This window comes from Leptodactylus fuscus, chromosome 8 (genome assembly GCF_031893055.1).
Source record: "Leptodactylus fuscus isolate aLepFus1 chromosome 8, aLepFus1.hap2, whole genome shotgun sequence".
Taxonomy (NCBI): Eukaryota; Metazoa; Chordata; class Amphibia; order Anura; family Leptodactylidae; genus Leptodactylus; species Leptodactylus fuscus.
The window spans coordinates 41,834,179-41,941,004 of record NC_134272.1 but is presented as its reverse complement, the minus strand read 5'-3'; the positions used below and the strand labels follow the sequence as shown (position 1 = coordinate 41,941,004).

Here is a 106,826-nt window from a genome sequence, read left to right as displayed (position 1 = left end):
AAATATCATGTCTTCCCTTTTTCTGAAGCTAAATCTCTCAAAGCCTGAAATACTTGCGTGCTCAGGTACCCTGAGAACTACACGAGCGTGGTGCACATGTGCTTTATGGTCGTGCAGTTCTCTACAATAAAATGGTGTTCAGGCATGCACAGTACTGCTCAGAATGGAGTGTTACTGCGAATGCATGGGATTTCAACCGCCCGGAATGAGACTACAGAAGTTATAGGTGGTACAGGATGCCTAGAGGAGAAGGGCATATGAAGTACAAGTAATGGAGGGGCGTTTCAGAGGTATGATGTGGGGGGTGCTCGCTGGCCCTGGGGAACGCCCACAGTGCTCAGTGAGCCTCATTTGCATTTACTATTTACCCGTTTTTACAAAAAACTAGGGGGTCTTTGGCAGAACTGGAGGCAGCACCTAAATAGCCTTTTTAAAGGCTATTCAGGCATATAAACATAGAAGCAAACTGGTGAAGCTGCAGCACTAGACCTAATTCACATATGGATATTAACGAGCATGAGCTGTGTATTGCACGGAGAGAGCTCCAGACTGTGGCACGGAGTCAATATTGACAAGGCTTGAAAAAAAAGAAATTCTCCAGCAAAAAATATATAAGATTTAAATCTTAACTTTTTACTGGGAGTTATTAAAAAAGAGACATAAAAAAAGTGGATCCATATATCAAAACAGAGACAAGGTTATGTGTTTCGGGATGTGGATTTCATTCCCTTAGTCATAGCTTATAGATGGTTACTAACAGAGTTGGTTTATATTAAGGCATATGCTTACCTCAAAATATCTTTTCTAAATGATAGAATCCCTTTAATAATTTATCTTTCCCTTATTAGACACTCCATCTACAATCTATTCTGGTTGCAGCAGCTAGTCTCATCTATCAGTCTAAACACTACAGCGATACCCTCATCTACAAGGCTCTCTATAATGCTGCACCTCCCTACATTTCCCCCTCATCTCTGTCTATCACCTATCCTGTGCTTTCTGTTCAGTCAATGACCTAAGACTAACAACCTCCCACTCTCATATCCAAGACTTCTTCCAAGTTGCACCACTTCTCTGGAATGCTCTACACCAAACAATCAGATTAACTCCCAATTTCTACAGCCGCAAACAAATTTTAAACATACATCTTTTTAGACAAACCTATCACAATTTCTAATCTAATCTCTGTCCCCGCTCTCACATCTAATCTCACAGGATGGGTGATAGACAGAGATGAGGGGGGAAATGTAGGGAGGTGTAGCATTATAGAGAGCCTTGTAGACGTAAACCCTTAACCCTCTTCTGTCCCCGCTCCCACATTTTCCCACATGATATGAGGCCATCTCAGGATAACTTTATCTGTCCAAGCTCCATCCACATGTTACAGGACACGACTGGTGACGGCTCATGAAGTTTTATGTTTGTGTAATGAGTCACCTCTATTACAAAAGTGTCTGACCTCTGCATAAGCAATACCGCCCCTGCTACCTCTTGTGTCACCCCCTCTACCTCATAGATTGTAAGCTCTTGCGAGCAGGGCCCTCAGTCCCATTGTGTGAAATGACTTTCTTTGTAATGTATCTGTCTGTATTTGAACCCTACAAATTGTACAGCGCTGCAGAATATGTTGGCGCTATAGAAATAAAATTTATTATTATTATTATTAATCTAAACCCTTCAGCAGTTAGAATCCCTAAAACTAACCCTCCACTGTTCCCGCTTCCGTATCATACCACAGAATATGATGCCATATCCGACTGTAACTATATTTGTCCAGGCACTATCTGTACATTTAAGGACACTGGTGATGGCTCATGCAGCGTAATTTATATGTGTGATCAAAATTATCTTTATTAACCCCTTAAGGATTCGGCCATTTTTTGTTTTTGCATTTTTGTTTTTTGCTCTCCACATTTCAAAAGCCATAACTTTTTCATTTTTCCATTCACAGAGTCACATGATAGCTTATTGTTTGCGGGACAAATCGTACTTTGTAATGGCACCATTCAATGTGCTGTGCAATGTACTGGGAAGCTGGAAAAAATTCAGAATGAGGTGCAATTGGAGAAAAAATGCATTTGTGCCAATTTCATATGAGTTTACAGCATTCACTGTTTGGTAAAAATAACATGGTACCTGTATTCTGTGGGTCAGCACTTACACGGCGATACCAAATTTATATAGTACTAGCAGTACCCGTGACTGAGTCTGTGGCAGCGTTCCCGCTTTGCGTGACCCACCTGCAGTGTGGGCCCGGGCCCTCCCATTGCATCCCCTTAACACCCCCCTGACCCCTTTCCACCACCCCTCGCAACCCTGGCCTCCTTTCCACCTCCCAGGCCCCCTTTCCACCACCCTCCTCCACGACCTCGGCCCTCTTTCACCCCCCACGACCCCGGCCCACTTTACAGCACCCCTTCCCTCCGCGACCCCCTTTACAGGAAACCCCCCCACCCCCGCGACACGGACCATCCTTCCCACCCCCCAGCCTCGGCCTCCTCCCACAGTAGCACCTTTCTCCGCCATTTTCTTCTTTTCTCTAAGGGAGAGCGGAGGGGGAGTTTACTTCACATAGAGTGCATGTGACAATGCGCTATAGTTCCTATTGGTGGACGCATTCCCCGGCCAGTACACCTGTTGTTTGTAACTTGTGATTATTTCCCTTTATATAACTCCTCTTCCTGGCGCCCTTAGTGGCTGCCTCGATACAGGGCTCCAAGCTGGGAGCAACCTTATCTTTCCTTTGTCACTCTTTTTCTCTGTATCTTCAAAAATCCTGTAACCAAGATGTCACGGGATGGTTAGAGTCTATACTATAGGCAATGTGTAATATATATTTCATGTGGAATGTATTCTCTAACCTGTTGTAAACATCAGTGTGTAGTTGGCTGATTAGGGTCTAGTGTGTTAGCACATTGTATGCAAATACCTCTAACTAGTGAGGACCAGTGAGGACAATGGGTGGAGATAATCTGATCCGTGTCTCCAAGAAGATGTTGGACTGTGCATTGTTCAAAAGAGACAGGGAGTCTGCTCTCCTTGGCATAGGTGAGGGGGGAAGGATCTGTGGCTCAGCCCTTCCCACCCCCAGGTATAGGAAGTAACAGTTTAGTATATAGATGTAGCTGGAGTTAGTATGTGTTAGCCGGCCTGTGCACAGCTCTGCAGAGAGCCAGGATATAGTTACAGGACCAAGGAACCAAAGTTATCATTGGATTGTGACTTCTGTGGACTTATTGTTATTACGGTTGATGTGACCGCTGCCGGCTACTAACTTTGTGGATTACAATAAATTGCTGTTGTCTCCCGACCTCTTGCGTCCGTGTTGATTCAAAAGACCATCCGGAGGAAGACGTATACCTTTGCTCCGTGACAACTGGTTGGCAGCAGTGGGATCAACAGCGGACAGCGAGATGGACTACAGCAGCTCAGCGATTAATGGAGCCACAACCTCAGAATACAGGAACTGGACTATGGCAAGTCTACAAGTAAGGGCCCGGGAACTAAACCTGAGTTACCAGGGAAGAACGAAAGATCAACTGATCGAGGCACTGGAGGAGATGACCCTGCAAAGCGACCATGAGGAGGGCTGCCCCCAGGAGACTGGAGAGATACGGGAGTGGCAGGTACAGACCCAAAAGAGCAGATGGGTTGTTTTGTATGAGGAGGAATTGGCAGTGCTGGGGCTAGGAGCAACTGCAGAGCAAAGGAGTAGAGCATTACAGAGGGCTCAGGAAACGGAGAAGGAGGAACAGAGAATGGCGCATGAAAAGGAAAGAATGGCGCATGAAAGGCGAATGGCTGAGATAACTACGCGGAATTATAATCAAACGTCGACCCCCAGCCCAACAGTGAGAGAACCACCATATGTCTCCCATAAACACTTCAAGACCTTTGAGGAAGCGGCTGGGGATGTTGATGGATATTTTCAGGACTTCGAACACCAGTGCCGCCTGATGGAAGTCCCAGAGAAGGATTGGGTCCGGTATCTGGTGGGGCACCTACGAGATGGGGCTGCAGAAGCTCTCAGAGCCATGGACCCTAGTGATCAGCGGGACTATGAGGCCATTAAAAGAGCGGTGCAGAAGTATTATGCAGTCACTCCAGAATCCTACCGAGTTCAGTTCCGCTCTTTGTCTTACAATGGGGGAAGCTCCTTCCACATGTTCGCCCACAAGTTGAAGCAAGCATGCAAGCGCTGGCTAGAAGGAGAGGAGGCTGTCACAGTCGATAAGATCCTCCAAGTCATACTTAAGGAACAGTTCTTTTCCCAGTGCCCCGCTGAGATCCGTGAGTGGGTGCTGGAACGGAACCCAGCCACAGTTGAGCAAGCTGCTTCTCTTGCAGATGAGGGCCTGACCATCAAGCCGCAGTGGAAGAGGTTGTTTGCAGAGGAGCGGAAAACTACCACAGTCCGCCAGACACCCTTCAGCCAGCCACCCACCTTTCGTGTCCGGCCTCAGGATTACAATTCCCCCTCTACCCCTGCCCCAGCCCATCGGCCTCCAGCTATGAACAACCCTGTCCCTAGACAACGACCCACTGGAAGAATGCTAGAGCGCAGATGTTTTGGGTGCGGGCGGCCTGGACATTTGCAAGCTAGTTGCCCTGCTAACATGGGGGCACGGGCCACCGTGGCATCCCGGCCTATTCACTACCTGGGAACCACCCCTAGGACTGAAAGTTTGGCCCCATTTCCAGATGACTCCATGAATGACCCATCTGTTCCACCTCCAGGGGTCTATGGGATTCAGCCTTCCGCCACACATCCCGCAAACCTTCAGAGGAAGCACTTGCAGGAGGTCCTACTGGATGGCCGAACAGTTGTTGGATTCCGGGACTCGGGAGCTTTCCTAACGGTAGCGGACCCCCGAGTTGTGCGACCCGAGGCCCTAGAGGAGGGCCCTGGCATTTCTATCAAGTTGGCAGGGGGTACTCAAAGACGTATTCCTAAAGCTACCGTGGAACTCGACTATGGTTATGGACCAAAACGATGCACAATTGGTGTGATGAGCGGGCTGCCGGCCGATGTTCTGTTAGGCAACGATGTTGGAAATCTACAGTGCCACTTTGTGGGAGCAGTGACCCGAAGCCAAGCTCAGAGAGACGCCAACATGGATCGACCGGATTTTCTGCCAGATGCCAGCCCTTCAAACCTACAACTTTACCATTCAGTACCGCCGAGGGAACCAACACCAAAACACAGATGGGTTATCCCGGCAGGAGGACATATGAGCTATAGAGACTGATGTGCATTCCCCAATTTACCTGTGTAGGCCAATTGTGTCATGCACATGTTTTGAGAGGGGGAGGGGTTGTCACGGGATGGTTAGAGTCTATACTATAGGCAATGTGTAATATATATTTCATGTGGAATGTATTCTCTAACCTGTTGTAAACATCAGTGTGTAGTTGGCTGATTAGGGTCTAGTGTGTTAGCACATTGTATGCAAATACCTCTAACTAGTGAGGACCAGTGAGGACAATGGGTGGAGATAATCTGATCCGTGTCTCCAAGAAGATGTTGGACTGTGCATTGTTCAAAAGAGACAGGGAGTCTGCTCTCCTTGGCATAGGTGAGGGGGGAAGGATCTGTGGCTCAGCCCTTCCCACCCCCAGGTATAGGAAGTAACAGTTTAGTATATAGATGTAGCTGGAGTTAGTATGTGTTAGCCGGCCTGTGCACAGCTCTGCAGAGAGCCAGGATATAGTTACAGGACCAAGGAACCAAAGTTATCATTGGATTGTGACTTCTGTGGACTTATTGTTATTACGGTTGATGTGACCGCTGCCGGCTACTAACTTTGTGGATTACAATAAATTGCTGTTGTCTCCCGACCTCTTGCGTCCGTGTTGATTCAAAAGACCATCCGGAGGAAGACGTATACCTTTGCTCCGTGACACAAGAAAACTAGCACTATGAATTAGCAACTATAAATCGAATGGAAGATCCCCCCCTCCTCGTGTCCTCCAACCACATTCGGCTGTATTATTAACATCACTCCACACAGAGAACTAAATGATCCTGCAGTGTGTCTGTGTTTCTTTCGTTTTAGTTGCTATGATTCATAGGATTTCTCTATCTGCCATGAGCTTCTATGTGTTTCTCTCTTGTTATATACTACTGTACCATCTATGAAACTGTATCACTGAAATTTCCCCATTGTGGGACTATTAAAGGAATATCTTATCTTATAACGGCATGCCCTAGTATTTCCTGTCCCTTGACAAAGCCCATTGTGGGCGAAACGTGCGTCGGGCGGATGCGCGGTCAGATAGTGCTGGTGTTCTAGGTAGTATACTATAGTGGGGGTCCCTTGTATGCCTTTGTGTCATTTACCTGTGGGTATATGTATGTACTTACTTAATGCAGTTACATGGTTGCTTATGCACTTTATTGTACCCACTGACCTCTTTGGTATATTGTATCATTGGGACTTTCCATCATGCATTTTTTATGTCCTAGTACCGCTCACCCTCTGATTAGGGTAATATTTGGTTCCCCTATGTATATTAATTGCAGTGTTGGCCAAAAGTATTGACACCCCTGCAATTCTGTCAGATAATACTCATTTTCTTCCAGATAATGATTGCAAGCACAAACTCTTTGGTATTAATATCTTCATTTATTTTGCTTGCAATGAAAAAACACAAAAGAGAATGAAAAAAAAGTCAAATCATTGATCATTTTACACAAAACTCCAAAAATGGGCCGGACAAAAGTATTGGCACCCTCAGCCTAATACTTGGTAGCACAACCTTTAGACAAAATAACTGCGAACAACCACTTCTGGTAACCATCAATGAGTTTCTTACAAGGCTCTGCTGGAATTTTAGACCATTCTTCTTTGGCAAACTGCTCCAGGTCCCTGAGATTTGAAGGGTGCCTTCTCCAAACTGCCATTTTGAGATCTCTCCACAGGTGTTCTATGGGATTCAGGTCTGGACTCATTGCTGGCCACTTTAGAAGTCTCCAGTGCTTTGTCTCAAACCATTTTCTAGTGCTTTTTGAAGTGTGTTTTGGGTCATTGCCCTGCTGGAAGACCCATGACCTCTGAGGGAGACCCAGCTTTCTCACACTGGGCCCTACATTATGCTGCAAAATTTGTTGGTAGTCTTCAGACTTCATAAAGCCATGCACACGGTCAAGCAGTCCAGTGCCAGAGGTAGCAAAGCAACCCCAAAACATCAGGGAACCTCCGCCATGTTTGACTGTAGGGACCGTGTTCTTTTCTTTGAAGGCCTCTTTTTTTCTCCTGTAAACTCTATGCTGATGCCTTTTCCCAAAAAGCTCTACTTTTGTCTCATCTGACCAGAGAACATTCTTCCAAAATGTTTTTGGCTTTCTCGGGTAAGTTTTGGCAAACTTCAGCCTGGCTTTTTTATGTCTCTGGGTAAGAAGTGGGATCTTCCTGGGTATCCTACCATACAGTCCCTTTTTATTCAGACGTCGACGGATAGTACGGGTTGACACTGTTGTACCCTCGGACTGCAGGGCAGCTTGAACTTGTTTGGATGTTAGTCAAGGTTCTTTATCCACCATCCACATAATCTTGCGTTGAAATCTCTCGTCAATTTTTCTTTTCCGACAATTCCGACACACAAGGACACAGGACAGAGGTTGAGTCAACTTTAATCCATTTCAACTGGCTGCAAGTGTGATTTAGTTATTGCCACCACCTGTTAGGTGCCTCAGGTAAGTAATTACAGTAATTACACAAATTAGAGAAGCAACACATGATTTTTCAAACAGTGCCAATACTTTTGTCCACCCCCTTTTTTATGTTTGGTGTGGAATTATATCCAATTTGTTTTTTTTGACAATTCTTTTTGTGGTTTTCCATTGAAGACAAATTAAATGAAGATAATAATACCAAAGAATTTGTGATTGCAATCATTTTCTGGAAGTAAATGAGTATTATCTGACAGAATTGCAGGGGTGCCAATACTTTTGGCCAACACTGTATGTGATATTCTTTGTACATCTTATTATATTTATTACTATTCTAATAGTACTAATAAAAATTTAAATTTTTATCATACTTTGCTGGGTGGCATATTTTTTGGTATGTTTATTAGTGATACCATTTGGGGAAAGATCTGATGGTTTGATCACTCTTTATTTAAAAATTTCTTTATAGGAGGCAAAGTGTTGGAAAAAAATGCTATTTGGCTGTTTAGATTTTTTTTGCTGCTACACCGTTCACCGTATGGGATAAATATTTTAATAGTTTGGGCAATTTGGAGCATGGGGATATCTAATGTGTTTGTGTTTACTTTTCTTTGCTTACTTTTATATATGATCTAGGGAAAGGGGGTGATTTGAAATTTAGTTTTTTTTTAAATATATCTTATGATTAGAACCCCTACTGTATTGCAGTGAATAGCAAAATTACAGCAGCTTTATTAGACACTGCCTCTGGTAGCGTGCAATAGAGCTAATGCTATGACAAGCCTGGGAGCCTTCAATAGGTGATGAATAGGTGATGTTCAGAAGGGTGCGATCGGTGAAAGATGACAGCATCCGTGCCGCCTGTGCAATTTAGACGCCTCAGTCCTGTTTGCGGCATCTAAAGTGTTAACATCCGTGATCGGTGCGGGTTGCTAGCGGCGGGTGCTGGCTGTATTATACAGCCAGCATCCGTCCTGTATTGAGAGAGCTCAGCTCCTGTTCTCTCTCTATACATCCCCATGCGACTCAGGACATAGTATTATGTCATGGGTCGCTAAGGGGTTAATAATAATAACTATCACAAAAAATGGCTGGTCCATTATATAAGCAGTACTACCTCCTATGATGTTCCTGCTAGCACTTGTGGCACCTCTGCTACCTCATAGATTGTAAGCTCTTGTGAGCAGGGCCCTCAGTCCCATTGTGTGAATTGACTTACTACTCTGTAATGCTTCAGTCTGTCAGTACCTGAACTTTACAAATTCTAAAGTACTGCAGAATATGTTGACGCTATTTAAATGAAATGTATTATTTATAGAATCATGCAAAAATGAATTCTTGTCATTCACAGTATTTGAAGGAGCAGGCGTGTCTGTCTCTTTTCTCAAGATTGGGTAAGGGTCAAGTGAATGTGCCATTAGGATGGGATGAATTTGTGATGAGACTGCATGATTCACGTTTGTGACTAAACAGTTTTAAACATTCTAAATCTGATTTTACATGAGTTAGACTTCTTGGAACTGTTGTATCATAGTGACTTGTAAGACCTAATGAGACTACATTCTTTTTCATTATTTGTCACAAGGTAACATGGCATGTTGCATATAAAGTTGCCATGTAGCCCTTTAGGGTATTTTGGGTTAATGTTATTCAGGACTTATCCATAGCCTAGATAAACCAAGATCAGCTTTTTGAGAGCCAGGTACCCCTACCGATCAGCTGTTCACATCAGCTTTAGCTTGATGTATATGACTGGAAAACACAGATAGAACACTGATCCTGTATTATGGGCCTATGTACAGGACCGTGAACCCACAACAAAACTCAGGATAGGTCCTATTCCTGTCCATTGTGTATCCTGGGTTCATTGAGAGCAGTGAATGAGTCCGTGAAGGCATGTGTTGTCCATGTTGGTCATGTGCATTAGGCCTTACACAGAGGGTGGAGCAGAAACCACAGTTCTGTTCTTTTTGTAGTAGCAAAACTGAGTTAATGCAACTTAACTCCCCTACACTGCCCCCTCATCTATGCATTATTGTTACCACTGGTTTGAGCAAATGTAATTCTGCCAAAAGTAACTGGAAAATAGCAAAGAAAAAAAAAAAAAAAAGCCCAAGTAACCATAGAATAGGGATACTGGACTCCAAACCCAGTTAAAATATCTTTGACACAGAAAAAGAAAGATGTGAGCACAAGGAAATCTGCTTACTGTCTATGACTAACAACTCAAGAGCAATCACACAAACAGCTAGTCAGAGGTAAGGCAGGGTTCACACTACCATTGGATTCCGTTATGAAGGTGTCCATTAAAAAAACAAAACAAAAAAAAACAGATACCTATCTTAACAGACACTAACTGATGTTTTTAACTGATCCATTTAATGTTTGCAGGTAGGAAGGTTTGCTAGTAGGAGGTGCCATACTACGTGTTTCTCCGAAAATAAGACAGGGTTAGGGCTTATTTTAAGGGGATGTCTTAGTTTTTTTTCCATGAACAACAATCCACTTACCAGGCCCCATTACACAGTTCTGCAAGTTCCAATGGTGGATGGGCTCCCACACACAGTCATAAAGAAATAGTAGACTGTTTCTTACCACATCCAAAAACGTTCTTCGAGGTGCCAAACCAGCCCTCCGGGCCCAGGAGGGTAATTCACATGATCAGGTTAGTAGAAAGAGATGGCTTGCAACACTCTTCTGGTATAAAATTTCACCTTTAATTTAATCCATAAAAAAAGTACAGCTCTCACACACAGACCTGAGTCACTCCTGTCAAAGGCATATCACTGTCAGGTCCTTGCCATTGCACTAGTGTTCCACTGCAACCAAGTGTAGCAATTGGCTACCCCTGTTGACTGGAAGCAGCCACAACAGAGTGATGCCAGCAGGACTAGCTGATCTGTGTGTGAGAGCCCAGAACTAGTGGTTGTCAACCCTTATTGTTGTGGAGAATTACTTCACTAGTGCCATCTTGTCCAGATAGCTCACTTAAAGTCCAATTCTTTTGGGGGTGTCTGCTTTCTTTTGGGGTTGCGATTCTTTTGGGGGTTTCTGAAGGGTCTACTGTATCAGTTCTGCTATATTATATTTACTTTTTTACATGTATAGCTGTCTGGACACTTTTTTTTAATGAATTGTAACTAGGGCTTATATTCAGAGCAGCGCTTCTATTTCAAGCATACTCCAAAGATCCAGAGAAACCATGCTAGGGCTTATTTTCGGGGTAGGTCTTATATTTGGAGAAAACCAGTATTAATTGTTATCTCTTAAAGTGTGAATTCACGTGACATATTTGATGCAAACATATTTGCAACTGTTCCTTTCATCTCAATTGGTGTTTACAGAAATCCCTCTGCTTTCTAGAGAAACCCCACTCTGATTAATTGAACTGATTTGCAGTTGCAAAATTTACTGCAACAAATCAGCCCTGAGAATACTGCTCTTTTAGCTCAAATAGGATGGGTGATGTCTTAGCAGTGAGTTGATCATCTCTCACTGCACAGAGGTTCAGTGGTTTCAGCACTGGAGTTTTAGGCTCAAATCCAACAAAGGGCACAATCTGCAATGAGTTTGAATGTTTTCCTTATGTTTATGTGGCTTTCCTTCCACACTCCAAAGGCATACTGATAGGGAATGTAGAATGTGAGCCCTACTGTATATGGGACAGTGACTGACAATGTCTGTAAGAATACTCATCGGAGCAAAAGCCTCCCCCCCAGTGCCACAACTGCCTCATTTGCTTAAGAGTACGTTCACACTACTTTTAGTAGTGCCCATTGCTAGCTCCTTTTCTTATTCTTCACTGTGTCCCCAGTAGCAATTGCGCAATGCAAATCCCGCGCATGCGCTGTACACTAAACTCAGACTTGCATTGCACATTGGAGGATTGCTGCTGGTAACGCAGTGAAGACTAACAAGAGGAAGATGCCTTAGCAAAGAAGAGGCATGTAACCAGGCCGGAGGAGGCGGAATACTGGAAATGAGGATGCTGTGCTCAAATCACAGGGGGAATGCCAACACAGCACAGCATTTGCATATAAGAAAAAAGTGGGGTTTTTTCAAGAACGCAGTTGAAGAAGAGATGAAGAAAGGTAGAGCTAGAATAGCCTTTCTAAAGGCTATTCCAACATGTCATTAGTGAAATTTGACTATATCAAATGATAGATTCCCTTTAAGCATCCATTATTTTTAATATTAATGTCTATGATCATCTGTTATAATGTCTATTATTCTTTTATTTTTTATTTTTTTATAAATTCTTTATTTATAACAAAAGTAAACAGAAAAACAAGACATAGTAAATAACATGACAGAACCCACAAAAAGAGGTTCCGCAAATAAGACAAGCCACAAAGACAATGCAAAGTAAATCGTGCATCAAAAGTAGAAAAAGAAACCACGGAATCCCTGCCAGTGAGAGACAGAAGAGGGTGGAGGGAAGGAAAGAGAGAAAAAACAAAAAAAACACAAGAGGGAGTGGAAGGTGAGCGTCTCCGGCCACCAGCGACGGGGACACTTCCAGCCATACGGTATCAACACACCAGGTCGTAGTAGGCCCACGACCCCTGGAGACAGGGCCACCATCAGGAATTTTGGGGCCCCATACAGCCTACGTGTCTGGGCCCCCCCCCCACGCGACAAATTTAGCCCCACCCACTTTTCTGTTGACTCCGCCCATTCATTTTTCATGTGCTCCCACACAGTATAATCCTCCTACAGTCACCTGTAAATTATATACCCCCCCATCTCTCCCCCAGTTTCATATACACCCTTCCTCTGCCCCCAGTTTCATGTCCCCCCTCCATCTCTGTCCCCAGTTTCATGCTGTTCTCCCCCTTTCAACTGCCCACAGTTTCATGTCCCCCCGTCTCTGCCCCATTGTCATGGCGTTCCCCCATCATCTGCCCCAGTGTCATGCCATTCTCCCCCCCCCCTTCATCTGCCCCAGTGTCATGCCGTTCCCCCCCCACTTCATCTGCCCCAGTGTCATGCCGTTCTCTCCCCACCCCCTTCATCTGCCCCAGTGTTATGCCATTCTCTCCCCACCCCCTTCATCTGCCCCAGTGTCATGCCATTCTCCCCCCCTTCATCTGCCCCAGTGTCATGCCATTCCCCCCCTTCATCTGCCCCAGTCATGCCATTCCCCCCCTTCATCTGCCCCAGTGTCATGCCATTCCCCCCCCTTCATCCCAGTGTCATGCCATGCTCTCCCCACCCCCTTCATCTTCCACAGTGCCATGCCGTTCCCCCCCCCTCCCCTTCATTTGCCCCCCTGTTTCATGGGCGCCTTCACTTACCTCTTCCATCGCTTCGTGTCACCCGCCGCTCCGCTCTCACGCCACTGAAATAATTTAGGCGCGATGTGATGACGTCATCACATCGCGCCTACAGACGCCGAAGCCGGACAGCAGCGTTTAAAGAAGGAGCTGAGCTGTCACAGCTCCTGCTTTAATCGCGTAAGTATTCAGCTCATTGGCGTCCGACGGACGCCGATCAGCTGAAATCGGGACCGGCAAGTGCTGGGGCGGGCAAGTGCCGGGGGCCCCAAGAGGCTCTGTGGGCCCCGGCACTTGCCCGACTATGCCCTGCGCTGACGCCGGCCCTGAATGACTGGTGCAGGCGCCAGGAGGCCGGCACACGGTGGCAGGCCAAAACCGGGCCCCCACCAGTTTTCAATTTGGCCGGGCCCCTGACGCCAGTACCAGTAATACTGGCCTATCGGCGGCCCTGCCTGGAGAAATATCCACGGAGACCAAGCATCCATGAAAGCTCCCCCCCGAGAGCCCGGTAGGGACGCCATGAGGTCCTCCGTGGTCTGGATATTCTTCAGACTATGGACCCAATGGCCGAAAGAAGGAGGATGAACCAATACAGGCCCTGCAACGTCAGGGACTCAGACTGGGCCACGGGAGTCAGCAGGGAGGATAAGCCAGAGAGCAGAGGTGCTGCTGACTGCAGGGGAGGAGGGTCCTTCCTTCCTGTATGCTGGCGCGGCGGTGCCATCTTGGATTCACCGCCTGGGACCACTCGGGACGAGGAGATGCAATTGCAACCAAGGCATTGGACCATATTTAGAGAGGGCACAGAAGAGAGTTGGACCACTGGAGGTTAGGCAAAAACCGCCTGGGGTCTGGGAGCTGCAGAGAAGAGCGTCTGGTCATGTCCGTGGATAGGCCACGCCCCTCCATTATTTTCTGTGTTTGCTCAGAAAGCAGAACAAAAAAATAAGCAAAAATCTGAACAGTGTAAAAATGGACACTGATGTAATTGTGCTCTGATATTTAACTGATCTATTTAGACACATTAAAATTAGAGATGAGCGAACAGTAAAATATTCGTTTCGAATAACCACTCAATATTTGACTATTCAGACGAATATCGAACCTCATTATAGTCTATGGGGAAAAATGCTTAGTTTCAGGGGATCCCACCATTCGACGCAGAAGGGTCACCAAGTCTACTATGACACCCCAGGAAATTATGCCAACACCCTGGAATGCAACTGGGACAGCAGGGGAAGCATGCCTGGGGGCATCTAACATGCCCAAGTCACTGTATTACGTCGGGATCCCTTTCAGCTTGCGATATGCGGGAGCTGACATTTTCCCATAGGAATGCATTGACAAGCGTTGATTGGCCGAATGCCATACAGAGAACAGCATTCGGCCAATGAACGCTGGTTCTGCCGTTGGAGGCGGAGTCTACTCCGAAGATGCTACAACGGAGATGAAGCAGTGCTGGCTGCGCGCTCTGCTCAACTACTCCGAAGATGCTACATCGGAGATGAAGCAGTGCTGGCCGCACGCTCAGTTCGAATACTCCGAAGATGCTACATCGGAGGAGAAGCAGTGCTGAGCTGAGAGCATGGCCAGCACTGCTACATCTCCTCAGTGCTGAGTGTGCGTTGAGCCCTGCTGCACACTCAGCTCTGCTGCATCTGATGTAGCAGTGCTGAGTGTGCGTTGACCCTGCTGCACACTCAGCACTGCTGCATCTGATGTAGCAGTGCTGAGTGTGCATTGAACCCTGCTGCACACTCAGCTCTGCTGCATCTGATGTAGCAGTTCTGAGTGTGCGTTGAACCCTGCTGCACACTCAGCTCTGCTACATCTGATGTAGAAGTGCTGAGTGTGCGTTGAACCCCGCTGCACACTCAGCTCTGCTGTATCTGATGTAGCAGTGCTGAGTGTGCGTTGAACCCTGCTGCACACTCAGCTCTGCTGCATCTGATGAAGCAGTTCTGAGTGTGCGTTGAACCCTGCTGCACACTCAGGTCTGCTGCATCTGATGTAGCAGTGCTGAGTGTGCGTTGAACCCTGCTGCACACTCAGCTCTGCTGCATCTCTGTGTGTGCTGAGCTCAGCTGCTTCTCCATGTAGCAGAGCTGTGTCAGCACTGCTACACCAGAGATCGGAACACAATGGAAACTGCTGTGGACGGATCTTAGACTCCGCCTCCTCCGGCAGAACCAGCGTTGATTGGCCGAATGCTGTATTATGTATGGCATTCAGCCAATCAACGCTGGTCAATGCATTCCTATGGGAAAAAGTCAGCTCCCGCATATCGCAAGCCGACAGGGATCCCGACCAGACAGAGCCCCAAAGAGCTGGGTGAGTAACATTCCCCCCTAAATAAAGGTAATCCCTAGCTAACCCTGCCTGTAGATCTGTCCTTGTCTCACAGTCACATAGTTCAAGTCTCAAATTAATCGAATGTTAAATCCACCATTTGTCGAAATCGAAGGTCACCTGATTTCGTCCGCCAATTCCTTTTTCCGATTTTTTTTTTATGCCTCCGTTGTCGTAGTTTCTGTCCCACCTCCCCTGCGCAGTTATTGGTGCAAAAAAAGCGCCAGGGAAGGTGGGAGGGGATACAAATTTTTACTGCGTTTGCCTCGTGATATTCAATTGGAATCGAATACCTCGAACAATCTGATATTCGATCGAATATCTATTTGATCGAACGGTGTTCGCTCATCTCTAATTAAAATCAGTTCATGTCCATTATGATTGGCTTCCAATGGACATCCAACGGTAGCGTAAACGTCCCCTAAGACTTAAAAGTGACATACATAACAAAAGTACAGTATGATGTTTATTGCTATAATGTACTGAGTAACACGGTGGTGATAGTTGAATATGCTGGAGGAGTGCTACTTACCTGTGCTTATGGGGGCTAGCTTTACTATAAGTGAAATAGAAAGCAAGTCCCCATTATAGGTAACTAGCAGGGAACATGCAACAGGAAGGAGGAGGAAAAACAGCTTAGGAGCCAGGTCCTGGTTTTGATCATGTGACCCAGGGTAGAAACCAGTCAGTAACCAGTTACATGCAAACCCCAGAAGCAATAAGTTTTCACAAATTCCATAGAGAACACCCTGTAAAATTATCTAGGTCTAGTTAGAAGAGGAATGCAGCCTCCTTGTATATAGTGCAGCACGCAGCATCATTGTATACAGTGACCAGGAAGGCAGGGGCGGTAATAACACTAATCTTCATTGTCCATTGCCGACAAAGGATGCACCTTATATATGACAAGCTGCACCTCCTCATAATTGAGACACAGACTTCGCTGGGCAGTATACGGTAGCTTCTCATAGCTAGTATAGATTTCCTGCATGATTTACAACAGATTTCCATGTGGACGTATTCTGTTATGTTATGTTATGTTATGTCTGGGGGCATGATGGTCCGTGTACTCTGGTCCTGCCTTGCTTCTCCTTTGTATTTCGTTGTTGTTTATATATAAATAAAGAATTTATATAAAAAAAAAAAAGTAGCGAACACTTTATGCCAATCACTTCTGAGATTGACACGATAAGGTCTCTGTGTCAGATTGTGGTATGGAGAAAAAGGATAAGGGATAAGACTTGCTGGAGGGGTGTAGACTGAAGAAGTGACAACTTAAGTCTGTAATTGGTGCCCTGTCAGCCCACCGAAAGGATAAAAGTTGATACTCCAACCAAGACATATGAATGTTGGGGTGTGAAGCCTGAAGATTAGGTTAGGAAAGTCATGTTGTATGAGATGGTTCCTTTGAGTGCCACCCAGAGCTCTTCAGCAAAGGAAACTTACTTGAGGTCATGCCTGGTGGGACAGTGAACATCCATGCCAGAAATTCTGTCAATTAGAACTCAATCAAGGTCTAATTCACCCTAACCAAAACACTATGGCTGGGACCGCAATTTCGCGCATGCGCAGTACGTTCGGCAATCTTCGCCGAACAGAGCGTACTTGTGCAGGCGTCCGACAGACGCTGAAGAAGGAAGGGGAGGACACCGAAGACCAGAGAGGCGGCGCTGCGGTAGGTTTTCGAGCTGCAATGGGGACGCCCCCATCGCTGCTCCTGCGATCGATGCGATGGGGACGCCCCCATCGCTGCGAGAGAACTAATTAGCATACCGGTACAAACCGGTATTTTGAACGAACGGCGCGGCGGACAGCCCTTCCAAAGGTAAGAGACGAATAGCCTTTTTAAAGGCTATTCCGACGTGTTAACTAGAAAAAAATGTGTTTTAGTGGTAGAATCCCTTTAAATATTGTGTACATCATGCCCTGGGAACTGGGGACAGGTATGCATCCCTGCACCTCCAATTCCAGGTTGGTAAATCCACTATCTTTGGAATTGTGAGCAGCACATGTCAAGTGACCTTGGCAGCTCATATCAATGCCCAGTCCCTGGAGACTTGGTTGCAGGCAGCAGCAGGCTTTCAGTCTTCAGGCCAATTTTCCCCAACTGCATAAGAACCGTCGACAGGAAGCATGTACGTGTGGCAACAGGTACTACATTGAGAATCACAATACTTCAATTACAAGAAGTATTTTTCAGTGGTCCTGATGGCAGTAGCGGATGCCATGTAAAGATTTATTGCTATTGACATTGGTGCCTACGGTAGTACTGTGGACTCCCAGTCACAATGCTTTGTGGAATGTACCTTCAAAATCATGGCTAGTAAGTGAAGGATCTTGACCTGTACACTGCAGCTTGATGCAGACACGGTTCACATTGTCATTAAGGCTGCCAGTTTGCTTCACAACTATGTTTAGGGCTATGACATCCCCAACATGGAAGTTTAGCCACAGGTGGCTTTTGGAGAACTATCTCCCATCCAGAACTTTGGTCATACATCCAGTTGTACAGGTGAGAGAGGGCTTCACGTACCACTTCATGTCTCCTGAAGGTGCCATTCCTTTTCCCAGCCTCAGTTAAGAGCAGACTGAGCAGGATTGATGGTCTTTATCATGGCATGTGGCCCACCTGCCATCCGACACACTTGCCATCCACACACCTGGCACATCTTTGACTTTACAGCAGGCACCCAATATACCAAGCCTCTGGACAATCTGGCACAGCTATTGATCTGGAATCTGGGACACCTGTCACCTTCCATATGTGCATTTATCCATTTTCTTTTTGAGCAATGGACATAACCATAATTTTTTAATTATATTTTTTGTGTTGGACAAATAAAAATGAACTATTTCTTTTCACTCATGTAGAATATAGATAACTCTCAAATAAATCTTATTTTAATTTAAAAAAAAAAAATGTAGATTTATTTTTTTCCAAAACAAACTTTGATTGTTCTAGGCATAGGATGGCTTTGTAATCTATGGTGAACTCATTGATTTTCATAAACACAGATCATCGGAATATGCGAGCATTTATACCTTTTTACTTATGTAGACCAAGCTATCCCTAAAACTGTAAACTGAAATTTTTGAGACACATTTACTTTAACCACTTAGTGACCGGCCTGTTTTGGACCTTAATGACCAAGCCAAATTTTGGAAATTTGCCATGTGTGACTTTATCAGTGAATAATTATGCAACAGTATAGTGCATCCGAGCAATTCTGATATTTTTTTTCGTGACATGTTATCACAAAAAGGTAAAATTACACTGATATAACTTGCGTAAATTTATTTATAAAAACTCACAAATGCTGAAATTTTTTTTTATTTTTTCCATTTTCATAGGCAATATCTCACATCTACACAATAATACAGGGCAAAAAAGTTAGTAGTTATATATTTCCAAATGTTCCCTTTGTGTTTCAAGCATATTTGAAATAATTTTAGCATATTTGAGTAATTTGGAGTATGTCATTTTTTCCTGTACCAAGCTATGTTTGTAGACAGGAATAGGTGGCATAATGATAGACCATCCTATTAAATGACCCAATTTGTATAATTAGACGCCTTCGGGTATTCTTTGAGGGGTATAGTAAGCATTTTGATATTACAAATTATGAAAAAAATAAATTTTCATTTTCTTCAAATGTGTTATTTTAAAGACAGTTTTTTTTGCACATAAAAAGAAGAAACCACAAAATATATCACCACACTTCTCGCGTGTTAAAAATGCTGCCGCTCATGGAAAAAAGAAAAAAAGCGGGCTGCCCTTCAGGCGGATTCCGCGGCTCGGATTCCGTGGCGTCCGCCTGGTGGCAACAACCTCCGGAGTCGGCCCATTAATTTGAGCCGACTCCTGGGGGGGAGCCGTGAGAGTCGTGGCAAGCGTGTTTTGACCTGAGAGTGATGCGGCTCCCCGCGTCACTCTCAGTGCCTAAATCCGCTATACCGCCCCCTGTGTGAACTAGCCCTTACAGTTATGAAGTAGCCACCAAAATGATTTTTTGGTTTGGGGTCACCGCAACATGAGGAACTGTATTGCGGGGTCACGGCATTAGAAAGGTTGAGAACAACTGCCTTAAGGTATTCATTGAGGGGTATAGTGAGCATTTTGACCCTATAGCCGTTTCACAGATTTTACTAACCTTGGGATGTGTAAATTAAAAATTACTAAAATGTTCCTTTATCCCCAAAGTTTTAATTTTCACAAGGGGTTAAAGGAGAAAGAGCCCCCCACAGTTGCTCATGAACACGGCAATACCCCATATGTGGTCATGATCTGCTGTATGGGTACATGGTGGGGCTCAGAATGGAATGAGCGCTATTTGGCTTTTGGAGGGAAGATGTGGCTGGAATAGTTTTCTGGTGCCATGTCGCATTTGCAGAGCCCCTAAAGTATCAATACAATGGAAACCCCTCAAAAGTGATCCCATATTTAAAACTACACCCCTTAAGGAATGTATCAAGGGGTATTATCATTTTGAGCCTAAAAATGCTTCCCAAACATTAATGTACAAATTGAAAATTGTCATTTTTAAAGAAATATGCCACTTCCGTACCCAATACATTACACTCTCTTTGTGTTCTCAGAGACCTGCGCTCCTAAAACTATTAAGTGGGCCATCTCGAGGGGCAAAAAATTATATATGTAGGTGTAAACTGCTGCTTGGGCACACAGCAGGGCTCAGAAGGGAAGGAGCACTGCGCTTTTTAGCTTTTCAGGTACAGATTTAGAGGGACTTTCTGGTTGCCATGGTTTTGCAGAGCCCTGGAGGTGCCAATAAACTAAAATTCCCCAAGAAGTGACCCCATTTTTAGAGGTAATTTTAGGGTCTCTGCAAATGTGACATGGTGTCCAAAAACCAACAATCTAAATCTGCACTCCAAAAGTACACATTGTTCCTTCACATCTGCGCCCTGATGTGTACCCAAATGCCACTGTATGACCACATGTATGACACTGGTATACCACAGATAACGTACTTAATGCCATATGTGGGTAGAAACAGCTGTTTGGGCACAGCCAGACATAGAAGGGAAGGAGCGCTATTTTGATTTTTGGAGCACAGTTTGGTTTTAGGACACCATGCCACTTTTGCAAAGCCCCTGAATTGCCAATAAAGTGGAATCCGCAGACATGTCACCCCATTTTGGACACTACCCCACTTATGGGATTTATCAAGTGGCGTAGCGAGCATTTTTAACCCTTGAGTGTTGCATTTATTTAGTTTCCAGAAATGAATGCGCAGATAATAATGAGACGTTAAAAATGAAAATTTTCCAGAGATTCGCTATTTCAGTGCCCAATATGTTGTGCCCAACTTATGTCAGCAGAGATACACACTCCAAAAACTGTTAAGCAGGTATGCTGGACACAACAGCTTTTATAGCGTTCATCTCTGATACAAGTCGTACGCAACATATTACGCACTGAAACGAAATATAAAAAACTTGCAAGTCTTCAGTAGGTGATACCTTTTTTAATGGCTAACTCATAATGATGACAGAATATAACGTTTCGAAGCTTCCTGGCTTAAAGGCTCCATATTTATGTACAATTGTACATAAATATGCAGCCTTTAGAAAGTGTTTTTAGATATATCTGAAGAAGAAGCCAGGAAGCTTCGAAACGTTATATTTTGTCATCATTATGAGTTAGCCATTAAAAAAGGTATCACCTACTGAAGACTTGCACGTTTTTTGTTTTTTCATATTTCACACCCACTGGCTAACACGGTACAAAAACAAATATTTTCCTTGCACTGAAATGACGCATTCCTGGAAAAATTGTCATTTTCACCTTTCACAATCAGCTTCATATTCATTTATAGATAATAAGTTATAGCAACACTTGGGGGTTAAAAATGCTCTCTGTACCCCTGAATAAGATAAGATAATCATTTAATACTCCCACAGTGGGGAAATTTCAATATGTTACAGCAGCACAGTAATACAGATACAGGATAATACACAGTAATATATTACGGAAGTAGACACACATATGCTGAGAAAAGAAGATATACTAGGAGTCCATAGCAGCTAAGGAACAGAGAAAGAAAGAAGGCTTCATAATCATAATCATTTAATTTTCTGTGTGGAGTGCTCTTCGCTTGGTCTGATGTAGTTTATACAGCCTGATCACGGTTGGAAGGAAGGACTTGCGATAGCGCTCTCTCTCACTCTTGGGGTGAAGCGGACGGTCACTTACAGTGCTGCCAAGTGCCTTCAAGGTCTCATACATGGGGTGGGTTTTATTCTCCCGCATAGAACTCACCACGGACAGTATCCTTCTGTCACCCACCACCTGTACTGTGTTCAGGGGGCTCCCAGGACAGAGCTGGCCCTTCTGATCAGCCTATCAAGTCTATTTCTGTCCCTGGTTGATATACTGCTCCCCCAGCAGGCCACACCAAAAAAGATAGCTGAAGAAACCACAGAGTTGAAAAAGGCCCTAAGAAGTGACCCCTGGATTCCAAATCTGAATGCTCTGCACAGAAAGGGTCACAGCAGGCTCTACCTGCTCAGGAGGCTGAGGGCCTCCTGAGCAGGTAGAGCCTGCTGTGACCCTTTCTGTGCAGAGCATTCAGATGATCGGCCCAGTCCAGTTTATTAATGAGGAGCACACCCAGGTACTTATAGGTTCTGACTATCTCAATACATGACCTTTGGATCTCCACCGGGATCGGAGCACTTTTTCATTTACTAAAATCCACCACCGTCTAATTGGTCTTCCCAACATTAATCCTGAGGTGGTTCCGCTGGCACTATCTTCAATGTTGTAGGTCAGCTTTTAAGGGACAGGGCGCTGTGGAAGATACTGCTAAACAAGGTCAGATTCACACAGTGCCACATGCCAGAGGATTAGATATGCGCCTCAGAACACAGTGCTATACATCGGAGGATTAGATACACAGCTCAGCACACAGTAACACAGGCCAGAGGATTAGATATGCAGCTCGGCACACAGTACGACACACCGGAAGATTAGATACATGGCTCAGTACACAGTATTACACATCAGAGCTTTACTCCATGCCAGCGTGTGGTACTGTTGCTGACATGAGACATGGTGCCTGAAAATTATTCCAGAAAAATCTGCTGTTCAAACTCCCAGTGTCGCTCCTTCCCTTCCATGCACTGCCGTCTGCCCAAAAATCAGTTTACACCCACATGTGAGGTATTTCTGTGCTTGGAAGAAATTGCATGATAAACTGTCATATGAATTTTCTCCTTTAACTCTTTGTGAATGTGTTAATTTTAGGTCTAAATGAATGTATTAGTGAAAAAAAATGAAATTTCTAAATTTGACCTCCATATTTTTATTCTTATGAAATGCTTAAAGGGTTAACAAACATCCCAAATGCTGTTTTGAATAATTTGAGGGGTGCAGTTTTGAAAATGGGGTGATTTATGGGGGTTTCTATTATATAGGCCTTTATAATTCCTTTCAGAACTGAAGTCATCCCTAAAAAATTAGTTTGGGAAATTTTCTTGTAAATCTGGAAAATCGCTGTTACTCTTGTAAGCCTTGTAATGTCCAAAATAAATTAAAAGACAATCAAAAGATTATGCCAATATAAAGCAGAGATATGGTAGATAATATTTATTCATGTATTTGGGTGGTATAACTATCTGCCTGAAAAGCAGAGAATTTCACATTTGGAAAAAATTGCAATTTTCGATTTTTTTTTTTTTAAATAAATAAATACAAAAATATTGATTAGTGTTCACCACTAACATGAAGTATAATGTATTACAAAAAAACTATCTCAAAATCACTTGTGTAACTTAAAGCGTCTCAAAGTTATTGCCATTTAAAGTGACATGTCAGATTTGAAAACAGAGGCCTCGTCCTTAACGCTCTTTTGGGCTGTGTCCTTAAGGGGTTAAAGGGGCAGGGCGCTGTGGATGAAACTGTTACACAAGGTCACATTCACTGAGCTTTACTCCAGGTATCCATAACAACCGATCGCAGGTTTTTCACTGATATCCAAAATGAGATACATATGACGCTTATGGACACAGACATGAACGACATACAAAATACACCAGTGCAAAACTAGACAATTCTTATGGGGCCACTGCACAAACAAAAATGTAAATATACCCGTGCGAAGCCAGGTCCTCCTGCTAGCTACTTATATTTGCAAAAATGTTTTTTAATTATCTACAAATTTAAAAATAATTATGTTTATGGGAATACCCCTTTAAGCAGCAAGAGGATTAACAGTGTGTTGAACAGCAGCAATTATTTGAGTGTCTTTTCTAATCCTCTTATCTCTTCCTAGGCTAATATAGAGAAAGTAACTGCTTGAATAGTGGAAAAGAAAACATATTTCTTTAATAAGATATCTTACAAAGATATACAGTATTTCTTATTTTCACCTATACTATCCATTTATGTAAGGTTGTTTATAACTGGAGATATGGTTAATAAAGGCCCCAAATGGTGCAAGGTGTACCCAATTTATCAGAAAGCTCCAGCCTCTTAACCCACATGCACACTACAGTTTCAGTTATAGGACCTTATTTATTAAAAAAATGACTAGACCATTGCACCAAATAAGCACTCTTACCTTGAGTCCCACTATGTCCTCATTCCTATTGTTTGATATGTTAATTATTTTCTCACATTGTAATGTCTGTTTTATAAAAAGCTGCAGAATAATAAATACATTTATTATTATTAATTGACTTCTATTTTCTATATAAAACTCATACCAGTTTTCAGGCTATAAATTTGTTGGGCTGAGGCATCCTCACTCCACCCACATTTGCAGAAAGTGGTGAGCAGAACAAGGGATGTGGATCAACTTTGGAGTAAGCTAGCACCATGTGCCAAATATGTGTCACATTAAACACATCTAGTTCAGAAAACAGGCATATATGGGTTGATAAATTGCATATTGTTATTTTGAGTCCATCGGATATTGACCATACTACCTCAAGAACTTCTGGCTCTCTATCATAGTCACTTTCCATTGTATTGCAGTAGAACTAGTTTTGGTCTCCTGGCAAAATATCTTCTAAGGGTGCATGCACACTGAGTAACGCCGGGCGTGTATGAGAGCCGTACACGCCGGCATTACAGCAGACTGCCGAACACTTCCCATTCACTTCAATGGGAGCGCTCGTAACAGCGGCGTTTACGAGCGCTCCCATTGAAGTGAATGGGAAGTGTTCGGCAGCCCTGCTGTAACGCCAGCGTGTACGGCTCTCATACACGCCCGGCGTTACGTAGTGTGCATGCACCCTTAATCCTCTTGAATTTGCTAGGAACATGAGAAGGAATTGTACTGCTCTCTTTGAGTCACTGTTGCCCTTGAGTATGTGCAACTGGAGAGTGTAATATATAATACTTTGTTGGCTTTTACAGAAGCAGCTTAAGTACATGAACTGTGATTGCAACAGAGGGCTGTGAAAGTGCCAATTAGGCCGGGGCCCCACGGACCGGAAACGCCGCGATTTGCCCGCAGTGGAGACGCTGTGGGAAAAATTGCGGCATTGTACAGTGCAGGCAAAGTGGATGGGATTCATGCGAATCCCATCCCCATTTTGCGGAAAATCGCTTTGCAAATCGCAGCATGTCAATTGTATCTACGGAAACGCCGGCGGTTTTCCCGTAGATATAATGTTAAGAGAAATTCTGCAAAGGAAAACTCTGTGAACTTTCTCTTAAAAGCGCTGCGGAAAGAACCTCAAAGCGTTCACACAAATCGTGGCGTTTCCAGTCCGTGGGGCCCCGGCCTAATCGGCACTTTCACAGCCCTCTGTTGCAATCACAGTTCATGTACTTAAGCTGCTTCTGTAAAAGCCAACAAATGGTTTTTCCTGCAAAGCTGTTCACAGAAAGTCTGAGGAGGTTTCCCATTACAGATTTTGCATTCGGAGTGGAACACATAACTTCAGCTGTCAATATCTAGTTCCGTAACATTACAGTATAAATAGACTCATTTTTAAACAAAGGAAGGACAACATGGTTATTAAAAGGGGTTGTCCCATAAAGTAAAGTGGAATGATCTTTCTTGCGCTCCACATTCAAGGTGACCGCAGCCAGGCTGGGACTGGTTGCAACTGGTGATGGTCGGCGTTCCCATTCACTACAATGGGAGCATCAGAGATAGCTGAATTACAGCACTCTGCTATCTCAGGTGCTCCCACAGAAGTGGAGTTAACTGAGTGCTGGAGTTTGGCTTTCTCTGGCACTCCCATTGAAGAGAATGGGAGTACTGACCGTCATCAGTCACACCCACCCACACCCAGCCTGGCTACAGTCAGGATCAGGGCCGCCGATAGGGCAGTACTACCGCTACTGGCGTCAGGGGCCCGGCCAAATTGAAAAATTGGGGGGGCCCGGCCCCTGGCGCCAGCAGTCCAAGGGCTGGATTGGGGGACGGGGACCGATCGGGGCCCTGACATTTCGATCGGGCCCCCTGCAGTGCCCACTGCCCAGGCCCCAGGTCAGAGGAGGTTGTTTAAGCCAGTGTGCCGGGTGTGCCACGGGGAAAGTTCCCCAAACGCGTGCCAAGATTGGCACGGGAGACCTACTGCATACCTCCCAACTTTTGAAGAACCGAAAGAGGGACAAAATGTGCGGCGCGTGTAGCGCGCCGCGGTAAATTTGGCCCCGCTCGCTTTTGTGTTGACTGCGCCCACTCGTTAATTTTTCATGTGCCCACACACAGTATATTCCTCCTACAGTCACCCGTAAATTATATGTCCCCCTTCTATCTCTCCCCCAGTTTCATATACACCCTTCATCTGCCCCCAGTTTCATGTCCCTCCATCTCTAACCCCAGATTCATGTCCTCTCCATCTCTGCCCCAGATTCATGTCCCCCATCTCTGCCCCCAGATTCATGTCCTCCATCTCTGCCCCCAGATTCATGTCCCACATCTCTGCCCCCAGATTCATGTCCCTCCATCTCTGCCCCCAGATTCATGTCCCTCCATCTCTGCCCCCAGATTCATGTCCTCTCCATCTCTGCCCCAGATTCATGTCCCCCATCTCTGCCCCCAGATTCATGTCCTCCATCTCTGCCCCCAGATTCATGTCCCACATCTCTGCCCCCAGATTCATGTCCCTCCATCTCTGCCCCCAGATTCATGTCCTCTCCATCTCTGCCCCCAGATTCATGTCCCCCATCTCTGCCCCCAGTTTCATGTCCACTCCATCTCTGCCCCCAGATTCATGTCCACTCCATCTCTGCCCCCAGATTCATGTCCCCCATCTCTGCTCCCAGATTCATGTCCTCCATCTCTGCCCTCAGATTCATGTCCTCCATCTCTGCCCTCAGATTCATGTCCTCTCCATCTCTGCCCCCAGTTTCATGTCCACTCCATCTTTGCCCCCAGATTCATGTCCCTCCATCTCTGCCCCCAGATTCATGTCCCCACATCTCTGCCCCCAGATTCATGTCCCTCCATCTCTGCCCCCAAATTCATGTCCTCTCCATCTCTGCCCCCAGATTCATGTCCCTCCATCTCTGCCCCCAAATTCATGTCCTCTCCATCTCTGCCCCCAGATTCATGTCCCCACATCTCTGCCCCCAGATTCATGTCCCTCCATCTCTGCCCCCAGATTCATGTCCTCTCCATCTCTGCCCCCAGATTCATGTCCCCCATCTCTTCCCCCAGATTCATGTCCCCCATCTCTGCCCTCAGATTCATGTCCTCTCCATCTCTGCCCCCAGATTCATGTCCCCACATCTCTGCCCCCAGATTCATGTCCCTCCATCTCTGCCCCCAAATTCATGTCCTCTCCATCTCTGCCCCAGATTCATGTCCCACATCTCTGCCCCCAGATTCATGTCCTCTCCATCTCTGCCCCCAGATTCATGTCCCACATCTCTGCCCCCAGATTCATGTCCTCTCCATCTCTGCCCCCAGATTCATGTCCTCTCCATCTCTGCCCCCAGTGTCATGCCGTCCTCTCCTTCATCTGCCCCCAGATTCACGTTCCACCTCCACATTAAACTTACCTTCTCCTCCGCTCCCTCGCCGCTCTCTGCCCGCCGCTCTCGCTGACACATGCAGCTGAAGGAAGGAGCTGACACATGTCAGCTCCTCGCTTCGCCGCTGCCCGCCTCTCTCCCTGACACATGCGGCTGAAGCTGCTCGCGTGCTCGCTTCGCCGCTACGTCTCTCTCTCGCTGACACATGCGGCTGAAGCGAGGAGCTGACCTGTGTCAGCTCCTCGATTCGCCGCTGCCGCCGGCTCCTGGCTTGTACATCGCGTCTATAAACCAGGAGCCGGCGGCAGCAGCGAAGCGAGGAGCTGACACAGGTCAGCTCCTCGCTTCAGCCGCATGTGTCAGCGAGAGAGAGAGACGCAGCAGCGAAGCGAGCACGCGAGCAGCTTCAGCCGCATGTGTCAGGGAGAGAGGCGGGCAGCGGGGAAGCGAGGAGCTGATCTTTGTCAGCTCCTTGCTTCAGCCGCATATGTGTTCAACTCAGATCTGCGTCCTCTGGACGCAGATCTGAGTTGAAATCGGGACATACCTCCCTCCAACCGGGACCGCGGGACATGTCACCCAAATCGGGACTGTCCCGCGGAAATCGGGACGGTTGGGAGGTATGCTACTGTACATTGCAGGCACAGCAGCCAGTCCCTGCTTGTAAATGTAGATGGAGCGTCCTTACACTGCTCTGCTAGAGCTCAGGTGTAGGACACGCCCCCTTCTCTCCCTGCCCACCAATCAGAGATGAGCCTCTCACTGCACAGGATAAGGGACCTGCTGCTACACGTGAGGAGCTCCTGCCGTCTGCAGCCCAGAATAGGAGAGGAGGAGAGGAAGCTGAACAAAGTGAAAGTAAAAGAAAACACCAGGTTAGTAACTATTCTTATTAATGTCAGGCATTTGGGGTTATTAATTTAGTTTTCGTAACTCAATGTGCCTCACATTAATAGCAATTAACCCCATCATGTCCCTCATATTAACCCCTGTGGCTCACATAAGAGTTAATAACATGTGTGACATATGGGGGTACTATATAATGAAGATATTTACTTAATTATTACCTCCATATGTCTCACATATCAATGTCCCTTATGTAAAGCACACAGGGGGTTAATGTGAGGGACATGATGGGGTTCACTGCTATTAATATGAGGCACATTGAGTTGTAACCTGTAATATACATGACCAAACTTTTTATACACAACTGTGGATATAAGTACAGACCTATACATTTCTAAGGACCCATATATACAGCCATTCTTTTTGTGGCTGTGTATCTGGGCCAAATTGAAGAGCTGAAAATTATAGAGCAGGTCCTATATCTGTCCTATACCTACCCTATATCTGTCCTATACATCACCTATATCTGTCCTATACGTACCCTGTATCCGTCCTATATATACCCTATATCTGTCTGCATTTGTGGCCCTGTCAATTAATTTTTAATGTTTATATCAGTGAAAACCACATGCGTGCCACTTGTATGCAGGAGGCGTAAGGCTGAGGCCCCACGTTGCATAAACGCAGCGTTTTTGTTGCAGATTTTGCTGCAGTTTATTTCAACCAAAGATTCAACCATTTAGAATCTATATTATTAACTATATGTATAATATGTACTGTTTTAGTGTCATTTTGTGCCATTTTGGTTGGTGGTGTGCCCCGGGATTTTTGAAGTGTAAAAAGTGTGCCGCGGCTCAAAAAAGGTTGAAAATCACTGGTTTAATTGTCGCAAAATGAAGTAGTCTTAAAATGGTGGGGGGGGGGGGCCCAGACACTTAGGCTGTATGGGGCCCCAAAATTCCTGATAGCGGCCCTGGTCAGGATGAATGTGGAGTGCGAGAAAGGTCTTTTCACTTTACTTTGTGGGATAAACCCTGAAGTGATAGCTGTAAAATCTCATACAAGCCACAAGATGGCAGTAAAATGCATGTTAGGGAGTGAAGCTATCTTTTGAATCTCTAAGATTTATAAACAAATTTGTTTATAATATAAAAAAAAATTAAAAAAATACTGGGAAAATGTGAACTTAAAGAACCGAAAGGCTTGTGCAATAAAATGGGTCTCTAAATATTTATTGGGATAGCTGCACAGAAGCATATTTTACCTGTACATTTATAAAAATGTACATGTTTTAAAATCATGTACCCAAAATCCACATCTAACATGTAAGTTTTAACCCCTGCATGTGGCGCACATGACTAACTATGGCATCCAGGCTGAAGCAGCGCGGGAGCATTAGCTGCCAGGTCTGTACTGTTGTACACAGCAGGGACCCGCCAGAATTGCCCGTGATCAGAGATGACTCTGATCACAGGCAATTAACCACTGGTCAAATGTGACTATGGCATCTGAGTGGTTGCTTTTACTTTTTGAATATGGTGTGGCCCCGTTACCATGGCAGCTGGTTCCCAGGCCTGCCATAGTAATGTACCTTCTGAAGTCTGCTAATAGTTACTTAGGGCTCGTTCACATCTGCGGCCGGGGTCTCCGTTATGCAGGTTTCCGTTTCCTGCACGAAACTGGGCAGGAAATGGAAACCTTCAGGCATTTTTCAAACCCATTAATTTGAATGGGTTTGAAAAGTGTCCGGCTGTGAGCGCCGATGAGCGTTTTATGCTCTCCGCGGCGAAACTTTTTTTTTTTTTAACCGGACACAAAGTCGGACATGCAGGACTTTGTGTCCAGTTAAAAAAAAAAAAAAAAACGGTTTCGCCGTGGAGAGCACAAAACGCTCATTGGGGCTTATGGCCGGACTCGGTCTGACAGGTTTCTGTCTTCTGTCTGCAGAAGACAGAAACCCGAGAACGGAGACGGAGGCGCAGGTGTGAACCCAGTGTCAGGGAATCTGCCATAGGCTGCTCAATAATGGTATTGCAGTCTCTGGCACAAATGATCACATGTTCTAACCTCTAGGGCAGGGGTAGGGAACCTTTGGCTCTCCAGCTGCTGTGAAACTACAACTCCCAGCATGCTCCATTCACTTCCATGGGAGTTCCCAGAACAGCAGAGCCAGTATGCATGCTGGGAGTTGTAGTTTTGCAACAGCTGGAGAGCCGTACGTTCCCTACCCCTGCTCTAGGGGGTTAAAAAAATACGATTTAAAAAATCTTTAAAAAAAAATAATCTCATAGCAGGAAAAAAAATCTAAATGGCTGAATTGGTGGTTTTTAAGGCAAATTGGCGGGCAAATGTAAGCAAAATATCCAATAGGTGGAAAATATAAACCAAATAAAGTAATCCACACAGCTAATATAATGGAACCTCATTTGTTAAATAATCATAATAAAATGTAATGACAAGTAGACACAGGGGGAATATCAGGCTACACTTAGCCACAATAAAATACATTTAGGTAGGATGAGAGTATAATTGTAAATTGTATAATAAAACTAGATTTATAATCTAAAGAACATCACGGCAGTGGCGTAACTACTGCCATAGCAGCAAAGGCAGCTGCCACAGGGCCCAGGACATTAGGGGTCCGGTGACAGTCGCTACCGCTGCTATCATTATACTCGGGGGGTCTTTTCGGACCCCCGAGTATAATGATTGGCGGACTGGGAGAGGTAAGAAACATAAAAAAACACTGTTACTTACCTCTCCACGATTCTGGCCAGGCCTCCTTCCTTGTTGTCTGACGTCTCTGACGTCACATGAACCCGGCCTGCGTGCCAGGTCATGTGACGTCTGACGTCATTGCAGAAGAACGGCAGTGGAGGCCGACAGCGTAGGAGCCGGGGGACAAGTAAGAAACAGTAGTTTTTTATGTTTTTATTCCCCTGGGTCTCTGATTATTATACTCTGGGGTCTGAAAAGAGGTGGGGGGGGGGGGGTCGGCCGAGGTCTTCGGCGTCGGTAGGGAGGGGGGGGCCATGTCAAAAGTTTGCCACGGGGCCCCGCCATTCCTAATTATGCCACTGATTCCAATTATACATTGAAAAAAGTTATTTTGTACCTCATAAAACCTTATAGCATGGATGAATAACGAGGACCATATACATTAATACAATGTCGAAATGGGTACAAGTTTTGGAAGTCGCAGTGGTGAGACTCTCTTTTACTCCATGCTATTATTCTTTACTACTATAAGCAATGTTTTATAATGTGGACTTTGTACTTCATGGGTTTTTTTTTTTTTGTATAGTTTATTCCTGTGAAGTTTCCAGGTCACGCTGTACTACTACACATCACAAGTCTGCCTCGCTTCCTGTCACAACTTCCCGCGTCTTCTCCAGGGCGTCAGCGTGAGAACATCACGTGTTTACAACAGGCACCGCCCATTTTAATCACGTGACTATGAGCGGGGTCACTGGTCAGGTTGTAGATTTGGGGTTGTAGGTGTCGCCTCACATGTCCGCAGTAATTGTCATCCTCTTGAGTACCAGATCGTGGAGTGGGCCGGTTCGCAGCCTTGTAGTTATCGTATGAATGTGAGTTTTCTGTGCCATCATGTCTGCGGGGCCAGCAGACAGCGGGGTTGTCAGAATATGCTGGGAGATGTAGTTTGACAATAGCTAGGGTGCCGCTGATGGTTGAGCCCTGCGCTACTTCTGCTGTGAGTGACGCTCTGCTGGGATTCTTCAGTCAGTCTATAGAAACACACGTTTGTGTGTGTGTGTCAGTCTGGCACTATGTCCATCATACATGTGGCAGAGGACATCAGGCTGGCACTATGGCCATCATACATGTGGCAGGGGACATCAGGCTGGCACTATGGCCATCATACATGTGGCAGGGGACATCAGGCTGGCACTATGGCCATCATACATGTGGCATGGGAAATCAGGTTGACACTATGGCCATCATACATGTGGCATCCTGCTGTGATCTCTGCTCACAGCAGGATAAAATAATATATCTATCTCAAAATCAGTGCTGCATTTGTGTTTAGAATTCCCTCGTTCCTTCATATGCAAATAGCTGATCATTGAACCTTGGATGCAGAACTAATATTGTGTGCATTAATGCAGAGTAGATTTGCCCCACATATATTGCTGGAGGCCAATTTGCATCTGAATAAAAAACGGGCTCATTCAAAAATTACTGAGGGGATTAAAATACAAAAGGTATGTGTGAAGTAGCCTTTCTAAAGGCTATGCAAGTATGGGGTTAGTTAAAAATAACTTTTCCCAATGATAGAGCCCCTTTAACATTTAATAACTATCTAAAATATAATTAACCCCAATGATTGGATGGTTAAATAATTGGAACACTCTTACCCATTCCAAATGAAGGGTGTCATACCCCCACCTTTAGGGTCATAATGTATCCAAACGCAAAGGGAACCAAAGACGGGTGCAGGAGATTAACCCTGTCACTAAATCATATTAACTTCCACCCTTACAAGGGCCATCCCAATGCTGACCCTAAAATTGCCCTGTTAATATCTCCAAAACATAGATGCTCCTCAGGGGATTGTGATAAGATCAGTTGAACTGACAAAGCATAGCAAAGTACAGCCCAAAATGCCGGGGAGATCCTGACTGTCTCACAGTGGTGAGACTGACTTAAAATAACAAAAAAAAAAAAAAAAAATTTTTTTTTTTTTAGGGCCAGCATTGGGACCACCCTGTAAGCGGCCGAACACCAAGGGGTTAAGCGCATCGAATATTCAATGCGTTTAACCCCTTGGTGTTCGGCCGCTTACACGAATACCTATGGCGGGGAGGTATTCGATCGAATACTACTCGCTCAACTCTACTCAGCATCTTTATTATAACACAATTTATACAGGAAATCTGTGCTAGTTTCTGACTAGTATAGATTTCCATCCCAGTGTGCGATTGATTTATTATTATGATGCCAGAGACACTTGGGAAAACAGATGTGTCTGGCGCCTGTTGGGTTCTTTATTAAAACCGGTGTACAAAATGCCAGTCATAACAAATCTGCCCAACTGGCTTCAAAACCAGACCAAAATCACCTGTGATCTGATCAGTAGTGGTTGAATTAGGTAAGAGTTGCATATACTCACTGTTCTCACTTTCGCCTGTCCTTGTGACTTTAGATGATCCCAAGTGAGGGTTTGTTTATGGTATATATAGAGCATATTTACTCTCTCATTGTCACCTATGGGGTTCTTAATTTTGGAGTGATAAAAAGTATACTTGATAATTTAATCCCTTCCTAACAACTGCAGTACTATTATGGTGGATGTTGAGTCTTTATAGGGATTCTGTAATCAGAAAAACACCTTTTTAACTAGCGGCACATTGGAATAGCCTTTAAAAAGGCTATTCTACTCCTCCCTTCCATTCTTTGCTCCTACCCACAGTTTGATAAAATACAATTTCTTCTGTTATGCTAATTACCTGTTTCAAATGAAGGATGTCACACCCCACCTTTAGGGTCATAATGTATCCAAACGCAAAGGGAATCAAGGATGGGTGGGGTCACGGAGCACTGGGGTCGTTCCCTCTGTGTTCTAAGCACCTCCTGCATCATAACTCTCCACCGCCACTTAGGTGGTTAAGTTCACTCATCCCTTCTCCACTTTGCCAGAACTTCAGCCTTTCGCATATATTGAACGCAGCAGTGTACATATGTGAATTCTTCACGCATCAGGAATCAGCTGTGCTACTTTGGGTCCGGGCAGAGCTGACTGCACTGCCCTTTACACTATTTCATGTACCTGCATGTCAGGGAATGTAGGTAGTTTCTGCATCCCCACGTACAGGTACGTGAAGGAAGTAGAGCCCATGCGATCACCGGGGGAGCCCAGCTGTATCTGACAACCAGGCTCCCCCGCTGGAACAATGGGAACGGTGATAACACAGTTTCCCGCAGTTTTACTCTTAGGATGCTGGTTTAAGTTTCTGACAGCATTGGGAACTGCCACAGTTCACACCCTGCTCCTTAACCTCCGGTCGAAGTTGAGCTTTTTTTTTTTTATTCAGACACAAAATTGGACATGCGGGACTTTGTGTCCGGTTAAAAATAAATGGTTTTGCTGCGGAGACCAGAAGGCGCTCACAGGTGGACACTAACTGCCAGGTTTCAGTCTCCTGTCCAGTTTCTCGGGCAGAAGACAGGAAACCACAAAGAGTAGACTGGGCACAGATGTGAACCTGCCCTAACACATAAAAAAAAAAATTATATATAAATGAGGTATCGCCATAATCGTACTGGCCTGCAGACAAAAGGTAACATGTTACTTAAACACTTATACTGTTTGGAAATAAAAATTAAAGGTGAAAAGAAATACTGTAATTGCTGGGGCGTGGGGTGTTTAATCCACCAAAAAAGAGTTAATAAAATTAATTCTATAGGTTATAGGCACCCAGAAATGTTGTCAATACAAAATACATCTCGTCCTACAAAAAATAAGCCCTCCTATGGCTACATCACCAGAAAAATAAAAAAAGTATAGCTTGTACAATGTGAAGACAAAAAAAAAAACAAAAAAAAACACATTCACCAAATCATTAGAACACAACATTAAAGGGGTGCACTTTTCAAAATGGGTTCACTCCTTTGGAGATTCCACTTTATTGGAACTATAGCAGCGCTACCATGACATGGCGTCCAGATACCAAAGATCTAAATCTGCACTCCAAAAGCCACTGCTGTGTGACCAAACTGTAGTTTACGCCCACATGTATGACACTGGTGTACTCAGGATACTGTACTTAACGTTATATGTGGTGTGGGGAAAGTAGATCGGTAGAAGCAGTGGTGTGGATCTAAACAGTCAAAACAGGGACACAAACTGAGCAGCAAACAGGTTTATTTAGAAAAAAAAAAACAGGAAAACAAACCATCACTTCAGGCACAAATGAGGAAAACAAAATACATCCTTAACTTCAGGCAAAAATAATACAAATTCCTGCTTGTCTGAGCGACTAAACAGAAATGATAATATAGCTATACAAGTGGCTTACTACCAGTCACATGAAAAACAAATTGGTCTCACCAAACTCAGGCCTACAGGACAGACCCAGCCACCTCCTCAGTTCTTCGATCTGAACTGAAGTGCAGGCTCTGCAACCTTTTATAGGCCAGTAACGAGTGTCAGGACTCACACCTGGAGCTTAACCCTATTCCAGACCCGTACTGGACCACACATAAGGGTCGGTTTACATTAACGTATGTATTCCGTCCGGTTGGAGTCCGCATGGAGACCCCCCAGATGTAATACAATCGCAATTGTAAGCGCTGTGCTGTAAAAGCACACGGACCCCATAGACTATAATGAAGTCTGTGTCCTTTTACAGCACAACGCTTGCGATTGTATTCTGTCCGGGGGGTCTCCATGTGGACTCTAACCGGACGGAATACATACGCTAATATGAACCAACTCTTAGTCAGGAATCTGGGGCTGATATAGTGGGACTCCAGCACTTTGCTTTTCACCTTCTCACTATGAGCATAAACCGCTGTTTGCGCACCGCTGGACACAGAAGGGAAGGAGCACTATTTTGGGTTTTGAAACAGATTTAGATGGTTTGGTTTTTGGACACATTACACTATTGCAGAACCCTAAAATGCACTCTTGGGCTCAAAATGATAATAGCTCTTCATAAATTTCTTGAGGGGTGTAGTTTCTAAAACGGGGCCAATTTTGGAGCTTTTCATTTTATTGGCTCAAAAAAACGCAACAAAATGTGCAACAAATCTGCGTTTCCGCAACGTGGAGCCTTAGTCTAAATCTGGGAAATCGCTGTTACGATTCTAAACTTTCTAACGTCCGAAATAAATTAAATAGCAATTAATATATGATTCCAATATAAAACAGAGATATGATAGATATCTATTAATGTATTTGTGTGATATAACTAGGTGTTCGAAGAGCAGAGCATTTCACATTTAAAATTGCGATTTCCCCCCCCCCTCCCCCAAACTTCCATCAAATTTCTGTTTTGTTTTTTAAATAAATACAAAAATATTGATTACTGTTTAACATGAAGTACAAAATCACTTGTGTAAAGTGACACGTGTCCATTTTGAAAAATATCCTTAAGGAGTTAAATAGGGGCTAGGGTGCAGTCTTTCAAGGGGTTGTACAAGTACAGGAAAAAAAAACCCCACATAATTGCCTGTACCCGGTGCTCTGGTGTCTGCCGTCCTGGTCTAGCTGCTCCCAGGAACTTTGGTGGAACTTTGGCGCTGAGGCCAATCAGCAGTCACAGTGGCCTAAAGAACATGAGACATTACAGATGATGTACATGAGTGAAGTCCCAGTTCTTTTGCTGAGGCTGCTGATTGGCCTCAGCGGTCACACCAGAACAAGCCTGGGTGCTGCTGGACCGGAGAGCTGGGGACAGGTGTCTGTGTTGTTTTTTGTTTTGTTTTTGTTTTTTCACCTTTCTTGGCCTCCTTGTAGAAAACTGTATTTCCTGCACAACTCCTTTAAAAGAACTAAATAGATTTAACAATATACTGTATATTGAGGGTGTAAGTTAAGTTAAACATATTAAAAAAAAAAAAACTTTTGTGAAACTTTTCCATATCACTATACTTTAAAAAATAAATAAAATAAATCCTGCAATTTTTCAATCTAGCCCGGTGATGGCGAACCTATGGCATGTGTGCCAGAGGTGGCACTCAGAGCCCTCTCTGTGGGCACCCATATGTGGAACACATTATACTGTGTGGGGCCCACTGTGGAGCAAATTATACTGTGTGGGGGCCACTTTGCAGCAGATTGTACTGTGTAGGGGTATTTCACTATTTTTATCACACAGTATCTGTTTTATAGCAGACAAGTGATATTATTACAGACCGTCTGTAATTGTCTACAATAGTGTATCCGCACAGTATTAAGGTTAAATTGCCGTGTTGGCAATTTGTGATAAAATAGTGAGCTTTAGGTTGCAGTTTGGGCACTCGGACTCTAAAAGGTTCGCCATCACTGACCTAGCCACTAAGACTAATAGAGACTGACACTTGCCTATTTTGTAGGTGGTCACTTTGCAACAGACAGCTCATTTACCGTATTTTTCGGACTATAAGACACACCCAGGTTTTAGAGGAGAAAAATAGGGAAAAAAACTTTTCAGGCAAAAAATGGTAAAATATTTAATGTATGGGAGTTGTAGTTTTGGAACAGCTGAAAGGCCACATTGACAGGTGACCCTGCAGCTGTACGGGGATGTATAGGGCGTTTTTTTGTGGGGCCAGGTGTACTTTTTAGTTATACCATTTTGGGATATGTTTATTGCTTAGATCACCTTTTATTTAAATCAGAGGCAAAACGGTGAGAAAAACCCAGTGGTTTAGCACTTTTGATTTTGACGTTCACTGTACATAAAAATATTAGTAGACCGGGCATTTTCAGACACAGGGATACCTAATGTATATGTTTCACAGTAATGTTATACTTTTATATGTATTCTAGGGAAAGGAGGTGAACTTTTATTTATTTTATTTTTTATTATATTTTTTTTTAAGTGTTTTTTTTTTTTTTTTTAATCTTACTATTTTATTATCCCCCGCCTAGGGGGCTTGAACCTGCAATCATTTGATTGCAAGTCCCATAGACGGCAATACAAGTGTATTGCCGTCTATGGGAGATTCTATACATTACTATCGCGGAGTGTCATAGACCAACCGCAATAGTAATATATATCTATGAGAGGCCTGGGAGCCTTCATTAGGCTCCCGGCTGTCATCGGAACAGGTCGGCTCCTGCGGCCTCGCCGTGCAGGAGCCGGCCTGCATCGCTAAAGGTATGGGGCCGGTGGGGACCGGCCCCGGGGCTAACTTTAAACTGCCAGGACCTGCGGAGGAGGAGCGGATTTGCAGCATGGTCGCGCTACTGCCACCGCTGGTTTTCTTCAGCGGCAGGAGCGTGACAATCTGCAGGCCCCGGCAGCTAAGACAGTCCCCGGCATCTGTTGTAATAGACTAGCGGATGCCGGGGAGTGTTTTAGCTGCCGGGACTTGCAGTATTGTCACGCTCCTGCCGCTGAAGAAAACCAGCGGTGGCAGTAGCGCAGCCATGCTGTAAATCCGCTCCTTCCCCCACATTCGGACTATAAGACGCACCCTCATTTTCCTCCGAAATTTTTGGGGAAAAAAAGTGCGTCTTATAGTCCGAAAAATACGGTACTTTACAGAAAAAAAAACAGACAATATCACAATAGAAGATAACACCTATATAACTAATACCATTTAACCTCCATCTTTGCATCCACTACAGAGCTTAGATGATGTCACTACTGAAAGGGGTTTTCTGAGCAAAAAGTTTTTTTTTTTTTTTTTTTGTTTTTTTTAATCAGTGTCTGTTAGTGCTATTACTGGGTTAATAAATGCACCCATATATCTTTTAGCATGTTTTGAGTGCTTTCGGGGTGTCTCTGGGAGCTCCTGGTATCTCCTACTTTTGTTTACATGCTTTTGCTTCCTGCTATGTAACTTCCTCACTAACTCCTCTCACCTTACTCCCCCCTCCTCCGGAAACATCTCGGGGGGGGGGGGGGGCCTGGAGACAGCGCTGCTTCACCACTCCTCTATCGACAACAGCACTGCTTCACCACTTGCCTATCGGCAGTAGTGTTGCTCCAGTGGCTGCACACAGTCAGCAGCGGACCTCCGCTCCCTTGCTCTCCAGACCCCGCCCACCACTCATCATACACCGGGTGACGTGGCCACGTAAGCTCATGGCCCGCACCCGACGTGTGTCTGTGTTCCTGGCCTGCTAGAAGAAGTACCGTAAGTACACTTCTGTAGTTTGAAATTAATAGTAAGCCATGAATATAGGGTATATCTCCTATTCTGTCGGGAAGGGGTTAATAGGAGCACTGCAGATACCCTATATTCAGCCAGGCTGAATTCCAAGTGTGGGGGGAAAAAAACCCAGTCCTCAAGCTCAGGGAAGGGGCAGACAGACAACCAAAGCACCCCCTCCCCAGTACCCAGCATCTACTGAACTTAAAAACTCCGGCCATTTTAATTTTAGAAATTTTCCAGTAGCTGCTGTATTTTACCCCCTCGCCTTATACTGTACTTGAGTCAATAAGTTTTCCCAGTTCTTTGTGGTAAAATTTGGGGCCTTGGCTTCTACTTGATTATATACGAGTACTCTTTCCTGCACAAATAATGTCAAGAAAACACTAAAACACTCTCATAAACCTAAAAGCTCCTGATTACTGCTCTGCTATCTGTGGCCATGATTATTTGACATATTTTACTAACTGTTTTGAATTTAAAAAAAAGAACAACTGCTGACACTTGCCTGTGATTGTTGCTGTGGGTGCTCATTGTTGAGCTCTGTAGACCACATAGCAGTAGAAGCCCTGCATCGTATCCTGGCTTTCCCAGCTTCTATTCTTGTAATGTCACATGAAGGTTCTATGTCTGTGACATTATGTGAACACAAGCTGCGGGAGTGCTGGGCTGAGCTGCAGAGGAGATAGCCAGTGAGTCTTTTATGTCACATTTCATTGTTCCTTGTATTTTATTTATAGAGTTTCTTAATTTAATAAGCCTTATCTTCTTATGACTGAGTGCTATTCCAGAATGCCGGATCTACATGTATGAAAGCGTCTGGTATCTCCAACACCAATGTGCAATTTGCTTCTTCTCAGGGGGATTTGTAGGACGTTCAAGAGCAAGTGACATTTTTGGCCTTGGCACATAGTACAGTAGAACATGTATGGTATTGTAGACCACAGTGGAAAGTAACATAAGTAACAGCAGTTGTGTTTAATGAGTGTTATAGGTGTTGGAATATATCACATGGGCATGTATCTGAAATGGGAGCGCTTGGACCTTGTCATGCGTGCACCATTGTCTTCATGCATGATTTTTGCAGAGCTGTGGAGATGGAGTTGGGGAAAAATTTACTGACTTTATTTTGAAGCCAATTATATTAAAAGGAGTCTGTCATTGGTGATATTGATTTTTCACTAAACACACGTAGGAATAGCCTTTAGAAAGCCCTACCTCGGTTTTTGTCCTGCTCACCGCTGCTGTTGAAATAAATTGGTTTTTCCATAGGTGTTAATGAAGCTCAGGGAGTACAGGAGGCGTGCCCCTTTGCTCCAAGCACAGCATTGTCATACCTCTGAATACCACCTTCAATACAGCCCCCTTAGCTGTTGAATCATGCTCCTTTTATGCAGATGAACTGTCCAGGTCACTATTTTCGCTACGTAAGCACCTGACGCTCTCTTCAGTTGGATCCAAATCCCATGCCACTTTGGGTTCAGGCCAAGTCTACAGCAGATACTCTGCCCCCTGTTCTCCCTGAGTTTCATTAACATATATGGGGAAAAAAACTATTTATTTCAAAAGTGGTGACGAGCAGGACAAAAACAGAGGTAGGGCTAGAATAGCCTTTCTAAAAGCTATTCCTATGTGTGTTTAGTGAAGAATCAATATCTCCAAAGATAGTCAAATGATTTTTAATATTATATAATTCATTACATACATCATATTTTAATAGGAATTCACTCACAAGCTTTTTTCATGAATTAGAAGATCTTCACCACTTCTGTCTTACCATGACTGTTTTGTGAAGGAATCTTGGCTGAACTAGGAAAAAACAGATGACATCGAGTTGCCGGTTCGACCTACCAACTCCACAGCTCCTTTTGTTCCACTGTAGTGCAGCTATTTTCCTGCCATGTAAATATTACAAACTAAAAATAGTGACCCGCCTTGTGGTCCAAACAATAGTGCCCGCAATGGACATGTACTGTACTTCAAAGCCTAACTTATGATCAGTTTGTTTTTTGGATAAAAGGATGAACAAAATATCAGAGTTCGATTTAGGCTAGGTCCACACGTAGCGGGCTACAGCAAAAAAGCAATGTGGGAAAAACCATGCCGCAGTGCGTTTTTTCCTACTGTGCTTTTCACAGAAACTTCTTTCTGCTTACACTATATAATAAATATCATAGAATATTGAATATAATAAGCTTTGTAATTAGAGTAGTATTCGATCGAATACCTCGCTCCATAGGAATGTGTGTAAGCGGCCGAACACCAAGGGGTTAAGCGCATCGAATATTCGACGCGCTTAACCCCTTGGTGGTCGGCCGCTTACACGCATTCCTATGGGAGCAAGGTATTCGATCGAATACTACTCGCTCATCTCTATTTGTAATTTATCTCTTTATTGAAATCTGTTTCCTTCTCTACTTATTTGTCTGCTCTCCTTTTCCGCTTCAGGCTGTGTGTTTACATAGAACCTATCCTATCCTGCTTTATAGGAGGTGGGATATGAGATGGGAGGGGGATGTTAATTGATTTATTGCCTCTTCGTATTGGCGTATTTATTGCCATACTAGCTGGTACCCGCGACTTCGTCTGCGGTGATTGTAGAAGTGGGTATATACAGGCGCGGGTAAGGTTTTCGTACTGTGTATAAGGTATGGGATATAAAATGTAACTGTGTATCTTGTTGTTGCTGTAATTCTGAGAGCACATGAGACTTTTGTGTTGAATGTAATTTGTATTTCAGCCGCTATACGGTGTTGGTATAAACTGTACATAGTGACTTTGGGACAGAGGTATTTCAGGTTAATATACTTCGATATACGACATTGTATGATTTGTTATTTTCCGCCAGTACATGTAAGTTTTGGGCACAGGATACTCTTGAGTAAGCAACATAAAGTCTGGCCCTGTGCATGACAGTTTAGTAACTCCATGTGCCTCTTATTAATAGCAATTAACCCCATCATGTCCCTCACATTAACCCCAGTGTAAGAGTTACTGATAGAGATGAGCGAGTACTGTTGGGATCAGCCGATCCGAACAGCACGCTCGCATAGAAATGAATGGACGTAGCCGGCACGCGGGGGGTTAAGCGCGCTGGCTACGTCCAAGCGGAAGTACCAGGTGCATCCATTCATTTCTATGGAGCGTGCTGTTCGGATCGGCTGATCCCCACAGTACTCGCTCATCTCTAGTTACTGATATGTGAGAGACTTGGAGGTAATAATTAAGTATCTTCATTACTGAGGTCTTTTATTAGTACCTCCATATGTCTCACATATTAGTAACCTTTATATGGGGCACACAGGGGTTAATATGAGGGACATGATGGGGTTTATTCCTATTAATGTGAGGTACATGGAGTTACTAACACTAAACTAATAACCCCATGCCTGACATTAATGAGAATAGGAAGTAAAGGAAGGGAGCTGTGTGTTTCTTACTTTCAGTTTGCTAGCAGCTTCGGCAGGAGCTATCACTATAGCAGGCAGAGACTTGAGCGACTAAGCTCCACCCCCTGGGTTTCCTGCACATCTCGCAAAGGGGAGTGTCCTTATGCCTCAGCTCTAGCAGAGACTTTATTTAACTCTTGCAGGTCCTGTGCTGCTGGCATGCCAGTGAAATATGGCAGGAGTGCCACTCTTGGCATGTGTGCCAGGGGTTGCTGACCTCTGCTGTAGGGGGTAATATGAATTTTGTGGCTTGCTATGGTCCAAAGTGTGTGAGATTGCAGAGATAGTGATGTGAGTTTGGGTTTTGTGGGGGTCCTGGGAAAAACGTATGTGCGCTATTGTGACGAAAAGTAGCCTATTGCGCAATTGAGTGTAGGGACTATGCTTGTGGAAAATTTCAGCCAAATCGGTGGAGCGGTTTTTGCGTGATTGACCGCCAAAGATCCGAACATCCAAAGGGTCCTGGGAAAAACGTATGTGCGCTATTGTGACGAAAAGTAGCCTATTGCGCAATCGAGTGTAGGGACTATGTTTGTGGAAAATTTCAGCCAAATCGGTGGAGCGTTTTTTGCGTGATTGACCGCCAAACATCCGAACATCCAAAGGGTCCTGGGAAAAACGTATGTGCGCTATTGTGACGAAAAGTAGCCTATTGCGCAATCGAGTGTAGGGACTATGTTTGTGGAAAATTTCAGCCAAATCGGTCAAGTGGGTTTTGCGTGATTGACTAACAAACATCCGAACACACAAACCCACAAACATCCAAACTCACAAACTTTCACATTTATAATATTAATAGGATTAAGTGAGCTTCCCCTCAATGACAGAATAGTGGCAACAGTTATGTGTTTTCCAGTAGCCACCTTCTATCCCTCCCTTCTCCATACACTAATATGTAAAAAGTATCTCTGCTTGATAAATGGATGAGGCAACATATTTGTTAAACAAGATACGTTAAAATTTTTCTTATTTTTGCCTTTTTTTTTTCTTGGCGGTACAATTTAAGAAGCTGATACGTTTTAATGACTTGCTAATACAAATTGTATAGACCTCAACAAAACACAACCCAAAATGTTGCACACAGAAGCAAAGAGCAAATTCATAGGCAGAATATTGGCCCACATTTATTTATAATCCCGTAGTTGGCTAGAACTGGACCTAGTTTATTAAAAGTTGAATTTCTCTTGATAAATTTAGATTATTTGGGTTTATCTGGCTGTTTTTTGCTGTAGGTCGCCACTAACTTGCCAAAACGTAAGGCTGCTGTTTCACCTGTAAAACCCGCTGCCAGTTGTATGCTCACGTATCGTGTAGATCAGCCCAGTGCAATGTGAATGTGAGAGTTGAATCATGAACATGTAATGTCCTCCGCTTCCAAGACTTGACTTTGAAGCACTGTGCCTGGATTAAAAAGAAATGAAGCTGGATGAGGTAGTGGAATATGGGTAAAAATAGACCTCATCGGTGCAGTTATTTCATGTCTTGGTGTCATGCAGACTATTTATGTTCCTTTTTCCTTTGTATCTTCATAAGAACAGAGAAATAAGGCACTTCTTTAGGACTCTCAATTATTGTGCAGCAGCCAAAGTGAATGGGGACTAAGGTAGTCAAGCAGCTTTCATCATAGAATAGTTTTGGGTTCTTTTCATTGTATTAATGTGGTATTTAAAATTGGCCAAATCTATTATGACATTTACTATGCAAAGCACCACTACTGTTCAGAAAACGGCAAATGAGACTGCAGTCAGCCATCTGAATAGCAATGTCTTCCAGAAGTATTATGGGACTGAGACATGGAGAATTTTCTGTAAATGCATTTTTTTTCCCCCCAGACTTCCACAACAGCAGTAATCTGGAGGTATCCCTGCCCTCAGGGACAGGAAATGACACCATTTAAATAGATCCCTCCTCGAACCACCTTCAGTCATTTCCTATCAAATCAAATAGGCTTTATTGGCACGTGGATATTTGGCATTACCAAAGCTAGTAAAGTGTGTGTGGTGGGGGGGGGGGGTAGTTGGAGTCGAGGGGGAGAGTAGGGGGTGGGGGGCTGATTTGGGGTATAACAGTCTCATCTTCCTCATAGTTGGTGACCGCTATATGGGGAGGTGGGGTGGGGCGGGGCGGATGGTTTGGGGTATAACAGTCTGTGGAGTCTCATCTTCCTCTGGTTTGGTGACAGCTGAACACATATTGAGCAGCGATCTCCACAGTGTCCTCTTCTTCTCCCAGTAGGATGTAGAGTTTCCTCTTCTCGTCTGCAGATATGAAATCTGGGATGTGGGCAGAGAGTCTTTGGAAGTAGACGGCCCTCATTGCTGAGTATTTGGTGCAGTGTAGCAGGAAGTGGGTCTCGTCTTCTAGGACCCCCTGGTCACAGTGCTGGCACAGTCTGTTCTCCCGTGGTTTGTACGTCTGCCTGTGTCGCCCCGTCTCCATCTCCAGGTTGTGGGCGCTCAGTCTGTACCGGCTCAGGGTCTGTCTGTGTTTGGGGTGGCGTATTCTCTCCAGGTAGGTGGCCATGGTGTAGTCCCTTTGCAGTGACTGGTACACAGTGAGTTTCTTGGAGTTATTTATTGCGCTTCTCCATTCTCCGATGTACCGCTCTTTGTCTCTATCAATGACTCCTTTTATTTGAGCCTTGTTCAGGGCATGTTGGGGGTTTTGGCTTGGCAGATGGCTGATGCTTGGTTGGGGGGGTATCAGTTTTTCTTGGGGCTCTGTGGCTCAGCCAGGCTTGGTGGTGGTAAGAGCCAGGACTGCTGCCCTGTATGTGAGTCCAGAATGATAGCGCCCTCTTCTGCATGGTGAGCCATAGGGGGAGTCTGCCTAGCTCTGCCCTGCAGGCCATGTTGGAGGTGCTGCGGTGGACATGGAGGAGGTATTTGCAGAACTCCAGGTGGAACGTCTCTGTTGGGCTGGAATCCCACTTTGACTGGTCTGGGTAGGTGGCTGGGCACCAAACCTCACTGCCATAGAGAAGGATCGGAGCAATGACTGCGTCAAATATCTTCAGCCAGACCCTCACCGGTGGTTTGAGGTGGTACAGTTGTCTTCTGATGGCGTAGAAAGCTCTGCAGGCTTTTCCTTTCAGGGTTTCTATTGCTGCTTTGAAGCTTCCTGATTGGCTGAGCTCCAGCCCCAGGTAGGTGTAGCTGTTGGTTTTCTCCAGTGTGGAGCCGTTCAGTGTGAATTATGGGGTGGTGGAGGCTTTATTGTGGCCCTTCTTCTGAAATACCAGGACTTTGGTCTTCTTCTGGTTGATGGGTAGGGCCCATGTGGTGCTGAATTTTTCCAGCACTGACAGGCTTTCTTGGAGATCTTTCTCGGTGGGGGACAGGAGTAGGAGGTCATCGGTGTATAGCAGGAACTTCACCTCCCGATTGTTAAGGATGAGGCCTGAGGTTGGTAAGGCCTCCAGGGCTGTAGCCAGTTCATTGATGTAAATGTTGAAGAGCGTTGGGCTCAGGCTACAGCCTTGTCTGAACCCTCGGGCCTGTTGGAAGTATGCTGTCCTTTTTCCATTCACCTTCACACTGCACTGGTTTCCGGTGCAGGAGCTCTTGATGACGTCGTACGTTCTTCCTGCTATTCCACTCTCTAGGAGTTTCAGGAGCAGGCCTGCATGCCATACTGAATCAAACGCCTTCTTAAAGTCCACGAAGCAGGCGAATATCTTGCCTCTTCTGGTGTTGTGGACGTGCGTCTTGATGAGGCTGTGCAGGTTGTAGATATGGTCTGTGGTGCGGTGGTTTGGCATGAACCCTGCTTGGCTCTTGCTGAGGACCCCTTGTTGTGTGAGGAAGGTGAGGATTCTGTCATTGATGATACTGTTGAACAGTTTCCCCAGCGAGCTGCTGACACAGATCCCTCTGTAGTTGTTGGGGTCGTATTGGTCTCCATTCTTGTAGATGGGGGTTATGAGGCCTTTGTTCCAGTCTTGGGGGAAGTGTCCAGCATTGAGCACGAGGGTGAATAGCTTTGCCAGTGCCGCGTGTATTGCTGGAGGGCTGTATTTGATCATCTCTGGTAGGATGCCGTGAGGGCCGCTGGCCTTTTTGCCTTTCAGCAAGGCAATTCTTTCCTGTATGTCTTTTATGGTGATTGGCGAGTCCAGGGGGTCCTGGAAGTCTTTGATGACTTTCTCCATATCCCTCAGTTTGGTGGTTATCTGTTGCTTTTCTGGGGTTAGGTCTTCTTCTGGGATGTTTTTGTAGAGACCTCTGAAGTAGTTGAGCCAGATATTGCCATTTTGGATGTGGAGGGAGTTTTTCTTTGGCTTTGTGCCCATATGGTGCCAGGTCTCCCAGAATGAGCTGTCCTGGAGGGAGTCCTCTAGTTGCTCTATTTTGTGGGAGAGGTACCTCTGTTTCTTCTCTCTGAGGGTGCCTTTGTATTGCTTGCATAGATTACTTCCCTCGCCTCTCTGTTGTTGGGGTCTCTGTGTTTCTGGTTGGAGGCTGCCCTTAGAGAACGGCGTAGAGCCTTGCAGTTGCTGTCAAACCATTTGTGAGACTGTTTGTTAGTCGGTCTCTTGGGCTTTGTCTGTTTCAGGCCTGCTAGTTCTGCTGTGGTGTACGTGATGTTATTGAAGTCCTTCACTACTCGGGTGACCCCTTGTTGGTCTGGCTGGAGGGAACTCATATAGAAGTTTGTGAGCAGTTCCTTGATTTCGGGTTGGTTAGCCACATTAGTGTATTCGGTGGCTCGGTGACTGGCCCATTTAAAGGATGGTGGCAGGTTGTAGAGACCAATCTGGTGGGGCTGCTGTGTGAGGGGCTTGTCAATGGATCTCATGTACAGCAGGATCTGATTGTGGTCTGACAGGTGTGTCTCAGGGGTGACTATGAGAGCATGTATGTCTTCTGGGTCTGCGTCTGTGATGACATAGTCCACCACGCTGTTGCCAACGTGGGAGTTTAGTGTGAAGTGTCCCTGAGAGTCCCCTCTGGTACGCCCGTTCATTATGTACAGTCCCAGACTCCGGCACAGGTTCAGCATCTGTCTCCCGCTCTTGTTGACGACTATGTCATAGCTATTTCTTCTTCTCTGTGCAGTCTCCAGGTGGTGGACCTCGCCTACCGGGATGTGCTGGTTTCAATCAGAGGACAGGAAGTCTTTCTCTGTGCCAGTCCTAGCGTTTAGGTCGCCGCAGATCAGCACTCTGCCTTGGGACTGGAACTGGGCAGATTCCCTTTGTAGGACCTCATAGATGTCTGGGTTGTGGTAGGGGAACTCTGATGGGGGGATGTATACTGCACAGAGATAGATGTCGTGTTGGCCGTTGAGGATGGAGTTGCTTATTTTTATCCACATGTGGTTGTCACCGCGTTTAATGGCTTTCACATGTTCTTTAAGCTCCTCCTTGAACCATATTAGTATGCCTCCTGAGTGGCGGCCTAGTTTGGTGGTCTTGCTTTTCTGGGCAGTGACAGAGAATTCATTGTAACCCATGGGTGTTAGGGATTCATCTTCTGCCCGGGTCCATGTCTCTAGGAGGATTTGGATGTCGATATTTTTTATTCTGTCTATAAAGTCTGGATCGTTTGGTTTGGATCCAAAGGCTGAGGCGTTCAGCCCTTGGATATTCCAGCTACTGATAGTCAGTGGTGTCATCTTTGGTGGGTATACTTTGTAATGAGCTGTCCTGCAGAGGACGGGCTGGGTTCTTGACTGGTGACCATGTTGTGGATCCCAGTCTGGATCAGTGTGTTGCACAGGGTGCCGAACATGGTTCTTATCTCCTCCATGAACCATTCCGCTAGCGAGAAAAAGAAGTGACATGCCCTTTCATTCGGCGGCTGAGACAGGCGCAGCGTGGGACTCACACCCTTGTGAACGTACCATTATTATTATTATTGTTTTTATTTTTCAGTGTTTTAAGCCTTTGTCAACGTAAGGGCTCGTTCACACAATGGAAAAGTTGGGCCTAAACAATGTCTCAAGTCGCGGAACGCTGCGGCTGACTCAGCTCGCAGAATCCATAGCAAGATAGGACATGTCGCTTCTTTTTTCCGCTACTAGCTAATTGAAGTCAATGGGAGACTTTTTTCAGGCGGATTTTGAGGCAGATTCCACATCAAAATCTGCCTTCTAGAAACTCCATGTGAACATACCCTAAGTGTAAATTGAGATGGTAAAAAAATAAATAAATCATATTTTATTGGCATAATCAAAGTTAAAATCAATTAAAAACACAATGGATCAAACTAGTGGTTTATAAAGAAGTATCACATCCACGAATATGAGCTGAGTATAATAGATAAAAATCCTATATAACCAGTAAGTATCAGCCTGAAAAATTATGACAACTGACCATATGTGCCAATGTGCAATACATGTGCATGTATCTGCGTGGTTTAAAGTGCAAAAGTACATACAGTCCTATGAAAAAGTTTGGGCACCCCTATTAATCTTAATCATTTTTTGTTCTAAATATTTTGGTGTTTGCAACAGCCATTTCAGTTTGATATATCTAATAACTGATGGACACAGTAATATTTCAGGATTGAAATGAGGTTTATTATACTAACAGAAAATGTGCAATATGCATTAAACCAAAATTTGACCGGTGCAAAAGTATGGGCACCCTTATCATTTTATTGATTTGAATTCCCCTAACTACTTTTTACTGACTTACTGAAGCACAAAATTGGTTTTGTAACCTCAGTGAGCTTTGAACTTCATAGCCAGATGTATCCAATCATAAGAAAAGGTATTTAAGGTGGCCAATTGCAAGTTGATCTCCTATTTGAATCTCCTCTGAAGAGTGGCATCATGGGCTACTCAAAACAACTCTCAAATGATCTGAAAACAAAGATTGTTCAACATAGTTGTTCAGGGGAAGGATACAAAAAGTTGTCTCAGAGATTTAACCTGTCAGTTTCCACTGTGAGGAACATAGTAAGGAAATGGAAGACCACAGGGACAGTTCTTGTTAAGCCCAGAAGTGGCAGGCCAAGAAAAATATCAGAAAGGCAGAGAAGAAGAATGGTGAGAACAGTCAAGGACAATCCACAGACCACCTCCAAAGAGCTGCAGCATCATCTTGCTGCAGATGGTGTCACTGTGCATCGGTCAGCAATACAGTGCACTTTGCACAAATAGAAGCTGTATGGGAGAGTGATGAGAAAGAAGCCGTTTCTGCACGTACGCCACAAATAGAGTTGCCTGAGGTATGAAAAAGCACATTTGGACAAGGCAGCTTCATTTTGGAAACAAAAATTGAGTTGTTTGGTTATAAAAAAAAGGCGTTATGCATGGCGTCCAAAAAGAAACAGCATTCCAAGAAAAACACATGCTACCCACTGTAAAATTTGGTGGAGGTTCCATCATGCTTTGGGGCTGTGTGGCCAATGCCGGCATCGGGAATCTTGTTAAAGTTGAGAGTCGCATGGATTCCACTCAGTATCAGCAGATTCTTGAGAATAATGTTCAAGAATCAGTGACGAAGTTGAAGTTACGCCGGGGATGGATATTTCAGCAAGACAATGATCCAAAACACCGCTCCAAATCCTCAGGCATTCATGCAGAGGAACAATTACAATGTTCTGGAATGGCCATCCCAGTCCCCAGACCTGAATATCATTGAACATCTGTGGGATGATTTGAAGCGGGCTGTCCATGCTCGGCGACCATCTAACTTAACTGAACTTGAATTGTTTGTCCAAAATACCTTTATCCAGGATCCAGGAACTGATTAAAAGCTACAGGAAGCGACTAGAGGCTGTTATCTTTGCAAAAGGAGGATCTACTAAATATTAATGTCACTTTTCTGTTGAGGTGCCCATACTTTTGCACCGGTCAAATTTTGGTTTAATGCATATTGCACATTTTCTGTTAGTACAATAAACCTCATTTCAATCCTGAAATATTACTGTGTCCATCAGTTATTAGATATATCAAACTGAAATGGCTGCTGCAAACACCAAAATATTTAGAACTAAAAATGATGAAGATTAATAGGGGTGACCAAACTTTTTCATAGGACTGTAGCTATAAATAGAAATGGCCCATAAAACAAGAACAAAATGACAAAAAATAATCAATATACATCATATATTTTATTAGGTGGTGCCCACTCATCTTTTTCTATTTATGAGCTTGGTATTGCAGCTAAGTCACATTGAAGAGTACATAGTTGAGCTACAATATCATACACAGTCTGTAGACAGGCGTGGCAATGTTTTTGAAATGAAAATGAAAATCCTACACTAGAATGAAACTGGACTTGCAGTACCTTTTCTAGCCACTATTCAAGACCTTGAGCTGTGCTAGTTTCAATAGATTGAGATTTCTTTGAAGAAATTATCTAATTTTTAAAGAAAATGGCTGCAGTCCATCTAGGCCTGTTAATTATCTAATTTGGAACTCTGCAACATACTCTTATGAGGACCCTTTAATGTCCCCAACAGTCTAGACTGATGCTTTCTGACTCTATTTTTTGCTCGGCCTCCTGACTTCTTGTAAGTCATACATTCCAAACCTTGGTACCAATAAAAAGTACAACTTGCCCTTCAGATAATGAGCCCGGACATATCTCTGTAAACAATACAGAAAAAAGTTATAGAATTTAGTATCCCCAGAAAAATCGTTCACTTTTCAAAAGTAAAAGCAATAAGACCTAATAAGCCCAAAATAAATGTTTTCTCCGATATCATAATGACACATCAGATAAAGTTGCCATGTTATTTTTGATGCAGAGTGAACGTCGTAAAAACAAAACGCAAAAAATTCTGATGGCATTGTAGTTTTTTTCACATGGACCCTCCCCCCAAAAAAACCGTTAATACTAATCAAAACATTATGTATCCCAAAATGGCGCATGTGACTGGTGACCAAAATCTGTATTGCACAATGTCAAACATCACAATGTGATACCTTAGGCAATCATTGAATTGTTTTGTAGCCATGTAGCACCAGCTTAAATAGATTTGATTCTCTAGAAAATAAACAAATTTATGAAATGTGGGGAAATTATGAATGTTTTATATTTCTAGTCACTAAAATTACATTACGTTTTCAGGAAGGGCACTTCCGGCTCAAAGCGTACGCTAATGGACTTGACATCATGGGTTATCATTCCTTTCCTATTTGGCAGTATCGGTATTTACGGACTGTTCAGACTCTTGCAGAGGCTACGTAGTAGTGCTTATGTCCAAGATGCTGCTGTCGTCATTACTGGTGCTACATCTGGATTGGGAAAAGGTAAGACATTGGTACTTGCATATAAAGACTCTTATTGCCAACACTCATACAGAACTATACAAAATGCAGAGACTGTCAATTCTACACCTATGTTTGCTGTTTACATCTCTATATCTGAATACAAATGGCACTTATTCCCAATCCTCTGGATAGAAGTTAATGTCAGATTACTGGAGGTTTAATTACTGGAACTCCCAACACTCAGGAAAGAGGCATTCTGACTGCTCCATATCAATGAAATATTTATCTTTGTACCGTATTAACCAGTGGAAATGAAAACACCATATACACTCACCGGCCACTTTATTAGGTACACCATGCTAGTAACGGGTTGGACCCCCTTTTGCCTTCAGAACTGCCTCAATTCTTCGTGGCATAGATTCAACAAGGTGCTGGAAGCATTCCTCAGAGATTTTGGTCCATATTGACATGATGGCATCACACAGTTGCCGCAGATTTGTCGGCTGCACATCCATGATGCGAATCTCTCGTTCCACCACATCCCAAAGATGCTCTATTGGATTGAGATCTGGTGACTGTGGAGGCCATTGGAGTACAGTGAACTCATTGTCATGTTCAAGAAACCAGTCTGAGATGATTCCAGCTTTATGACATGGCGCATTATCCTGCTGAAAGTAGCCATCAGATGTTGGGTACATTGTGGTCATAAAGGGATGGACATGGTCAGCAACAATACTCAGGTAGGCTTTGGCGTTGCAACGATGCTCAATTGGTACCAAGGGGCGCAAAGAGTGCCAAGAAAATATTCCCCACACCATGACACCACCACCACCAGCCTGAACCGTTGATACAAGGCAGGATGGATCCATGCTTTCATGTTGTTGACGCCAAATTCTGACCCTACCATCTGAATGTCGCAGCAGAAATCGAGACTCATCAGACCAGGCAACGTTTTTCCAATCTTCATTTGTCCAATTTCAATGAGCTTGTGCAAATTGTAGCCTCAGTTTCCTGTTCTTAGCTGAAAGGAGTGGCACCCGGTGTGGTCTTCTGCTGCTGTAGCCCATCTGCCTCAAAGTTCGCGTACTGTGCGTTCAGAGATGCTCTTCTGGCTACCTTGGTTGTAACGGGTGGCTATTTGAGTCACTGTTGTCTTTCTATCAGCTCGAACCAGTCTGGCCATTCTCCTCTGACCTCTGGCATCAACAACGCATTTCCGCCCACAGAACTGCCGCTCACTGGATGTTTTTTCTTTTTCGGACCATTCTCTGTAAACCCTAGAGATGGTTGTGCGTGAAAATCCCAGTAGATCAGAAGTTTCTGAAATACTCAGACCAGCCCTTCTGGCACCAACAACCATGCCACGTTCAAAGGCACTCAAATCACCTTTCTTCCCCATACTGATGCTCGGTTTGAACTGCAGGAGATTGTCTTGATCATGTCTACATGCCTAAATGCACTGAGTTGCCGCCATGTGATTGGCTGATTAGAAATTAAGTGTTAACGAGCAGTTGGACAGGTGTACCTAATAAAGTGGCCGGTGAGTGTAAATGAAGTGCTGGTGTGCATACGTGGCCAACGCTTCATTCAGTTCTATGAGGCGATCATCATCTGCTGCTTGATAAAAACTGTTAAAACACACACTTTATTAAATATTAATTAAAAATAATGTAAACTGAGCTCCTGATCTCGTTTTACCATTGCTCAGCTGTAATTCTGGTGTTTAGTTACTGTTGGCAATCGCATTGAAAAAAGAGATCAGAGAAGGAGATTGGTGAGTTGCTTCAGAGCATTTTCAGAGATGGGGAGCCAGGGGGTTACTCTATGGCCGAAGTTCCCCTGATCTTCTCAAGTTTTGCTGCTGAAAGTTATCACCTTTCTCCCCATCTCTAAAAATACTCTGAAGTGACTAACCAATCTCCTTCGATGTGACTGCCGGCAATAAACTAAGCATTGGCTATACTGGCGATTACAGTAAGGACAATAGGGGAAGGAGCTCAACAGATCCTCTATACATTTATTATATAATATATGTAATATATGCTTCTCCTATTAGGATCACCGGTAATGCTGATGTTTAGTTATTGACTGCAATCGCATTGAAGGAGATTGTGGGGTTGCGTCAGAGCATTTTCAGACAGTGGGAGCTAGGGGTTACCTTAAGAAAGTTATTAAAGTTAAGTGTAGATAGTGTGCTATCAAGTAGTGAAGTTAGGGTCCCACTCCAATAGTATAATCTGCAATTTCAGTGTTTTATTAACACACATAACAAGGTGTAGAGCAACGTTTCGGCTGTATTTTATGGCCTTCATCAGACTCAAGAAAAGAAAATTCGGTAGAAATATTCACACTATCAGGTACTTGAAAGAGACTGCAAAACTTAGGCAGATAAGAACGGTCAGTCAAGGGTTAATAGCCCAGATGGGGGGTATGCTGTACTGCCATAAGCTCCTTGTGACAGAGTAATGGCGCATACAGGAAGGTGGTGGTCTCAGGAGTAGATGGGCACGGTTGAAGTCCCACACATGTGCAGTCGGGTCTGCGGGTTCGGGCAGAGCCGACTGCGCATGCTCTGTCGGCCGTTTTGCAGTGGTCTGTTACACAATTTCAACCACGTATAGTGCAGCGTTAGATGCCTACACAAAGCTGAAAATTAGAAGATGATGCAGGGAGGAGTGAACAGGAGTCACTAAGGGGCGGCGAGCAGTTGATGACACTGGTGTGCTTTTGGAGCACATGGGGGAGCATAATGTGCATATCAAAGAAACGCTTCTTTTACAGAAATGTCGAACACAACAGAATGAGAGGTAGAAGTAGAATAGCCTTTTTAAAGGGATTCTATCATTCAATTACTGCGCATGCCCGCCGGCCACGAGAAAATGGCCACTTACAATACAGGGTGGCCATAAAATAACCTCAGGTATTTGGAGTCATGTGCATCTCTAGTGAGATGCTGCGCACTTCCAACGTGATGCGGTCTTTGAGGTCAGGCAGGGTTTCGACATTCCCCTGATAAACACGCTTCTTCAAGTGTCCCCACATTATCCCCTGGTGGGGGAGTTTTGGTATTAAATTTTTTTTCATGCCGTCCGTTTCCCTATGCCTTGATTAGCACACATACAAATTTTCAGGCAATTCCGTCCATTGGGTCAGCCTGCACATGACTCCAAACACCTGAGGTTATTTTATGGCCACCCTGTACTATGTAAGCGGCCATTTTTCTTGTGGCCACGAGCATGCGCAGTCGGATTGCCCTAGGCCCGAGGCCTGGAAGTTACAAGCCGTCACCGGAAGAAGACGCGGTGAAGACCTTGCTGCTGAAGAAGAGGAGGCGGCACTGGAGAGAGTTCTTTCGAAGCACTGGACCCGCCCCCAGTGCTGCGAAAGAACATACCGAGAAAAACCGGGATTTTAGACGAGCAATGGCTTGGAGAAGACAGTGAAAGGTAGGAGATGAATAGCCGTTCTTAAGGCTATTCCGACGTGTTAGAAAAAAAGTGAATGATAGGATCCCTTTAAAGTCTATTCCAATGTGTCTTTGCTTCAATCGTCATTTTCTAATGATAGATTACCTTTCCCCTTCCCCCATGAAACCCAATTTTTTTAATTTCACAATCTAATATTTATAAAATCTGAGAAGTGGTTGTGGGGTCAAAATAATCATTATACCCCTTGATAAATTCTTTAAAGAGGACCTTTCATCAGATTGGGCACAGGCAGTTCTATATACTGCTGGAAAGCTGACCGTGCGCTGAATTCAGTGCACTGCCAGCTTTCCAACAGTATATAGATCTGCCTGTGCCCAATCTGATGAAAGGTCCGAAATGCTTTTTTTTAATGGTCCATTCACTGTCCGCGAGGGAAAAATCGCCTGGCATTTTCTGAAGGGTTTTTTTTTTTTTTTTTTTTTTTTTTTTACCAAAAACCGCTCCAAAAATTGCTTCCTAATTAGGAAGTGTTTTTTTCCAGACCAAATTAAGCCACACGTAATTCACGTGTGAACTTAGCCTAAATCAGGGGTGCTCATTACATCGATCGCGATCTACTAGTAGATCGCAAAGGACGTATGGGTCGATCGCGGGATGCAGGGATCCCCGGTGTCTGCTTGTTCACAGTGCAGACTGAGAGTCATCTCCGGACACTGGAAGGCGGGGCAGCAGCAGCCAGTGTCCAGAGATAACGCTCAGCCTGCGCTGTGAAGAAGCAGACAGCGGGGATCCCTGGGCGGCCATAGAACGCCGCTGTCTCCTGCTGTCACGATCCGCCTGGCCCGGCCCTGCCCACAGACACGCCCGGCCCCGCCCTAGTAGATCTTTTGCCTTGGTCAGCTAATAAAGTAGCTCACACGCTGAAAAAGTGTGAGCACCCCTGGCCTAAAGTGTTAACCTTAGATTTTGCTGTTACTTCCATGGGGTTGCCAGGAATAAAGTACTATATGGCTGTACCTGTATCAGTACAATAGTATATTACTGGCAAGTATAGAAGGTTATAAGGTTATACTAAAGCAAGTACTAGTACACAGCATATGGATAAACCAGTGTTTCCACATGATGTATTTAGCATAGTCAGCAGTCCTGTGTGCTCCCTCTGGTGCTTCATATTCTGTCCATTGGCCAAATAGAGTGTAGTGTGTCCATGAAGTACATGGACACATTTTAAAGAACATTTTGAGTCTGGAAAACCCATTTAGGGTACATCCCCATGTATACATTTTATGCATCATATTTATTCTGCCAGGGAACCTCCTGCAATCTTGCTGTAGCTTCTGTAGCTTTCCTGGCCCCTACACAATGTACAGTGCTGTTCTAGTTCTGGTACCCTGTGGCCTCTGCAAACAGCTGATTACAGTGGTGTCAAGACTCTGACCTCTGCTATTCTAATATTAAGATATCTTAAGGATAGGTCATTAATAATCTACTGCTGGACAGTCCCTTTAAATGTCATATTTTCTGTTAACTTTTCAGAATGTGCAAAAGTGTTTTATAAAGCTGGTGCTCAGCTTGTACTCTGTGGCCGCAATGAAGAAGGGCTGAAGGATCTAATCAACGAGTTATGTTGCATTAGAAAAGGATCCATTCAGGTTTGTGTGATTCAGAATTTTTTTTTTTTTTTTTTTTTTAGAGAAACAGATGCCATCCATTGCACCCATAACAGATGGCCAAAGCAATTTGATTGCTCAGTTGTTGTGTTTTTTTTTTTTTTTTTTTTTTTTTTAAATGAACCATAACTTTTTAGGTGTAATCAGTTTTTATTAAATTTTTCAAAAGAAAACAGGGTAAGTGCACAATACAGGATACAGGCAATGGTGTGAGCATCATAACAAAGCTTGTTCTGGACATACAAGTTTGAAACAGGCAAGGGAAGAGCAAAACAGGAGTAAGAGAAAGAGGAAAGAGGGAGACGAAAAGACACGGGGGAACATACAGACATCAAATGGTGAAACGAGAGGAAAGGGCAGAGGTCAACCATAACTTTTTTTTTTTTTTAATTATAATCTAGATTAGAAACTATATAATATAAATACAACATATAGTCATTAGAAAAACACAGTGCACCCTCTTTGACTTTACGTATCTGAAGGGAATTAAATGAAAATGCAGTATAATCGGTAGGCATGATGTGGTAGAGCAGGAAGAGCTGAGCAGGTTGAAATATATTTGTCATTTGTTTGTATCTATCTCTCTAGATCTGCTTTGCTATGCTTAGAAATAATAAATGAATCGGGAGGATGGTACTTTCAGTGATTGACAGCCATCTCTGTATGCACACGGGTACATGGAGGGCTGTCAGTCATTGATGGGACCACCCTATTGACTCAATTATTATTTCAAGCATAGAAAAACAGATCGATAATTGACAATCAATGATAAATCTTGTCCCACTAGATCATAACTATGAATCAATTTATAGTAAATAGGTTTCTCAAAATGAAAATATGTGAAAGCGACAAAAGTTAACTTTAATATACTTACCTGGCAGGGGAGATTCCATGAACACCAAGGTGGCTCTCCCGGGGTGAGGCTCATCCATCGCACTCCGGGTGTGCTGACCCCTGCGATTTCCCCAAATGCGGGAAACTCGACTGCATAATTTGTGGTAGTGGGGGACTGCGTTCGCGCTTAAAAAAAAAAAAAAAAGTTAACTTTAATAGTGTCCTGTCATCTGTACTACTTGTGTAAAGGGCAAATTATATATCAATCTGCTCAACTCCTTGTAATCTGCAATATAACCTGCAGGCAGAATATTATATTTGAAAGGAATTTGTCACCATGAAAATATGTCTTCAACCAGGGCAAAGCCTGTTAAACGAGTAATCCATTAGCTATATCAGGTCCTAATTGTAAAAACAAAATGTGGTCCCTTTATAGACGCAGCCCAGGGCTGCACCTCTAATGAGGCAACGTGAGGCAGCCGCCTCAGGGCGGCAGTTTGGGAGGGGGCGGCAGCCACTGGACTTTTTTTTTTTGCCTAAACAGTATTAAAGTTCAAGGACCTTTGATGATGTCAGTGATGATGTCATCAAAGTTCCTTTTGAAATTCAGCATCTATCCAGGGTCTGCGTTAGGAGGAGGGGAGGAGAGGGGGGGGCTGCCGATCGCTGTTTGTAAAAGTTTCCCTGCACACATCAGCTTGCTGTGCCGCCCCTCCTCCTCAGCATCGGAGTGTGAGGGGAGAAGTTTCTTGCGATGTCACAGTTTATTCCATTGCCAGGCAGAGCTGCACAGGAGTTTACTCCATGTCCTCTGCACCCAGCAATTCAGCCAAAGGTAAGTATATATTCTTGGGTAAAATATGTGTATATGTTTTTACATTATGTGTCTTATATACTGTGTGAGTCCTGTATGTGTGTAGTATGTGTCCTGTATGTGTGTGTGTTGTATATGACTGTATGTGTGTGAGTAAATGGGTATATGTGTAAGTATATACAACTATCTATCTATCTATCTATCTATCTATCTATCTATCTATCTATCTATCTATCTGTCTATTTGTATTTGCTTCTATACATGTCTACCATTATACATACTAAAATTGTATTTTATAATGTGATGCTTAGGCCCGGTTCACATCTGCGTTCTTGTTTCCGTTCGGGAAGTCTGCTTGGACACTCCCCAAACAGAAACCTATATGCACCCCCTTGCATCATACCTTCAAACCGCCCTGTCTTGCTTGTGCTCCGAAAATTCCTCTTTCTCGCTCCCTGTAACCGCCTCCAGCGTCTCTCATCACCATTTCTTTTTTCTTTTTTTGGTAGAGTTGGAAGGGACCTCAAGGGCCATCGGGTCCAACCCCCTGCGAGTGCAGGTTTTCCTAAATCATCCCAGCTATATGTTTATCCAGATTCCGCTTGAAGATTTCCATTGATGGAGCGCCCACCACCTCCCGTGGCAGCCTATTCCACTCTCTCACTACCCTCACTGTCAGAAAGTTTTTCCTAATGTCTAATCTGTATCTCTTTCCCTTTAGTTTCATCCCATTGCTTCTTGTACTTCCTTGTGCTAATGAGAATAGGGTAGATCCCTCTGCACTGTGACTACCTTTCAGATATTTGTAGACTGCTATTAAATCTCCCCTCAGCCTTCTCTTCTGCAAACTAAACAATCCCAGTTCTTTTAGCCGCTCCTCATAGGACATGGTTTGCAGACCTTCCACCATTTTGGTTGCTCTTCTCTGGACTTGCTCCAATATATCGATGTCTTTCTTGAATTGAGGCGCCCAGAACTGTACACAGTATTCCAGGTGTGGTCTGACCAGGGAAGAGTACAGCGGAATAATGACCTCTCTTGATCTAGATTCAATGCTTGTCTTAATACATCCCAGAATTTTATTAGCCTTTTTTGCAGCAGCACCGCACTGTTGGCTCATGTTGAATTTGTGATCTACTATTATGCCCAAGTCCTTTTCCCCTATGCTATCACTAAGTTCTATTCCTCCCATACTATATATGTTTTTTACATTTCTGTTACCCAGATGTAGAACTTTGCATTTGTCCCTGTTAAATACCATTTTGTTGGCCTCAGCCCATTGTTCCAGTGTGTCTAAGTCCTTTTGAATACACTCTCTCTCCTCTCTAGTGTTGGCTATTCCTCCTATCTTCGTATCATCTGCAAATTTTATGAGTTCCCCCAATAATTCTATCGTCCAGATCATTTATAAAGATATTAAAAAGTACTGGGCCCAGAACAGAGCCCTGCGGCACCCCGCTTTTGACTTTCTTCCAGTTGGATGTGTAGCCATTTAGTATTACTCGTTGTGCCCGATCATTAAGCCAGTTGTGAATCCACCTAACTGATTTTTTGTCAAAGCCATACTTAATCATTTTTTCAATAAGAAGGTTATGTGATACTTTATCAAATGCCTTACTGAAGTCAAGATTCTTTTACCAAAATCCTTTTACCTTACTCTTTGCCTCTTTTGCAAGCTTCAATTCGTGTTCAGCCTTAGCTCCTTTGATGCTTGTCTTGCAGAGTCTGCAGACTGCTGTGTACTCTTCCTTAGGTATAGTTCCCATCTTCCACTTTTTGTATGTTTCCTTTTTAGCAGGTTATGTAATTTTTAGCAGTGTGCTTTCTTCGTCTGTCCACAAGAAAATGGCGCTCGGGCATGTACAGTAGCACTCGGAAGGGAGTGTCACTGCGCATGCCCAAGATTTCAATGTACAGGAGTGAGATGAGAGACGTTGGAGGCGGTTACAGGGGGAGAGGAGAAGGAATTTTAGGCGCGCACGCTAAAGAGGGGCCGGTTTAAAGGTATGACGCATGGGGGGTGCTCGGAGGAACGCCCAGGATACACAGACGGGCTCATTTACATATCGTTTTACTGGTATGTTATAAAATCGGGTGGGGGGGGTTCTTTAAAAACAGTAGCAACGACCCTCTGCAACCACTATTATGCCCCACAGCGGCTATGTAGCATAATAGAGTTGGGTGGGCAACTGGGGGGCATAATAGAGGTTTCAGGGGGCTGCTGGGGGACATTATATAGACGTACACCTTCCCCCCCCCCCCCTGATGCGGACGATCAAAAGATAAACCTTATTGCGGTACATCTGAGGTCCATTTTTGATCACTTTTTATGGCAAGGTGAACAAAAACAAAAATGCACTGTGGTCGCTACTAAAGCTCAGACATTGGACAGAATGTCAGCTATAGAGTAAATGTATGAAAGGGACTTTAGAAGAATATTCACAATTTCTGACATGTCTGTTTTAATAAATCATATTCTACATGAAATAATTCTGGAGCATATTTTCTTAGAACTCTTGAGTTGTGTTCTTTCACTGTTATTCCTCCTAGGAGTTTTAGTAAATAGACAACTGATCCCTTTCCCTGGTCACAAGGTCATGCCCCTACATAGTCTGACAGTGGCAGCCATGATCAGTCAATGTCCCTCTAACTTCTACCAGAATATTCTCCAGAATTGTTATTTCATAAAGTTTACTAAAACAGACATGTTAGTAAGAAGCGATGGGTCAAAAATATTTTGTAGCAGTAACTGAAGTATGGTCCTTTATTTCTATTTTGTACTCATATTAGCAGTTTTAGACCATAATCTTGTTTATTACCACATCATGAAGGACTGTAAAAGGTGTCAGGGTCTGGGGTTGCTAGGTGGGTTGGCATAGACACACAAGTCCAGTTTCTTTTAGTCCAAAACAAAGGTAGAGTTTATTTTCACTGAAAAGTATAGTGCAGCAACAAAAGGAAACCATACAAAAATAAATACCTGCTCGGCTAGGCTCTAACTAAACGTAGAATAGGTTACCTCTCCTAGAATAGCAGTAATCAAACAGCCAGTTGAATCACTCAGGACACAGCTCCAAAAATATGACCTCTCTGTTTGTTCTCCAGCCAAACTCTGCCCAAGGTCTGCTGCTGGAGTTGACTTCTTAAGCCTCCTTGATGAGGAGACTCTCTGCAGCTGAGTCGCTGCCGGAACCATTCCGGTGGGGGCAGTGAAATCATGCCAAGTAACACTCTGACACACATGGCTGAATTCATGTTGGGGTGCTTTTCAAGTGACAAACGCATTGTGAAAATCCTGGAGAGCAACCACTACTTGATTTTTCCAATCTTCGACCCCCAGTATAAAAAGATCTCGACTTTTATTCCGGTAGAGGGGAGGGCCAATCGCATTAATGATTGCCACAAGCCACTGGTACAGAATATGATGGAAATGTTTCCATCAACTCTCATTGGCGGCAGAGAGGAGAGTTCCTCCAAGAGGCTAACAACTACCATCCAGTCCACACCCACCAGGGGAACACTCTCCAAGGTCTGGGACACGTTAATGGCACCCCTTCGCCAAACTACCGCCACTGAGAGGCCTAGTGTCACCAGGAGGGACAAGTATAGGCGCATGTTGCGGGAGTATCTGGCCGACCACAGCCCTGTCCTCTCCGATCCCTCTGTGCCCTACCCTTATTGGGTCTCCAAGTTGGATTTGTGGCTGGAACTTGCACTGTACGCCTTGGAGGTCCTTTCCTGCCCTGCCGCCAGCGTGCTATCAGAAAGGGTCTTCAGCGCAGCCAGTGGCATCATCACAGATAAGCGCAGCTGGTTGTCAGCTGACAGTGCTGACTTTCATCAAAATGAACAGCCACTGGCCTGACCCATCATGTACATGTCCACAAGTGTCAGGCACCCCAAAATGAAGTTCCATGTGTGTGCTCAACCTCTCCAGTTCCTCCTCCTCCACCATCAGCGTTGCACAATTCTGCTCCTACTAGGTTCAATCCACCCTAATTCCCCAAACTCTGCTGGTTAGAGGCTCAACACACCCCAAGGGCCAAAAACACTGCTGGTTAGAGGCTCAACTCACCTCTAGGGCCAAAAACACTGCTGGTGCAAGGCTCAACTCACCCCAAGGGCCAAAAACACTGCTGGTGCATGGCTCAACTCACCTCAAGGGCCAAAAACACTGCTGGTTAGAGGCTCAACTCACCTCTAGGGCCAAAAACACTGCTGGTGCATGGCTCAACTCACCCCAAGGGCCAAAAACACTGCTGGTGCATGGCTCAACTCACCTCAAGGGCCAAAAACACTGCTGATGCATGGCTCAACTCACCCAAAGGGCCAAAAACTAAACCTCTGCGGGTTAAAGGCGCAACTCACCCAAAGGGCCTAACATTCTGCTGGTGCAATGCTCAACTCAATTAAAGGTGCAACATTTAGATGGCTTCTTTCCAAACCGAGGGTGATTCCTTTCGGTAAGATGTGATGGCGGTTTCCAGCCCCGATTATCCTGGTTGATCTTGTTCAGTAATGAGGCCAGCTCAGCATGAGGATCGTGTACGTTAGGTTGTCCATGCCCACTAATGTGCATGAAGACTCGATCACAGTAAATGTTCTTATTTTTCTCCAATTCAATCTCTGAATGAACTGCTCTGTAAGATGGCCTAGGCACTGCTGCAATGGCAATCACTGGGTTTTCCCTGTTCTGGTTCCAAAGAATCTTGTGATTTACTTGAAAAAGAGACAATCTTAGTCTGACTGCTGGTTGCTTGTGCTGCTGCATTTGAAGTTGGGTCTGTCAGCCTTGTGATGAACTACACACACACACACACACACACACACACACACACTAAGAGTTAAGGGTAGGTACTGTTGGATTTCCCATTGCCTATTCCATCTGTGGTTGTCATGAGCAACGTGATTTAAAGGGGTGCTTGTTAATGTTTCATTAGCGTAAAATTTGGGTTTCTGTCCATACAATTGGGGAGGAAAGAAGGTTTCCAGGTATTTTTCCACTTTCAGGGTGCCTTCACATGAAGTTACGCTCCGTGCATTTTGTCCATTTTACATGTGTAAAATGTAGTAAGCTATTGAGTTCAATGGCTTACGTGCGTATTTTTGCGCAAAAAATACACACGTAAGCCATTATGGCTTACTACATTTTACACGTGTATTTTTACATGTGTAAAATGGACAAAATGCACGGAGTGTAACTCCGTGTGAAGGCACCCTAAAAGAGATTTTTTTTGAGTTTGGAAAGTGTGTAGTTGATGGGCTGTGATAGTGGGGTAAAACTGTGACTTGGGCGTGTTAGATGCCCCCAGGCATGCTTCCCCTGCTGTCCCAGTTGCATTCCAGAGGTGTTGTCATAATTTGCTGAGGTGTCATAGTGGACTTGGTGACCCTCCTGAGTCGAATAGTGGTTTCCCCTGAAATGAGTATTTTTTTCCCCATAGGTTATAATGAGATTCGATATTCGTTCGAATAGTCAAATATTGAGGGGCTATTCGAAACGAATATCGAATATTTCACTGTTCGCTCATCTCTATTGCCTTTGTAAGCCAAGGGCTGGTCAGGTAATGGAGGGGATGTACATCTCACCCAGACTACTAAGGTGGGTGAGATGAGAAAACTCCTGAAAGAATGTTTCTCAGCAAATAATTTTGTCTGCTGAGTGTTATTTCAAAGTTCCGGTTACTGGGCTGGATTTTTAGGAATGGCAGGTAGGTTTGGTAGTGGGACCTGTCATTCCACCCCCCTCCAGTCCACCCCCCCTGCATCTCTGATGCAGCAGAGCTGAGTGTGCAGAAGGGTTCAGCTCATCGCTGGTTCTGCTGAAGGAGGCGTAGTCTAAGATCGGTCCACAGCAGTCTCCATTCTGGTCCGATCTTAGACTCTGCCTCCTCACAGACGAGCCTCTGGCAGAACTAGCGTTGATTGGCCGAATGCTGTACTCTGTATGGCATTCGGCCAATCCACACTCGTATTGTATTCCTATGGGAAAAAGTCAGCTTGCGCATATCGCAAGCTGACAGGGATCCCGACCAGATAGAGCCCCAAAGAGCTGGGTGAGTAACATTCCCACCTAAATAAAGGTAATCCCTAGCTAACCCTGCCTGTACATCTATCCCTGTCTCACAGTCACATAGTTCACAGTCTCAAATTAACCGAATGTTAAATCCACCATTCGTATAAATTGGAGGTCACCTGATTTAGCTAGCCAATTACTTTTTCCGATTTTTTTCGATGCCTCCGTTGTCGTAGTTCCTGTCCCACCTCCCCTGCGCAGTTATTGGTGCATAAAAAGTGCCAGGAAAGGTGGGAGGGGATACGAATTTTTAGTGCGTTTACCTCATGGTATTCGATTGGAATCGAATACCTCGGACAGCCTGATATCTATTTGATCGAACAGTGTTCGCTCATCTCTAGTTATTACAGACTATAACCTAAACTGTTGGAGAATGTGTTGCTATCAGGCAAAAACATCAGTTTACCTGGAAACTGATATGGATGCATTACAGTGCCAGTCAATGTGGTAGGTGCAGTCGTTATAATTGATGTGTATGATATTTGCTTTACATTCTAGTTTCATAGGCCACATATGGTAATATTTGACCTCTCAGATGTGGAGGCTGTAGCAAGTGCAGCCGAAGAGATTCTTCACCTTGCAGGGAAGGTGGACATATTGATTAACAATGCAGGAATCAGTTATCGTGGCACTATTCTGAACACCAAGGTTAGTGTGGACAGAATGATCATGGACACAAACTATTTTGGACCAGTTGCATTGACTAAAGGTGAGTAAAGAAATTTGGATCATACATTTCGGATAGTATTACGCTAAGGCTCCACGTGACAGAAACGCAGATTTTTTTTGTTTCAAGTTTTTTTAAGTCAAAGCCAGGAGTGGATTTAGTAGAAGGTAGAAGTATAAGTACTTCCTATACATTTCCCATTCCTTTTGCAGTCGTTCCTGGTTTTGACTCAAAAAACGCAGTCTTAGTTTTTGCTTTATGTTGGTTTTCAAAACCAGGACATGTTTCCATGTAAAGAATTGTTAAATTATATATTCCCTTTCAAATGGAAGCGTCACATTGTGTGAAGCCTTTTTTTCAATGCTAGATAGTATAACTATAGGAATGGGAGAGGAAAGAAACAGAACAAAGATGGCCTAATGTTTTGACAGTCATTTTCAGTGTAATATGTCTATTGAGACTCCAATACCTTATTGTATCCATAAAGCTAAACGTGACCAAAGGTCACATGGTGGTAGCGAAGTGATAGAATAAGACATAAGGTCTTATTGTATATGAGAATCAAGTTCAAGGTCCATAAGGTTTCTGTAGCCACACATAAAGAAGTGCTAGAGAAGTGGAGGGGGGCTCCTCATGTCTTTAAAATTTAGAACCACATTTTAGAGACTTAATCCTAGAATCTTGTACAGATAATCATACAGTCTCTAAATATTTCTCTATTATTCAGCTTTGGGTCCCATTGTCATGTAAATTGTGTTTGTTTGTTTTTTTGTTGTTTTTTTTCATATAGAAACTATGGGGAAAAGGACTTTGCCAGGGAACTTAGAACAGAGACCAAAGCCTAGGCAAGCTCAGACCTCCTCCCCAGCACTTCTTCCCTAATCTGCATATAAATAAAACAGCAATTACAAGAAAATGGGATTCCAAATACTCCAATAACAGAAACTTATTTGGAAACTGTAGAATCATATTTAGGTACCATGTCACGGTAGTATTAGGTTTATAACCAATTTACTGCTGACAGACTCCTTTTAAAGTATGAAATGTAAAGTCTATGTAATTTGACATATTCTTGATACTTTTTTAACTGATTTAAACTATAACTTTCTTTTTTTTTTTATAACATAATGAAGCTCTTTTACCATCAATGATCAAGAATAAAAGAGGACATATTGTTGCTATCAGTAGTGTTCAAGGAAAAATAAGCATCCCTTTCAGATCTGCATGTAAGTACAGAGGAAAAATATCTATGCTGTATGTTAAAAGGGAACCGGTCTCCATAAAATTGCAGTCTAATCTAAAGGCAACATGTTACAGAGGGCTGCACGGATTGATATTTAGTTTGTGGGAAAAGATTCAGTATGAGTTATCTTTTATTCATTTTATTTCTCTCAGGTTTTGACTTTTTTTTTCTCTATGCTTAAAATGAGTAAGAGTCCAGTGGGCGTTCCTAACAGCCTACAGAGATAGCTGTCAATCACTGATTGGAGCCGCCCACCTTACTCATTTTAAGCATTGCAAAAACAGAGAAATAAATGATAAGTTATGCTAAATCTTTTCCCGAAAAACTATATATCAATCTGCCCTACTGCTCCTCTTGCTTTCTAATATTCTGCCTGCAGGTTAGACTACATTTATATGGCGACAGGTTCCCTTTAACCACAGAAAATGTTTGTTATAAGAAAGCCTTCAGGACAGTTTGCTCATTAGTATATATTAGTATTAGTATGAACACTTTTGTATCAATATGTTTTCTTGTCCACTTACTTGTAGTAAATGAGTTGTGCTGCGGAGGAGAATAGAGCTAATGAAGAATTTGAGCTTCGAAAATTATGAAAAATGGCAAATGTCCTTTTATGTGGCAAATAAGTCATTGTAACCCTATGTGGAACCTGGATTGATATTCCCATTTTCTCATTATACATTTTTCCTTTGCAGATTCAGCATCTAAACATGCTACACAAGCATTTTTTGATTGTCTGAGAGCAGAGATGGTGCCCCATGACATTGCTGTCACTGTTATAAGTCCTGGATATATTCAAACCAACTTATCACTTAATGCTGTGACTGAAGATGGGTCCAAATATGGAGGTAGGCACTTCTTTATGAAGATCAGTTTTCTTGATAAGTTATCTTTAACTGCTTACACATTGCCAGGCAACTTAAAGAGGACCTTTCATGCCCTCTGACATTGGCAGCATTGTATACAACTAGAAAGCTGACTGAATGCCTCCCTACTGTACTCTTCTATAGCCTTCTATTGTCAGAGGGGCGTTCTTCACTGCCTAGCAATGATGCTGAGCTGTTAGGCCCATCCTTCTGACAGTGGAGGGACATCTTAGCCGAATGTTAAAACACCCATATATTTGAATTCAGCACACTGTCAGCTTTGCTGGTATTCACCCCAGTGGCAGAGTACATGAAAAATCATCTTTAAATAGTCCAAAGGAACTGTAACTGTGTAAGAATGTTCTTGAATATCTGTTTATTCTGCAGCTGGAGGAGAGGGGAGCCTGCTGTTTGTTCAGCTAAGTCCAGCTCTTTACATCACTTGATAGGCTCTATTCCGCTGATTCTGGAACAGTTGGAATTTTTTTCTCTAGCCTCCACCGTTGGAGCACAGTGTAAGGCAAGAGAAGAAAAGGGGTGTGATTTTTAACTCTGACACCATCTCTGATTGGAGCTCTGAATCACTTTTCCCTGTCTGACACTGCCCTTCTGACATTACAGAGCTTAAATAGCTTATCTGGCACAAAACTGATTGCACTTGTTGCTTGGGAATGGTAGAGGTTAGAGAGAAAATTGCTACTGCACTGGAATCAGTGGAGTGATATCTATTAATAGATGATAAGAACACTAACTGGTGGAGGTGGTGAAAGGTCCTCTTTATGGAAACCGCCATGATGCTTCCTGCATCCATCCTGATGAGGATGATACAATGACTGGGTACATCAGATCTCTGCAGTAATTTCAAGAGGCTACAATTCTTCTGTAACTGTGGTTAATATGTTAGTCTCGGGTACAGAGGAAATCAACAAGAAAATTTTTTTAATGATCCTCCCCTCCCCCTCAAAGTTTTATTTTGGTCTTATAAAAAAAAAAAAATAGGGGAAATTTATTAAAACTGGTGGTCCTGCACAAGTCTTAAAGGGGTTGTCCCACGTCGCATACTCACCAGTCTTCGTTGTTGCAAAATCTTCTGTCTTCCGGCTTTGTTGCGTCATTGGTGGGCGGGGTCACATATGCAAAGCCAAGCGGTGAGATGCCGCTGGCCCTGCGTGCACGCTCATAAACCAGTCTAGCCTTCACAATGCATACAGACCCGACATTCGCCTCTCTCTATTACAGCGGGTGCCGGTCTGTATTCGCATTGTGAAGGCTAGACTGGTGTATGAGCGTGCACGCAGGGCCAGTGGCATCTCGCTGCTTGTCTTATGCATATGTGAATATGTGACCCGGCATCCGCTGTAATAGAGAGGCGGATGCCAGGGAGTGTAGACACCGGCACAGATGCACAGACGCTGGCACAGATACCAGCAACATCGCTATGCTTCTGCCCTGCATGAAGCCAGCAGCGGCAGAAGCGATGCTGTTATTCGGCTCCTGCCGCTGCTGGATTCATGCAGGGCAGGAGCATAGCGATGTTGCTGGCATCTGTGCTGGCGTCTAACCGTCACCGGCATCCGCTTCTCTATTACAGCGGATGCCGGGTCTGTATTGGTGGCCCCTTCCCCCCAATAGGGCAAACTACCCCCCCCCTCCAGGCTCGCTCCCGTGCACTTAGCCCCTCCTCCTTCCCCCCTGAGAGCAGGCTGATACATCACTTGACTTATGACCAGATAAGTCAAGGGATGTGTCCCAAAAAAATGAATAAAGTAAGATAGTGGACAAACAAAGCAGTTTTGCTGAAGCAGTGTATTTAGGAAAAGTCTTATATTCACATTAACAAGCAGTATAGATAGGATCCTTGTGATGGGACAACCCCTTTAATTCCCTTGTTGGATTGAGATTTTCTGGCTTGTTAATAATTTGAGCACATCTCCAAAGGTTCTGCATGGCAGTATTGAAGTCTGTGCCAGCCAGGGGTTGACTTGCATCGGTTTTCCGAAGTAAGGTCTGCAAGATAAATCTTCAAGGTCAAGGTGACCCTGGCCTGCCCTGATCTCCTGCCTCGCTCTTTTTCTGCAGTGGTTGGAAAAAAGAGGACAATGTGTCACGTTCACGTTAAAAACAGGGTGTGCCAGGTATATTAAATTCACTCCATTTGTGTTCTAAAGTAACCGCGGCTCTGTCTTGTTCTCACAGCATTGTGTTAGTATGGGACAGTATAGCCACAGTCATTCCCAAACTTCCACCATTACAAATCACTTATATGCTGTAATTCACTTCAGAGAAGCCACAGTTAGTCTAGGAAATGTGTCCCTTACGGAGACCGTGTTTCTTGGACTAGTTCTAGTTTTGGCAGGAGTAAGCATACAGCACATGATCAAAGTACTGTACATTTTGTAGCTTTCTGAATTGAAATTCTTGGCATTGAAAGCAATGCTGCAGGTTACATTCCTCATCTACTTTTATGTATTGAAAAAGGAAAGTGACCAATGTAAGAATGATTAAAAACAATGGCGAAGATTTATCATGAGGGGAATTTTTAAAGTCAATGCTGCTGGAGGCTGTATTGCCGCTACTTGCCCTAAATTTATCAAATGTCAGATGATATTCAATAAATTTGACACCCCTTTAATTTTAACATTTTTATATATTTCTACACTTTTACATGACCCTTTTATTGGAGGGAAAACTTAGAATTTTTAAAAAGCTACATAACATGAATTTGGTGTTCATCAGCTCAACAGGCTTAGCACGGTCACTTTTCAAAAGTAAAGTGGCGTAAAAATGCAAAAAATTGCTAAACCCCATTCAGCTTTCAAAAGTAGCCATAACAACCAATCACAACAAAGTGTTTTTTGTTTTTTCTCTGAGGAGCACTACAAGGGCCTGTTCACATGACTGAGTTAGTCCATGGTCTGTAAAAATGAATAAATAAATGCTAAATCACTCATTTAGGGGAATGGATCCATAAACAGTCAAATTGGTTAGATGACTAAAGCTGTGTTAGTGAACCTATGGCATGTGTGCTAGAGGGGGCACTCAGAGCCGTCTCTGCTGGCATGCGTGCCGTCACCCGGATCGCTCACTAACGTTATGTGCAAATGTATATACAGCTGAAAGCTGACTTCTGTCCCAGTGCAGGCGCTGATGACGTATGTCATCAACGCCTGCAGTCAGAAGAGGGAGGACACCCAGCTGTCCTTCATGGGACTTCAGGTAAGTATAATACTGTGTTAGAGAGGCGCCTACGGTGTAGCATATAATACTGTGTGAGGGGGGCTACTGTGTAGCATATAATACTGTGTGTTGGGAGAGGCCTACTGTGGAACCTGTAATACAGCATGGGGGCCTACTGTGGAACATGCAATACAGCATGGAGGCCCACTGTTAAGCATATAATACTGTCTAGGGGACGCTGTAGAGTATATAATACTGAGTGGGCTCACTGTGGAGCACTTTCTACAACCTGGGGACCACTATTGGGGGCATATTGCACTGTGTGAGGGCCCCTTCACTATTTGTATCACATTATCACATAGTATCTGTTTTATAGCAAAAATGTGATATTAGTACAGGCTGTAATAACATTGCATGGTCAGTAAAAAAAATAAATAAATATCCCGTGAAATGTAAATAGTAACATTAATTGTTCAAAAGTACCAAATGCACCTATTACCTTTCAGTACAAAGTTGTTTGTCTCGTTGAAAGCTTGGTAAAGCCCCATTCACACATGTTTTGCAGGTCCGTAACTGTCCGCAATTGTGGATCCGCACAGTATTAAGGTTAAATTGCCATGTTGGCACTATATGATAATTTAGTGGGTTTTGGGTTGCAGCTTGGGCACTTGGTCTCTAAAAGGTTCGCCATCACTGGTCTAGGGTATTAGAAATGAAAGATGTTTAGTGATTTGGATGTTTTGGGCAACACATTTTTATAAATCTGCATATATGTACAGTGTGCGCCTGTGTAAATATCTATACATGTACATATTAATAAATTATTTATTCCTATTTTACCTTAGTAATGGACAAGACAACGGCTGAAGGAAGAACGCCAGAAGAAGTAGCACAAATCGTCTTCAGAGCTGTTGGAGAACGAAGAAAAGATGTTCTTGTAGCTGGCCTGGTGCCAACGTGTGCTGTATACCTGAGGGCTCTTGCTCCAAAAATATTTTTTTATCTCATGGCCTCAAGAGCTAAAAAGGAGAGGAAGCTTAAGGCTGCGTAGTGAGGCAGTTTTCCTGCATACTTCAGAAGACCAAATGTGCCATTAGAAGGCATAATACATTGAACCAGTCTTGACAAGTTATTTACTTGGTTACTCTGTCAACCCTAAATGAACGTTTTCTCCTTGATAAGATGGTGGCTATTTCTATTTGGATTGTATTCACCATGTTCTCTAATGCATCAACATACAGGAATATGTTAAAGTTTTTAAACATTTTTGTTTCTAATTCACTCACCTCTGCAGAAAAATGAAGCTCAGTGATTCATTGTAATACTTTAGAGGAGTTTTTCTAACAGGACACTAAAACTGCTTTATACTGTAACTAAATGTGAAAAAGACAGAACCCCCTTGTCCTGACTGTATTTGCAACTTGATATCCAATAAAGATCTGAAGATCTGGCTTAATAAATTGTTTTCCTGATGCCACTCTGCTGGATCGCCTGTGAAGCTGAGGACAGTACAAAAACACTTCATTGCACATGGATAGTGAATTGTGGCATGCTAGGAATAGCTTTTGTTTAATTTTGTAATTATATTTGGTGTAGGTTTTAGGCTCTGTTTGCATGAGATTTCTCTACATTTTCTGGCTTTTTTTTTTTTTTAAATAAAAAAAAACAAAAACAAATTTCGGCTCACACCCCCATTGATCTTTAGATTTATGAAAGTTCTTTTTTTTCATATGATAGTTAAAAGTAAATTAGAAAAGTTTGAAAATGCTTTTTCTGTAGTGGTGTTTTCCTATGTATACCACAGTTTTTATCACTTCTACAAGCAATATGATGGCACCTGTAAAGGGCAACGCTCAAAGGTTTGACACACAGCCACTGGCTAACAAATGTATCCATGCTCCTTAGTTACATCAGAATTACCTTCTGCCCCATTGATAACTCCGCTATTTCATCCCATAATACAATGGTCTACTTCCTTCAGAGAATACTTTCCTATATTTTAGCTTCATAACAGCACCAGTACTAGAGAGATTAAGTCTAATAGATACATGAAGGGAGTCTATCACTGGCCCCAGCTACTTTAAGCCATTCCCATAGTGCTGTTGGTAGAATAAAAACCATACATTTCTTATGTTTCAAAGCCCCAGGGATGTGTAGAAAAAGCATTTTATTCTTTATTCAAAGGAGGATCTTGTAGCACAGGGGAGTTTTCTTCTATTACTGAGCACTGCTGCATCATCAATGAACACGCCCATCTTGCATTCAGCTCCTCCCCCTGGGCAGTGTGATTTGATCGTCCCAGTTTCAGTTGATCCTCACATTGCCCAGGAAGATGAGATAAATGCAGGATGGGCATGTTTAGTGATGATGCAGCAATGCTCAGTAATAGAAGAAAACTCCCCGTTCTCCAAGATCCTCCTTTGAATAAAAAAAAATAAGTGTTTTATCTCTGCATCCCTGGGGCTCTGAAACATAAGAAAGGTATGTTTTGTTTTTTTGTTTTTATTCTGCTAACAGCATCAATGGGAGCGGTTTAAAGTAGCTGGGGTCAGAGACAGACTCCATTTAAAAGGTCATATCCCATCCTCACTTCTCCATTTTTTCCAGTTCCTATGAGGATGAAGATACAGAGAATCCTTCCCTCCTGGTTTTCAGGGAGATATTATTTGCAACAGTGATCAAGTTTTCAAACCAGTTATTGCTTCCCTTGGGATATATATTATGTAGAGTGTCTCTTACTGCCTGATCCTGGACCACGCTGTTTAGTAGTCTCTGGTCCCTCAGGCTCATCCAAGTGTATGTCTCAGACGTTTTTCCCTGCTATTAGAGCTATCTGGTGCCCCTTGTTGCTTTGCTTTGTCAGATGCTGTGTACAAAACTAAGCATCACAGTTTAGATCAGTGATGCATTGCAAGGATTTTGGACATCCTGTAAGCAAGGCTTGCTGCAACTGCAGCTGGAGACAGTGTTTTTAGTTTCTTTGCTGAATCACCAATGAATTTTGTTGTCCATTCCCCATTAAACAGCTGATCATTGCTGGTCCCAGGTGTCAGACATTACCAATTTAATAGTGATGGCCTATGCCAAGGATAGTTTATCAATATGATACCCCTGGAAAACCCCTTTAATTTACCAAGACCAGGCCTCCAGCAGAAAAGCCTTAACAAGTAGTGTCTTCTATTTCTGAGTCAACAATTCGTGAGAAATTTGTTCTTGACACTCTGAAAAAAGGAAAAAGTTATTTCTACATCCAAAACAGGATGGGAAAAATTCAGCTTCTCTGCTGAAGATTTTTTTCCGGAAGTAGAATGCAGAAACTCGAATATTGAAGATGAGGGAAAACCCCTTTATATTCAAAATGAAATATTTTTAGGTCTGGTCCTTCAAAAAGTTATGGATAAAATTATGGATGACTGGAGCAGTCCAAAAACACTTATGATCCTAAAGAAATCAGAAAGAAAGACTCTCCTTTAGTTTAGAAGATACTAGATTTTGAGATAAAATTCCTAAAAGTAAAGTACACATATGCAAATCTGTCAAACAGACTGCGTTACCCTTTGAGTGACACTTCTCAACTACGGGACCCAATTGACTGTAAAGCAAATGGGGTTCTAAGAAAAAGCTGGGAGGTCACCACTGCTTTATTTAAAGTGTAACTAAACTTTTGGACAACTTTTGATTTTCTGGTAGTATTTGTGTCATTTAGTATATTTTGCAATATATTAACAGATTTTGTCTCCTTTCTGTGAAATCCTGCATCTCTTTATTCTTTCCCTTGCTTCTGTATTGAGAGCTGTCCCTGCCTCGCACTGAATAAGTGTATGGCACATGAGGCTGTGTAAAATGTAGAAAAAATCAAATCGGTTCAAACCATTATCTTTGATGTTATAAAACATAAAAACTTTAGGGTGTCATATGAAAGAGGAGGTTGCAGTGCTATCTATATCACAGGTTGAAAACACACAGGAACACACTAGATTTTTTTTTTTCAACCAGTTATAATAATACAGATGCAGCTTATTGTCCTATTAAGGAAGAGTGTATAGGGATGCAGGGTTTTACAGAAAGGAGACAACATTTAATAAAGTATATTACAAAATGCATTTACCCTTTTCCTGCCACCCATGTATTTATACAAAACTCCCTGGGTGGCACTTTTGTACCAGAGGACGTATCTAAGGGTCCGTTCCCACAGAGTAACGCGCCGCTCATTTAGACACGTGAACACGTGTCAGGGCGAGGTGCTTCAAAACAGATCCCATTGACTTCAATGGGTGCTGGCTTACGCGCGCTACTCATTGAAATCAATGGGTTATAAAGCCTCCCATTGATTTCAATGTGTAGCGCGCTGAAGCCGGCACCCATTGAAATCAATGGGATCTGTTTTGAAGCGCCTCGCTCTGACACGTGTTTACGTGTCTAAATGAGCAGCGCGTTACTCCGTGGGAATGGACCCTAATACTAATGCTGATTTCTCAGGATCAGTTAGGACCATAAAGGTGATTCTGGATTCATTTTAAAGAAAATAATCTCATCTTTAAAGGGGCTCTATCAGCAAAATCATGCTGCTAGAGCCCCACATATGCGTGCATAGCCTTTAAAAAGGCTGTTCAGGCACTGTAAAAGTTAAATTAAACTACCCCCCCATTTTAAAATAATAACTTAAAAAAGAATGTTCTCTACTTACGGAACGTGCACCCTGGGCGGGCATTCAGGGTGTGTCTTCATCTTCTTCCCCGCCTCTTCTTCCTCCGATGTCTTCGGGTCCTGTCCTCCTCCGGCGCTTGCTCGCGGACGCTGATAAAAAAAAAATAGCCCGGGCGCATGCGCAGTAGCCGTAGTAGAAGCCGCGTGCTACTGCGCATGCGCCCGGGCTATTTTTTTTTTATCAGTGTCCACGAGCAAGCGCCGGAGGAGGACGGCACCCGAAGACGTCAGAGGAAGAAGAGGCGGGGAAGAAGACGACGGCGCACCCTGAATGCCCGCCCAGGGTGCACGTTCCGTAAGTAGAGCACATTCTTTTTTAAGTTATTATTTTAAAATGGGGGGGGTAGTTTAATTTAACTTTTACAGTGCCTGAATAGCCTTTTTAAAGGCTATGCACGCATATGTGGGGCTCTAGCAGCATGATTTTGCTGATCAAGCCCCTTTAAAATGATTCCAAAAATCATCATGATAGCCCTTACAAGTCCGGAGCGATTCGCTGGTGAAAACACTATTTGGCATTCAGATCCCAATGCATTTTTAACAGCATATCACTCCAAATCTGTAAGGGCTATCATGATGATCTTTGTATCAATTTAAAGATGAGATTCATCTTTAAAATGAACAGACGACTTCTGTCCATGTTATCCCGTCTCCTATCAATCAGAGAGCATACTTTTGCGCTCCAATTGTTGCATAGAGGAATATTATATTTCCCCTCTGAGCCTAATCGCAGGGGTATTCTTCTGTAATATTCCTCTGAATATAACCAGGGAGTTTATTGGTGGTGACCCAGGCGTTTATCATTGTCCAGGTTGAGGTGCCAAAAGAGTTGCACCAAATACTTACACAACACATACACAAAGTCATCAAATTATATATTTGACCCTGTGCTTGCCTGATCTTTATAGAGTAAAATAGACCTCTAGCGATATCCATTAGGAGCTAAAATATTAGCTATAACTATCACTAGAGAAGAACGTATACATTTTTACAATTTTTATAGAGGGATAGAAAATTATGTTATGTAAGCTCCTATTTAATTTGCATGCAGAAAACTGGTTGGCGAATTTCTGTGATTTTAGCATTTAACACCTGCATCCAGGGTTGAACTGGCCCACCGGGGGACCGGGGAATCCCCCGATGGGCCCTGAGCTTTCACTATTAGTCCTCGTTATGGGGCCTTACCGGACCTCCACTGCCTTTTTTTTTAATAGGCTAAGGCAGTGAAGGTTCGGTAAGGGCTCTACCCAGGGTGCTGACTGTGTAAGGTACTGAGGGGAGAGAGAGACTCCGTGCTGCAGGAAAATGTTCTTGGGCTTAAGGACCTGTGATGATGTTATGTGTGGGCGGAGCTACACAGGATCATACAGACAAGTGTGATGTTACACAGGAAGATGAATCTGCTAGGACCTGTCTGATGGAAGGTAAGGAGGAGAGAACATGTGGGCACTGTGAGCATATAATACTGTGGGGGGGGATCACTGGTAAGCACATAAGTTTTGGGGGGCCACTGTGGTGCACATAATACTGCTTGGGGGTTACTATGGAGCACGTAATACTGTTTGGGGGTCACTATGGAGCATGTAATACTGTTTGTGGGCCATTGTGGAGCACGTTGTACTGTTCCAGTATTGCTTACATGCCGGGCACTGCGCTGCTTGCTCACCGTATTTTTGATAACTGCAGTTGTGGGTACTAAAGCTTTACTACTATATAGAATTCACTCTAGGAAGGGGATAGGCAGCGCCGCACCTCCCATGAGGCGACCTGAAGCGACTGCTTCAGGAGGTGCTATGCCAGGGCGCCGGGGAGGCATTTTTGCTGACCTAAGCCAGTCCAGGACAAGCTGTCCTGGACTGGCTTAGGGTCACCGTCACTGAGCGGTGGATTGGGGAGGCCGCTGGAGCAGCGCTGCTCCAGCAGCCGCCCCTCACGCTCAGGCAGAGAGCAGGTCCTCTCCCTGCCTGCTCTCTGCCTGGTAAAGATGCTTGCTCCACTTGGCCCCGCCCCCTCCGTGTGGCCCCCCTCCTCGGAAACCCATGGTTCACCCCTGGGGATAGGGGGCCCTGGACAAAACTATAGTTACACCAATGGTGGCTGCTCTGGGCCCCCCAGGCGCCGCCATTAATGTATCTTACTTTTAACTAGATCGACTGTGCTGATACACAGACGTCCTGTGCTTGGACGTAAAGGAGGTGGTGACTCCTTAATCAGGTTCGCAGGTAGGTGAGTATAACTTATTTTTTTGGATTTTTTTTTTTTTTTTTTTTAGCTTAGTTGTGGTTATTTTAATAGTACAAGGGGTTGTTTGGAGGGGGAAATTATAACTATAAGGGAGGGGGCATTATGAACATAAGGGGGGTCATTTATATAAGGGTTATTAGGGGACATTATGAATACAAGGGGAAGTTATATTAGGAGGCATTATGAACATAAGGGGGTGGTCATTGATAAAAGGGGTCATTAGGGGTGCAGTATTTATATCAGGGGCATGCTATGAGGGGGCAATTAATTTAAGGAATGTGGCACTTGGGCTTTATTAATACTAAGGCCTCAAGTTTCAAACTGCAACAAAATTGTGTTTTTTTCCCGCAGCGCTGTTCACTTTCTGCTTCCATTACATCTATAGGGAAACCAACAGTGTTTTAGTAGATATAAATGATATGCTGCAATTTCCAAAACCCCAACGGTTTTGGAAATTGCAGGATATTCACTGCACATATTTTTCCACAATATGTGGATGGGATTTGCTACAATCCCATTCACTTTGCAGGAAATGTAAAATGTAGAGTTTTCCTGTGGTGTTTTCACCACGTGAGGCCCCATCCCCACTTTGTGGTAAAATAAGATACACGCTGTAATTTCCAAAACAGTCTCTGTTTTAGACATTGCAGCATACCTACGGAAATTCTGGCGGTTTAGATAGAATTGAAGCAGAAAATACACAGAGGAAAGCTCTCCAAACTTTCTGTGCAAAGGGCTGCAGGAAGAAACGTGATGCGTCACGGCCGCGGTTTTTCCCACAGCACTTTTTTGCTGCAGGATGCCATGTGGGGCCTTAGGATTTAAGGAGTTTTCTAGCTCATTTATATTGATGATCTATCCTCAGAATAAATCATCAATAAGAGATAAATGACCCACTGATCAGCTGTATGAAGGGGCTATGGTGCCTGTTTATAGCACATTGTCTGTTTATAGTTACCGTGTGGTGTAGTTACAGTCTTGTCACATAGACATATATAGGAACAGCCTGTAGTTACATGACATGGCCGCTATGAGTTGTATGACACTATGTGAAAAGAGAAGGGGTCACGGCACTTACATAGGTACCACAGTTCACTCAAACAGCTGATTTTTCCCTCGTTCTGACTCCCATTGAAAACAATTAGTGCAGGACACTGTGGCTGTGGGAGGTGTAAAAATTAAAAAAAAAAAAAAAACATACGGTCACCTGTCCTCAGCACCCTGTTGTCCTCCACCTCTGTCTGTTCGGTCTCATGGCAACACCTCATTCCTGGAAATCCTGTACCGTTCGTCTTAGCGGTCACATGAGGTGCAGGACTCCCAGCAAGAAGGTGCCAGCATAAGACTGAATGGACACTGGCGGCAGACAATGGGGTGCTGAGGACAGGTGAGTATGCTTTTTTATTTTAAACCTCCGGCCCACCACATGTTTTGCTCCAATTCCTGGACAACATCTTTAACAGATTTATCCATGTTTCTAATATTTATGGCCTGTCCTTAGGGTATGCCGTCAATATTACATCTGTGGGAGTCTGACAGTCAGGACCTCTGTAGATCACCTTTTCCAGGACAATGTGCTACAGGTAATGGTGACAATCCTAGGAGCCGCTGTTCACTTGCCATACAGAATAGAGTAGTGGGTTTAGATAATACAGTGGTGAACATCGTATTGGCAGGTTAGCAGCATGGCTCCTGATGTTATTACTTTTAGCCGTCCTGTCTCGGTACAGCTCATCTACAGGGGTCCTGGCGGTTGCCCCTAAAAACAATTCCACTGGTGGGCCCTAGACACCCCAGTCCAACCCTGCCTGCATCTGTAAATATATATACCAGTATATGTGTGGTATATATGAATTCCTAACATCTTGCAGTTTTTCAGAAAGTACCGGTATATTTTGTTTGCAGAAAGGGATTGCTTGAGCCGGCACTTCAGTGGCAAATTAGAATTTTTGTGCAATTTTTGCTTGTAATCTGTTTACTGCAGTTGTATAAAGGTGGTTGTATATATGAAATATTAAATTGTGTTTTTATATGGTATGCTGTGTAATCTGAAAAGTTAGATTTTGATGTCATAGTTTGATAGGTGCTGTATAGATTAACATATTAGTGTATCAGTGTATCATATTGTGTATCAGTGTTTTTGCGAAAACGAGCTCTTGTACTTAAGATTTGCAGTATACAGTATATAAATTGTGTACACCTTGATCTATGTGTGAATATGCAATTGAATAGAAGTTTTAGGTGCAAATATATGTTTTTGTGACCAAAATAATATTTTGAAAAAGTGCACTGTTACATGAAGGTGAACATGGCTAACCCATTGAGACGTGTCATTTTCAGGTTGTCTAATTTCAAGAAATACATAGAGTTCAGGGGTGCACTTGTTTTTCACAGCGGATGGTGTATATATACACCACACACATTTCCAAGTTCAAAGCAGATTTTTGTTCCTTCCAGTTCTGGTGATTTTATAAAGATATATGCATGTAGGTGTAGGCCTTAGTGATATAAATGAAATTTGCCCATGCTCATTCCATTTCCATGGGTTGCTGCTGACTGCAAGTCACTACAGTTTTGCAGCAGGATAGTGCTCACCACACAAACTTACACAACACAGGTTTCCCAGAAATGTCTCTTATCCGATCGCAACACTTCATTGACCTGCTTGGTCACAAATGTATTGCTAGTCGAGCATTTATGGAGCCAACGAAAATGCCAGGTTCTGTCTTCCTATACATTTGCAGAATCTATAGGCCCAACTGCAACATTTGTAGGTATACCTACCACACAGAATACCATATCAAACCTGTATGCCTTAATGCCCAATCTCTTAATAGTTTACATCTTCAGAGAAGTTAGATTTCTTCATCTGGATATCTTGTAGTTACAGCTTTGTTCATGCTTGTCATCTGGTTGATGGACTTGGGCTTGTCACGACATCCATGAATGACCACCTGCCAGGACCACGCACCCTAGTCTTCCCAAAGACCCAGACGTGTGTAGTATTTCTTACTCATTTATATTCATGAGAGGCGGTGTTACCTTCCATCTTGTTGCTATGGTAGGAGATTTCTAAAATTGTGTACTCTAACCGCACCCATGTTCCCAAAATATAAAAGTGTGATGTCAGTAGAGTATTAACCCTTAGTGTTCTAGAGAATATTGTAATTTTATAATATTTAACAAGGGTACTAAAGTCTCCACTCAATTATATGCCATTTGTGACTAACCCTGCCTCTTTAACCACTTCCAGACTGCCCAAGGTGGTTGCCTTGATCTGCAAGGACGTACTGGTATGTACGAAATCGTGCAGCTGCTGAAACAGGAAGCCAGCTGTAACTTCAACCGGAACCCCCAAAGAGAAGTGGCTGCCCACTGACCCAGCAGTCACGTGATCTTCCAAGATCAGCATATGTTAGAGCTGCTCTGGGTCCTATAGGACCCAGATCATCTCTAAAGTAATGGGCAGGCTGTATTCCTCCTGTAACTGGGCCTAAATGTGCAGCCCCAGTTACAGGGGAAATCAGCCTCTATCTGCTACATTGAAATGCTCACATCCTTTGCTGGCCAGTACCCAACCTAACCTTTTAGGCTGCGTTCACACAGAGGAATTTGTCACAGATTAGAGGGCAGATTAAACCCCGGAATCTACCTCCCATTGTTTTCAATGGGAGACAGAGATCACAGCAGGAGGAGGGGGAAAAAAGGGGTCCTGCTCATTCTTGCCGCAGATTCCGTGGCTCGAGAATCCCTGCTGATTAGGCCCATTAATCCTGGCTTAGTCAGCAGTGGGATGCCACAACGGAATGATGATGCACTGCATCAACACATCCCATCGCGGTTAGACCGCGGGGAAAATGCTGGCAGCGGAAAATGAAGAGGAATTCCTCTTACAGTATTTTGTTAACAGATAATTTACCCCTGTATGTTAAATTGATAGGAGTGAATAATTCAGTAAAAACTGCCTGACAAGTATTTTAGACAGCATGGTCAAATAGGGAACCATCAGCTGCCTGCTCAACCATTCAACTTCTAATGCCTGACACAGGCAGGAGGAGACTTGAGTAGAGATGAGCGAGTAGTATTCGATCGAATACCTCCCCTGTATAGTTATTGGTGTAGTCTGTCGAATACCACGCAGTAAACATTCGAGTCCCCTCCCACCTTCCCTAGCGCTTTTTTACACCAATAACTATGCAGGGGAGGTATTCGATGGAATACTACTCGCTCATCTCTAGACTAGAATAGTGGCAAAAGGCCTAGGTGTTACAATATCTTTTTTTTTTTTTTTTTTTACACAGCTTCTGTGTGGTTGACTCTTTAGGGATTATACTCTAGCTGGGGTGGGGTAATTGCACTGTGTAAATGTACTAAGGCTGCATTATACTGTGTGTATAGTGAGCTCTAAAGGGGTACTCTACAATATGTGAGAAACTAAGCTTCACACAAAAATAAGATGTGTACAAATAATTGTATGTACAAATAGCTTGAAAAGGCAAAGCACATTGAAGATACAAACAATATTCTGGATCTCCTAGAGATGCTAGGGTAACAACAGGATAGCAAGATTTAGGAACTATAACTTTACATGTTGTTACACAGGTTGAGGCAGGGCCATCGGGGGAAACATTTTGATCATTGATATGTCATTATTAGAGATGAGCGAGTAGTACTTGATCGAGTAGGTATTCGATCGAATACTACGGTATTCGAAATACTCATACTCAATCTAGTACCACTCGCTGTTCGAATGTAAAGTTTGATGCAGAACCAGCATTGATTGGCCGAATGCTATAGTCGGCCAATCAATGCTGGTTCTTCTCCTACCTTTAGAAGTCTTCCCTGTGCAGCTTCCCCGCGGTGTCTTCCGGCTCTTCATTCACTCTGCCAGGCATCGGGCCTGGGCAGAGCCGACTGCGCATGTCCGCTTGTAGTGCGGGCATGCGCAGTCGGCTCTGCCCAGGCCCGATGCCTGGCAGTAATCGAATATTGAGGGGCTACTCGAAATGAATATCAGACCTCGGACATTTTACTGTTCGCTCATCTCTAGTCATTATTATTATTTTTTATGTAGATTGTGACCCCCATATATGGATCACAATGTACATTTTTTTCCTATCAGAATGGGAGGAAATCCCTGCAAACAAGGGGAGAACATACAAACTCCTTGCAGATGTTGTTCCTGGCAGAATTCGAACCCAGGACTACAGCGCTACAAGACTGCAGTGCTAACCACTGAGCCACCGTGCTGCACCGATATGTCATTATTATTAGAGTAATTATAAACTTCCATGCCAGTTATTTGATAAGTATCTTGCAGATTTTTTTTTATTTTTTTTTGTAAATGCTGACATATCTGATATTACTAATTTTTGTGGAAGGCCATTTGACTATTCTAAGGCTATATACACACATGAATGTGGGCATGTGCTAGGTCCATAGAAAAATGGCACATACAGTACATGGATGATACTGTGCCACTTTTGCTCCACAGCATGCAAAAATGGACAGATTAAAGACCTGTCCTGAAATTTATGCATAACTTCATACAGAAATCCATCACAAAAATAACATACCGTATATACTCCAGTATAAGCCGACCTGAATAGAAGCCGACCCCCCTAATTTTACCACAAAAAACTGGGAAAACTTATTGACTCGAGTATAAGCCGAGGGGGGGGGGGGAATGCAGCAGCTACTGGAAAAATTCAAAAATTAAAATGGTTGGAGTTTTTGGGTGCAGTAGTTGCTGGGTGCTGGGGAGTTTTGGTTGTCTGTCTGCCCCTTCCCTGAGCCTGAAGACTGTTTCCCATCCCCCACACACTTGGAATTCAGTCTGGCTGAATATAGGGTATCTGCGGTGCTCCTATTAACTCCTTACCGACGGAACAGGAGCACTGCAGATACCGTACCTGTATATTCAGTAGACTGGGCACTTTCAGACACAGGGATACCTAATGTGTTTCACAGTCATTTTCTACTTTTGTATGTATTCTAGGTAAAGGATTGACTTAGAACTTTTATTTTTTTTAAAGCCTCTTTTTTTTTTCCCCCCCACTATTTTATGAGAGATTCTATACATTAATATTGCGGCTGACTTGAGTATAAGCCGAGGGGGGCTTTTTCAGTGAAAAAACTGGGCTGAAAAATTTGGCTTATACTCGAGTATATAGGGTACATGAAACATCAGATATAGATTTATATACAGTCCTATGAAAAAGTTTGGGCACCCCTATTAATCTTAATCATTTTTAGTTCTAAATATTTTGGTATTTGCAACAGCCATTTCAGTTTGATATATCTAATAACTGATGGACACAGTAATATTTCAGGATTGAAATGAGGTTTATTGTACTAACAGAAAATGCGCAATATGCATTAAACCAAAATTTGACCGGTGCAAAAGTATGGGCACCTCAACAGAAAAGTGACATTAATATTTAGTACATCCTCCTTTTGCAAAGATAACAGCCTCTAGTCGCTTCCTGTAGCTTTTAATCAGTTCCTGGATCCTGGATAAAGGTATTTTGGACAAACAATTCAAGTTCAGTTAAGTTAGATGGTCGCCGAGCATGGACAGCCCGCTTCACATCATCCCACAGATGTTCAATGATATTCAGGTCTGGGGACTGGGATGGCCATTCCAGAACATTGTCATTGTTCCTCTGCATGAATGCCTGAGGATTTGGAGCGGTGTTTTGGATCATTGTCTTGCTGAAATATCCATCCCCGGCGTAACTTCAACTTCGTCACTGATTCTTGAACATTATTCTCAAGAATCTGCTGATACTGAGTGGAATCCATGCGACCCTCAACTTTAACAAGATTCCCGATGCCGGCATTGGCCACACAGCCCCAAAGCATGATGGAACCTCCACCAAATTTTACAGTGGGTAGCATGTGTTTTTCTTGGAATGCTGTTTCTTTTTGGACGCCATGCATAACGCCTTTTTTTTATAACCAAACAACTCAATTTTTGTTTCCAAAATGAAGCTGCCTTGTCCAAATGTGCTTTTTCATACCTCAGGCAACTCTATTTGTGGCGTACGTGCAGAAACGGCTTCTTTCTCATCACTCTCCCATACAGCTTCTATTTGTGCAAAGTGCGCTGTATAGTTCACCGATGCACAGTGACACCATCTGCAGCAAGATGATGCTGCAGCTCTTTGGAGGTGGTCTGTGGATTGTCCTTGACTGTTCTCACCATTCTTCTTCTCTGCCTTTCTGATATTTTTCTTGGCCTGCCACTTCTGGGCTTAACAAGAACTGTCCCTGTGGTCTTCCATTTCCTTACTATGTTCCTCACAGTGGAAACTGACAGGTTAAATCTCTGAGACAACGTTTTGTATCCTTCCCCTGAACAACTATGTTGAACAATCTTTGTTTTCAGATCATTTGAGAGCGGGCTGTCCATGTTCGGCGACCATCTAACTTAACTGAACTTGAATTGTTTTGTAGAAAGAAATGGTCCAAAATACCTTTATCCAGGATCCAGGAACTGATTAAAAGCTACAGGAAGCGACTAGAGGCTGTTATCTTTGCAAAAGGAGGATGTACTAAATATTAATGTCACTTTTCTGTTGAGGTGCCCATATTTTTGCACCGGTCAAATTTTGGTTTAATGCATATTGCGCATTTTCTGTTAGTACAATAAACCTCATTTCAATCCTGAAATATTACTGTGTCCATCAGTTATTAGATATATCAAACTGAAATGGCTGCTGCAAACACCAAAATATTTCGAACTAAAAATGATTAAGATTAATAGGGGTGCCCAAACTTTTTCATAGGACTGTATATATATATATATATATATATATATATATATATATATAATATTAAACATGCAAAAAACACTTCCCCCCCAAAAAAAAAAAAAATCACAGTAGAGGTCCCACTCCGCTCCCAAACATGGCTGCAGCAAAATATAAAGTGCAATATGACAAATTACAAATAATGCAAAGATATAAGTATTTATAACGGTGTGCAAACAGGCAGGATCCTCAAATACTCCACTACCAAAGGATAAACCTATAGCATGGAACTAAAGTAGTCACATTACCAGGAATAGGCTGTGTGTCTGTGTGGTGTATGATGGGCGTGTGTAAATGTGAAAAAACAGTGGAGAAATAAAAAAAAAAATTTGAATAACTTAATGGAATAATAGGACCAAATATATGAGAATGTGTGCAAAAGTATATGTATGCAAAGAATGTAAAGTGTACGGCTTAATAATAGGATAAGTGAAAAAGTAAAAAAAAAAAAAAAGTGAATGAAAAGCGAAGGAAGATGCCAATAACAAAATAAACATAAGATGTCAAATAAATAAATGTGCAATATTGAAATAAAAATAAGGTGAAAACCCCCCCCCCCAAAACACTGTTATAAGTACTATAATAAATCTCTGCATTATTTGCAATTTGTTATATTGCATATTTTCTTAGCACACTTTTGCTGCAGCAATGCTTGGGAGCGGAGTGGGACCTCTACTGTGAGGTTTGTTTTTAAATGCTTTTTCTTTTTTGCATATATAATACAATATTCATATATTTGAGGTTTCATGTATGTTATTTTTGTGATGGATTTCAGGTTATAGGTCTGTTGATTGTGGATTTTCCGATTAAGATATTATTTGGTTGTCTTGAGTTTTGCCTGGGCTCATGGTCCTATGATGATACAAAGTTCATGTACCTGGAGCCTAACTGTAAAGAACCCAATTCTACATCAATGTCTGAATCAACGTTCCTTCTTAAATAATGAATGTCCTCTATTCCTTTGTAAACTTAAAAAGTATAAATTTTTTTTTAAAAAAGCCAGTTCTTTGTACTGACGGTACATATTTACATATGTAAGGTTCTACACATATCCTTGTCTAAAATTGTGCACAAAAAAAGCTCTGCATTATGGACTTTTTCATCAGGCAAAATGGTGGTGAACATAACATACACTAAAGATATTAGGGGAAGTTCACATGGTGGAAAATAAAAAGGAATTTGAGATTCACACCCACCTCAGCTTACTCTTCATTTACCGCTCCCCGCAAGGGAATGTCAAAGCAGAGCATTGGCTTTCAGCAGCTGAGGCTCAGATGAATATGTCTAATTAGCAGGGTGTCTCAACCCACAGAATCCACAGCAAGATCAAGCAGGATGGTGTTTTTGGGTTTTTTTTGTCCAGGGTCCTGCTCCAGTCTCTGAATACAGGCTGGATCTTGAAAATCAGTGACATATTCCACTGTGTGAACAGACCCTTACAGTCAATAGTATCCCTCAGGATCTGCCTGTGTAAGTTATTAGATCAATCAACATGTGTGATGTGAATTTAAGCCAAAACTATGCATCCCATCCCAATTAATAACCTAGTCGTACATCAGCGAACCCTCTGCAAGCTTACTTGTCTTTTCTACAAAACAAAATCCTATATTCAAGCTGCTGTCTTACAAATGATTTTGGGGGGTTATTATTAGAGATGAGCGAACAGCAAAATGTTCGAGGTTCGATATTCGTTTCGAGTAGACCCTCAATATTCGACTACTCAAATCGAATATCGAACCCTATTATAGTCTAAGGGGGGAAAATGCTCGTTTCAGGGGTAGGCAACGTTCGAACAAAATATACTTACTAAGTCCACGAGTGAGGGTCGGGCTGGATCCTCCGAGAAGTCTTCTCCGTGCAGCGTCCCGGCGGCATCTTCCGGCTCTGAATTCACTCTGCCAGGCATCGGGCCTGGGCAGAGCCGACTGCGCATGTCCGCACTACAAGAGGGCATGCACAGTCGGCTCTGCCCAGGCCCGATGCCTGGCAGAGTGAATTCAGAGCCGGAAGACGCCACGGGGAAGCTGCACAGAGAAGACTTCTAAAGGTAGGAGAAGAACCAGCGTTGATTGGCCGACTGCATCGAACTTTTCCATTCGAATAGCAAGTGGTACTCGATCGAATGCTACTCACTCATCTCTAGTTATTATGTTGGGTTCATAGGTTTTACTGATCTTTGTGGCTACTGTTGTGTGTGTAACCAATACACTGATATTTAAATATCCACATAAATGTAAAAGCTACATACTGTATATACTCGAGTGTAAGCCGAATTTTTCAGCAGTTTTTGTGCTGAAAAAACCCCCTCGGCGTATACTCGAGTCAAGCAAAAAAAAAAAAAGTTGTTTTTTTTTGGGGGGTGTGTGTGTGTGTGTGTGGGGGGTCTATGTATGACCAGCCACAATAGTAATGTATAGAATCTCCCATAAAATAGTGAAAAAAAAGCTTTTTTTTTTTTTTTTTAAAAAAAAAAGAAAAGGTAAATAAAAGTTCTAAATCCCCCCTTTCCCTAGAATACATATAAAAGTAGAAAATGACTGTGAAACACATACACGTATCCCTGTGTCTGACAGTGCCTGGTCTACTGAATATAGGGTATCTGCAGTGCTCCTGTTCCGTCGGGAAGGGGTTAATAGGAGCACTGCAGATATAGCAGTCCCTATATTCAGCCAGGCTGAATTCCAAGTGGGGGAAAAAAAAACCCAGTCCTCAATCTCAGGGAAGGGGCAGACAGACAACCAAAACACCCCCTCCCCTTTCCCAGCAACTACTGCACCCAAAAACTCCGACCATTTTAATTTTTGAAATTTTCCAGTAGCTGCTGCATTTCCCCACCTCGGCTTATACTCGAGTCAATAAGTTTTCCCAGTTTTTTGTGGTAAAATTAGGGGCCTCGGCTTATACTCGAGTATATATATTTTATTTTTTCTTATGGTAGAGTTGGAATATATACTGTCATGTATATAGGGTATTTTTTCTTGATTATGCCAGGAAAAATATCTTTTTACCGTGTTAGCCAGTGAATATGAAATATAAAAAATTTGAGAGTCTTCAGTAGTTGATACCTTTTTTTAATGGCTAACTAAAAACGATGAGAGATTGTAAGCTTTCGAGGCTCTAGGCCTGTGATGGTGGACCTATGGCACACGTGGCATCCGGTACAGGATTCCCCGTTGATGAGCAATCGCTGTTTTCTGTTGTATGTGCAAATGCACATACAGCTGAAAGCGGTCAGTGTAGGCTGTGGTTAGCGTGACCGCGGCCTACACTGACTGCAGAGTGTGAACCGACGCAGGCGCAATGACTTATGTTATCAGTGCCTACAGTCAAAAGGAGGACGCACAGTGGCTCTTCCTGGGTAAGTATAATAGTGAGTGTGAGTGTCATAGCCATGCTGAAAAGCATATAATACTAGGGGAGGGGGAGCATACTGAAGAGCATATGATACTGGGGTAGAGGGACGTTCTGAGGAGCATTCAATACAGGGGGGCGTACTGAAAAGCATATCATACTGGGGGGGCATACTGAAAAGTATATAATACTGGGGGGCGTACTGAAAAGCATATAATACTGTGAGGGGCGTACTGACGAGCATATAATACTGCGGGGGGCGTACTAAAGAACATATAATACTGGGGGGGATACGTAATGAGGAGCATATAATACTGTGTGGGGGTACTGTGGAGCATATAATACTGTGTGGGGGGCCTACTGTGGAGATATATATAATACAGTAGGGGGCCCTGCTGTGGAGCATATAATACTGTCTGGGGGCCACAGCAGAGCATATAATACTGTCTGGAGTTCCCTCACTATTTATATCACACAGTATCTGTTTTATAGCAGACGTGATATTAGTACAGTCTGTAATAACATTGCACAGTCATTACTACACAGACCCTGTGCGATGTAAATAGTGAACATTATTTGTTCAAAAGTACTAAATGAAGAGACCTTTACCTTTCAGTACAAGCTCTGTAAAGTCCCATTCACACGACTGTAATTTGTGGTTCCGTAACTGTCTGCAATTGTGGATCCGCACAATATTAAGTTTAAATTGCCGTGTTGGCACTTCGTGATAATATAGTGGGTTTTGGGTTGCAGCTTGGGCACTCGATCTCTAAAAGGTTCACCATCACTGCACTAGGCCATAGTATGCCTGAGGAAGAGGCCTAGAGCCTCAAAAGCTTGAAATCTATCATCATTTTTAGTTAGCCATTAAAAAAAGGTATCAACTACTGAAGACTACCAAAAAATTTTTTTATGTTGACTATGCCAGATAATAGAATTCAGTACTGTAGCATTTCTGATTTTGTATTGAGCACATACATCCTCACACTGGGTGGGTGATATGGGCTCCATATTTGTATGAAAAATACTTTTCTTTGTAGGTCCGTGTTGAAGCACAAAATAGGCTAGACTTACCCCTGTACTCCTATTTTGCTTTTTATGTTCTGTCATATGAACTGAACTAAGTTCACACAGTGTATTTTGGTCAGGTTTTTGAGGCGGAGACCTCCTGACCAAAAAAACGGTTCCCATTGAAATCAATGGGAGCCAGTCAGTTCGTTTTTCCGGGAACGGTTTGTTCCGGCTCCCGGAAAAAAGAAGCGACATGCTCATTCTTCAGGCGGATGCTACAGACGATTCATCCACGAATGTCCGCCTGGGCCCAATCCGGAGCGGAGTGCCGATGCTGGTGCATTGCAGCGCCATCCAGTCGCAGCTACCCGTTTTTTGAACCGGAAACTGAGGCGGCCTCCGCATCAAATTCCAGGCCAAAATACCCCGTGTGAACCCGGCCTAACAGCAGTGCCATATCTATCACACAGAAAAAATAAACCACGGCCAATCACCCACATATAATGGGGGTCTGTTTTACCAAGAGAAACTAAAAACTAAACTTGCAAACAATAATACTTTTTTTGCAGAATCTGCAATGGAGGCTCCTAACAGAGCTTTCGAAGATGTGAACCTAGCCTTACTACTATAGCTTATGTGGAGAGAACAGTGTCAACATCCTTATGCTGAGTTCACACAGAGTTTTTTGGACCAGATTTTGACGCGGAATCCGCCTCCAAAAAAAGTCTCTCACTGATTTCAATGGGAGCCGTCCACTTCTTTTTTCCGCTAGCGGTGTTTTCACGCTCGCGGAAAAAAAAGAAGCGAGCTGCCCTAAGCGGATTAAGCGGCTGAATCAGCCACAGTGTCCGCAGCGCAAGACTCCCTCCCGACTAAGCCTATTCATTTGGGCCTAATCCAGAGCAGAATGCTGCAACTGGATGCCGGATTCTGCGTCAAACTACGGTCAAAAAAACTCTGTGTGAATTCAGCATTATATACACACAGACTTGCAGGAGTAAATACAGGTTAAGGTATATAGCGTATCATTACATTAATCCTCTTAAACTCAAGTCTCTGTGTCAGGCCACTTTTCCAATAATCCGTCATGGGACAATATATATGTGATATGCTGGATAAGCTAATTTCTGAACCATTTGGTGAAATATACAGAAAATAATGCTAATCACGAAAACCAAAAATAAAATTTATCACAGCTCATTGCCACCACGTGTATAAAGAATGCCCATGTTCTGGGTGACCTTCATAGTCACAGATTACTTCTCAAAATGCCTTCAATGGTTGATGGAAATTTTTCTTTGTTTTTTTTTTTTTTGACAATTCTCATATTCGATTTAAGGCACTTAAGCAGGACAGGTGGACTACACAAGAACTTTCTCCACCACATTTTCTGGTATAATTTTTTTGTCCACAATAGGAAAGCAAATAAGCCAGTAACTGGGATTTTTTTTTTTTTTATTATTTTAATGGTCACATGGACTTCTGGCTGGTTAAGTATGGTACAACAAATACTTAGGTGTCTATGTTAAAAAGAAAACCCCCTCCCTCATATGCCATTTGTGAGTATATTCCATGTTGTGTTACAACTTGCGTCTTGGATATATTGAATTGACGGCATGTCCTCACCATCCTAGTATAAAGCGCTGTAAATAACCAGTACAGTAGCAATGACTTTTTCTCTCCTCTGAAGAAATCTCTGACCTCTAACAAATTCCACAAAAATAAGTGTTACTGTTGCATCCTCAGCATTGTGTGGAAATCATACAATGTAAATTTCATACAGCTTCTTGACACAATACGCCAGTGCAGCAAGAGCTATCGTGTTATGTAGTCTCTTTCTGTGGACGTCGTCCTTTCTTACAAGCACCACTGGCGTGGAGGAGGTAAGAGTGTGTAGTGGCAGTCTTGATAACTTATAGGCATCATACTCCACCTGGTATTTGCAGCAAGGATCAAACTGCCAGGAGATTCCATAAAGAGTAGAGCAGGCCAAGCTAAGGATACCAGCTGGCAGAGACAAGTAGGGTGAATACTCTGAAGGCAAAACTAATGGGGTAAGAACGCAGAATGTACCAGAAAGCACTGCTGTCTTGTGCAAGCAGTTTCCCACGGTGATCCAGCGGGCAGTTTCATCTCCAATGCGGGTTGGTTCAATTACTATGTACTTGTACTGGGCTTCAAGGGCTTGTTCCAGTTCATACTCAAACTGGTCCTGGGCATTTTCACCGTTGTAAATCTCATGTACGATGTACCACTCGCTTGTGGAAAAGGGCGCCCTAACAAAAAGAATACCTTTAGAAGACTGGTAAACATATTAAACACATGTAAAACAAATCAGTACATGTTGGACATTCAGATAAAAAGTAATGTTAGAAGAGGGTGGAACACTTAATCTTAAGGCCAGGGCTCCACGCTGCAAAAACACAACGCTACGGCGGAAACGCTGCTGTAAGCAACGCTGCACTTTACATTTCCTACAAAGTGGACGGGATTCTGGCTAATCTCATCCACACGTTGTAGAACAAAAATCTCTGGAAATGCTTTAAGTCACAGCATGTCAATCACACCTACATAAATGCTGGTATTGTCTGTATAGGTATAATAGAGGAAGAAAGCCAGCAGAGGAAAACTCTGCGGACTTTGTGAAAAATGCTGTGGAAAAAATGCGATGCATTTTCACCGCAGTCTTTTCCGCAGCGTTTTGGGGTTTTTTTTGGCTGCAGCTTGTTATGTGGGGCTTTAGCGACATTAAGTTTCGTGGGACTTGCACATTAATGACGTATCTTTAGATTAGATAATCAATGTGTTCATTGGTGAAGGTCCGGCAGCCCGGACACCGAGATCAGCTTTTTGAAGAGGCCCCAGCACAGCCTTTTCTCTGTGCCAATGATGTCAGGTTTATCAGTCACATAACCACAGTACTTTCCCACATGCTGCAGCCTCTTCAACCAGGTCTTCAGGGTCCTGGACTTAAAACCCACACCAATCATATAGTGATTATCTATCCCAAGGATAGCAATAGAGGTGACAACTGTTCCCAAGGTACTATTTGCGGAGGTGTCACAAAGACTCACAAACAAGAAGCATTCTTGGTAGTCAAACTTTTCTAGCTTCTAGGCACGTGCAGCTATCATTTATTAAAAGATTCAATGGGGCAACATGTGTCTGACCACTTAGATTTCTATAGGCCCCCAAAGACAGAACTCCTATGGATAATGATTGTCACTGTATGGTATCCATCACAAGCCTCCATTGGATGCACATATTCCTGAACATATACATCTGATGGTAAGCTCCAACAAAATGAGTCAGATTTATTAACACAGTTGAAGGATACGTTCACAAGGAGTTATTGCAGGCTAATTTTGAAGCGGAATCCACCTCAAAAAACGCCTCGATTCATTTCAATAGGAGTCAGTAGCAGTTATTTTTCCCTCTGGCTGATTTTTTTCAGCTAGAGGGAGGAAAAAAAGCAACATGACCTATCTTCAGGTGGATTCCACCTTGAAAATCCCATCGAAATCAATGGGAGGAAGAAAAAAAACAGGTTACAGTTTGATAGTTTTTGATGCATTTATTGTTATGGTTTGCAAAAACCACATCAAAAACACAACAGTTTTTTTAAAGGGAAGTTTACAGGTCCATACAGTGTGCTGGAGCAAAAATTAAAAAAAACTAAAAAAAAAATGTGACAAAAACCGCACCATGTAAAAAAAGCATTTCCTAATTCCTGAAACAAATTTTTTTCAGCTGCAAAAAACTGTGTGTGAACATACCCTAAGGCTATGAGCCAGGTCCATGATTGAACACCACTTGCAAATTTGGAACCTGTTTTCTGCTATAAGAAAGTACATTGGTTAAAGAGGACCTTTCATATCCTTGGGGAATGTGGTTTTATATACCGGTAGAAAGCTGATAGTCCGCTGAATTCAGCCTTTCTCGTTTTGTGTCCCGGGCGAAGAGCTATCGGAGCAACTACTGATAGCTCTTCATTGTCAGAAAGGCGTTCCTGACAGTCTAGCTGGGAATGCCCTCCTGAAAGTAGTGTCTGTAGCGCTATACTGACAGAGGGGTTGCTCCATACCACCCAGCCATGACGCTGAGAGTGAGGAATGCCCCCCACCCCTTCCCAACACTACTCGTCCATAGACTAGTACTGGGAGGGCGTATCTCACCACTCAGTGTCATGGCTGGGCGGTTAGGAACGTCCCCTCGAACAGTATAGCACTACGGACACTACTGTCAGGAGGGGCATTCCCAGCTTACTGTCAGGAACGCCCTTCTTAAGTGAAGAGATATCGATAATTGCACCAATATCTCTTCCCCCGAGGCAAAGAACGAGAAAGCCAACAGTGCGCTAAATTCAGCGCACACTGTCGACTTTCAAGTGGTGTATAAAACCGCATGTGCCTGAGGACATAAAAAATCTTCTTTAATAAAGTATAATATAAAAAATTTTCAGCAGACTCGTCCCTACACAGAAAAAAAACAAAACAAGAGAATAAAATGATAGTGTATTTGAATACTGTCTACTCTAATATCACACCACCTATTACTTGTTGTCCAAGGTTTTGAGCATTTCAAATTGCAAAACAGTCAGGGACTCAGAGCCCGCTGTCCATTCTTTTTTTTTTTTTTACGCTGTCCAACATTTCACTGTTGTTCTGGTCTTCCGACGACCTAGCATCAGTGTGATATTTGGCTACCACAGTGAGGGCGGGTTCACACCTGCGCGCCGGTCTCCGCTTTGTGTGTTTCTGTCTTCTGCCCGAGAACTTGGACAGAAGACAGAAACCCGGCAGTCAGTGTCCGCCCGTGTCTTCTGGTCTCTGCAGCGAAACAGTTTTTTTTTTAATCAGACACAAAGTCCTGTATGTCCGACTTTGTGTTCGGTTAAAAAAAAACAAAAAACAGATTCTCTGCGGAGAGGCAGAAGACGCTCATGGGTGGACACTTTGCAAACCCATTCAAATGAATGGGTTTGAAAACTGACTGCTGGTTTCCGTCTGCTGTCCAGTTTATCGGGCAGAAGAAGGAAACCTGCAAAGCGGACACTGGGCACAGGTGTGAACCCGCCCTGACAAAGTGTGTTTGCATGTAGCCTTACAGTTTTTTCTAACAAATTTTGAGGTGTTTTCTGTCATTTTGCTCTGAAAAAGGCCTCAAACCTGCCTTCCAACGATTTCAGTGGGAATTGCAGACTTTTTCCTGGAGCCAGAATCAGACACTGATTTTTTTTTTTTTTTTTGTGCCTGCAAATAAATTTGTTGTGAAAAAAAAATATAAAAATGCTATTTGGCCTAAGGCTATAGATTGACAGATTAGCATTCATTTCACCGTCTGTGAATGGGGGTTATTCACATGACCATTTTTTTGAAATTCCAAATATAGGTTATCATATTGTTTTCACAAATCCCTGAAATGTATGGCAGGATCTGAGAAAACAGATACCCATCAGATGCAAGACAGCTGTGAAATGGATGATTTTCACGGCCGTTAGGCAGCTTTTTCGTGTGAATGTAACCTATATGATTCATAAACAATGAGGGTGCAGGCTGGAAATCTTATGCTATAAAACCAATCTGGGAGGCAGATTCAAGGTGGAATTTGGTGTTTATTTTGGGAAGGATTCCACCTCAGAATGAGCTCCAAATTCCATCTGAAATCAGCTTCCCACTGTTTTTAATGAAAGGCGGTGACAAACACTGAAAAGGAAGCATCCTGCTTGATATTGGGGTGTGATGGCACTTCTCATTAGCCTAAACAAATGGGGCTAAATCAGCAAAACTGTGATGGAAAGGAGAACTTCTGCTTTGGCTCTACACTGCATGATGCACAGGCCGGATCAGGCAGAGGAATCTGAAGACAGTCTTAAATTCCTCTCCACTACCTGATATGTGAACCCAGCCTTTTACGGTCAGGATTTGGTCAAAATTTTGCATCAGTGTTTGTAAATAAAAACCAGAAATGGTTCCAGAAGATGGAGGCGGTAGTAATCTTTCCATTATAGTTTTCTCTGTGTCATCTCCATTCCTGGTTTTGGTTAACAAATACAGTTACAAACTAGTGACCTGGGACCTCAGTCCTCTGTACACAATGGTGTTATCAGGTTTTTGATGTTCTGATGGTAGGAATACAGCAGTCTGATGTGTTATTCTACTCCTGTAAAAAATAAATTACATCAATAGGATCCGTTATGCCTTCTAGAATTACAAAATGCCAGTGTGAGCAATGCACAAGTGCTTAATCGTATAACTAAGTTCTTTTTTTCTGCCCTGTGGTATCTGTGAATAAAATATAGAATACTGTACGTTTTTCAAGGATCAGATCCACAAGTCCGTTTTCACATACTTGATTTGCCCATTGGTGTGAATGGGACAGTGAAAGATAAAACAAAAACATATCCCATACTGCTCGGTGAAAAGCACAGTCGAGAATCTGCTGGTCATGTGAACAACGTCTAACACAGCTGACCAGACACTGGTGTGCCCTTTGCAGTACAGAAGCAATAAAGACTGTGACCTTCTTCATGACCCCCAGGCATAAGCTCAAAGAAGCACAGTGGCATCACTGAGCTGCAGTAGTGACCCCAACACCGAGGGGTAACCTCCTAAAGTATACCGAGAGGTGACTGCAGGACTGAGGGGATAACCTCTTAACGTATACCCAGAGGTGACCCCCCAGAACTGAGGGATAACCTACTAATGTACACCCAGAGGTGTCCCCCCAGAACTGAGGGATAACCTACTAATGTACACCCAGAGGTGTCCCCAGGACTGAGAAATAACTTCCTAATGTACACCCAGACGTGACCCCAGGATTGAGCGGTAACTTCCTAATGTATACCCAGAAGTCACCCCCTAATGTATACTCCCAGGGCTGAGGGGTAACCTTCTAATGTATGCCCAGCAGTGACCCCAGGACTTAGAGGTAACCTCCTAATGTATAGCCAACAGATTTAACAGTAAAATTGCTGTCAGCTAATTCATTGATATTTTGTGAAGATATATATATCTATATATAGCTCCAGTGAGTGGATATCAGCATTACAGCTATACACATACACATACTATGGGCTGATCAGGGGTCTCCAGAGCACCATTAACACTTTGTGTGCTGTGCCAGTTACACTGGTGCGGGGGTATCCCGGCAGATGCTGGGCGTCCTCTGCTCCCCCTGGTTATTAGCAGGATACTGCCGGGATCGCCCGATCTACATTTGGGGGACACTTTACACTTCCGCACCACAGCCGCTTCCCCGGACTGGCACTTTTTGCGGACAATCCACGGCAACCTCTGCCAGAGTTCCCCTGACCTCGGGCCTGTCACCGATTACATGCCATGGAGGACGCCAAGGCCTCGGCAGGGACAACGAGCCCTTAGCCTCCGCGGTTATAACACCTGGACTGACGGCCCCTTATGGGGTGGATGCCGCCAGACCGACAACAGTAGACTGTAGGCCATGCTCACCTATCTCTGCCTCCCAGCCCAGCGCGCCTCCTTCCCCAAGTGGCCATCTTGGAGACTCGGATCTCAGCTGTCTCACTGTGTTCTGCGCATTTCCCGGGGGCTGATGGGAAATAGAGTACACACTGACTCTTACCCTGTAAAATGGCGAATGACTACAAATCCCGACGTTCCTCTAGTGCAGTAGGCTGATAGAAATGCAGGGCAATATGGGAATTGTAGTTCTAGGCCTGTATGACTACGTGACCATTAGTGGGCTGAAGTCATAGAGGCAGGTCACTTATTCACAGAAAGAAGCCATAATGAATACCTCATATTTCATGGTATAGGACATGGTGCAGGTGTAACCAATCCTACATAACAATGTAAAAAATAACATTGTTAGAACGATGACCGTCACTGATATACTGCTTTTCTGAGTGACACAATGTAGGGGCCCCATTACAGAATTTGCACTGGGGCACAGGCAATGGAATAACCATCAAGAACTGGGTCCTCAGCAAACTTTTGACTTGGGGCTACCCCAACGGCATAGTGCCCCCTTTTCTGACCCCACACACAATATAACACCCCATTTACTCACACTATAATGTCCCAAAGTGGCCTCCAGACAGTATAATGTCCCATGGTGGCCCCTCCAAACAGTATAAGGTCCCATAGTGGCCTCTCCACACAGTATTATTACCCACCGTAGCCCCTGCACACCCTATTATACTCCAGAGTGGCCCCTGCACACACATTATGCTCCAGAGTGGCCCCTGCACACCCTATTATCCTCCAGAGTGGCCCCTCTGGACTGGCCCACGTGACATCTGGGACGTCATTAAATAGGCCCGAAGGCTGCCTAAGCGCAGGAGAAGTAAGTAACATTGTTTATTATGTTGCCTCACCTCTCCTGGCCCTCCAGTCATTATACTCCGGAGTCCGAAAATATCCCAGAGTATAATGATAGCAGTGTTTGTTGGGGTTCGTGGACCCGCGACCTCACTTACTGATCCCCACTCTTGATCACAGCCGTTATGCAGAAGGGGAAGTGTAGGCGGCCTTGAGCAGGAGGGGGGTAAGTAAATAGGGTCAGTTACCTACTGGATTACTCCAGCAAGTAACAATTTATTGTCCTGGGCCCTGTGGCAGCTACTACTGCTGCTACCCTAGTACTTACGCCACTGGGCCCAGGAGTTTTAAGCTACGTCTCGTAGATTCCTCCTCAAAAAATGCCTCCCAGATCTCCTATTCATTTTAGTATGAGTCAGGCAGATTTATTTCCGCAAAATCCGCTTGTGTAAAAAATCCACTCCTGACTCACATTGAAATGAATGGAAGAGTTGGGAGGTGTTTTTTTTCTTAGGCAGATTCTACCTCCAAATCCACCTGCAAAGAACTCTGTGTGAACTTACCCTAATGCAAAGTTCTTGTCTCCCTTTTTACTGCACATTTAGCATGTATGCCAGGAAAGTTCCCAACACAAAGGATAAATGTGATCATAGTCTTCTATTTCCACTTCAGCTTCTATCTGGTTGATATACACTGTGTTACCACGGGGATAACATATGAGGGATCAATAAGTTAACTGAACTTTCTACTTTTCACTGTAATCCCTGTTGATTTCAACACACTTATTCCACTTTGCCTCCAGTGACTGGATGCCCTTAAAATAGAAGAGAGACTTCTTGCTGCTTATTACCGCCTCTTTGACTGAATTATCATCAGGAAATCATTGTCCATGCAGAAATTTCTTCAGATTACTACAGAGAAATTACTGACTAGGAGTCATGTCTGGGCTGTAGGGTGGATGGTTAAAGGGATCCTATCATTCACACACTATTTTTTCTAGGTACCTCATCGGAATAGCCTTAAGAAAGGCTATTCTTATCTTACCTTTCGTTGTCTTCTCCGTGCCGCCGTTCACCTAAAATCCCGGTTCTTGTCGGTATCCACAGGACAGCTCATCGGTATGTCAGTACGTGATCTGTAAGGGTTCAACAACTGAACCCCAAACAGGTGAGTTGTACTAGCAGCTATTGGGTGCCAGACTCTACTTGTGGACGGTACGCAGCACCACTCCTATTCAAGCAATAGGAGAGGTATTGCAGTTACCCAGAATCACCACTATACACTGGCTGGAGCTACTGTACTACTTCTATTACTTGAAAAGTAACGGTGCTACATCCTATCCAGAGATGAGCGAGTAGTTTCGATCGAATACCTCCCCTACATAGTTATTGTTGTAAAAAAAAGTGCTACGGGACGTGGGAGGGATTTGAATATTTACCGCGTGGTATTCGACCAAATACACCAATAACTATACAAAGAGAGGTATTCGATTGCATACCACTTTTCGATCGAATACTATTTGCTCATCTCTAAATTCCGATCCACTACCAGCTATCAGCAGCTGGAAGCTGATAGAATAATCGGACCCCGACAGATCACAGACTGATGTCCTATCCTGTGCATAAATCATCAGTATCAAAAATCTGTTTGTGTCTGAAAACTCCTTTAAATAGTGATCTAATAATAGCCTTTTCTGCCCCCAGTAATAACAACCCCCTTTTTGCCTATACTCAATACAAATACAATACAGTTTTGTATCTCCTTATGAGTTATTATAGTGCCCCCTTATAAATCAATCCCCCTTACTAATAAAATTTCCTTTTTATAAATAATACTCCCCCTTTATAAGTAATTGTTTCCCCTTATAAGTAATAGTACCTTATAATAAATAGCCCCCCTATAAATAGTAGTTTACCCATCCTCATTAATAATAATGCCTACTTCTTAACAATAGTTCCCCCTTATAAATACTCCTTATAAATACCCCTAAGTTACCCCTTATATATAATAGTTTCCCAAGCCTTCTTAATCCTACTGTAGTCCTTCATTTTATATATTGCCCCCTTATTAATAATAGTTACCCCTGGCCTCATTATTAAACGTTCCCCTTAGCTTCACTAATATAAGGCCCACTTATTATTAATAATCTCCCACTGGCCTTATTAATAATAGTTTCTCATATCTATCTATCTATCTATCTATCTATCTATCTATCTATCTATCTATCTATCTATATTATAAAAATGAATTCTTGTCTGTCTGTCTGCCTGTCCGTCTGTCTGTCTGTCTGTTCTCTAATGCGAACCAAACGACTGGACCAATCTTCACCAAATTTGGTACAGAGATACTTCAGATATCAGGGAAGGTTTAAGACGAGACTCCAACTCGCTCGGACGTACCGTTGCTGAGATACAGCATTCCAAACACAATGCCCCCCCCCCTTAGCCAATACAAACCTGCAAGTCTTTCACTCATATTCCAACTTCAATACACACGGTCACTCCACATGTACAATACAACACTGATATCCATACTGAGATACACACATCAGAGGATTAGATACACAGATCTGCACACAGTCCCACACACCAGAGGATTAAATACGCACTTCTGCACACAGTTCCACACACTGAAGGATTTGATATGTGCATCTGCACACGGTTCCACATGCCGAAGGATTAGATATAGGCGTCTACACACAGTTCCACACTCCAGAGGATTAGATACGCGCGTCAGCACACATTTGTATACGCCATAGGATTAGATACACGCGTCTGCACAGAGTACCACATGCAGTAGGATTAGATACGCGTATCTGCACGCAGTTGTACACGTCATAGGATTAGATACACGCGTCTGCACACAGTACCACATGCAGTAGGATTAGATACGCGCGTCTACACATAGTTCCACACGCCGAAGGATTAGATACGCGCCTCTTCACACAATTCCACACAGGGGAGGATTAGATACGTATGTGCACACAGTACCACACTTTGGAGGATTAGATACATGCCTCTGCACACAGTACCACAAGCCAGAGAATTAGATACGCGTCTCAGCACACAGTATCACACGGGGGAGGATTAGATACACGCGTCTGCACACAGTACCACACGCCAGAGGATTAGATACGCGCATCTACACACAGTACCACACGAGGGAGGATTAGATACGCGCGTCTACACACAGTTCCACACGCCGTAGGATTAGATACGCGCCTCTTCACACAATACCACACAGGGGAGGATTAGATACACGTGTCTTCACACAGTTGTATACGCCATAAGATTAGATACACGCGTCTGCACACAGTACCACATGCCGTAGGATTAGATACACGGGTCTGCTCACAGTCCCACACACCAGAGGATTAAATACGCACTTCTGCACACAGTTCCACACACTGAAGGATTTGATACGTGCATCTACACACAGTTCCACACGCCAGAGGATTAGATACACGCGTCTGCACACATTTGTACACGCCATAGGATTAGATACACGCGTCTGCACAGAGTACCACATGCCTAAGGATTAGATACACGCGTCTACACACAGTTCCACACTCCAGAGGATTAGATACGTGCGTCTGCACACAGTTGTACACACCATAGGATTAGATACACGTGTCTGCACACAGTACCACATGCAGTAGGATTAGATACGCGCGTCTACACATAGTTCCACACACCGAAGGATTAGATACGCGCCTCTTCACACAATACCACACATTGGAGGATTAGATACATGTGTGTGCACACAGTACCACACTTTGGAGGATTAGATACATGTCTCTACACACAGTACCACAAGACAGAAAATTAGATATACGTCTCAGCACACAGTACCACACGGGGGAGAATTAGATACGCGCGTCTCCACACAGTTCCACAGGCCGTATGATTAGATACGCGCCTCTTCACACAATTCCACACAGGGGAGGATTAGATACACGTGTCTTCACATAGTTGTACACACCATAGGATTAGATACACGCGTCTGCACATAGTACCACATGCCGTGGGATTAGATACGCGCATCTACACACTACCACATGCCGTAGGATTAGATACGCATGTCTGCACAGAGTACCACATACCGTAGGATTGGATACACGCGTCTACACACAGTTCCACACTCCAGAGGATTAGATACGCGCATCTGCAGACAGTTGCACACACCATAGGATTAGATACACGCGTCTGCACATAGTACCACATGCCGTGAGATTAGATACGCGCATCTACACACAGTTCCACATGCCATAGAATTGGATACACACGTCTGCACAGAGTACCACATACCGTAGGATTAGATACACGCGTCTACACACAGTTCCACACTCCAGAGGATTAGATACGCGCGTCTGCAGACAGTTGCACACAGTTGTACACGCCATAGGATTAGATGTGCGCCTCTTCACACAGTACCACACAGGGGAGGATTAGATACGTGTGTCTGCACACAGTACCACACTTTGGAGGATTAGATACATGCCTCTGCACACAGTACCACAAGCCAGAGAATTAGATATGCGTCTCAGCACACAGTACCACACGGGGAGGGTTAGATACGCGCGTCTGCACACAGTACCACACGCCAGAGGATTAGATACACGCGTCTGCACACAGTACCACATGCCATAGGATTAGATTTGCGCATCTACACACAATTCGACACGCTGTAGGATTAGATACGCGCCACTTCACACAATACCACACAGGGGAGGATTAGATACGTGCATCTGCACACAGTACCACACGACCGAGGGTTAGATATGCGCGTCTGCACACAGTTCCACACGAAGGATTATATACGTGTGTCTGCACAAAGTACCACACGGTGGGAGGATTGGATACGCACCTCTTCACACAATACCACACAGGGGAGGATTAGATACGCACATCTGCACACAGTTCAACACGCCGGAGGATTAGATACGCATGTCTTCACATAGTACCACTGTCAGAGGATTAGATACGTGCCACTTCACACAATACCACACGAGGGAGTATTAGATACATGCGTCTGCACACAGTACCACACGACTGAGGGTTAGATATGTGTGTCTGCACACAGTTCCACTCTCTGAAGCATTATATACGTGTGTCTGCACAAAGTACCACACGGGGAGGATTGGATACGCACCTCTTCACACAATACCACACAGGGGAGGATTAGATACGCACATCTGCACACAGTTCAACACGCCAGAGGATTAGATACGCATGTCTTCACATAGTACCACTGTCAGAGGATTAGATACGTGCCGCTTCACACAATACCACACGGGGGAGGATTAGATACATGCGTCTGCACACAGTACCACACGCCCGAGGGTTAGATATGCGCCTCTGCACACAGCTCCACACGATGAAGGATTATGTACGTGTGTCTGCACAAAGTACCACACGGGGGGAGGATTGGATACGCACCTCTTCACACAATACCACACAGGGGAGGACTAGATACGCACATCTGCACACAGTTCAACACGCCGGAGGATTAGCTACGCATGTCTTCACATAGTACCACTGTCAGAGGATTAGATACATGCCGCTTCACACAATACCACACGGGGGAGGATTAGATACATGCATCTGCACACAGTACCACACGACCGAGGGTTAGATATGCGCGTCTGCACACAGTTCCACACTCTGAAGCATTATATACGTGTGTCTGCACAAAGTACCACACAGGGAGGATTGGATACGCACCTCTTCACACAATACCACACAGGGGAGCATTAGATATGCACATCTGCACACAGTTTAACACGCCAGAGGATTAGATACGCATGTCTTCACATAGTACCACTGTCAGAGGATTAGATACGTGCCGTTTCACACAATACCACATGGGGGAGGATTAGATACATGTGTCTGCACACAGTACCACATGACCGAGGGTTAGATATGCGCCTCTGCACACAGTTCCACACTCTGAAGCATTATATACGTGTGTCTGCACAAAGTACCACACGGGGAGGATTGGATACGCACCTCTTCACACAATACCACACAGGGGAGGATTAGATACGCACATCTGCACACAGTTCAACACGCCGGAGGATTAGATACGCATGTCATCACATAGTACCACTGTCAGAGGATTAGATACGTGCCGCTTCACACAATACCACACGGGGAAGGATTAGATACATGCGTCTGCACACAGTACCACACGACTGAGGGTTAGCTATGCGCGTCTGCACACAGTTCCACACTCTGAAGCATTATATACGTGTGTCTGCATAAAGTACCACACGGGGGAGGATTGGATACGCACCTCTTCACACAATACCAAACAGGGGAGGATTAGATACGCACATCTGCACACAGTTCAACACGCCGGAGGATTAGATATGCATGTCTTCACATAGTACCACCGCCAGAGGATTAGATACGCGCATCTACACACAGTACCACATGGGGGAGGATTAGATACATGTGTCTGCACACAGTACCACACGCCAGAGGATTGGATATGCACATCTGCACTCAGTTCCATACGCCAGAGGATCAGAAATGCACGTCTTCACACAGTACCATATGCTGTAGTATTAGATACGTGCGTCTGCACTCAGTTTCACACGCCAGAGGATTAGATTCGTGCATCTGCACACAGTACCATACGCCAGGTGAATGGATACATGCGTCTGCACTCAATTCCACATGCCAGAGGATTGGATATGCGCGTCTTCACACAGTTGTACATGCCATAGGATTAGATACATGCGTCTGCACATAGTACCACATGCTGTAGGATTAGATACGCAAGTCTACAGACAGTTCCACACAACGTTGGATTAGATACACGCCTCTTCACACAATACCACACAGGGGAGGATTAGATACGTGTGTCTGCACACAGTACCACACTTTGGAGGATTAGATACATGACTCTGCACACAGTACCACACGGGGGAGGATTAGATACGTGCCTCTTCACACAATACCACCCAGGGGAGAATTAGATACGTGTGTCTGCACACAGTACCACACTTTGGAGGATTAGATACATGACTCTGCACACAGTACCACAAGCCAGAGAATTAGATACACGCATCTACACACAGTACCACACGGGGGAGGATTAGATATGCGCATCTGCACACAGTACCACATGCCAGAGGATTGGATATGCACATCTGCACACAGTTCCATACGCCAGAGGATTAGAAACTCACGTCTGCACACAGTACCACATGCTGTAGTATCAGATACTTGCGTCTGCACACAGTTTAACACTTTGGAGGATTAGATACGTGCGTCTGCACACAGTACCATATGCCGGGGATTGGATACATGCGTCTGCACACAATTCCACATGTCAGAGGTTTGGATACGCGCATCTGCACGCCGTTCCACACATTAGAGGATTAGATAAGCACGTCTGCACATAGTACCACATGCCGTACGATTAGATACGCGTGTCTGCTTACAGTTCCACACATCAGAGGATTAAATACGCGTGTCTTGACACAGTTGTACAACTCGCTTGGATGTACTGTTGCTGAGATACAGTATTCCAAACACAATGCCAATACAAACCTGCAAGTCTTTCACTCATATTCCAACTGCAATACAACGGTCACTCCACATGTACAATACAACACTGATATCAAAAAAGAGATCACACGCATCAGAGGATTAGATACACAGATCAGCACACAGCATCACACGCCAGAGGATTAGATACACATATACACGTATCTGCTCACTGTCCCACACACTAGAGGATTAAATACGCACTTCTGCACAAAGTTCCACACACCAGAGCATATGATATGCACGTCTGCACACAGTACCACATGCCGTGGGATTAGATACGCGCGTCTACACACAGTTCCACACTGCAGAGGATTAGATACACGCGTGTGCACAGTTGTACAAGCCATAGGATTAGATACACGAGTCTGCACACAGTACCCCATGCCATAGGATTAGATACGCGTGTCTACACACAGTTCCACACGCCGTAGGATTAGATACGCGCCTCTTCAGACAATACCACACAGGGGAGAATTAGATACGTGTATCTGCACACAGTACCACACTTTGGGGGATTAGATACATGCCTCTGCACACAGTACCACAAGCCAGAGAATTAGATACGCGTCTCAGCACACAGTACCACACGGGGGAGGATTAGATACGCGCGTCTGCACCCAGTACCACACGACTGAGGGTTAGATATGCGCGTCTGCACACAGTTCCACACGCAGCAGCTCACCTGGATGGGTGCCGCTTCTCTATGTGGGCGGAGATATCAGCCGGTGTCCACAAGAACATGGCGGCTCTCAGAGTTCCAGAGCGTAATGAACCAGCGCCCGTACTCTGGGGCAGCGAGAAGTGCGTACGCTGCCCCGCCTGTGTGAGCTTACCACAGGACCGCAGTGCTCTGCCGCGGGCGGACAGGGGGTCGCCTGCGCCGCGGTCTGGAACGCCGGTTCGGCCTGCTGTCCCGTGGCGGCTGCAGCCTATGGACTCTGCATGTCCGTCGGGGATGTTGCCGATGTCTGCTCAGGGCTATCTACAGTGTCATTCGGCCGCAGGAGAAGGGTTGTGACGACAGGCGAGTTAGGGGACTTTGAGAAGGGGGAGGGGTGGGGTGTTGGGCGTGAGGAAGTTGCCGGTCCAGTGGGGGACGCGGGAATGGGGTGCCTGGGCAGGTAAACCCGGGGGCCCCTGGAAGGGGGACGGAGACAGGGCCTCCACAGCGCCCACAGATGGAATGTGGGCACATGGCTTGCCACGAGAGGGAGGACCTCATAGGCACCCCTGTAACATCGGTGCACGGGGAGCCCAGGGTTTGGTGAGGCCGTGGACACAGGTTGGTGGGGGGAAAGGTGACACAGGGTCTGGGGGGGGGGGGGGGTGAAGGGGTCACTGGGTAGGTAAGACAGGGAAGGGGGCATGGGGTGGTGGGAAAAAGGGGGCACGGGGGGTAGGAAAAAAGGGGGTTGGCGGGCACCAGGGGGGAGATGAGGAAAAGGGAGCCGCTGTGGACACAAGGCAAAGGAAGACGCCCGCGCGGCGCTACAGGTGGGTTCGCGTAGGGGGTCAG

The 106,826-nt window shown here is 43.9% G+C and overlaps 2 protein-coding genes and 1 non-coding gene across 3 annotated transcripts; 2 read left to right on the top strand and 1 right to left on the bottom strand.

Moving 5' to 3' along the window:
• Positions 1-31,571: 31,571 nt before the first annotated feature.
• DHRS7B (dehydrogenase/reductase 7B) lies at positions 31,572-71,940 on the top strand. Its single transcript, XM_075285166.1, has 7 exons — positions 31,572-31,695; positions 51,407-51,588; positions 56,514-56,629; positions 64,870-65,080; positions 66,172-66,264; positions 66,977-67,129; positions 71,170-71,940. Coding segments are annotated over exons 1-7 (963 nt in total). The 5' UTR covers positions 31,572-31,693; the 3' UTR covers positions 71,376-71,940.
• On the top strand, positions 57,514-57,672 carry LOC142217744 (U1 spliceosomal RNA). Its single transcript, XR_012717398.1, has one exon. It is a non-coding gene; the product is annotated as a U1 spliceosomal RNA (small nuclear RNA).
• An 18,799-nt stretch (positions 71,941-90,739) lies between the features above and the next one.
• On the bottom strand, positions 90,740-97,013 carry TMEM11 (transmembrane protein 11). Its single transcript, XM_075285174.1, has 2 exons — positions 96,921-97,013; positions 90,740-91,727 (listed from the first exon to the last, which is right to left on the bottom strand). Exons 1-2 carry the CDS (start codon positions 96,965-96,967, stop codon positions 91,211-91,213), a joined length of 564 nt encoding a protein of 187 aa, XP_075141275.1. The 5' UTR covers positions 96,968-97,013; the 3' UTR covers positions 90,740-91,210.
• Between the last annotated feature and the right edge of the window lie 9,813 nt (positions 97,014-106,826).

Excerpts from the sequence above, each read along its gene's own strand:
- TMEM11 (XM_075285174.1), bottom strand. The coding sequence starts at position 96,967 with ATGGCCACTTGGGGAAGGAGGCGCGCTGGGCTGGGAGGCAGAGATAG. Across the intron at positions 91,728-96,920 it reads GGGCTGGGAGGCAGAGATAG|GGCGCCCTTTTCCACAAGCG; the intron begins GTGAGCATGGCC and ends TCTTTTTGTTAG.
- DHRS7B (XM_075285166.1), top strand. Across the intron at positions 51,589-56,513 it reads TACATCTGGATTGGGAAAAG|AATGTGCAAAAGTGTTTTAT; the intron begins GTAAGACATTGG and ends TTAACTTTTCAG. Across the intron at positions 56,630-64,869 it reads TTAGAAAAGGATCCATTCAG|TTTCATAGGCCACATATGGT; the intron begins GTTTGTGTGATT and ends TTTACATTCTAG.